Source organism: Schistocerca americana, chromosome 1, assembly GCF_021461395.2.
Source record: "Schistocerca americana isolate TAMUIC-IGC-003095 chromosome 1, iqSchAmer2.1, whole genome shotgun sequence".
Lineage (NCBI taxonomy): Eukaryota > Metazoa > Arthropoda > Insecta > Orthoptera > Acrididae > Schistocerca > Schistocerca americana.
This window is the reverse complement of record NC_060119.1, coordinates 289,799,245-289,943,423: the sequence shown is the minus strand read 5'-3', so window position 1 is coordinate 289,943,423 and position 144,179 is coordinate 289,799,245. Positions and strand designations below refer to the sequence as shown.

Genomic DNA, 144,179 nt, shown 5'->3' with positions numbered 1-144,179 from the left:
GCTCAGTCCGTCAGTTCACCTGATGATGGCGACATGTATGATCGCCGAAATATTGTGCCCGTTGGACACTATAGACCGGCAGCACACCCGTGGATACTTTGACTATCAAATACGCCGGGAGGAACTCAAGAATCACGACGCTAGAAACGATCGATAAATTGATCACGATTTCCTGTGGATCGATTTTTACCTCTTCTTTTAAGAAACGTCCAGTCTCGTGTGCCTTTGGTCGTGTGTAGTCGTTCGCAAAACTAAACTTCAAAGTCGTTTTTCTGTACGAGTGTGCCATCTCGTTCTAGACTCACAACACCGCACACGCGAAGCTGCTCCGGCGTAAACAAACAGGCGCGCGCACCACAGCGCGGCCGGCAGGCAACACGGTCCGCACTGTGTCACTGCCGAAGGCAGACTGAAAATCTCGTTTCGTTCGTTGTATCTGCTCGGGGCGGACGTCGCAAGACCCGCGTTTCAGTTCCTCGTTGATCCATTAACTCAGTTTTTTTATTACAGAGGGCAGCTAACCCTCTGACCGAACACGCTGAGTTACCGTGCCGGCTGTTTTTGTTCGCTTTCTTTTGTTGCATTTGCTCGGGGGGACGTCGTAAGACACCCGTTTAAGTTCTTTGTTGATCGATTAACTCAGTTTTTTTATTACAGAGGGTTGCTAACCCTCTGACCGAACACGCTGAGCTACCGTGCCGGCGTCCACTCAGCTACCGAGGGCGGACGTTCCTCCGATGAGGCAACGTTTCATGTATCCAGCAAACTGAAACGTCAAACGTTCGTATGTGTGGTTCACAGTATCCTCACAGGTGAAATGGAAAGAGACAGTCTCACACTCAATGTTTGGTGCGGACTGATGCATAATTGCGTCACTGGGCCATTCTTTTTCTTCAGGTCTGCCGTCAGCGGTGATTTTTACCTGGACATGATAAAAGCGTTCGCTATGCCACAACTGCAACACCTGTGGCCTGATGTCATATTGCGGCAGAACGGTGCACCATGCCACTGGTCCCTAAATGTTTATCAATCCATAAACGTCCAGAAGTTTCCCGACGGGTGGATTGGACGAGATGGTCCAGTTCAATGGCGGCTACGATCTACTAAGAGCACTAGACTTCTTCCTGTGGGTTTTGTAATGGATCTAGTGTGCCGAACCTAGGTTAGAGACCTACAGGACATGAAGACATGAACATGTCACCGTAGAGATCTTGAATCGTGCATGGAAAGAAATGGAATTCCGACTAGACATTATCCGTATCACTAAGGGTGCACGCATTGATTATTATGAATGAGGAAACCAAAATTTGAGTTATCAGATGATGAAAACCATTTGTTAATATCTAATGTAGTTTTAGAGATATTAAAGTCTTAAATTATTAAGACAATTTACGGACACACATGTACTGTATTTCATTATAATATGGCAACACAAACGCATGAATATACCAAAGTGTAGAGACGTGGGCACATTTAAATAAACATGCAATAATTTAATGAATTTTGCACTAATGTCGGAAGGTAATAGAAATAGTATAATAATACCGCAAGTCTGAAACGCGAAACGAGCTCGAAGACCTCTCACACGCTGGTGAAAAAGAAAACGTAGCATGGACATCAAAGTAAAAAAATAAAATATGATTATCTTCTCCTTCTTTTATAGACTATGTGTCATTGCTATAGATATGCGTCCCTATTTTGTGTCGCTCTCGTCGTATCTTAACTCATTCTAGCTTTCAGCTGTTTCAAGAATATCTTCTATTATTTCTTACGCGATAATCTATTTTAGACGAAATCTGACCCCCAAACATATTTGTTAAGAGGCAGTTATGCGTCAATAAATGTCTAGCAGTTCTGATTTCTCTATTGAAAAGTAATCAGGAGACTGGTTTTCTCCTAACGGGCGACGCAGCGCAGTGGTCAGCACGCTGGACTCGTATTCGGCAAATGCCATGATGGGCCCTTCAAAAAAGGGCACGATTTCGTTCCCCATTCTTTAGTAGCCTTATTCTTACTTGTGTTTCGTGTCTAATGACCTCAATCTCGACACTCTAATCTTTCTTCCTTTTTTATTCCTTTGTTTGTTATAAAACTTCCCCATTTTGAAACTTCTTGGCAGATTAAAACTTTGTGGCGGACTGAGACTCGAACTCGGGACCTTTGCCTTTCGCGGGTAAGTGCTCTACCATCTGAGCTACACACGCAAGTTTTAATCTGCCAGGAAGTTTCATATCAGCGCACACTCCGCTGCAGAGTGGAAATCTCATTCTGGAAACATACCCCAGGCTGTGGCTAAGCCATGTCTCCGCAATATCCTTTCTTCCAGAAGTGCTAGTTCTGCAAGGTTCGCAGAAGAGCTTCTGTGAAGTTTGGAAGGTAGGAGACGAGGTATTTGAAGAATTGAAGCTGTGAGGACGGGTCGTGAGTCGTGCTTGGGTAGCTCAGATGATGCCGGCACGGTAGCTCAGCGTTTTCGGCCAGAGAACTGGTTGGCCCCTGTAATAAAAAAACTGAGTGGAAGGATCAACAAACGAACTTTAGCGGATGTCATGTAACGTCCGCAACGACCAAACCCAACGATATAAAAAAAAAAAGTAAGAAAGATGGGTAGAGCACTAGCCCGCAAAAGGCAAAGGTACAGAGTTCGAGTCTCAGTCCGGCACACAGTTTTAATCTGCCAGGCAGTTACATATCAGCGCATACTCCGCTGCAGAGTGGAAATCTCATTCTGGCCTCCCCATTTCGTTTCTTGTCTGTCCAATTACTTTACGTCGATCTTCTCCTCAATGATAAGTCCATCGTCTCGTGTCAGTTTTCAGCAGTATACAGCTTTCACCATCATATACCACAGCACTCTAAATGAACCGTCTCGATAAATTGTTCTTTTTCTTCTTTCATTCAGTATATTGAATTACTTTTTTCATAATATTGGGATCATTGAATAAAAAATCAGTTTTTGTAAGAAGTTTATCTCATACTTCCGTACAAGCTGTTGTCTTCTGCAATATCGGTGGCTCAATTATACAAAGTATCTGTATCTTACACTTGATTTCAGCCCGTGCTGACGCCGATACTTCCTATTCGCTTTGCCTTACTAATAGCTTCTTTTTAATTGTGTTGATTTTAATCCCGTAACTGTGTCGAACAGCCTGTAATGACATTTGAAATTCCTATACATCAGGTGGTGATACCGCGTACTTTAATAATCGTTGTTTTTTCTTTGAAGATTTCCAATAGTTTTTCAAAGAAAAGCAACTTTGTATTACCTCTTACCTGATTTTCAGTTTTTTACGAGAAATATCAACAAAAATACGTTGTACGATTCATGCGATAAACTGTTGCGAAATTGTGGAGAAAAACCCAAGATTCTAATACAACTGTGAGCAACAGTTCATGGCGATGATGTCGGTGATGCGATGGGTGAGACTTTTGATGTCAGGCTATTGCAGTGCTGCTTCTTCAGAATTGATACAGCATGTCCACATGTTATCCTCGTCAGTGCACACTGTTCCATTCCATTGAGTTTTAATTGCTTCATTGAAACTACATCTGATACGAGTTTTCCCACGGGTTTTTGTGTTTCCTAGTCTAAACTGTCAAACGCATCAGAACCGCTGATTAAATCAAATTTTCTGTGAACCGTAACTTGTAATGTTCTGAGAAACAGGATATACTTTACAAATGTACATTCGAAACTATATAAATTATAAGAAGTGAATGGGGCCTATGTTATTCTCATTTTAATAATAATGCGCTAGTTTACCCCAATGGGAAACCAGTCTTACTTGATGGTCGTCCAGTACTGGTCATTTGCACTTCTTATTTTGTTTACTATGTGAGCATTATAATTTAAACTTTACATATCCGTTTCGGACTCTGCTACATAATATCCAAAAGTCTGAAGAAACATCAGGTAAAATATTACTATAATCTGTCAAGACGCTTTTGGTGTATAACTAATGAAACTTGTGTATGAAATCTTGAACCACTTTGCACACTTAGCTCTGAAGCGTTGCGTATGTACACTCCACATTTGGAGCAAGTCAACTACTTCACCGAGTCTCACACGTAAACAGTTCTTCAAATGTGCACAAGGTCTTCATATTTTTGTCCAAAAACAAATTTAAAAAAGTTCCGTTCCCCTGGTTCCATCCAAGATTTCGGAGAGACTGTCATTACTTGTGAGGAAATCATCGGACCTGGAAGTCTCCTCTCAAATTTGGGATCCAGTCTGCTCCACAGTCAGGTCACCTCGTATGGATTTCATGTAGAGCGATCTATCTTTCGAGATACAGAACAAAAAGTAAGAAAAAATGCTGTAAGAATTCTTACATGTGTGTTGCGTTTTAGATCCCTCTGCATACCTATATACGTTATAATTTCACATTATCAGCCATTATTAAACGTTTGTTGTTTATTTTCAAAGGGGTGGTAATTACGTTGGTATGGTGGTAAGCGTGAAAATTTCTGTTTTTATTATCAGTTCCCTTTTTTGAACCTATTTCTCTGTTTTATCCACTGCAAGAAAAGAGCTGGTCTGCCTCTCTATGGTTTGTCAGCAATGTGAAATAAACTGATTGTTTCGTCACTTTACTTCAGTGTGTACTGATAGGCTGTCTAGAAGACGAATACTTAAGATAGCTTGCAATTTTTAAATTTGTCTTGATGTACTGCAGTGCACGTTGTTTCTGTTGAACTCAGAGCTTTATGCACAACAAAGAATTTCATTCATTACTGTAATTTTATGCTGTTTTTTGATTCCTATACAAAAATTAAATACACTGAAGCGCCAAAGAAACTGGTATAGGCATGCGTGTTCAAATACAGAGATAGGTAAACTGGCAGAATACGGATCTGCGGCCGGCAACGCCTATATAAGACAAGTGTCTGGCGTAGTTGTTAGATCGGTTACTGCTTCTACAATGGCACGTTATCAAGATTTAAGTGAGTTTGAACGTGGTGTTATCGTAAGCGCACGAGTGATGGGACACAGCATTTCCGTGGTAGCAATGAAGTGGGGATTCAGCCGTACGACCATTTCACGAGTATATCGTGAGCATCAGGGATCCGGTAAAACATCAACTCTCCGACATCGCTGCACCCGGAAAAAGATCCTGCAGGATCGGGGCAAAGACGACTGAAGAGAATCGTTCAAGTGCAACCCTTCCGCAAATTGCAGATTTCAATGCTGGGCAATCATCAAGTGTGAGCGTGCAAACCATTCATTCACCGAAACATCATCGATATGGGCTTTCGGAGCAGAAGGCCCATTCGTGTACCCTTGCTGACTGCACGACACGAAGCTTTACGCCTTGTCTGGGCCCGTCAACACCGACATTGGACTGTTGATAACGGGGAACATGTTGCCTGGTCGGACGAATCTCGTTTCAAATTGTATGGAGTGGATGGACGTGTACGGGTATGGAGACAACCTCATGAATCCATGGACCTTGAATGTCAGAAGGGGACTGTTCAAGCTGGTGGAGGCTCTGTAATGGTGTGGGGCGTGTGCAGTTGCAATGGTATGGGACCCTTGAGACGTGTAGGCACGACCCTGACACGTTGCACGTACGTAAGCATCCTGTCTGATCACCAACATCCATTTATGGTCATTGTGCATTGTGACGGACTTGGGAAATTCCAGTAGGTCAATGCGACACCCCAGACGTCCACAATTGTTACAGAGCGGTTTCAGCAACACTCTTATGAGTTAAAACACTTCCGCTGGCCAAGATACTTCCCAGGCATGAACAATTATTGACCATATCCCCAGATATGTCTTGCAACGTGCTGTTCAGAAGACATCTCCATCCCCTCGTACTATTACAGATTTATGGACAGCCCTGCAGGATTCATGGTGTCAGTTCCCTCCAGCAATACTTCAGACATTAGTCGAGTGCATGCAATGTCGTGTTGCGGCACTTCTGCGTGCTCGCGGGGTCCCTACATGATATTAGGCAGATGTACCAGATTCTTCGGCTCTTCAGTGTTCAGTTCTTTTTTCTATTTGCCAGATGCAAAATTAAGAAACAAAAAAAAAAAACAAGAAAAAGAACGCTTCAGGGAATTTCCGTCATTTGTTTCCGTAAAAACTGTAGCATTTTCTTATTTCATGTAGGAGCAAAATTCATTTTCACTTTGTGTTCTTTTCATCGTTCGGTCCTCATTTAGCATATTGGTAGGCATTAGTTAAAATAAAAAGAACTTGTACTCTCCTTTTCTGACACTAATAATTGTAATTATATCTATACACTCGAGTGTTTTGAGGCTGAAGTGACACTGTAATTGTAACGTCTCCGAGGAAAACGTCGATAAGATATGACCAGTGGTTACGTGTGGAGACAGATAAATGTTTTTCCCGTGGCCAAGGGGGAGTACAAGTAAGTACAACCAACGCATAAAACTTGCAATATTGTTGTGTTCGTGGAATGAACGACGTGTTTGCTAACAATTGAAGTAATCTATAACAACTTCATGAATTTAAATCCCAGTGGCCTCGACGTCGACGCAGCAATAATTTCTTCTCAGTGAACTTAAACGTATTATTACATTAGCTTAACATAGAACTAAAATAAAATAGTATTGGTTATCACCACCGAATCTGGTGATTTATTTTTGTGGACATTAGGCCATAGTGTATGGCGTGTTTCTGTTTTAAAGGGTTGACACTGTTGACATTATTTAGCATTAAGGCTTAAAACTGCAACTAGGAAACCATTAATCTCGATCCTCTGGAATTGTGGTTTTGTGCCTATATAGTCATTACAACACTAGGGTATACAATGAGGTCACAGGAACACAAAAACACCTTTAACGGAAACAGAAGAAGGATTGAAATCAGACAATCTGTGGGCATTAGTGCTAAATAAAGCCAAGAGGTCCAACTCTTCCTCACTGAAAGCTCCATAACACACTCGGGCGCCATTCTGTGATCCTTGGCAGTGACAGGACTCCTTCACAACTCGACTATTGCGCGGTTAAATATAAACCGACTAGCTTGCAACACATTTTATTTTTACAGTTTCATTAGTTTTTTTCTGAAACGAAATTCACTTGATTTATAACTTCATTTCAGAGAAACTAATAAAAATGTAAAATTCAACAGAAGATAGTGCACTCCAGTTGTGTTTAGTAAATAGACTAGTTAGTAAGCTTAGAATTAAGATAAGTCATAAGGAGTATTGTAGCAAGAAAAGGAAAAAAAGTAAAATTTCAATACGCACCAATGCTGACGCTCTAAGTGGCCTTCCCAACTCCTTCTGAGCTGGGAATGAGAAAGGATAAAGAGGGCTTGTTTGAGTTCGAAAGTCAATTAACGAAGTGTACATGGTCTCTGAAGATGTCTCCAGCAGTAGGAAACGGAACGTCAGGCGTAGAAACATGCCTTAGACTTTGACCTAATGAACGTTTAACTAACATCATTGACGATACAAAAATAAATAACACGATTTTGCACATGGTAACAGTTACACGCTTATTGTTTCCGCATGTAAGCCGCTCGTGGATTGCGCCACAAGAATCTTTTTCAACTGACCGGAGACCATATTTGTCGCATTGAACGATGATGAACATAATATGGAGGTAACGTTATGATAATCAGTATATTATAATACTCATGATTTGATAAAAAGAGTGCATATGTCCATAGGCAAATACGAAGGGAATATTGTAGGATGCACGGACTTAACAAAGTGCGCACAAGGAAAGTTCAGGACTTCTGCGAGAGAAGAAGCTGTAAAATATACGTGTAACATTAGAATATAGGGCACAATAAGTCAAGAAATAAAAAAATCTGCTCGAGTATCGAAGAAAATGTGTGTTCACAAATAACAGATTGCGATACAAGAAGAAAGTATTTCCCCGAATTTATGGACGTCTTCGTGGGAGTGTCTAACTATTGGACGATTGTGGACGATAAAACCATACGCCAGTTTTAGACGTGCAGTCGGATGGTCACCACTTGCACACTGTTAGCTTATATCGCTTCACGTGATGTGTGGATGGAGTACCTCAATTGTAATCTTTAATTAAATATCACAATTTGACCCTGTATATCAGCAAACATATACAGAAACAATTCATCACATAAAGGAAGTCATTCGAGTAGACAAACACCTCAATAAACTCAGTTTATTACTCGTAAATAGTACACTTCATAAGAAATGTTTTAACAAACATTGAAAGCAATAAACTATTGTCTTTGCAAACCTGGATAGGAGAACTGGAAATATACTTCAACTAATCGTGTAGCAGGACAAAACAGTTACATTAGTGGAAACTGTACCGTGACTGGCAGATGGTTAGTGCACCTCTAAATTTAGTCCACCTCTAACTTCAAACAAAGTCTTAACCAGGCATAAAACTTGTTAGTCTTGGCACTCCTGAATGCGTCCGATTTATTTCCTCTCCCTGTCTATTCTCGTACAACGGCCAATACAGAAGGATCTCTATAAACACTTTTACACTTCTTACTCCAACTTCTAAGTTATTTATGTGAACCAGTGGTAGTTGCGTTTAAATTTTCTTAAACATTCGGCTTTGGAGCCACGTGGGCGAGGTGTTGGCATATCACCATCTTCAAAGGAGCCCTAAACTTTTTGTTCCTGGTCCTCTTTCTTATGTTGTCCGGCACATCCTGCAGACGTAACCCGTATTGTACGACTTCAAAACACAGCCCCGATCGACACTGTAACTTCCTAGAAATTAGAAGTACATTAATACCTTCAGCTGCTAACGGGCGTTGATATATATCAATGGGGACAGGTGAAAATGTGTGCCCCGATCGGGACTCGAACCCGCGATCTCCTGCTTACATGGCAGACGTTCTATCCATCTGAGCCACCGAGGGCACAGAGGACAGCGCGACTGCAGGGACCATCTCGCTAATGCCTCCCGCGAGACCCACATTCTCATCTTGTATGTCCACACACTACATTCGTAGTGTCCCACCCTAACACACTCATTACATTCTTACCAAGTCCCGTAAGAGTTCGGGGAATATGTGTGCATCCGCACAGAAGAAGAAGGTCATGGCTAATGTTGCCAGAATTACGAGTATATACTTATATAAGTATACTGTAACTTTCTGGCGTATCCCATAGCACGGACGCGAGCGGTGATTCTGCAGTGGGGTTGCAACTTTCTGGCGTATCCCATAGCACGGACGCGAGCGGTGATTCTGCAGTGGGGTTGCAGACTCATACTTTGCCGACTTTATGACCTTACAGGGCACCCTCATCCACGGTGAAGTCGAACCTGCTTTTGCAGTGGTTTCTCATTTAACTATGCATTCAGTTTCATAGAAAAAAATCGTAATCTCAGTAGTTAAGTATTGACAATCACTGGTACTAATACACATTTCATTATCCGATGGCGATTAATTTATTCCGGCTTCATCTGACTCTCTCTTGTATGTTTTGCATAACGTGTGGGACAGTTTGGGAAAAGACGGCCATGTAAAATTACACCTTCCTTCTCTTTTTAAACTAAAGCAGATGCAATAGTGCTCAAAACTTGTTGTACCGTAAGTGCATCAAAGAAATTTGTCCTAAGGTGACACTGGGATTTTATGCTCACCTTAGGCAACTATTGTTTGGTGTAGGATAGGATTTGGCCAAAGGTACACATAATCGTTTATTACATTCTTTATGAATCTAATAAGAATTGCACACTCTCTTTTTCTCGCTGACATAAAACGTTAACTTCACATTTTAAACACCTGGTATTCACTTAAGGGGACCAGCTTACGAAATCGTTCATTCCTCTTATAAAATTAATATTACGATTTATATTATTGTCTTCACTCACATTCACGCTTACTGATTTTATAAAAACTTTTTACTTTTCTTACGCATGGACTCGCTGAACTGTGCCACTGTGCACCAAAAATGATGTACACATCTGTAAACAGTGATTCAAAATTGTATGTTCTAACATTAAATCATACGTGTGTTGTCGATATAAGATTATAGTCTAAACAAGAAGTTAATACGAAACAAAAAAAATTTACATTGTGCATTCAAGGCACACATGTTTATAACTGCTGAGTATGTTTATGACTGTCTCAGTGTTCACTAAGTATGAAACTAGTACATTCATCACATGGGCAACACATAATGGTTTGATGACAGGCTTTACATGCAGACCCCACGTGACATTATTTGGCATAGGTACGTAGGGTTGGTTGCTGGAGCATGTCTATCTTGTGGCTGTTATGCCTTGGGCAATCAGCTGGGCGTTTGCTCGCAGCGAGTAGGTGACAGGTTCCCAAAAAGTCCATCAGACCTGCAGGTTGTGTAAGGGGGTCAGTCAGTGGCGAGAAGGTAGCAAGCGTTGCCCTGGAAGGAGACTATCCCGGTGAGCGGACAGCGACTGGTGTCTTGGCACGTGCCGCAGCTTAACGACCTGCTGGACTGGTTTCCTGCGCCACAGTGAGTGCGTCAGACCAAAACTGATAGGCAATAACGTATCTGTTACTTGTTCCTCGTACCCTCTGTCTTGTTCCATCTGCAGCTCTCTCTCATGACTTCCACCATGTGTGACTGGCGTGTCCTTAAACAATTTGACAATGTACACATTAATATTACAGTCTAAAAATAAAAGAAAGAAACACAGCCATATTTCTGCGATTATTACGCTTCCGTATAACTCCTCCTAAGACAGATTCCTCAGTACATATTCCTATAGGGTGTAGTCAAGGAATCACTAACACAGGATATACACTCCTGGAAATTGAAATAAGAACACCGTGAATTCATTGTCCCAGGAAGGGGAAACTTTATTGACACATTCCTGGGGGCAGATACATCACATGATCACACTGACAGAACCACAGGCACATAGACACAGGCAACAGAGCATGCACAATGTCGGCACTAGTACAGTGTATATCCACCTTCCGCAGCAATGCAGGCTGCTATTCTCCCATGGAGACGATCGTAGAGATGCTGGATGTAGTCCTGTGGAACGGCTTGCCATGCCATTTCCACCTGGCGCCTCAGTTGGACCAGCGTTCGTGCTGGACGTGCAGACCGCGTGAGACGACGCTTCATCCAGTCCCAAACATGCTCAATGGGGGACAGATCCGGAGATCTTGCTGGCCAGGGTAGTTGCCTTACACCTTCTAGAGCACGTTGGGTGGCACGGGATACATGCGGACGTGCACTGCCTTGTTGGAACAGCAAGTTCCCTTGCCGGTCTAGGAATGGTAGAACGATGGGTTCGATGACGGTTTGGATGTACCGTGCACTATTCAGTGTCCCCTCGACGATCACCAGTGGTGTACGGCCAGTGAAGGAGATCGCTCCCCACACCATGATGCCGGGTGTTGGCCCTGTGTGCCTCGGTCGTATGCAGTCCTGATTGTGGCGCTCACCTGCACGTTGCCAAACACGCATACGACCATCATTGGCACCAAGGCAGAAGCGACTCTCATCGCTGAAGACGACACGTCTCCATTCGTCCCTCCATTCACGCCTGTCGCGACACCACTGGAGGCGGGCTGCACGATGTTGGGGCGTGAGCGGAAGACGGCCTAACGGTGTGCGGGACCGTAGCCCAGCTTCATGGAGACGGTTGCGAATGGTCCTCGCCGATACCCCAGGAGCAACAGTGTCCCTAATTTGCTGGGAAGTGGCGGTGCGGTCCCCTACGGCACTGCGTAGGATCCTACGGTCTTGGCGTGCATCCGTGCGTCGCTGCGGTCCGGTCCCAGGTCGACGGGCACGTGCACCTTCCGCCGACCACTGGCGACAACATCGATGTACTGTGGAGACCTCACGCCCCACGTGTTGAGCAATTCGGCGGTACGTCCACCCGGCCTCCCGCATGCCCACTATACGCCCTCGCTCAAAGTCCGTCAACTGCACATACGGTTTACGTCCACGCTGTCGCGGCATGCTACCAGTGTTAAAGACTGCGATGGAGCTCCGTATGCCACGGCAAACTGGCTGACACTGACGGCGGCGGTGCACAAATGCTGCGCAGCTAGCGCCATTCGACGGCCAACATCGCGGTTCCTGGTGTGTCCGCTGTGCCGTGCGTGTGATCATTGCTTGTACAGCCCTCTCGCAGTGTCCGGAGCAAGTATGGTGGGTCTGACACACCGGTGTCAATGTGTTCTTTTTTCCATTTTCAGGAGTGTAAAATCAGCAGACTGTATAGTCTCAATGCTTGATGAAACTTCTGAAATACTGTCTAAGTTGCTAATGTCAGTAATTCTGCGTCATGTTCATGAAGGTAATGTCAACGAAAGATTCGTTGGTTTTACTGATGTCAGTGCAGACAGAACCACGGACGCTTTGTTTGTTTATGTTGAACACCTAGTTGATGAATTTATCATTGCAGAGACGTTGGTTGGCCGGATGTATGATGGAGCATCAGTAATGATTGGTCGGTCATATTAAAGGTCAGCAGAGTAAAGTTTTGTCAAAATATCTCTTTACTCGCTGCTACGCCCATGTATTAAATATGGTTTTACAACAAAGCATATCTAATAATGTAAAATAGTTTTTCAAACTTTGAGTGGTAATTTTTCATTTTTTCCTTGTTATAAAAGAAACTGCGCATTACAGGAATTTGTTCGCACACATTTACCATCAGTTGCTCCAAGCAAGTGGAACTTCTCATCCAGATTGGGCCATACACCTAAGCGATACGGAGTAGAATTGCTACAGTTGTTTGACAGAGTTCTGGTAACAATGATAACTGGGTCGACGACGCAATGTTGAAGTCTTGGGGTAGTTTGGTTTTGTGAACGATTTTCAATCAGTTTTCTTGCTGGAAATATCTTCTAAGTTGTTGAGTTACGGAGATGTCTTATCCGTATAACACAACGCAAATGCAATATTGCAGCAAGAAGACTTAGGTTTCAGAACAGCTGCAGTTTGACGGGGAACGCCCTTTCGACATTTTTTGGATGGTCTGTGAGTTAAACCCGTGTAAATAGAGAGTGAAGAGACTGCGTTCGGATGAAACAGAAAGGGAAATTTATCGTCGTCTGTATTTTGAAATATTTGATCACAGTTGTGACACAGAACAAAGGCTATCTGTTCTTTCAATAAGCTCCTATCTTACTTGCGAAATTTATAAACTAAAATCTCCTATCCATCTTTCACTTAAACTATCGTCAATTCATTGACAACTCTTTGACTATGCTGCTTTGAAAAATGAACTCATCGCACTGTATGGTTCACCCAAGTTCTGTTCAAAGAATATGTATGAGGTACCTTCATTAATGGACGAGCATGGCGCGATTTCAGAGTTCACGGAAGTATGGAAATTACCAACTTTGATACCGGTTATTCCATGATCTACACCTTCAGTGGAACGATCTTCCCCGCACTTAAAAGAATCGTATTTAAGAAGCGGTCTAGATTCCACAGAGGAGCAAAACTTTATCAATCTTATTTACTTTAACGTCACAGAGAAAATCTTGTGCTTGTCCCGGGAAAGAAGAATTAAACTGCTGTGCAGATTAGTTTTTTGTACTTTAATCTGCCCACTTATAATTTTATCTCAAAATTAATTCTGCAGTGTAAACTTTTACCATAACGAGACTGAAAAATGCGTCATTTCTGTGAAGAGTATTTCAAAAATAGATGTTATGATTCACAACGCCTGTAGCATTCAGCATTACGTGTGGTTTCCTTAACAGTAGGATTATTATTTTCAGGTTCAGGCGCTGCTTGCGACCATTCACGCATTGTAGGCATATTAGAGTAGCTGACCACCACTCTGGCGAACAATTTCTATTTCCGATAACTGCAACAAGTTTTAATGATAGAAGCATGGCTGTCCAAACCGCGCCGAGATTAGAAACGCTTAAGAGGACTTAAAACGCCTTATCCCGACGATGTTAAATTTAGTGACTTGGCTTCCCTGTATTTCAGGAACCATCAAACCTTGCAGGACATTAAACTGTATGTTCTGAGTCTACTGAACTACAATTATTGTATTTCAGCCACTGCTTTCGGAAATACAATTTTTTAATCACACGGTTAAGGTTCTGTGTAAGTTTTTTTTACGTTATCCTAAATAATTTTAATTATGCATAACATTATGGTCTTCTTTTAGTTAAGTAATCTCAGGATATGTATGTTATCACTCCCTGAAAATTTGAATACTCTTCTCGAAGTGGCTTCTGAGATTTAGGGAAAAATGCAACAGAAAATGTAAATTTTGAGGAACAGTTTCTAAAGTTTCAAAAGATTGTGAGCTTTGTCAGTGCGAACCTTGTCCATCCGTTTAAGTTCTCTGATGCAGTTTGCTCCAGGATTAATTCCCATATGCTGTAGCACTTCCACCCTACCAATATTGCCATCATTAAAAGCAATAACTGCATCTCTGCCCCCCCCCCCCACTTTAGTGTCTTCATTCCAACAAAAACATTTATTGGTAAGCGATTCCATATAAGATTACTGAACGACTCATTGGGATTTTGAGTCTGACCATGCAGACACTTCTTCAGTAATTCAGAATTTGCGAGGCCTCTGTAAATAGGTTTTATGATATCCATGACTACTGCTGGTATGGAATGTTAGTGACTGTATGAACTGCTTGAGTACTGGGCATTGCGGTAATTGCACCATGAATCTGGTCCAGGAGGGCAAAGGGGGTGTACTGGGTTTTCATCAGTCGAGATTCTGTGGAAGAAAGTAGCCCATACTGTCTGCTTCATTTTCAGCAAATCCTCAGTATTATTTCTAATGGCTGTAGTTCATCAATCATTTTCTCTGTCAGCCTGCCTCTTATGGTTTTACTATAAGAGAGTTTCTTGTCTCTCAAACTTTGTTTCACTTCCTCAATCTGGTGCCCACCCTCTTCTCGACACGACCAATACAGACACGCAATTTAACCTTTATAACACAGCAATCCACAGCCTTCTATATAAAAAATTACCTATGTTATTAGTTCTTGAAGGAATTGAGGTAATAATTTTAACATTTTCAACCGGTATATATATATATATATATATATATATATATATATATATATATATATATATATATACCCACATGGGAAGTATTTTATTTTATTAAATATAATCTACACCGGTTGAAAATGTTAGAATCTTTCATTCAGAAAATCGCAAATTTTATAATGAGATAGAAATCTGGAAATGTGAAAAAAGATTGTAAATTCTTGCTGTTTGTAATTGCGAGAAAAGTCATGTTCTTCAGCTATAAAATATTCAAAATATTGCCGTTAAAACTTCGCAAATTCCACAAACTACTACAAAAATGTTCAAAAGCTCATTATTACTTTCTAAAAATTGTGTCTTTAACATTAATCACAAATGTGTTTGTACCTAACTTTTATTTATTATGTTTTTACAAACAGGGAGAATACTGTCACATATTTAAACACTACTGTTGGAAATGTTATTGCAACAAATTGCAACTGTCGATGATAAAGCACTAATTTTAAAAGTAGATGCCAATGATCAAAGTGTGAATTTTGTAATTTTTTTCTCACAATGATGTTTGCTAAAAGAATTTACCACTCGGTTTTCTTATCGAGTAAGTGATCTAAAAATGCTTTCGCAGTTCAGAAAACATATTTAAAAGAAATTTTGCTATAAAAATGTAACTAAATGATTTTAGTTATAAATTGCAGAAAAAGAATGCTGATGTCTCGACTTGGTTTTCTTTTAAAACAATTTTTGTCGATGTTTCTGCTAACGTACAAAATACCAAACGTATTAGAATTGGAAGGAGAATCAGCATTGGTCGTATTTTTTTGTATTATTATCCACAAAATCGATTTTCGGTCACTTAGTGACCATCCTCACTGCTGTAACATACAATTAAAATTGGTAGGTACTGGTATAAACAAGCTTAGAGCGAACACATTTATGTGTCACTAAGTGACCGAAAATCGATTTTGCGGATAATAAAGCAAAAAAATACGACCAATGCTGATTCTCCTTCCAATTGTATCCACTATTTGGTCGTGGTGAACAGAACACTTCATGGAGTCGCCAATGAACCATACGTATTAGTTGACAACTGCAAATCACAATTTGAATTAAATAACAGCTCCCACAAAGCCATGAATTTACAAACGCAATCTAAGAACCATGAGATATCACAATTATCAGCAATGTGAATTTGATGGTAACAGTGATAGTATTTCTAAGGTTGAATTTTTTTTTCTTTGCTTCATCTCAAAACACGCGTTTTGTGACGCGTTGTTATGACTCCAAAACCCAGAACTGAGGCGCAAGGTGCATCACAAGTACAGCTCAATACGCCATTGTAGGAGCTTCGACCTTAAAAGCAGCGGGTCGTAGCAGTGCGTGTGACGTAATGTCATTCATAGTAGCCAAAGAAATCGATACAGGTCATATTTTTCCAAGTTACTCTACTCATTATAGTAGATGATCGCTGAGCGTAGTTTGTTTGTACTTCTGTGTGACATTTTCTACCATAGCAGGTACCATCGCAAAAGATATGTTGTCAGTATCGCCACAACTCCTTTCTCTCCCAACCAGATTTGTTCACGAGAAGCCACTGGTCTTCTCTGATTTCGCTTTCTCTTCTCAGATTTTGCGCTTCTACTCTCGTGGTAATTTAACAATTTATTGATGGCATTTACGTCTAACAGTAGGAAAATTTAGAATTTCTCTTGTTCAATCTCCTTTTTAGCTAATCTTTCTTGTGTCCTAGTTTATTAACAATATTCAGTATTTGCTTAGAGTAGCCTCACTAACTTCCTTCACCTCCCTACAAAATCACAGCACGTATTGACTGCCTATTTCTGTAGAACAAGTTTCCCCAGAGACAGTCTTTGCAGTCGGTATCCGCTTCCTCCTTTTTGTTCTTCTCCTTCTTCTGTGTTCCTATCAGCAGCACATTTGAACATTTTTCAGAATGTGAAACATCCCTGCTCGTTTCCTCGTTCTTTTCTGGTTCGCTTTAACACTGCGTATACAAATCCTCTCAAGTTAGAAATATCGAATGATAGAGAATCCTCTTCTACTGCATATCATCCTATGTGTTTTGGCTCTTCGCCTTCCGATTTGATGGTCCACATAACCTCGCATTCATCATCGTTTTTATCATCCTCTACGTCATCCATTTCACTGCTCTCCATGAACGAAGCTGGAAAAACATCTGCTGTCAAATCACCTGTCTGAGACTCCTTCCAAGACCCTCCTTCTAATTGAACTTTACTGATTATCGTCCCAATTGTTCCTCCTCGTTCTCAAACGTCATTCCCTCTCCTTTTTCAGTGACAAACAGGCCTAGCGAATATCTTCAATCTTCTAATTTTCTGCATTGTATATGAATTTTAGCATGATCTTTTCGTTCTTCAAATTCCCCAGTGAAGATCTCTCGTTCAAGTGTATCACGAAGCGATAATATTTCAGAAAATGAACTCCTAAAATTGCTTTCTCTGTCAAATTCTTCGCAATTAAGAATTTTCACTAAATCCATGTCACTGGAAATCAAATTCTGCTATCACTTGCTGCTTAACTTCTGTACATTTTCCGTTCACTGTAACTCGTTTCCTCATACCCTGCATTTTAAACATTGGATACTTTTTTCTCTATCACATGACTCATAGGGTTCCTTCTTCAACACCAAAACTTGGCCTCCAGAATCGAGTATACACTGTACTACTTTTTCTTCCATGTTCATATTGGATACTCAATGTCCCCTGTTCAACTGTTCAATTTTTTGACTCCTGCTGGTAACCTTTCCTTCAATTTTTTACAATTTATAAACAGGACTCCTAGTGGACTTACTAATTGCGATGTCGGAGCCTCGATTGATAGTCGATTTCTTGGAGTGTTCTCGTGTTCTTCATTCTTCTGATTGTACGTTGGGTTAGGTCCGTTTACTTCCACTACTTTATTTCTCTCTTCTCACTGATCGTCTTTTCTCCAATTGTTTCTTCTCTCATCTGGTCGAAACTGTAGTCACATTTCCATTGCTTCGTCGGTTGCGTCACGATCTCCATCTGTGACATTCGACCTATCTCAACCATTTCAATTGCTTCGTAGGGCGTGTCACTCCATATTTGGTTATTCTGTTCCTGATTTTTCAAGTGGAAATTGCGTCTGCATGAATTGCACAGTTTCCCCTATGCCTGTATCCTAACTCTTTCAGTAGGTGTTGGAACCCTCGCACATCTTGCATCTTTCTACAAGCTACTGTAATTTCCCTCTGTATTTGATGTGATAGTTTTATTAAACAATTTCGGGTTGACTCCACTGGGTCCTAAGGCAAGTCTAATAATTGAAGCTGGTCTACCGTCTCCTTGAAATACTGTATTGGGTCCTGCCACCTAAATTTTGCGTAATGTTCCATTATGAGTGTTCCCAGTTTAACTTGATGTTGCTATGCTTTTGGCCCATATTCGTGTAGGAAAGCGCATTTGAACTCTTCTTACGTCTTACACTCTCCTGCAGACACTCCCATTCTCACTGCTGCCTCAGCTCTGAAGTATGGTCAGACAAAGTTAATCATAAAAAATGGCCATGATCTAGGTAAAGCCTCTTGGAACTACTGACCCAAATCTTTGGGAATAAGAAGTTTGACGTATCCAGAAGCAATGAAAATTTTTGCAGCGACATGAACTGTTTTCTGATCTATTATTGCTTACATGGCACAATAAAATTTCGATGGTTGACACAATAAAGTTTCGACAGTTGGCACAACAAAGTTTTGACGGTTGTGGTGGTGATTACCGGTTGAGTTGGATGTGTCGATACTGTACTGATGTGACATAACATTCTCTCCTTACTTTATTCGTTACACTTCCTCTTCTGTTACTGTTCAAGCTCCTACTGCTCTCTTTTTCTTTCATTAGCACATCTAACATTTTCATGTTCCTTTAGTTAACATGGGCCTGCGTCTCCTTGAATAGTACTAAATCTCTAATCTCTTTATACTAATGTAGACTTACTAGTGCACTCCTACTGCATGTTGTTCCGTTGAGTGCCGACAACTGCTTTATGACGGTGGGTAACAGTTTGACTTGTTCTATTAGCTTGTCCATCGCATACGTCTATGGGTTTTCATACTCCTCTGTCCATGATTTAATTGTTTCAATGTTCTACGCGTTAATATCAATGTTCTGAGTACTGGTGTCAATACCTATGTTTAAACCATCACTATCCCTTTTGTATTTTGTCGACGTATCGTATTTTGCATTAAAATCTTGTGCCTGCTCATCTACCTTCTTTATGAGTTGTCTTCGTACTTCCGTGACCCTATCATTAGTCTTTTTGGCTAGTAATTTAATCCGTTCCTGGTATTTCCTTATGCAATCATTGAGTTTCTTATTTGCTGACACAACCTGTTCTTCTATCTTTTTGTTTAGATTCTCACTATTCTTGAGTCATTCGTTTAGTTTTGCGAACTGCCTGCCCCTGTTTTCCTCACTTTTTTTGAAATGGTTGTTCATTAATTTTTTAGCTCTTAAATCGTTCTTAATTTTTTTCTCTCACTATTATTAAATATTTTCTCGTTTCTCAATCAGAAAGAACTGCAGGTGGAATGCTGCCGGGTGTTCAGGGCTGGACTTCCGAGTTATGTCACTCTGTACGGCGTTCGCATGACCTATTGTATTGGAAGTCTCCACTACATATGAAATACTGACGTAAAACGAACGAAGTCTCAATCTCTTCTCTTTATCTCGTTGCCACCAGCAACACAAACACTACACAATGCGCGCACTTATTGCAGTCGCCTACAGTAAAGAGTTGCACTGAAGACACAAAACACCGATATCACTAAGGAAATTTTGGCAACAACAGCTGTCACTGCAGCAGCAGCAGCAGTAGCGATAGCAACAGAACCAGTAATAGCTAAAACTACAATAGGAGCGACAGCATCAGTATCAAGAATAGCATAATGTTATCCTGCAGCCCTTTTGTCAGTCGCAACAACATCAGCCAGTGGTTACGGCTATTGCCCCCACCGCCTGCTTCGACGAGGCCCCAGAGAGCTGAATTATCATGCTTACAGCATTTACGGTATGCGATACTCAGGGCATACGGCAGTCGTTTGTGGAAATTGGTGCAGAAATTGGTGCAGAAATTGTGATCACTTGCAAACCACAGTGATTTGCCTTCCGGTGAATTATGTGCTTTGATAACCCTGAACTGCGATCACCCCATGCACAGTGTATCAGTAAGGCTAATATTTAATAAGTGTCATAAACAATAGCGAAAATCTTACGCAGCGTGGCCTGCTACCTTCCCACTTCATTTCTCCTCTTCATTTGTAAGAAAGTAAGTGAACAGTACTGACTTATGTCCAGGACATTATATGTTTGACTCCAGGAACGATATCCATCTATATCAACATCTGTACACTGCAAACCACTGTGAAGTGCATCTCGGAGGGGTGCTACTTGAGAATCTGAGAAGAACAAATGAGCGTCCAAAAAATACAATTCAAGGAAAAAAACCGGCATATGAAAGATGTGGAAAGTAGCAAAGAAACAACCATAGGGTAGAGCTTCTCCCAACCCGAATGGTAGTTTAAACAAAATGGCTCTAAGCACTATGGGACTTAACATCTGAGGCCATCAGCCCCTTAGACGGCCACTTAGCTTAGTTAGGTTTAAGTAAAACCTAACGAACCTAAGGACATCACACATATCCATGCCCGAGGCAGGATTCGAATCTGCGACCGTAGCAGCAGCGCAGTTCCGGATTGAAGCGCCTAGAAGGTAGTTTGAACACCAGACCGCTTTATTCTTCATGATTCTGTTGGAGGAGGTATATGCAGTATTCGACACCGGGCTTGGCGGATGCTCTGATTCATCACACACTGGAATAAAAGCCACAGTACCAGTGACAGTTTGTAATATGTCCATGCTGAGTTGAGGTTCATTAGAAAACAGAACACGGTAGTTGAAACGGAATGTACAGGAATCCAAAGCCAAGTCATCGAACGTTGCTGAAAATTCTTCCAATGTAGTAATCCGCTACTTATAAAAGTCCCCAGGCAATCAGTTCCGGCTACGTCCCTAGCTCCTTTATAATCAAAAATGCTCTTGTGAGTGTTTTTTTTTTAGTTATTGTTTTTTCAATTCCCCACGAAGGGTTGGGCTGGCAGTAGCTAAGAGCGCTATTCAGCCAAATGTTACACAGCTTGAAAAGATGTTTTAAAATGTATATAAAGAGATGACAATAAATTATGTTTTTTAATAAAATACATTGGCGAACAATATTGACAATTTTTAAAACTTTATACTTGATTTTGTATTACAGTTAAAACATGATGACTGATGATAATATGAATGATGCCATGGTGTAATGGTGTCAGATGATGGATGAAAAAATGGTTCAAATGGCTCTGAGCACTATGGGACTTAACTGCTGTGGTCATCAGTCCCCTAGAACTTAGAACTACTTAAACCTAACTAACCTAACGACATCTCAAACATCCATGCCCGAGGCAGGATTCGAACCTGCGACCGTAGTGGTCACGCGGTTCCAGACTGTAGCGCCTAGAACCACACGGCCACTATGGCGGCGATGATGGATGAAAATGATCATAGTCAAGTTGAAGATGAAATGATATGACTATGGGACCTTGTGGAACCGAAAGTGGCGACTAAAAATCAGAAGGGAGTAGGAAGAATGGGGGAGAAAAATGGAAGGATGCTGTGACGCAGAGCGTTCTTAGAAGGTCTGAGATGAGTGGGAGATCTGGAGAATTTCATCGTCGGGGAGTGGGAGTTGGTTGAAATTTGAGCAAGACAGGATGGATAAGGCAAGAAGGTGCACAGAAGGTGGAATATAGATGTAGTGGTGCAGCAGGGTTCCTGCATTGGTGATTGCTGGGAGGGATATCGGGTGCCGCGTTTGGATATTGTAACTGATGTTTTGGATATGAAGGTGCTCTAGGGAAAAGAAGGTGTGGGAAGTGGGAAAGCTGATATCGGATGCGAGTTGAGGATGGTAGGCGTATGCAAAAGGTAAAGCGGCCTGCATGTCTTTCCAACGTTTCAAGGGGTTTTAGTGGAGGCGTGAACGTAGGCGACATCGGCATAGGTGAGAATCAGACGGATGAGGGGTTATAGGCGAGGACATGAGAATGATTTAGACCTCAGGTGCAGCCTGTTAGTAGTTTTAGTCTGTTTTGGATTTTGTGCTGGATGGCGAGGAGGTGAGCATACCACGTTAGTTTTCTGCCGGGAGTTGGTCCTAAGATACTCTAATATGTGAAAGAGAGGGCTGTGTTGACTGAAGGTGGCGAGATGGAAATCTGCGCCACGGACGCCGAGTAGTGCGATCTGAGATGATAGTTGTCTTTTCTGTGGATTTATTTGAAGATTTCGATTTATTACACAACGCGACCAGGTGATTCAAGTGGCGGTGTGAGGAGGCACGAGAGAGTTGAACGGTGTCAGGAGTAGCTATGTACCGATGTCGTCAGCTTATTGTAGCAGGTAGATGGGTGCTGATAATTTGGAAATGTAAGCATGTACAGGATACACAGATGCAAGACAGGACAGAACCTTTAGGTACATCTACAATGACATATGTGGGACGATGGTGAAGGAGGTATGCTATAAGACGAAGGTAAGCTAAGCGGGAGTGGACAGGTTTGTAGCTTGAAAAGTAGTAAAGAGTGTCATACTAGGTCAAAGGCTTTTGGATGTTAACGGTGACAAATATTACGAATTCCGTTTGTTTATTTAAGGCATGGAAGTCAGAGCAGTTGGTCGCCGATGGAATAATTAGGAAGAAAGCCAGTTTGGGTGTTGGGGATGGGTAGATGGGTCGCCAGGAGCTGATGAATTCGTTGGGAAAGGATGGTTTCAAGAATTCTGCTGAAGACTAACGTAAGGGTCATAAGTCGATGTAGTGAAGTCAGGGAGGGTGAATTATTAGATTCCAGAGATCTTAATAGGCTGAAGCAGCTCCCTTTAGCAGTAGCTGACATGTCGACAGCGCCTCCTAGTGCAGGCTGAGGTGTCTTAAGCACAGGTCGTAGTGTACGTTAGCGACTGCGCTGTGTCGATGCTAATGTCTGAGACGGTGCCTGAGTCGCTGTTACATCGGGATCTTTGAAATGGCATACCTAGCCAGTGACAGTGGTACCTAAACTGAAGCTTGGGCTGCGATCTGGAAGGGAAAGAAGAAAGAAGTGGCACAAAAAAATCTTAGGATCGCCTGAGGATAAATGCCAGATCTTTGAATCTGTAGTGTAGCGTTGAAACGTCCCCTTAGAAAAATTAAGAGTGGCTGTGCTGGTAAACTTCTACGTCATTTGATTTTCAAACAGCTGAGCAAAACTGAGCTTACTCAGACAGTTGTCTCTTTACTTATTCTGATCATCACTAAACTGGCACACAATATTTTTAGCGCAACGCAATCTGACTTTCAATAATCCCTACAAAATAATGGTCCTGACTAACAATAACCTATACCTTTCATGAATCACTTACCTCACAAAAATCTTCGTTACTCGAACTAACAATACAGCGAGCGCCAATACCGCCAGCTAAATAAAAGGTTCTAACTACTGAAGGCAGTAACTGCTGATAAGCATAGTTAGCAAATGAAATATTCTGTTAGAGAACAAACAATGTATTTACCTTAATAGTGTTCAATAGTCATAATATATATATCAGTTCATGACATCCAGTCTTACAAATTTCCTTTTAATGATAGACACACGTCCTGATCGTCCGCTCACAGTAACCTCTCAAAACTCCGCCATCTCTCTCCCCACATCCACCACTGCCGGCGGCTCACGTCCAACTGCCCAACGCTACTCGCTGTTCACATCGAACTGCCCAACGCTACACTAGCGAATATTCCAATATGTCCAACCAGCCACAGACTGCACACAGCGCAGTCAGCGATTTTCACACAGAGTACTACGTGGCGTTACCAACATAAAAACCTCAACAGCCTACTTACAACATTTACTTAGCCAGGTGGCCGCACAATAGAGCATGGAGCGGACTATACTGTGACGAACAATGTAGAATCAGAGCAAGATGTGTAAGTGACCATACGATACAAACATACTGGATAAAACTCGACAGGAAGAAAGCTACAGTCATGAAACACAGTTTAGGACTCGCAGTCGGAAGGACGGCGGTTCAGATCTCCGTCTAGCCACTCAGATTCAGGTTTTCCGTGATAGTACTCCATCACTAATGATCTCATCGTCGAGGGAACGTTGATCCACAATTTCCTATCCTCCTTATTCATCATGATTAACGATATTATTTAATTTAAGAATACACCAAGTGAGTTTCAGTAGAGTTAGCAAACAGAGTCAAGACACTATAAAATGAAGCAACTATAATCCTAAGTACAAGAAATGACAATACAGCGGACATTAAAATTTTTGAGGCTCTTACGATCAATTCTTGGTGTTTTGGCTCCTCATATCAGAATCTTCGGCCAATCGTCAGTTACTGCATTTTCTGACGTTTTCGTCAGCACGGATGAATAGCATTGTAAAAAACTCACCATCTGTTGCTACACAAAGTCGTATTAAAGAAGTCTGCTGTGAAGTCCCCTGTCCCTTTACCCGAAACAGGCATTCGCTGCAGATAACCGTAGGAGAAGCGCAGCTGTAATGAGCAGAGGCCCTCGAACATCGGCGTGGCAAGTACACGTAGCCTTAGGTCACCGGCTCGACGTGAACCTTTGGCAATGTTAGCCACTCGTGCTGGAGAAAAGTAAAAAAAAAAAAAACGCTGTCGGCCGAAGATCCCTTTTGGAAACCGTTGTATACGTCGCACATAGTAAAGTTACATGATATAAAATTTCAGATATACAGCGATAACTGATAAAGAGGAGGATTAAAAACACTTGATAACAGAGGTTCTGTAATTTTTAAGGAACTGAACACCATAGTTCAGTTATCATATTAAAATAAGAAGATCATAAGAGAATTAGTGGCTAAAAACAATCACGAATAATCGTAGGAGTTATGTCTAGTGCTGATGTCTCATTGCACCGTTACAACTCTAACTGTTAACTTGCGAGCTCTCCTGAAGATTTCTTTGAGACTCAGTACATGTCGCCCAGCTAAACTGAAACACAAATAATAGATATGGGCAGTGAATTTGTTCCGGAGATATTGGCTATAGAAACAGAGATAATCTTTCCAAACGTGCAAAAATGAGAAACAAGTGGGAACGACGAAGTAGCGACGAAACAACAAGACTGAGTAAATGAAGGTAACTGGAACAAGTGGAATTATTTACAGAACGAATACTTAACAAGCCCATTCACAATATCTGAAATAATGCTATACCAAAAAGAACTGGAACCGTGCGACCGCTACGGTCGCAGGTTCGAATCCTGTCTCGGGCATGGATGTTTGTGATGTCCTTAGGTTAGTTAGGTTTAAGTAGTTCTAAGTTCTAGGGGACTGATGACCTCAGATGTTAAGTCCCATGGTGCTCAGAGCCATTTGAATTTTGAACCAAAAAGAAAATCCTGTTTGACATTAGATCGCCTTATTCTGTACCGCTGACAGTGTTATGTAATATTTAATTAAAAGTCCTGAATAAACTCGTAGATGAGACGCAGCCATTAAACAAGCGTAAACAAGCGTAGCGCGAATTTGGAGAGACTATAATACGAATGACTGCCTAAAATATTGTCAAGAAAGTTATAGAAACTCACCTTGCTCTCTCTCTCTCTCTCTCTCTCTCTCTCCCTCTCCCTAGAATATAACAACTTCCAGAAAGTTTTTGACTCTGTTTCGGCAAACTGTCACTGAAGACATTCGACAACCAAGGAATGCAATCGGTACGTCTCATTTTCCGAAGTAAATCTACAGTAAAGTTACAGCTCTATTGAGACAGCACAAAGAAAGATAAAAATTAGTAATAGAATAAGGAAATAAGGATCATAGAGACTTAATAACTAAAAAAATCTATATTCTTCACAGATGCGTTGAATTATGGGTGAGGAAAGAATATGAAAAGAACCACTGAAGACTTCATCCTTGTCACTCAGTTCGCTAGAGCTACATAAGAAAAGTACAATGCAGAAATAGCAAAAGTTTTGGAATCACTTTGTTTTAAAGAACGCATATTCGTCAAAAAGTACACGTCCGAATGTCGTCGAAATGGTCACCGACATAATAACGTGTATCTTAAATACCTCTTCTGCGGAGCAACAATACACACGATGGAATTGCAGTATTTATATTCCCTTTTGGCAGTACAATATAAGTAATAAAACTTATTTTGCCACAGAGAGTTGAAACTGATTGCAAACAAGATGAAAATTACGGAATAATTACTACACGTGACTCCTAAGAGAAACAGAAAAGTTTTGATAATTACCTGCATCAATCGCCTGTGGTGATCTCTTAACGAACGCGAATTTAGGAAACACACACTGGGTGATCAAAGGAACAAGTTTAATAAGCTGCAAATGACACGTCGTTGAGAAGTAGATAGCGTGACCCGATTTTCCTGCGGCTGTCGCAACCCACGTGATGTAAGGACAGCTAGACTCTCTCGCCTTGCTGATTCCGCGAGCCAGACGGGAGAAGCGGCTTATAGCGCAGCGGTTGCAGGTACGTGCCACCCTGCAGACTTCAAAAATGTTGATTAAGCTTTGTGGAACCGCTATTATCTCTTTGATCCTAGAAGACCTCCTCCTACGTCAAGGAGTCACATGTATGGCTGCAACAAGATCTACAATGTTTAGCCACCGAAGCTAAATTCCTTGCATTAGAGTCAAAAGTATGATTATAAAGTGAAATTATATTATTTAACAATGTCTCATCACACCTTTCTCAGTTACCCGTAACTTAAATATTTATGAAATTTCTTCTTCTCACCGTAAGTCAGCTGGACGTACCCCTCTAACTTCTACTCAGTACGACTTTAAATCACCAGCCGTAGCTGTTTTCATCTTGCCTCTGTCACAGTGCGAAATTGTATTCCCACAGAGGTTGATTTTCCTGCTATTAACTGCAGTTGCTTGTACTGTCTAAAATTGTTACGATCTTTTAGCGCTGTTCATGTCTGTGATTGTAACACTTATGAGAATAGCCCCTGTTGACAAGTAGTTGTCTGCCAATTCGTGTAGCGTATTATGAAAAATCCATTGTCAAACAAGCCAAACTCCGACTGGGAACAATGGTTTAACTCAGCCTTTGGAAATGTGCCTTTCACTAGCTCTAGTTAATTTTTACATCCATTATGGTTTGTCACTTTAATGTACGTTACGACAATAAAAATAGGATGACTAACATATTACGCCACAACCATGACGTCACGTTTTCTCACTCTTATCTTGCTCATGTAAAACGGTGATCAAGTCCCAGCCTGGCGTATTCACCTTACATGAATTATCGTGTTGTTTGTAACTATTGTGTACGTTTCACGTCTTTTATACTCGGAACCGATAGATAACACTAATTGAGTTCTCTATCAGGATGAACATACCAGTAAAAAGTCTGACTCTGGCTTTTACGTAAAGTAACTACAATCTGTTATAATAATCGTTGTGCGTTGATGAAACAAATGTTTCAACATGCTAAAGTCAGCAACCTATCTTTGCAGTTTTATCAGAAAACCTGGTTGGTTCTGTCTGCGTAATATACCTAGTTTAGCTCAGAACCTTTAACTTAAAATTTTCTGATTCTTTGAATGCTTCCTGCGCCATAACTGACAGCTGCAATTGCCCTTGACATTCTGTGTCTCACAAAGCTTCTTCGAAACGTTCATGCGTCTGTGCAATTTTCACTGTTAAGACTATAGGTCCATTACAAAAACTCGACTAAAGTGCTACATATTTATGTGTCGTATCCATGTACTGCATAAATCACTACAAAAGAACTACACATCAGGTAAACGTTGGAGAATATTTTTGATCAGCAAGAACTGGAAAGATTGTGTCTGTATGTGTGTACACTTCACAGATAACGTTGCAAGCCGTCTCTATAGTAATTCAAATCGGTGAAAAACTCTGTACAATCGTTCGCAGTAAATAGAAGAAATGAATGAACTTTAGAAATATGAATGAACGTAACATTTACGTTAAAAATTATCGTAAAATACAAGCTGTTTCCTTTAAGTATTACACTTCTTTATAACCTTTGTTGAAAAAGTGTTAGTATTAAGGCAAATAATACGTTTTAATTTTATGTTTATGCTAAGCAGTCACAATGATATTTTCTGAACTTCCTTTCGAATATAATTTTACAACTCTTCTGCGATGCATTCAGTCAATTTGATACAATACACCGACGTCACAATCAGTAAGATATCATAACAAACAGAAACATCTGTTTGAATATGGCTTCCAACTTGTTTCGTTCCAGAGTTACTCCTATAGAAAGGCCATTTGTAAAATAAGATAACTGAGGCTCTCATGCACATTTGTAATAATATGTCGTGTAGCACCAGTGCTCATTAGATTGTGGCAGTCCTTGTCGTTATTCCGATGTTTGTTCCCTCACCATCGTCACATTCATTAAAGGATTCTGCGTCAATACCACCAATGACTAGAGCAGATAGTTTAGTAATGAACCCATTTTCCATCGTCACCTTGCCTTGTTCTAGGGTAGAAAAGTTAAGTACAGCATTTCTCTGTCTACAGAGTACACAAGGCGAGCTGGTTGTATACATTAGTGTCGTAACTGCCAATCGAAATGTGACTCCCAGCCTAGATCATTTATTTTCTTAGCTGTAACAGGAAGGTACTGACCATTAAAATCGGTTGTGAACGGCCTTCGTCCGAAATGCTTTGTAATAGTAACGGTCGGGCTGACTCCTTTATATTCTAGGTGCTGACCATGGCGGAACCGGCAGAGACACCTGTGGCACTACTGGGGCGAAACGCATCTATGCTACGACTGCTGGGGCTGTATCAACAAAAACACGACGGCAGTAAAGTCAAAGCCGATCTTCTCTCCGCTTTCTCTCTCATCTTTCTTCTTCACCACCCAGTCTTTGCTGCTATGAAGCTCTACATGGACCCGCCAGAAGACTTAGTAGAGTTTGCATTGTGCTCATTCTCTTTCATAATCAGCGACGGTGTTTTTATAAAGGTAAGACTGAAACTTGACTTTTCTCCATGTCGGTGTTTCTTTTACTTTCCACGCAGCCAATATCTGTTACTGTTGACGTGTCGATAATTACGGGTGGTTATGAAAGAGGACTTAGACCAACTGACAGTTATTCAGTAATAGTTGGGTGGTGTAAGAGCGAGCATTGTCTTGTAGCAGTGTCATGCCTCTTCTTTGAGACCAGCGACATTTTTCTCTCTTTGGTGCCTTTACTTTATTCATGATCATGTCTGAGTAGTGAGCATTGTTTATTGCTCTCTGATCTTCCAAATAACCATAAAATCAAGTAAAGGAGTTGAGATTTCAGCTGGCCGCCCAGGACGTTACTTTTCAGTCACTGAAGTTCGACTGTTTTGAACTGTTCTATCCAGTTATAAGACTTTCCATTGTTCATACAACTTTCACCATACTGCAAAATGATTCGACAGAAGATTCTAGCGCGTTTTTCATCTTCAGAAAGCAAAAGAAAAAAAAAAGGACCAATCGTCAACTAATGTGAAAACTTCAAGCGGGCACGCTGTCGTTAAACGCATTACTGAGGTTATTATAAACAAACCAGTTTTTATTTATCGGCGGTTCTCATCTCATCTCAGTGATGCCAAGCTCATGTCATGATAGTATAAGACTCCTACGAACTGTTTCATTTCAACGGCAATTTGTCTCTTTAATTATTGAATGTCCCTCCTACTTATTTCAATATCATGATTTTGATTGCAGATTCATTTTCAAGTGCACAGTGAGAAAAAATCACTGTCTATCACACATGGCAGAATGGCATGACGTCGTCGTTGAAATATCACAAAATGTGGACATACATGATATTAATATTTTTGATATACATGGACCATTATCACCTTGCGCTTGAAAATGGTTCTACAGACAAAATCGCGATAGTGAAAAAAAAATAAATAAATAGAAACTTTGTCACATGACGGCAAAGATTTCATCTAAAGGTATACCGTGGTTATGGTCCCCAACGTATGGAAATTTCGTTATAACGTTCGGGTGGTTTTCAAAGACGATCGGTGTGACATATGGGAGCGTTGGATCATATATGCATGTGTCTTGTGCATGGTCATCTGTGGCACTTTCTGGGTAACCACTGAGTGTTGTTTCATCCACTACCCATTGTCTTTTACGATGGACTCTACACTGATCTCAACGTTCTGTCGACTTACTAATTGCACCACACGTATTCATTTGCCTATATTGCCTCAAACGTCGATTTGTTTAGGAGGTTTTTTTACTGCTAATAATCATAGCGACCCTATTCAATCTATACCTACACTACAGCTGATAGCATGGTCACAGATTTTGTGCAATACACTTTATGATACTTCAGTCGCATTCCAATCAGGAGATATAAACAGATGTCCTAAAACGTTATGGCTGTCTGTTTAATATTGTCTTTGCCAACCTTTGAAATGTAATATAGCAGCGATTTAGCACGGTGTGGATTCGGTAAGGCTTAGGCAATTTTTGGAGATATGTGGTTCAAATTGTGTGGGCACAAATCTCCAATTCCCGTAAATTACGTGCTGATAGTTCGTGGGCTCTGAGCTGGTACCCGATAGCATCTCAGATGTGTTCCACGGGGTTCAAAACAGGTGAATTTAGTGGGCAAGGGCGGCCGGAGTGGCCGAGCGGTTCTCGGCGCTTCAGTCTGGAACCGCGCGACCGCCACGGTCGCAGGTTCGAATCCTGCCTCGGGTATGGATGCATGTGATGTCCTTAGGTTAGTTAGGTTTAAGTAGGTCTAAGCTCTGGGGGACTGATGACCTCAGAAGTTAAGTTGCATAGTGCTCAGAGCCATTTTTTTTAGTGGGCAAGCCATCAACATAAGTTCAGTATCATGCTTCTCAAACCACTGTAACACGATTCTGGCTTGATAGGGATAGTTATCCTGTTGGAAGACGATATAGCCATAGGATGAATGGATGCAGATGGTTCACAATAATGTTCATGTAGTCCAGAGGTGCCTTATATTAGTACCACAGTTCCTTAGAAACCCAGTGAATAACCCCTTGTAGCATAATATTGCCCCACAGATCTGCATCCATGATGTAGTGGATGTTTCGAGCAGCTGTTCACGTGTATGACAGCATATCCGCATATATGAAGACACGTGATTCATCAGTGCAGGTGGCCCATTTCCACTGAACTGCGACTCAATCTTGTTGATCCTGTTCCCACTGCAACCGAAACTGACAATGTAGGTGGGTCAGCATGAGGTGCCTAACCTCAAATCTAATTGTCCTGCCCTTTGTTACTGACTCAAAACTTCTCATTGCATGCTGTTCTCACAGCAGCTGGCTCAGTGGTTGCAGATGGCATGATGTGGCTGCAATTTGCGCTATTATTTCATTTACGAGTGGTGTATGCAACAGGCTGCTACCTTACTGTGCCTGCAGAAGCCCCTTACGGTGCTGCCTGAAGTTTGCTGCTCTGCCCACGTTAAGGACCTGTCAATCAAAGGAGTACAATAGTTTGGCCCCTGAGTGCATACTTGCTCCTGATGTAGGCAACCTGTACTAACAAAATGCACTGATGTCCTTGTTTCCCTACTACTTATGCAGTCCTTAATAATTGGGTAACATCAGAATTACAGAATCAGCCGACGAGACAAAGCTTCGATACCCCAAAATTATTTAACAAAACGATTGCCCGTAGTAATTTTGCTGTAAAGAATAGCTGTTATTAGAATAACTTCACTATATGACTAGCAATCCAGATAAACTTGAATGCCTAAAAATTACAGATGGCTCTGAGCACTATGGGACTCAACTGCTGAGGTCATTAGTCCCCTAGAACTTAGAACTAGTTAAGCCTAACTAACCTAAGGACATCACACACATCCATGCCCGAGGCAGGATTCGAACCTGTGACCGTAGCGGTCTCGCGGTTCCAGACTGCAGCGCCAGAACCGCGCGGCCACTTCGGCCGGCCAAAATTACAGATCAGGTATCCACTCGTCGCGGTGGAGTTTCATATGTCAGGGGCTGAACGAAGACAGACTTTCCTCGCGCCCCCGGGTGTTCTTTCTGCTCTCGCCAACAGTCTCCAACTGCCTGCCCATGGGCCTCTCAAAGCACCTAACGCGGCGAACCGTCAAAGATACCGCACGGTTATTGAGATTGAGCGATTGATCCGAGTAGGACTCGGCTCACCTGGCGCAAGAGAACGCATGTTAACAACGAGATATATAATTTTAGGTATCCTATGCATTCGTGAGACACTGGGAAAGATGTTAGCTGTCATTTTGTCAGGAAACAATGTTTTCTGGCGTCATTATGGCTGGCTGAACATCGTTAAAGTCTCCGTTTCATTATTCAGAGTGTCTCTCTAAAGAAAAAACGTTCTGCTGTGAGTCTGCAGACCATGAGCAGATCGACACACGCAGACATTTTCAGACACACGTGGCCGCCACAGCGCCCCAGAAAGTGGCTCAACCAGACATCGTCTGTTTCCCCGTCTCACAAGCTCGGGCTGACAAGATTCTAAACAGGAAGCCCGTTGCAAGTCCCTCTCTTTCCACTCGCAGACGCAACAGAACAGTTTGGGCAGATGCTAGCCTGCTGCCTACCATACCACATGCACTGATGTTACGATAAATGCAAGAAAGTAGTGAGGGGATGAAATCAGCTGAAGAACCCACTACATATGAACCTACTAATCACTCATTCTCTCTTTGTAAATAAACCTGATATCAATATACTAACTGAAACTCGATTTTAATGTAGTGAAATATTGAATATAAAAAGAAAAGAGGGGGCCCAGCAAGAATGACACCTCTCAGTCCCTGTTCCACGTAGTTCTTTCCTTGCAAAAATGTACATCTCACAATGCAAGTCATAACTTTCCTTGGCAATACGAAGGAGAAAAGAGCGACAGTGACAACAGAAATGCTAACAAAACGCGTTCTTCAAAATATGAGAGTAAGTCGATAGTGTGACAGTTATGGAAGTCTGGCACAAGAGAATGGGAGATTTTTTCGGCTGTCTACCACATGTAACAAAGTGCTCACAATAATTATTCCTTTGACACTGTGAGCAGATGACCTGAACATCAAAAATTCGTGCAACACTGGTAAAACGACAGGGTGGGGCAAATCAAAAGCCCGAACGAGTGGTTAAGATGAAAGTATGCATATAACCACATCCCAATAGGATAGAGCAAATGTTCGAACAGCCGACCAAATCCTGAAACACATTTACACAATCTTCACACCTGACAAAGCTGTTAGTGGAGGTGAGTCTAGTAGCGGCCCTATCTGGTCATCAGGTCATCTGATATGTCAGTGTGCGATTACCTTGTGTGGGGAGCACTATAATATCATAGTCCTCAAGAAATTATGATCGTATTTTCTTTCTGCTGCTGTGTTTCCTTGTATCGTGGAAATATGTTCTCCGGACCACTTTTATTTCCCGCACCCTCTTTGAAGCCTAGCAGCTTCTGTTGCAGACAACTAGGCTTCAGGGTTAACAAAATTCCTCTCATAAAATTTGTTCTATATCGAGGATTCAGTTTCAGAACGTTTGAAATCAAGCATGTAACCATATGAGAATGTCAAAACGTTATACTGGGAAGAAGGCGATAGACGTGATATTTTTAAGACAGAATGAATGGTCGGATCGCAGTTCAGTCGATCAGCGTGTTCATCTGCGCATGATAGTATGGGAAAAAATATTCTCAAAGTTTTCGAAAAAAAAATAAGAGATCGATTAACAAGTCATCGTCGCTAGACGTTTAGCACTTGACAGCACTCCATCTATAGGAATATCGGAGCACATACTAAGCTCTTTCTAGCGCATAAATGACTATACTGCTACTCTATCTAGTTTTTTTTTTTTAGTTTAACACGTAAATATTCATGGCCGCCAAACATAGCCAGTTTTGTTGTTAAGTGATAAAGCGAGCCATAGAGCCGATGTAGCAGGAACTAGCTTGTTAGCATAACTAGGTACTGCTGCGTTCCAGTTCAAAGTAACGTGGATGTTAGTTCGTAGTGATGGTACGAAAAGTGATCGTGTATAGTGCTTTGCAGGCAGTCAAAATAGCTCGCTGTTAACGTGGTTAAGCCTGTTGACGTGGAAGAGGAAAAGAGTTACAGCGCTGAAGGAGAACCTGATGGATCGTACCAGATAGGAAGTCGATGACGCGTTAGTTGCTGCAGGAGGGACATTATGGTGATTAGTGAGGGAGTCAAGTATTTAACCCAAAGAAGAACAGGTAAAGCGCACGCAGTAAATGTACTATATCAGTGAATGAGTTATTGGACAGCAAATTATTTGATACTATTAATCCAAGGAAACAACACATTTGCTAAAATTCAACAGCTTTTGTCACATACACTGTCGGAGCAAAGGTACCCGGATAGCTAATAGTGAACAATAATAGTGAGTGTGTATACTTTTCGCCTTTATGACCGTTTGTACTGTGCTGGGGACACTTCCAATTAGGTGTCTTAATGTATGTGAAGCCTCTGGATCATCAGGTCCCGGGTTCGATTTCCGGCCGGCTTGGGGATTTTCTCTGCTCAGGGACAGGGTGTTTGTTTTGTCCTCATCATTTCATCATTATTTGTGGCAGCGACTACGGTTGCCTGTGAAAAAATTGGACTGTGTAACTTTTGGGACTTTTTATGGGCGCTAATGACCACGCAGTTGAGCGCCCCACAAACAAACCATCAACATTATCATGTGTGGGACTGACAGCCCATTGTCCCTCAACAGCGGAAACCAGAGAAGGAGGCGATGTTGAACGGTGGGGTCCGAAGCGAAGATGACGTTCTGCCTCAAACCGAAAGTGTTCTATTGTGTCCAGATCGGGACTCCGGGCATATCAGTGCTTTTTATGAATATTATTGTCCACAAAGCGTCGTCTAATGGATGCTGCTTTGTAACAGGATGCACTGTCATGCTGAAACAATCAATCATCGTGTTCGAACTGTACGGGATATACAATGCCAAAATGTGTGTTCATAGCCTTCTGCAATTAGCGTTTTCTGAAGCGCAATAAGTGGACCATACTCTAACCTAGGGAAGCACCTCTTTACCAGAACTACACCTGCTCTGTACTTTGTTGTTGTGGTGATGATGTTTGGTTTGTGGGGCGCTCAACTGTGCAGTTATCAGCGCCCGTACAAATTCCCAGCCTTTGCTCAGCCCAATCTCGCGACTGTCATGAATGATGACGAAATGATGAGGACAGCACAAATACCCAGTCATCTCGAGGCAGGTGAAAATCCCTGACCCCGCAGGGAATCGAAACCAGGACCCCGTGCTCGAGAAGTGAGAACCCGACCGCGAGACCACGAGCTGCGGACTTCTTTGGTGTTGGGATTACACATGACAGTTAACGTTCGCCAGACTGTGGCAAAACTGAAATCCTTCCGTCGGACTGCTACAGTGTATAGCGTGAGTCATTGCAAATGACTCTCGTTTCTCCCAACGCACAGTCACTGTGCTAGCTGGACTGCTGGTGGCAGTTTGGGCCCCACGAGTGATCCGTTCCGTTGATTTCATGCGATTATTTACAAACACCCCCTGTCTGTCAGTACGAGGTGCATTCAAGTTCTAAGGCCTCCGATTTTTTTTCTCCGGACTGGAAAGAGATAGAAACATGCACATTGTTTTAAAGTGAGGCTTCGTTCATTGTCAAAACGTCCCAGAGATGGCAGCACCGTACGACAGATGAAATTTTACCGCCAGCGGCGAGAATGAGAACTGTTTTAAATACTTAAAATGGCGACGTTTTCCTTATTTGAACAGCGTGCGATCATTCGTTTTCTGAATTTGCGTGGTGTGAAACCAATTGAAATTCATCGACAGTTGAAGGAGACATGTGGTGATGGAGTTATGGATGTGTCGAAAGTGCTTTCGTGGGTGCGACAGTTTAATGGTTCAAAAATGGTTCAAATGGCTCTGAGCACTATGCGACTTAACTGCTGAGGTCATCAGTCGCCTAGAACTTAGAACTAATTAAACCTAACTAACCTAAGGACATCACACACATCCATGCCCGAGGCAGGATTCGAACCTGCGACCGTAGCGGTCACGCGGTTCCAGACTGAAGCGCCTTTAACCGCACAGCCACACCGGCCGGCGACAGTTTAATGAAGGCAGAACATCGTGTGACAACAAACTAAAATAACCTCGGGCTTGCACAAGCCGGTCTGACGACATGATCGAGAAAGTGGAGAGAATAGTTTTGGGGGATCGCCGAATGACTGTTGAACAGATCGCCACCAGAGTTGGCATTTCTGTGGGTTCTGTGCACACAATCCTGCATGAGGACCTGAAAATGCGAAAAGTGCCATCCAGGTGGGTGCCACGAATGCTGACGGACGACTACATGGCTGCCCGTGTGGCGTGTTGCCAAGCAATGTTGACACGCAACGACAGCATGAATGGGACTTTCTTTTCGTCGGTTGTGACAATGGATGAGACGTGGATGCCATTTGTCAATCCAGAAACAAAGCGCCAGTCAGCTCAATGGAAGCACACAGATACAGCGCCACCAAAAAAATTTCGGGTAACTGCCAGTGCTGAAAAAATGATGGTGTCCATGTTCTGGGACAGCGAGGGCGTAATCCTTACCCATTGCGTTCCAAAGGGCACTACGGTAACAGGTGCATCCTACGAAAATGTTTTGAAGAACAAATTCCTTCCTGCACTGCAACATAAACGCCCGGGAAGGGCTGCGCGTGTGCTGTTTCACCAAGACAACGCACCCGCACATCGAGCTAACGATACGCAACAGTTTCTTCGTGATAACAACTTTGAAGTGATTCCTCATGCTCCCTACTCACCTGACCTGGCTCCTAGTGACTTTTGGCTTTTTCCAACAATGAAAGACACTCTCCGTGGCCGCACATTCACCAACCGTGCTGCTATTGCCTCAGCGATTTTCCAGTGGTCAAAACAGACTCCTAAAGAAGCTTTCGCCGCTGCCATGGAATCATGGCGTCAGCGTTGTGAAAAATGTGTACGTCTGCAGAGCGATTACGTCGAGAAGTAACGCCAGTTTAATCGATTTCGGGTGAGTAGCTAATTAGAAAAAAAATCGGAGGCCTTAGAACTTGAATGCACCTCGTACGTGAGGTGTGCCTGGTCTCGGCAGGCCCGGATCTACGGTGGGGCAAACTGGGGTATCCGCCTGGAGCGGTAATTTCAGTGGACGTCAAACTCATATTATTGAACGAAACAAACCTTGTTCCACAAAGCGCCTAGCATCCAGCACACGTTGGTCCATCGATTATTCATATAATTTTCAAACGCATCCCTGTTGGTTTTTGAAAATTTTTCAGCGCAGTCTAAGTTGAATGCATTTATTTTCGAATGTGTGCATAGTGTACGTGATGTGCTGCCAGAGGAATCGCCGCCGCATCAAACAATAAAAAAACTTTCCCGCAGACAAAATGTGACGGGGCTGTACGAGCTGAGCCAAATAAATCGAATGGATAAATGCCAATCGCTTTATGTGGCTGATTGGGTGTGCGAATGATCAGCGTTGTTATAATTACTAGCCACATCCATAGATTCAGACAATCAGAGTGAAAATAAATGACTAATAGGAATAACAGGAAAGAAAGATTACTTATTAACCTTCTCGGTGTATCCAAGAAAATGAAACTTTGAAAGAAAATTTTTGCCAGATCGCTACACTACTAAGATCCAATTGTACAGTGCCCACTTAGCAGCCGCTTGAGTTCTATTCTCGGAATAGCGCGGGTGTTGTACGAACACGTAACAATACCTAATCGGAGAATAAAGGGGGAGAGGAGGTAGCTAAACTGTTGATTTTGGCAGGGTTGGTGTAGTTAACTGGAGAATAAGTTTTGAAAATGGCAGGAATAGTTACAAAGTTAATGGTGACAAGATTTTTTGTTAGAACGAGGAAGGAGAAGAAACGGGGTTATCACACATATTATATGGAAGAATATAACGATTCCAAATTTATATAAAAATTTCGTACTACTACTTTTCGATCTCATACTTGAGAAACTGGAGCGTATGAATGAAATGTTGCTTGTAGTAGGCCTAATAGGCATTTGACATTGGTACTACGTGAATTATATTCTGTAGTGTTAATTGTGTAAATGAGGTACATAAAATGACCATTTCTGCTTAAACAGTTTCGCTTGTTTTGCGTTTGTTACAATTGCTGCACTATTACAAAGGCCTATTTCATTTAATCTAGCAGACAGCGACAAATCAGACGTAATCAAATCGAGAAAACACACGAATCTTGAGCACTGTCCGTATTAGAAGCTTTTTAAGTATTATACTGAGACATTTTGATTATTCATTCTGCAAAACTTTTGACGAACTTTGAGGAGCTAATAGATTCTTTCGCAGAAAGGAAAGCACGCTGTGTAAAGTTGTAACAAGATTAGAGAGCAAAAAATGCTGGGACCTAAGGATTGAATAACTGTGTTCTACCTTGCTTGTCTCTTGTCTTTTCTGCTTTCATGTTTCTGTTATTTAACTCTATGTCACAGAAAAGAGACATTTATCAGTTAATAGGCAATAAAGAGTCTAAATTTTCTGAAGAGTTCTCACTCTCCCGGTTACAAATAATCCCACCCACTATTAATTGTGACTTTCTTAAGAGGGGTAAGATGTCAAACTGGCCGACTGGGAGCATGAGGACATTTTAATTTCTGGTGTCCTGAATATAGGGTTGATGGCTTGAATTACAAAATATACACGTCTGAATTACGCAGAACGAAATACAGTGACGTGCGATAGAAAAATGCTGAGTGAAGAGGCGTGGCACATTAAGGAGCAAATAACATGTCTTAGATTTCTTCGAACATATATGTTTTATATAGCAAACTCTTCACAGATATATCCGCTACAAAACGAACACATCATTGAAAAACCAATTTCCTTTTTTTAAATTTTTGACGTCCTATCTCAAACGCTCGACGGGTGAGGCGGCGGTGGAGCCACATCAAGTTTTTTTCCACGGTTCGAAAATGTCATATATCTGGTGCTGAGTCTTGGATTAGCTGTGGTCGTTCCTTTGCGTTTGCACGTCACAGTCACGTCACCAACAATCAGCCTGGGCAGCTTTAGAAGGGTTAAAATAACCCAAATGGATTTGAAACTTCCTGGCAGATTAAAACTGTGTGCCCGTCCGAGACTCGAACTCGGGACCTTTGCCTTTCGCGGGCAAGTGCTCTACCAACTGAGCTACCGAAGCACGACTCACGCCCGGCACTCACAGCTTTACTTCTGCGAAGAGCTTCTGTAAAGTTTGGAAGGTAGGAGACGAGATACTGGCAGAAGTAAAGCTGTGAGTGCCCGGCGTGAGTCGTGCTTCGGTAGCTCAGTTGGTAGAGCACTTGCCCGCGAAAGGCAAAGGTCCCGAGTTCGAGTCTCGGTCGGGCACACAGTTTTAATCTGCCAGGAAGTTTCATATCAGCGCACACTCCGCTGCAGAGTGAAAATCTCATTCTGGAAACATCCCCCAGGCTGTGGCTAAGCCATGTCTCCGCAGTATCCTTTCTTTCAGGAGTGCTAGTTCCAGGTTCGCAGAAGAGCTTCTGTAAAGTTTGGAAGGTAGGAGACGAGATACTGGCAGAAGTAAAGCTGTGAGTGCCGGGTGTGAGTCGTGCTTCGGTAGCTCAGTTGGTAGAGCACTTGCCCGCGAAAGGCAAAGGTCCCGAGTTCGAGTCTCGGTCGGGCACACAGTTTTAATCTGCCAGGAAGTTTCATATCAGCGCACACTCCGCTGCAGAGTGAAAATCTCATTCTGGGGCCAAATGGATTTGTTACTCAGCTGATATCCAGTGACCAGTTCATGTTCGAAGCCATTGAGCTCAGCCGACCGACCCACTCTGCTGTTACAGCTTCTCCACTGGCAACACATCACTCCCTACCCCCTTTTATACTGCCAAATCCATCTGGTAATCAATTCTACGTCACGTAGAGGTATCCGGATACTTTCCATCAGATAATGTAGAACCGTACTTTAAAGCTAACAAGAAAATTCGAGAAAGGTTGCTATGTCCGCCGGATTTGCTTTAATGGGAGCTGTGATAAAAAAAAAAAAAAAAGTCATCATGAGCGAACGAGATTGGAATACTGCATAAGATTTTTACGCAGAAATGAAGCAGCTGAATTAAAATTGCTGACAGCTTATTCAGACACATTTAACTGTGAATACGTGTTGCCAAAGTGATGGTGTGCGAAGAGTATTGACAAGCAAAAATGCCTGCTAAGGCCTCTGTAAAGGATAAAACAACTTGTAAACTCACTTGTTTGTCAAATTATTTGGCAGTGTGCGGTTTTGTTTGATGTCTTTGTTAACCATAGATTGTGTCTGTCGTGTTTGAGAGGAATTTTGACCGATAGCCGATTTGACAAGATGACGGACTTTGTTTGTGTTGTTCGTACTCATGTTTCGCCTCGCATGTTTCGAAAGAGCACTGGCTGTAACCAAAATGATAGATTTCCTGCGTCTTTCTCAGCCATATATTACGCAGGGAGACGATTAATATCACAGTTCTATGCACAATGTACAAGCGGGAGTACAATAAATAAAAGCTCATAAATAAAAGTTAATTTAATCATGAGGTTCAGAGTACAATATTCGGGGTATAATATTTAGAGTATGATATGTAGAGTATGATATTCAGAGTGTAATATTCAGAGTATAATGTTCAGAGCATAGTATTCAGAGCATAATATTTCTCAATTTCACTCATAAACTCGTTCAATAATATACACTGTTAAAGTTATTAAAAGAAATACTTTTTCTGAATGGATAAACATTGCCACTAGTGTCAAAATACTTCGTGACACGGGATGCACAGTGTATAGCTGCTTCAAAAGTCAGGCTAAATTTTACAAATTGCTGACTCGTCCATTATGGAACAAATATTTGATGTTATTTGTGAACTGCTGTCACTTTTTTTACTCAAAGGTGACACCAAAGGCACCAGTAGCATCAGAAATTTGTTTAGTAATGTACACAAGAAAATAAATTTCACAACCGAATACCAAAGAAACAATAGCATTAATAATCTAGATTAGTGCACAGAAAACAAATATAACGGACAGAGTTTGAAGATATACAGAAAAAGACAACCTCTAGCAACACAATTCCTGCCACATCGTGTCACTCAGGTGTATACATACAAAACGATAATAAACAGAGCTAGTAAAATCCCAATAAACAAAGAGAACAGGGAGAAAGAATTAGACACATTAGGGAAATTGCTGTGACCAGTGACGTCCCCAGCTCTATGACAGACAGTGTAACAAAAAAGGAAGAAATTCCTAGCTCTTTAGAAGGAACCATTAATACAATCAAATGTATGGCTAGCACACCTTACATAGGTAACATTTCTCAAAAAATAGGAAACCTGCTTGAGTCACACAAACTGAAAGTAGCTTTCTCAACAAGCAAAAAGCTACAACGGAAGGTAGTCCACTCCTTAAACAATAAAAAAAACATAAAATCTCAGACTCATAAATATACAAAAAAGATGTAAAACTTGCTCAAAGTACTACATAGGATAAACTGTCAGGCATTTACAAATTAGGTACAATGAACATATCAACTGCTACATACATACAACCAACAATAGCAATATACATAAAAAAACGCTGAGCATCCTTTCGAAAACATAGAAGAAGATCTTACAATATTCTACCAGTTCAAAAAATCTGATACAGGGGATTTAATAGAGGAGCTTGAAATTTTTCTGTAACGCGTAAAGCAAGGAGAAAAAATTCCCAATGACAAACTGCATAGAGTAACAGCTAATCTCTTTAAATCTTGCTCCTATGTTGTACGATAACTGTAACAATTTTGATAAACATATAGTAACTTTCGTCCTAGACTGTATGATAACTGTAACAATTTTCGTTAACATATAGTACCTTTCGTCACTAGGAAGAGTAATTAATCGATGATTAATTTTTAAGAGTTTTTTAATTTGCAACTTATATAACAATGTAACAACTCTGACTGTGCACAAATTCATTGTGGAGCCATAGTGTCATAATATCTTTGTAGCATGTTTTCTAAACAAACACTGTAAATGATGATTCGTATGTGTGTGAGTCATGCTCTGTACAATGGAGGAGGCACCATGCATGTAATTAGTCAAACAAGAATACCATTTCCTACATAAGCGTTTAAAAACATTGAAAGATTCATTTTCTCCGATTTTCCGGTTACAGTCTAACCTCAAAAAGAAGCAAGAGAGGCAGCAAGCATCGCCAAACATATTCATGTAAAAAAATGAAGGAATGCACTTGAAAATGAGAACAAATTCTCGAAACGCGATGCGGTAAGCGTAAAAAAAAATAAGTAACTGGTGCATTTTTCGTGACGTAAAACACTAAAAACTTGATTTCAACACTGTTAAAAATATCGTCTGGAAGCAGCAATATTAAAGGTATTAATATCGTACTTTGTTATGTTTAATACAGTTATCGCACCAGGAAATGAGTTTACGCAATATTCAAAGTTCTACAATGGTAGGAGCTTACACTAAACACGGGTTATAACAGTCACTGCCATTAGGTGCGTGTCACATCAGCTTTCACAGTGCCGCTGCCGATGCAACATCAATTCTCTTACCTATACCGGTCGTCTTGCAAAAAAAAAGGAAATCTTTGTAGTCATTCGAACCCTTTCCATGTTATTCGTCTTGGCACATACAACGGTCTTCATGAAAAATCGGACACTGCACAATGTTGGCACTTTCAGCGTTTCCCATTTCCAGTCTTCAATTGTCTTAACAATGGAGTCAATGCAGGGAAGAGTCCGGCTTGCCTGAGGTGCGCGTGTGAAAGGTCCTATGTTAGATTAGACTTTAGACGTGCTGTCATATTTGGTTATGTTTAAAGTGTTAAATTTTCTTATATTTTGTCTTTAGTGTTTTTGTATTTAATGAGCCAGCCTATCTTCCCTTAAGGTCCCTACTTGTATAGACCTTTCTCTGTGATTGTTAAATTGACAATTTCGAGCTATTTTTTAGTTTTGACTTGCACCTTAGATTTTGCATGTTACATCACATCTTACTTCCATTTTATTTAGGACATGGTGCCTTGGGCTAGTGCCCAGCAGCCTTGTTCTATTATTTTTGCGGTAGCTTCTAAAGTTGATTACCAGGAGGCTTGTTGATACAAATCATACTCTCATTTTATAATTCGGCAAACGGACGTATTGCCATCATGAGGTGCGCTGCTGAACTGACTGCTTAGGGGTTGGCGCAGCACTTTGGTATTCTTTAACGATACAGTCCCGGAAGTTAGACGCCAGTGTCAGAACCTTAGAATGGTCGTAATCCATTCCATGCACGAGTAATTTCAATAGGCAAACATCCCAACGTCGATTTCTTAGGCTGTTGTAATATGTAGTGCCGTTGATTCCTCGGCAGTATACAGCGCCTGATCTGTACAGCCTTTTTAAAAAGCACCCTATATTTTGAGATGTAGTAGCAACCACCGAACAAGAACAAAAGTGCTATAAGCGTGGGCTCTAACCTTCAAACCTTAAGAGCTATGAGCACTTGTTCATCTTCGATACAGAGAAACACGTCTCTTCTACGAGGTCGTCTTTGTTATTACGAAGCAGAGCACGTGTTTTAGCTGGTGGGTGGAAGAATGTCTTCATTTGCTGTTTCTCAATACTTTTTCCTGTCTTTCTGGGTATTGTGCCACAAAATGGATAAACTTTGTAAGCTTCCCACCAAACGTTTCTGTATGAAACTTAGCCTAAATTTACTTCCCACTCAATAAAAAAATCTACATATTAGCAAAACTATGTACCCACAAACTGCTACCCAACTGAAACTCGTATGCTTATCTTTGACTAAACAGAACTTAATTTGAACTGAACTGTACCTGACCTGAATTCAACTTACCTTTATATTAAATGTGCAACTTAAGTAAAACAATTATTTGGCCCTAATCAAAATTTCCACTTACCTTGCGTCTTGACAACATTGTTGCAGATTTCTCGAAACCACAGCACCAAACAGGAAGCAGGCAGCGGCTAAGCTAGATTTCTATTTTAAATAATGTTTCCAAACAATATTCAAATGTTGTTTACCATATAGCGCAATCTGGCAATGTGTAATGATAAAACTTCTTTAAACAGTGGAATGGGGAGAGTAACTATTCCTATGAAATGACATTCCGAGACAACAATTTTAGAATGAATTATGTATTGAAAAAGACAGAGGCAAATTTCGTCTGATCTTCACACATAACATTGGCCTGAACAATACTATACTTAAAAAAGTGAACAATGATTTGAAAAGGGTTCAACTTCAACAGAGGATTTCTATAGAAACCAAACAGCTTAATCAGTTGGTATCTTAAAACACGACTCAGGGAAGTGGGGTGGCTTTTCTCTCAGCATTGAGCATGTTAACCAGCTAACAACAACTATTCTGACAAACTAACTGCGCAGTGCTGCAGTCTTACCTCAGATTTATGTTCTTCGAAAATAATAACATTATTCAAAATTTATTTTCTTTTCGCCTTCCAGTATGTGCATCATATTCATTCTTGGTGTCCTTTGCAATAAATCTTTCTTCATCTAACACATATAATCACGAGTCAGTACTGCACTAGTGAATATGTCCATCATCTAGCACTCTTCAGCTAATCATGTTTCAGACAGCGCAGATGCAAAGACCGTTCCACAACAAGATCAAAGGCTGGTTATCAGTGACATAACTTGTTCTATCTCTGACGTGCACATCGATAATTTACAAAAGTCAAAATGGCATGCCCACATTACATATCCTCCACCTTCCAGGATGACATTTGGTTTAGGGGCGCTCAACTGCGCAGACGTCAGCGCCTGTACAAAGTCCCTATTTTTACACAGCCCAATTTTTGTATACAGTCCAACCCAACCATTGTCACGAATGATGACGATGATGATGAAATGATGACAACACAAACACCCAGTCCCCAGGCAGAGAAAATCCCCAAGCTGGTGGGGAATCATACCCGGGACACCATGATCCAGAGGTAGCAACGCTAGCCACTAGACCACGAGCTGCAGACCACCTTCCCTGAGTAGAATTTTGAACGAGTGTCTTTTCAGATAGGAATGGGATGAGGCCAAAATCCTAAATATTAAGGATAGGAATATACAAAACATGTTACAAATACAAAGAGAAAAATATCTTTACAAGCAAATCAGTTAAAGACTTATAAGTAAAATATATTAGCAGAATTCGCGAACATGTAAGTGAAGTAATCAGTAGAGTTCACCACAGATAGGTTACTATGTTCCATGATGTCTGAGCATGTGAATGAAGTAATCGATAGAGTTCGCCTCAGGTAGGTCATCACGTTTGATGTTTATGTGAGAGTTCTGCACGAGGCTATTTTCAAAGTTTATATGCCACATTTTGTACTAAAGTAGTATTGGTGACCTATACTGTTTTTGTAGTACACAGGAAGTGGGTTAGAGTGCCTGTATCACACAAGGCCTATATTTCTGAAACATTCTCATATGGCAGTAGAATTTTCAGGATGAAAGTAGGTAGAAGCGTGTCTTTATAACAAACGACCAAACTTACTTTAGCTTGTTGCAGTTACGTCACTGGTTTGGGAAGTTATGTGGAAGCAGATTCAGTGAGGTTAAGCAAAGTTCACAGCTGACAATCTCACACATGCACACACAGTAAAATATGCAGTGGTGTCTGCTTGAAGCAGAGTGTAAATCCATTGATAACTCTAAAAACATGCTGCATTGTCGAAGAGCTCCTTATAAAAGTCAGTACAAGCTTGTATCGCTGAATATTCCAGCATTTGGCAGAGAATATTTCAGTATATAATCAGCAGACATATTTCTTCTGCCCTGGCAAGTATCAAACATATGTGGTGAACGGTCTAAGAGTTACAGTTTGTTACATTTACAATATGCAGTTACCTGTATTAAGACAGGAGTAATAAGTTTTTGCATAGTTATACATATGGACTGCACATGTAGTGTAATGGTAACAACAGATTTCTATGTCTATAAAAAAAAGTAAGAGAAAATGGTGTAATGGTTTTACGGTAATGGATTACAGAAATATCTGATAAATAAATCATGTGAAACATTGTGCACGAAAAGACATGATAAGGAAGATTTATTATACGTGCACAGAATGACCTACAGAAAATTCTAAATCAACTCAAATAAATATGTATGTGCATTCATCATTAAAATACATAAAAGTATAGGGAGTAAGGTAGAAAGAGACACATAAAGACATTGATCGCACATAAATAGATGACGATGGTGACCACAGACGCAGATAATGAGAACACAAATAAATAATTAGGAAGAAATTGGATTAGGGAGTAAGCAAGGTTCAGCATCAAAGAATACTTTAAGCAGTCAGTCGAACGCCAGTCTATAATTACAACTAATATGGTCAGTAATTAGCATGCTATCTAGTTACATTTCATCCTTTAGTTTGTGCACCTCTTAATCATTTTGCCCATGATTTCATCAAACTTCCAACGGATACAACTGTTTACGTTATCTCTTTGCTCCTTTCTGTCATATATTTCATACATTTTTATAAGTTCACATTATTTATCTCCATTGCCCTACCTAACCATTTGCCATCTTTGTCCTACCTAACCATTTCTCATACTTGCACTAACTAACCGTTTTTCATACTCCATCTGAATTTTATCCTATCTAATCATTTCATCTCAAATACATCTTTTTAACCATTTCTTAGCTCATGTATGTGTTGCATAACTTCCTTTCTTACCTTTCTTTCTTTATATCCTCCTTACAAATCTTTTGGGACAATTTACACGTATTTCATGACTTATGAGAGCTTACTACAGTATTACGCTTAACATAATTAGTATACTAATGGCGCCGTATTTATAGTAACAATTCATACACAAAATGCGCATTTTAAAGAAACTCAAATAAATAACATAAGTGCAAGAGGCAAATCCAACCTGAAATATCCTTAAGCTAAAGCAATGCATGTTATTACGTTACAGCATATGTAAATACAAGAAGATAGTCTGCAATATCACACGTTAATAGAAAAATGTGTATAAAAGATTCTTATCCTATGCCATGGAAAAAGAATAAAACTGAAAAGTAAAAAAAAATCATTAGTATCCAACATACTTCCTGTATCACATTTCTCTTCCTGCTTTTTTTCTTTTTTTAAATCGAAATGATTGACTATCCATGTCACACCTGGCAAGTCATGAGTTTCACCTTCACTTCGAAAATTTCTCAAGCACCTACATTGATGGACAATATTGTTACTTATAAACATAAGTAAGAAAACAGAGACAACCTCAAAGATAAGACACAAAAAGTACAGAGAGACCGTATGCTAAAAGAGTGTGTCACAGTACAGAGTAGCAATCAGTGCCAAGCCAGATCTTTGCAAAACATCTTTCGAGCAGTAATGGAGAGAAAAACTTACACTTCTCGAATCACTGTAAAATTTGAGTAACTGTTACACGTTGTATTGTTCTGATGAAAAAAACGGGACTGTATGTTTATTGAAAGGTTGAATGATTTGCATCAGATAATCATAAACTCCAGATCAAAGAAGTAACTGTGATGTCTCAAGTCACATAACCTTCATTCACGATTGTCAGCTAGCCACATCTTCTTAAAAACTTACCTTTTACGCTTATGAACACGAAATGCATCCACATGGCATAAAAATTGACTATAACAAAAAACAGGGCCCCATGACGTAACCATTACAGACTTACTTTTTCTCTACATTCGTCGTCAGAATCATTGCTCCATTCTGCATCAGTATGCATCTTAAATCACATAATTATCATGTAGTGTACCTAACCAACATAGATCTCATTATCCTATTACAACATCAATCTTATTCGCTGGCTTCGTCTCAATATACACTTCAAATAACAGTTCCCTGTTCTGTTGACGCCAAACCCGTTTCTGATGTGTCTATTATCAGTTCCAACAATTAGCATGACTGAGGCGGCTTTTGTTATGTTTCACCACACCGTGGCGACTTACCGCTGACCGACTCAACTTCATAATTTGCGTGTTCTTTACATTGCGTGTTTCATTACTGTTAGCTAAATTGCTAAATAATTGTGGAGTCGATCAATTTCCTGCAGTCTCATGTAAACTATTGTTAGATGCTACTTGCTCAAGACGATTTATTTCATCCTGTACCGATTCGTTATTTCATAACACCCTCTGTTGCCTTGAGCTACGACAGATTTTCATATTGTTTTCTATAGTGCCGTACATGATGAAATGCTATTTCTTGGACAAAACAATATTGTTACAATGAGCAAACAAACAAAGACAAAAACTGTACTATCGTGCACGCAGTTATTCAACAATGAATGGAATCCACGTAGAACCTGCACTATTAAGCTAACTGTTTATGTAATAAAGTAATCGATGATCGTACACGACACAAAATTTTACAAATTTAACACAAAATTTTAAGTGAATTTCCAGAAAAAAGTACAACTTTAGTAAAATTAGCGCAGCGGTATTTTTTTCCTTTCGAGACATCCTACACTACACTATCTGACTACGTATTACCAAAAGAACCAACGAACTACCCTGGCAGAAAAGGTCGACATATGTAAGCTCCCCACTATATGTTTCTGTATGAAACATAGCTAAAATTTACCTCCAACTCTATCAAAAAATCTGCATATTACCAAATCTATGTACCCACAGCCTGTTATCCAACTTAAACTCATTATGCTAACGTTGGACTAAACAGCACTTAATTTGAACTGAACTGTAGCTGACCTGAATACAACTTGCCTTTATATTAAATGCGCAACTGAAGTAAATCATTTATCTGGTCCTAATCAAAATTTCCACTTTCCTCGCTTCTTGACAACGTTGTTACAGATTTTTCGAAAGCACAACACCAAACAGCAAGCACACAGCGGCTAAGCTAGATTTCAATTTTTAAATAAAATTCCCAAACAATATTCAAACTGTTGCTTACCATATAGTGCAATGTGGTAGTGCGTTCTTTAAACGTTCTTTAAACAGTGGGACGAGGAGAGTAACTATTCCTATAAAATTATAATCCGAGACAACGATTTTAGAATGAAGTATGTGTTCAAAAAGACAGAGTAATTTTAGTATGGACAATACTATGCTTAACAAAGTGAATAATGATTTGAAAAGGGTACAGTGTTAAAGAGAATTTCTATTAAAACCAAACAGCTTAATCAGTTAGTACGTTATGCATGAGTCAGGAAAGTGGGGTGGTGATTCTCTGAGCTCTGGGCAAGTTAGCTAGCTAACAATAATCATTCCGACAAACTAGCTGTGGAGCGCTTCAGATTTACCTCAAACTTCTTCTTCAAAAAAATAATAGTGGTATTGAAAATTTATGTTCTTTTTGCCTTCCAGTATATACATCGTATTCATTCTTGCTGTCTTTTACAATGAATCTTTCATCTATCAGATACAGCACAAGTCAACATAACACTACTGAATGTGTCCATCATCTACCACACTTCATCCGAGAATGTAACAAAATGGAACACCTACGACCATCCTTATGATGTTATGGTTTATATGGCTACCATTTAGGTGCATCATTGCACCATCAGCAGACCTTAACTGACGCTGAGGGAGTTAGCTCCAGTCGTCCGCATATATGAACTGGTTTTCGCAGACTACCTGTTAGAACGATGTTGTGCCTCCAACCGTCAACTACCAACTCAGATAAGGATGTATCGGACTGCGCAGAGGCAAAAACAGTGCCACAACAAAACCAAAGGTTGTTTAATAGTAACATAACTTTCTCATTCTCTGACGTGCACATCGGTAATTTACAAAAATCAAACATGCCAACCTTACAACGTGTCTCCGGGAGGACGGCGAAAAAGATAGTGAAAGATACTGGGCACGGGGCGCATAGAGAGCTGCTTATTGGAGGCAGGGATGGAAGTGATAAAAGCGCCACAACAGCTCTTAAGCATTCAGTTCATTAGCGCACCTGATAATGGCAACTGGGTAGTTTGCACAAAAACTGCAACCGTAGGACACATAGCTGATCGTTCACCCGTGTACTATTTTGTTGTGATTCATCGCCGGGAGGAGTTGAAGAATGAAATCTGCAGGGAAGAGATGTAATTGTGAGTGAAAAGCTGCACCATTTGAGGAGCCGTTTGCTGAGTACTATTGCATTCCTTATGATGTACGGTGAAGAGCGTGTGGTGTCGAACTTCGCCAAGGTAACGCATCACATTGACTCAGCGGCAGCCAGAAGAATCAAGAAACGTACACTTCACACTCTGGTGCCTGGACTCGACAAACAAAGTTACATCTATGTCTGGTCAACCTGTTCCGTTCTTAGACGTGGTACTGGATCGATGGTGTCACAAGGACCACAGCGGACTACGCACAAAGGAAGGTCAACAGATGTTAAACATCGGCGTAGGTCAGAGAGATGATTTTCTGATACTCGTTTCAGTGCTATCAACAGTTTCGCTTATAAACAGCTGGATGACGGCAAGGTGTCATTTCTTAAGAAGGGACTCTATTTAGCTCCCCCTCCTAAAGCGATACCTATCACGAACAGCACAACGCAATAGTACAGGCAACTGCACGAAGTATGTCGGGAAACCTGTCGAACTGTCACGTGAACAAAACCTATGAAACCAAACATCTCTAGCAGAAGATGACAGCCATATTGAATAAAAGAGACCATCCAGATATCGTGGGCTCACTAATCGATAAAGGCAACTCAACTGTGGCCTTGTCTCACCAGTATTACATTGAAAAAATGTGGGTCCAGCCAGAAGATAGTGAACACCAGAGACCGACACAGATCCTACCAAGAGCATGGAGCCGAAGATAATGGTGCTTCTCAGAGAATCCGGATTGTCAGACGAAGTTGTTAATAAGCCACAAAAGAAACTACCAGCTTCGCCAATATTTTATGAACTTCGGAAGGTTTACAAAGCTAAAGTGCCTTTCGCTCCATTGTTAACTACAATGATTCCGTGACAAACTCACTCACTGAATACTTGAAGGATTTGCTCAGCCCTTATATCAGGAGGTGTTCTCATCATATTGGCAAATCCGTGGATTTTGTTGATGCACCAACAACTCAGAAATCTCAGGATACCGACATTCTTGCTTCGCAGTTGTCCCTCTTTTCACCAGAGTGCTTTTACCCAGCGTGCTTGTGGATCATATTGGCTAAGAGTTAGACGTAGAGACGATCAACCCTTTAAGGCACGTCTTTGACGTCGACATACTTTCTTTTTGATGTTGGCTACTACGGGCGGAGAGAAAGAGTACCGACAGGCGGACTACCTTCACTCTTTGTCGCTATACATTTGGAGGAGGAAGTTCTGGAATCAGCCCAGTGGAAACCTACCTGTTTTTCTCCGCCATTGTTGACGACACTTTTGTAATATGGCCACGTGGAAGGGAAAAAGAAAATGGCTCTAAGCACTATGGGACTTAACATCTGAGGTCATCAGTCCCCTAGACTTAGAACTACTTAAACCTAACTAACCTAAAGACATCACACACATCCATGCCCGAGGAAGGATTCGAATCTGCTACTGTAGCAGCAGCGCGGTTCCTGACTGAAGCGCCTAGAACCGCTCGGCCACAGGGGCCGGCTGGAAGAGACAAGCTGAATGATTTCTCACATATTTCAATTCCATATACCATACCCTCAACTTTACAATGGATACTGAAGTGGGTGGAGTGCTCCACTTTCTGTATGTAGTGGTAAAAAGAAGAGCGGATTGCACTCTGGGCCGTTGTGTGTAATGGGGGAAGATGCACACAGACCTACACCTTCACAAGAACAGCTGGTGCCACTCGAAGCAGAGGAACGGAGTGCTTAAAACACTGGATCGCACCCTCTCTGCCAATGAAAGTCTCAACAAAGCACTTGAACATCTGAAAACGGTGGTCTGGAAGAACGGCTACATGGAGAGGGAAATTTGTGGAGCTATCGTCCTACACATTGTCTAGAACTGGCGGAAACAGAAGAGGAACCTCAGGAGGACGCGGCCATAGAATTTATTCCATTTTGTGGCGCGTCATCCAGAAGATAGAACGAATTCATTGTGTTAAGTGAAAACAGTCTTTTTCCCAACAGCAAAAACATGGGCACTGCTTTTTAGTGTGGAGGATGAACTTTGACTATAGAAATCCGGGGCTATCGAATACTCTGCCAATGCGGCGAGACATATAAATCGGATGATGCATACTGCCGAAGATCATTGCTGAAAATATCAGCGGCAGACCAGATTGCAGCAGCCTCATAAGTCGACATTCTCAGATTATTGCTTATTAGAATTACTTGGAATGGATTACGACCATGCTAAGGTTCTGGTACTGATGTCTAATTTCTGGGAACGTGTCATTAAAGAATCTATTGCGATTTCAGCAATGTAACCGCTTATTAGTATGGTAATGAGTATATTCTTAGAAAAGCGTGGGAACCTGCACTTTGATTAAAAAGAGGTAGAGCTATCCCACAATGAACTGACTTCAGGGAAAGGCAGTGACCATAATTCAGCTGGTAGGCGTAAAACTGTTTTCATTTGATTTTTCCAATGAATTCGTCCCATATTTCTGGATAATATGCCTCAAAATGAAATAAATGCAATGGCCATCCCCAAATGTTCAAGTTCTTTGTTGAGACTTTCACAGGTGGAGAGGGTACAAGCCAATGTTTTAAGCATTCCATTCCTCTGCACCAGGTAGTGGCAGCTGTTCTCGTGTAGGTATACGTCGGTGAGCGTCTTATTCTGTTACACATACGGCAGAGAGTGCAGTCCGCTCTTCCTGTTACCACTACATCCAGACAGGGTAGCGCTCCGTCCACTTCGGTATCCACGGTGAAGTTGATGTATGGTACATCGAATGTATGAGGATATCATTCAGTTTGTCTCTTCCATATGGCCTTGTGACAGAAGTGTTGTCAACACATCGGAAAAACAAGTAGTTTTCCATTGGGCTGACTCCAGGGCTTCCTCTTCGAAATTTTGGTGACAAATGGTGAAAGCTGACTCCCCACGAATACCTGTTCCATCTGCTGTAGCAGCAAATGTAGAAAAGAAAGAATTTCGACGGTAAGACATGCCTAAAAGGTTGGTCATTTCTACATCTAACGTTTAACCAATGTGGTCCGCAGATTCTTGTAAAGGCAGACAAAGGCTAGGCTCCAAAGGATGTCGGTATCCTGAAGTTTAAAGTTCTTGACGCCTCAACAAAATCCACGGAGTCGCGACTATAATGTGAACACATTCCTACATAAGAGCTGACCAAATCCTTGAGATATTTAGTGAGTCAGTTCGTCGGGGCACCAATGGTGCAATCAGTAGAGCGTAATGGCACCTTCGATTTTAAAGCTTCGGAAATCCAAAAGATATCGGTGGAGCTGGTGCCCTCTCTTGTGGCTTGTTAACATCTTCGTCTGGTAATCCGAATTTCTCGAGAAGTGTCAGAGTCTTCGTGTCCACACTCTTGAAAGGACCAATGTTGTCCCTCTGGTATGCACTATTTTCTGCCAGGCCCCACATCTTCTTAGCGTAATCCTCGTGAGACAAAGGGTCACAACTGACTGGCCTTTGTCGAATGGTAAGACCACGATATCTAGATCGTCTCTTAGTTCCCGTATTGCTGCTCTCTCCTGCTAGAGATCTTCGGTTTCATAGCTTTTGTTCACGTGAGTGCACGACTTTTGCCGAAATATTGCGCCTGTGGGCACTGACATCCGGCCGTTGGACCTTGAACTCTATCGTAATCAAGGTTTTTCCAGATTGACTTACAATGTATGATCTACTGTTCATGTTTCTTTGTTGGAGTTGATTGCAAATAATATTTTTGAAGTTTACAAGTATTTGTGTCCCCAGAGCCTCCAGCCACTTACTACTCCCATCGTTCCCTGCAGCACACTCCGAATGCGAAGATACTTAATTTACTTCCACCTCATAGGGAGAAATGGCCATCGTAAGAGAAAATGAGAAATCAGAATCCACACGGAAAAATTGAAGCGTTCGTTTTCTTCACGAGCTATTCGAAAGTGGAACTGTAGAGAAATAGCCTGAAAATGTTTCAATGAACCCCGTGCCAAGCGATAAATGTGAACTGCTGAGTAGTTATGTAGGTGTAGATTTAATGTCCTTCATGTCGAAGAAATGACATATTCAAAACTTACTTCCTTTTCGTCAAGGCTCTGTGTAGTGGCAAAGGCTGGTGTGAATTGCGGCGAGATTTCCTTGTTATCTGTTAGCAGAATAAAATTTAGAAAGAGACCAAAATACAGTGATTAAACAAAACTATTCAGCAACTGCCTTCTCTGAAGAGGGGCTGCAAAGTGATTAACGTAACTGAAATGAAATGTTATGTGGCTAGGGCCTCCCCTCGGGTGGACCGGTCGCGTGGTGCGTCTTTTTAGTTGATGCCACTTCAGCAACTTGCATGTCGATGGGGATGAGATGATGATGACAACACAACAGCCAGTCGGGAATCGAACCCGGGCCCCTTTGCATGGCATTCCGCCGCGCTGACCACTCATCTATCGAGGCGAACAATTAACGTAACTTACACACACTTAATAACTCATAAACGCGATAAAAGATCAAAACTATGATTTCTGTAGGGGATAGCGTTTCGCTATGTAGATAATACTCGTACCTCTTTTTGTCTACGTTGCTACAACAGACTCCAAATTCTCAGAAAAAGACTTCGTTTTTAACATTTTTTTTACGTGTCTGCCTAAACGTTGGCTTCAACATTTACGTCTTTAGAGAAGGTAATCAAGCCTGACATTAGTAGAATATTTTTCACTATCCAATCGAGTTGGAACTATAATCGTATATCTTCTATTAACCGCGCCTGAAAAACTCAGAAAACAAAACAGTGAGTCTATTTTGAAAATAACCTTTTTCAGTTTAATCTCATTTTTTCTTCTTCTCAGTAAATTGTTTCTACAACGAACAGTGTTGTCTTAGATATTTCAAATACGTCTTTCTAAGTAGTAAGAAATGTATATTTATTTTATCAGACGTGTTACGTTTCATTCATAAAACATCGTCAGTCGTTGCAGTTTCTTCAGACTTTCGCTTTAATGTGAAAACGTGGTTCGGAAGCACAGTTCTCAGGTATTCCTGCGTTGGGTACTTGTGTTGTTGACCTACTTTTCCTTTGACTTGCCGCAACACACAATTCCAGACGTAAAACAAAAAAAAATGTTGTCCAACTAATGTTTCTGAACGGCCTGCTGACTAATCGTATTAAATGATACCTCCTGATGTCTACAGGAAGACCAAAAACAACTATTAGTGGTGTTATATTTTTTCACTTGCAAGCCAAAGTGGAATTAGCCCAATAACGCCAGCCAAACGTAGAAATATCTGGAAAATGTGTGTGCAGACGACACTTCCAGAAGTAAGTGGAAATTGACGAAAATATAGCCAGCGATGATGTTTTAAATAAATAAAACGTATATCATCTGGTAAAACAAATACATATTTCTTACTAGTTACAAAGACGTATTTGAAATATATCAAGTAATTACATAGAAACAATGAATGCTAGATCTACAAAATGAGGAAAAGAATGGCACTCAGTGAAAGAGTGATACTGTCTGCTTTCAGACCGCAATTTTCATCGCAGACAGAGGAATGTTGCACCAAATGCTGGACGTACTGTCTGAATCCAGGAGACTCTACGGTCGTGAAGAGGCGAGCAAGAGGATTCGAAGCCGTTACGAGGATCTCGCCGAACGAGTGCTGCTGTATATGCAGGTTAAGTTCTTAAGCTGATGCACTGAAACAGTGAATTTACTTACATGGAGTGTAACACTATAAAGAGATGAAATTCAGATGTGAGAGATACAATCACGTGACTGCACATGAGATGTTGGATGTTGTGTCGGGTAATGACACCGTATTACGAATACTTTTCTTGTAAGTGCACATCACAGGCTTTATCACGGTTGCATAGGAGTTTTCACAGAAACAAAGGTAATTGCAGTAACACACTGAATAAAACACAATTTCGTCTGTAGTGAGCGGGAGACCAAGGATTTCTTATACTAAGATGTTCGAAAAATATACTCCTGGAAATGGAAAAAAGAACACATTGACACCGGTGTGTCAGACCCACCATACTTGCTCCGGACACTGCGAGAGGGCTGTACAAGCAATGATCACACGCACGGCACAGCGGACACACCAGGAACCGCGGTGTTGGCCGTCGAATGGCGCTAGCTGCGCAGCATTTGTGCACCGCCGCCGTCAGTGTCAGCCAGTTTGCCGTGGCATACGGAGCTCCATCGCAGTCTTTAACACTGGTAGCATGCCGCGACAGCGTGGACGTGAACCGTATGTGCAGTTGACGGACTTTGAGCGAGGGCGTATAGTGGGCATGCGGGAGGCCGGGTGGACGTATCGCCGAATTGCTCAACACGTGGGGCGTGAGGTCTCCACAGTACATCGATGTTGTCGCCAGTGGTCGGCGGAAGGTGCACGTGCCCGTCGACCTGGGACCGGACCGCAGCGACGCACGGATGCACGCCAAGACCGTAGGATCCTACGCAGTGCCGTAGGGGACCGCACCGCCACTTCCCAGCAAATTAGGGACACTGTTGCTCCTGGGGTATCGGCGAGGACCATTCGCAACCGTCTCCATGAAGCTGGGCTACGGTCCCGCACACCGTTAGGCCGTCTTCCGCTCACGCCCCAACATCGTGCAGCCCGCCTCCAGTGGTGTCGCGACAGGCGTGAATGGAGGGACGAATGGAGACGTGTCGTCTTCAGCGATGAGAGTCGCTTCTGCCTTGGTGCCAATGATGGTCGTATGCGTGTTTGGCGCCGTGCAGGTGAGCGCCACAATCAGGACTGCATACGACCGAGGCACACAGGGCCAACACCCGGCATCATGGTGTGGGGAGCGATCTCCTACACTGACCGTACACCACTGGTGATCGTCGAGGGGACACTGAATAGTGCACGGTACATCCAAACTGTCATCGAACCCATCGTTCTACCATTCCTAGACCGGCAAGGGAACTTGCTGTTCCAACATGACAATGCACGTCCGCATGTATCCCGTGCCACCCAACGTGCTCTAGAAGGTGTAAGTCAACTACCATGGCCAGCAAGATCTCCGGATCTGTCCCCCATTGAGCATGTTTGGGACTGGATGAAGCGTCGTCTCACGCGGTCTGCACGTCCAGCACGAACGCTGGTCCAACTGAGGCGCCAGGTGGAAATGGCATGGCAAGCCGTTCCACGGGACTACATCCAGCATCTCTACGATCGTCTCCATGGGAGAATAGCAGCCTGCATTGCTGCGAAAGGTGGATATACACTGTACTAGTGCCGACATTGTGCATGCTCTGTTGCCTGTGTCTATGTGCCTGTGGTTCTGTCAGTGTGATCATGTGATGTATCTGACCCCAGGAATGTGTCAATAAAGTTTCCCCTTCCTGGGACAATGAGTTCACGGTGTTCTTATTTCAATTTCCAGGAGTGTATCTTTGAACAATCTTTAAAATTTTTAGGCGGACCATCCTTTCTATAGTGTGTTTTTACGTCTCTAGAACTCAATGCAACAGAGTTTCCGCATGGCATGGATTCAAAACATCCTACGTCGTATCCCAGAGGTATGTGGCACAAGGGCATGGCACCCAACAGCGCCCCGCACGCGTTCCGTTGGGTTCAGATCGGGCGACTTTAGTAGCCAAAACACGAAAGTGAGTTCACTATTATGTTCTTGATATCTCTGTAGCTTTCTGGCAGGTAGAGTTATCCTGCTGGAAGATACCATCGCTGTAGGGGAAGATTTGAGGCACGAACGGATACAGGTAGTGTGCAGTAATGATTGCAAGTGTCACGGTGTCTTCCATGACTACCACAGGTCGCATGGAAAACCAGCTGAATGTCCTCCCTCGCATAACACTTCCCCCATGAGCCTGCGTGAGTGCCGTGCATGTTTCGAGCAGTCACTGCCTGCAATGACGTATTCGGACAGGACCATTAACCCCGTGGCACAAGAAACGTGATTCGTCGGACCAGACGACAAATTTCACTGACCCCATGGCCACTGCAGCCGCAATTGTCAATGTCGCTGCTCAACCTGGTAACTCGACCTGGTCGTCTGTGGTTGAAGAACGTGCAGTGAAAAGTTTGTTCAGAAACATTGTTGTCTGCACTAGCATTGTTCTTTGTCGTCAGATCTGTCACACCGCCTATCCTACTTTGCAGAGCGGACAAGCCTGCAACCTACATGTTCTGTGAGGCGGAATGGACGTCAAACTACTTGTCACCCTCTCGTGGTTTCACTGTCCTTGAACCGCTTTCCACAGGTGTTCTGGTGCGAAGTAGTCGATATATTTTCCAAAATGACGTGCTACTTAAGATTTTGACGAACAACTAAGATCTTAATCGCGTGGCCTCTCTCTTACAATCTCACCGTCTATTCTCTCCTTAACAACTGAACTAGTCATCCCAAAACATTTCGCTCGCTACAAATTGTTGATATATCGAAATCCTAACATTATGAAAACAGGGTATAAGAATGAAATATGAAATGACAGGACACCGCCAGTTATTGTCAGTTAAATGTGAATTATATTTTGAAGAAATATTTATAAATGAAATTTATCTTCATGTCACTCTGCTTCTTACATCAAACCTCAGGTAAACCATTCTTTCTTGGGATTGAATATTATGGCTTCCAGAGCTAGTAATGTCACACACTGCATTACATTCTACAACGTTCCACACTACGTTTGACTACATTTAAGTAGTAGACAAGGTGATCGCTGCTATGTCCCTCTCACAATGGCTGGTGAGTCAAGAAGACTGCTTTGACCAGCACTAGCGTTAATATTGCATTTCTTTTTCATTATCTCTGGCACGGCAGCATTTCTTCAGGTACCGAACACTTACCAGACGTAAGTAAGTTATCGAGTACGCTCTCTCTCCTACGGATGGAAGGGAAGTATAGCACTAAATGAGATCTCGTCACAATGTGGAAGGGGGAAAAAACGTAAACGGTGTATAGGGTAATTCCCTTCGAATGTCAAACATGAATGATGAAATATTATACTGCATAAGCTTAAGTAAAATTTGATCTATTATATGTACTGAATTATGGGACTCATTCACACAGCAAACATTTGTGATTCACTTTCTGAAGCATCTTATTTAGTGGCAAAATTGTGCACCTGTGATGCATATGCTAGAAATGGCTCTGAGGAACCTTTATAGTGACGAAAATGGGAAGTGTTACACCATAAACACATTGAACGTAGTCTGCCACTTGACATTCCTATATTTCCATCCCTATGAGATAGGTTGATTAAGTCTTCATCCTGATGTGGTATTACTTTCAGTATTCCGTGTAACGATACTGAAGTTTTTCAGTTGGAGATCACAACATTGTATCTCCAGAGAATGTATCAGTCCAGCTTATCGCCATTTGAGATCGAATCATTGGTGTGAAAAACATGAAAGCATCATACCGACAGATCTCAAAAACAGTTGGGTGAACTGCAATCAATCGAGAAAGAATGGTGACCATATGAGCTCAGGACAACAGTATGACAAGAAGACTAGTTTCTTCCAGAACTACTACATCCCAAGTAAATCACAGAGTTGTTTGACTGGCTCTGACTCTGGCTGTAGTGTTTGTAGACAACCTGATGAAGGATTAGAGGAAGAAACAACTTCTGATACACATACCTCCACAACTTTGGGAATGATGGTAGGGAGAGTTAATGAATATAATAACGGAACCAAATTGAGAGCCGTTGAAGAGAAGATGGGTACTTACCAGTATCTGGAAAGAATGTTAAACTCTACTGTCAGTGGAATAACAGTACCAGTTCTGGCACACTCTGAGTTGTTGCCACGTATATGATTGGGAGAAAATAAAAAAGTTATTGGAAATTCAAAATATGACAGCAAGTTTTAAAATATCACAACTTAGCTAGATGGATTCCCCATCACTTTACTGTGAAAGTACAGCTGTTGTGTCAATCGTCAGGAAATTCAAACTGCAAGATCGCGCATTGTTTGTTACTGAAAGTCAGTCACTTGTACTAAGTAAAGAATATAAGATGGCCACTTGGTTTTCCCTTGTCTTCACTCATGTAGATGAAGATGTTTGCTTACCCTGAAGACCAAAGACTGCCTGTTAGATAAAAGATGTTTTTCTCCTGCTGGTCTAAGCATGTTGAACATGTAAACATGTTTTTCACCCTACAGATAGTAACCAGTCTTGATTTGCCTGCTGACCCACATTGAATGACGTGTTTCCCCACTCAGACATGGAAGACTGTTTATAGCAGTCAGGATTACAGTAGAATTTAAGAAGATCACTGGGTTCCCCAACCCCCCTCATGACATCACATATACTACTTATCCTAAGTCCAATTTTACTCTGATGTCACCCTAAATTTAGGTTTGTCCACTTTTGCTCTGCCGGGAAAGGATAGGAATGTTTATATCCTTATTTTAAGAAACATTTCACTGGAAAAGGACCACTTTCTGGACCACCGATGCTCCTATGCCACCACTAACCTTGCCACCCCCATCCATGTTCGTCTGGGGTAGCAGACCAAAGGCCTGGCCAGAGAGAATACAGCCTGGAAAGGTGGGCCGTGTCACTGAAATACTCTTTATTCTATCGTGGTGGTCAGACAGAGAGCAGACTTGCATGGCAGCCATCAGTCTGTTGCAGTAGTTGGCACCGAGTTGCCTCAGAGTATAAATCTGTTGCTGGCCACAGCGCCTGTGCACACCTGTCACCCTATTTGACTGCTGTGTGGAAGCAGTGGTGGAAGGTAGCTCTGTCATATCATACCACACATCGAAGCTACTGATAAGATTTCAACCTTTTCCACAGTGCGGCAGCTGATGCACCAAGAGCAGTCACTGCACCCTGCTGTTTTTGCCTGTGTGCTATCCCTTGCCACTGTACTCTCTGGCAATCCACCACAGCCAGAGCAGCACCACCAGTCTGTATTCTGTCTGGTCAGGCCTTAAGTCCATGCCACGCCACAGAGCAGCTGCAAGCACACTGGAGAGCTATGGGTTACTAACTGCTCCATCATACTGTGCAGAAAAGCGGGTCCGCATTGGCAGAGAGAGTCATACTAAGTAGTAGTTGAACTCACTACAGTACAGTGACAGCCATTGTGTAACATTACTCTGGATGCAGCGGTTTGTGGTGCACTCGTCGAATTTCAGTAAATAAGGAAGCTGGAAGATGATAAACAACACTAATAGCCATATTGTTAGACTTTCATCAACATCTATATTTATGGTAGCATGTCCGTTTCATAAAAATTCAAATAGCAGATCTGTTAACCTAGAAAAGCTTCCAACATTAGGTTCTTCCTGGCTCCATTACCCAGCCTGTTGTGAACACAAAGCACCAAGCCAGTCAGGGCGCACAGGTTTTCAGGAAGCTGGAATCTTTGACATTTCAGTGCCTGTCTGTTGTCAATGATGAGCTAACCCACTCTTTATCTACCTGAAAATACTAATAGAGGGACTATTATTCACAATCGAGAGGAAGGATGTTTGTCTAGACCTGCTGGGTATTTTCCAGGGTATGTGGACCTATTTTACACCCTACCAGTCCACTATATTTAGCGGACCTATTATTCCACAATATGGAAAACCACTGAGACATGTGATTCACTAACATGTACTAGTTAGCTAGTAGTAATCAGTAAGCACATAACACATTTTATGTAAGGCAGAAGGCTCTCAGTCCTCAGGTAAATTCAGGGGTATTTATAGAAGACGCAAACAAATTCACTTGTAGGGAATCTCATGGAATACCGTACATTCAAGTTATTCCACATAACGGATAAACCAGTGCAAGACAGTTCAGCAAATGATAATAAATGAACCTCCGTATCAATCAAGGAATACATCGATTCTAATCTGGTAGAACTCAATCATTGAATATAGAAGCTTGAACATGATAATCATACATTAATATCCACCCTATTAGCCCTTCATCAGCCTAAAAATTGAATAAAGATGTGTGGCCAGTGCAGTATAGTTGGCTTACTCATAACTGTAGTAGGGAACAGATAGAGTTTTCGTAGTGTTTCCATCCCATATAAATTCAAACAATAGATCTCCTAACTTAGAAAAGCTTCCAACAGAAGTTCCTCCCCCCCCCCCCCCCCCCACCATGCTCCTCACCTCACCAGATATAACTGCAATACATCCACCACACACCCTTTTTTCATGAAATTGCGAAAATAATGTATACAGGGGGTCCCAGGAGGAGTGACCAACATTCTGGAATACGACAGGAATGATCATTTAAATCAAAACGTCTATTCAAGCAGGGAATCTAGAATACTTACCTCAAGAGCTATGAGCACTTTTTGATCTTTGATACTGTTAAACAGATATCTTCTACTGCAAGCTCTTCGCTTTTCATATTTTCACAGGTGTAGTTTGCATGAACATCCACCCAAAATCAATCTGAGGGGCGACCAGAACATTTCTCTCTATGCGGACACAAAAATTCAACTGCTCAACGATAGTATTAAGTCTTGCTACTAGGCTTGAAGCATTCAGAAAAAGTATCAACAAATTAATACTCATCCTTAGACTATTTTTAGGATAATCAGGCTTGAAGCATTCAGAAAAAAAGTATCAAGAAATTAATACTTATTCTTAGACTATTTTTAGGATAATCAGTGAGTTAACTATAAGGTTAAAATGGCTCTGAGCACTGTGGGACTTAACTGCTGTGGTCATCAGTCCCCTAGAACTTAGAACTACTTAAACCTAACTAACCTACAGACATCACACACATCCATACCCGAGGCAGGATTCGAACCTGCGACCGTAGCAGTCGCGCGGTTCCAGACTGTAGCCCCTAGAACCGCTCGGCCATTCTGGCCGGCTAACTATAAGGGATGATGTAACTGTAAAAAAGGCAAAGAGGAATGTACATGAGATGTGGCTATAAAATAATGTGACTATTAGTGTAAAACATTTTATTTAAATAACATACACATTTAGTTCTTGTCACTCTCAATATACTCTGCTCCCCTGTCCCTACAACACTCCATATAAATTTTATAGTGATGGAAATATTGTTTAAGTTGTTCTTCTGTGAGCTCCTAGATGGCATGTGCCAGTTTTTCTTCCACTGCTTCGGTGGGCTGAAATGATGTTCCTATTAACTCAGATTTGACCTTGCAGGATAGATAAAAATCACTTGGTGTTACATGAGGCAAATAGTTTGTGTGGTCTAGCACTGGGATGCTGTACTTCACTAGAAATCTCATAACAGACAATGCTGTATGATCTAGTATGTTGTCTTGATGCAGAAGCCATGACATGTTCTTCCAGAATTTGGGTCGTTTTTACGTTTATCATAGATCGAATACTGAACCGACGGTCAGAGCAAATCATATTACCTATTTTTTCGGTATTATCGTACGTCTTTGATGCTGGAGGGTGTCCCAGACATGAGTCATCTTCAGCTTCTTCTCGGCCAGCTTGGAAACGCTTTAACCACTCAAAAACTCGCATATATGATAAACAGTATTCTCCACAAACTTGTTTTAGTAAAAGGTAGGTTTCAGTAGCATTTCTTCAAGTTTCTTGTGAAAATTCTCCATAATTCATTTCTGTATAATTATACATATAATTTTTTCTGGCAAAACAAAATAAGAGATCTTACCGAAACAATGACTATGGTGACAATGATTTGTCTACAGAGACCAGAGGTGCTGCATTCCACTGAGAAGGCTTTATGTTTCACAGTTATTAGTTGTCCATCTCTAACACATGTGTAATTAGTCTGTGCGAACATCAGTGTCATTACAACGCCACACATCATAAAAACAGTATAGTGTTCCAAAATCTGCTTAGTATACAGTAACATGTCGTAATGGAAATTTGCCTGGGCCTTACTTGGGCAAGGCAGCAGCACAGGTACTTGAACAACTGCTGCAGACAAGAACCAACCACATCGCAGCTGTCTTCAAAAAGATCACAGTGGCGAGTTCTATAGCAGTAATTTCAAGGTGATAATGGAATGATGTGGAATATACCTCCACTTGACATTCTCAGAGATAAAAGCATGTATTGCAGAGGTTGAACACGCAACGAAAGTGTGAATATGGATGTGTTTTAACTTCCACGATTCTTATGAATGTGCTGCTATCCTCCTACAAGTCATTGACATGCGTAGCTGGTCTGTCCACAGGATAGTGAAAATTAGCCAGTCGATGCACGCGATAATAAATTGCTAAATACTATGTACAATCGTTTTAAAATGGTAGCTCAATGCAAACAGAAATTCAATGTAAGTGATTTTGTAAGTATTTCACAGTGCAAAACAGCATTTGAGAATTCGTATCTCTCAAACTATCAATGGAGACATTTACAGTTTCCAAAGTTTAGATAGTAAAACTCGTAACTTAAATATTAAAGGATAGGAGCAATAGTGAAATCGATGGTAGTTTTTACAGAAAAGAATGACAGAGAAACAGTGAAACAGATGTCTTCCTCATAGAATGTGTCATGAGGCGATGACGGGAAAAGGCTCTTGTCAAATGACTTGGTTTTCTCTCAGTGCATAACACCTGGGTGGATGCTGGTGCTCAGTAATATAACCAAGTGTGCAAACCTCAAATAGTACAGTAACATAACATGCGTGATAGCAAGCATATTAGTAGAGGTATTCATGATAAGATACCTATAGAACTTCAGGAATTTATGAAAAAGGATGTGAATCACACAGCAGCATGCCATCTTACACATAATGCCATAATTTTCCTGTTTCAGGAAATAAGAAACAAACTGAATGGTGCTGAAATTGACCACACTAAGAAGTGGGTATCACCTCAACTTTAAAAATATACATTTCAGAGTCAACATCGGACTTAAACGGCTCAGAAAATGCAGGAGTATTGATGGAGAAAACGTCATCAGTAGACAAGTAGAAGCGATTTGTTACTTGAGTACCTTTCAAGATTATTATGGGTCACTTTGAGGATGTGAGAAGAATTCAAGTTAATGTTAAACAGGAATTTATATTAGTTCAGAGTGAAGCAGATGGTAATGCATTCATGCAAGATACTAATGAAGAAGAGAACAGGACAGTGCTTGAGAAATTAATTTGGAAAATTCCTTGTGTCTTTGCTACGAAAGAAAAAGCTTGAAACTTTTAAGAATACTTGGATACAGCATTCAGCCGCCTTTAAAACTGAGATCATGAGAGAATTATGGATTATTGAAACATCAGTTCAATTAGAAATGTCTCGATTTATCAACCTTGCATTTGAAACCAATAGGAAAGTGAATGTCAAAGATGATTTGAGTGAATTTGACGATCATAAATTAGCAGAAGAAAAAGTGTACCGAACTTCTTAATTTACCCATATGACGACTTACAGCAAGATTAGTCTAATAATGTATACATTCTGCTTTTAGATATGTGTGCAACGTTTTGTCTGGCATACTACGATAGTGAAGAGAACAAGGGATGCCTGCTCAATTCAAAGGAATTTAAATTAGATCTAATTGTCGTTAAAGATTGCTCCAAGCAGAACGAATCCGTGAGGAGCAGTCCCTTTGACGTTATAACTGATTTGAAGCCTATGAAAACTTCCCAGGAAACACAGCAACATTCGCTTTGATTCTCCATGATCCGATCAGCTACAACCCACTTAACACGTATTATATTAATAAGCGCAGCATAACAACTAAATCATTTCACGATGGTGATAAATTTTGACAACATTTCTATGGGGAGAAGCGACCTGATGCTATATTTAAGTTAAAATGAACAGTCACTACCGCAATAGCATTTGTTTATTAACCTTCTTCGCCTTATGTACAAGCCATCTTCAGAATTTTCAGTCCCCTGTGACTGGTGGTGGCGGCTCCTCAGTTTACGATCGTGGTATCACGAGGAATCGGAGGAGCCCCCAGCACTAGGCATAGGGGTCCGAAAATTCTGAAGATGGCTTGCACATAAGGCGAAACCAGTTAATAGACTAATATTTTTGCGATCTCGACTGTTTATTATACTTAAATTCCACGATGGCATCTTAAACTGGTAGAACTATAATCGATATCCAAGGTTTTCTGGCTGAACATGAACGTTTCATACTTAAAGGAGCCTCATTTATTGCCTTCACGAACGAGGAACGAGTTACCACTACATTTTCTACAACTGTTCCTTCAAATAAACCTTTCAAATACATCAAGAGCCTGAAAACTTGTAAAAGTGCTTATGGTTGAGTTGATATTATCGTGGCATCAACTGGGATGAAGACAGAAAATTTTTTAATGATATGATGATATCACTTCCGAATTTCGATCACGCACGCTCAATTATTAACGTGGAACGTAATGAGAAATCTTTATGGAGACTTAGTATTTATAAGAATCTAGAAAAATATGGATGTCAATCACTGCAGCACCTTAGGCTGAAGAGGAAGAATTGTTTTGTATATGCACTGTATAATTTTGAAAGTACATTTTAATTGGCTTATAAAGATTTTAAAACTGTCACTCATAGCCTCTTATTTCACACTGCGCCCCTAGAACCACCGCCATATGCATCCACTCCTAGTGGAAGCTCAAACAATACTGGCTGAAATCTACCTGCACCATTGGGTCACTGGCCTTGTCTATGTAAAAGGACCCAGTAAATTCAATGTAACTTCCGTCTGCTTCCAGATTCGCCTGTGACTTTTGTACCAGTCTCAGCATCATTGTTATAATGAAGAGGGCAGACAGCAACATTGGCAGCGGCAGCAGCAAGTGCCCATATTTTGAAGAGGAGGTTGATGATGATAGTGTACCAATGGTCTTGGACCTGCAGGCAAACACATGAGTGACATCAGGGGAAAACTGAGTGGCCCTATTGGATTCTACATTTACAATTACACTTAGATCAAGTGACCTACTTCCAACAATTTCACAATGCCCCCTGTTGGATTGTTGAATTACCTGACAATTTATACTTAGGACAACAGCACTACGTCCACAGTGACATCTTAGGTCTGAGAGAAAACTAATTGCACAACTGGTTTATTTCTGAATTTCATGTGAAGTTTTTAATTTTTGAATTTCCTCACGTTTTATAAGTAGTGAAATTGGGCTATGTCAAATGGGAGAGGGTGATATACAGCAACAGTCCATGACATTATCGGTGACATCATTAATGCTATCATTAGAAATCTGGAAACAATGCAGATCGTGCCAGAACTGGCCCTGTTATACTACTGTTGTCATACTGTTCATGACCAGACATTCGGAGGCTGCCTGCTTTATAGCACAATAAAACAAAATACTATTTGTATCATGTTTATCATATCTCTTGCTGATTTTGATGGCGAATATCAGTCGCGAATGGAATGCAAGTTTAATCATTTAATATCACTTACGTATAGAACATCTTCACTGAAGTCTGATAAGTATGCGGCTAGTGCTCCATGGGATAACACTTTCCATTTCCTTTGATATATTTAATCTCGTGGTGGCACACTGCTCAGGAAATTTCACTGATACAACATTACCTCTCTCAAGTCGCTGAGAAACACAGAACAGTTTGTTGTCTGGTTAAGCTATTTTGCAGCCTGCAGTTTCTGATTGCGACTCGAAAAATTACTTTTTAGATGCAATAAAGTAAAACTGGCTGCATGACTCTTTCGTTGTGCACATGTAAACCACACTAACAACGGTACTAAATTTTTTTCTCTGTATTTTAACTTTTTGTATTGTAGTAACTGACATTTTCGAAGAAGAACATAGAGATGTGGTGAACGCTCTGTTGTGCAGGTGTCGACGATGGTGGCCTCTGTCGGCTGGCTGGGGGCCCCTCTCGTGTCCCGCGCACTGCTCGCAGCCTCAGGCGAGTCCGGGGAAGTCCCGCGCAAACTGCCGCTGCCTGTCTGGCTGCCAGTGGATGTCCAGGCGTCGCCCACCTACGAGATACTCTACGTCTTAGAGGACTACACCACCACGCTCACTGGCCTCGTCACCCTCTGTATAGATGTCCTCTTCATTAGACTCATGCTCATGGTCACCGCCGAGCTTGAAGTTCTGAACTACAATGTTTCGACTATGGCAAAGGGGCGTGAAAAAAATTCAGACGATCTATATAACCATGGTCATAAACAGAATATGGAGACCCAGGACTTTTACAGGAGAGATAGAGCACTTCAGATGGCTGAAACAGTCTACAAACATGGCTCTAATTTCCAGTTGTACCAAGAATTAGTGACCAACGTTCGCCATCATCTGATCATCCTCAGGTTAGTAGTGCATACTTAAGCATTTGTTGCTTTCGAAAAATTATTTGAACCACCTCATCGATTAGCGCATTAATTTGATTTAGAAACTAGCCACTTCCGTCTGCACTTAGCTATCCATTACAAAGTGTGTATTAGTTCTCAGTATGACTGGTAAATGGTATACATTTTGGTCGTCAACCGAGTTCTTTCTTCCATGTATCTGTATGATATCTCTACGACTGACCGTTTTGTCTCCTTAAGAAATTGTCATACATACTCATTGACTAAACTGTAACCTGACTATATGGTGGTATCACGTCCCTGTTTACAATCGAGATCGGCACCCGATGCCCACTATACCTTCTGATACTCTTTTCTTTTTCAGAGGTCGCACCGACATTCCGTGAAACGCAAGTTCTCTCAATATTTACCAGCTCTAGTAGGTCTTAACAAATTAAGCGCAAACCCGAGGCCTTGTTTGAATGAAACCTCCATCACAGTTTACTAGGTATTCCAACATCTTTATTTCGATAGTTACGCAGTCACAGAATTTTGGCGTTTTCACCGTGACACTAGTCCCACAATACTTCGTTTAGTGATTATACAGGGTGGTCCATTGATCGTGACCTGGCCAAATATCTCACGAAATAAGCGTCAAACGAAAAAGCTACAAAGAACGAAACTTGTCTAGCTTGAAGGGGGAAACCAGATGGCGCTATGGTTGGCCCCTAGATGGCGCTGCCATAGGTCAAACGGATATCAACTGCGTTTTTTTAAAATAGGAACCCCCATTTTTAATTACATATTCGTGTAGTACGTAAAGAAATATGAATGTTTTCGTTGGACCACTTTTTTCGCTTTGTCATAGATGGCGCTGTAATAGTCACATACATTTGGCTCACAATTTTAGACGAACAGTTGGTAACAGGTAGGTTTTTTAAAGTAAAATACAGAACGTTGGTACGTTTGAACATTTTATTTCGGTTGTTCCAATGTGACTTGGATTGTTTTTAGAGAAGAAGACCAGACAGCGAGGTCATCGGTCTCATCGGACTAGGGAAGGACGGGGAAGGAAGTCGGCCATGTCCTTTCACAGGAACCGTTCCGGCATTTGCCTGGAGCGATTTAGGGAAATCACGGAAAACCTAAATCAGGATGGCCGGACGCGGGACTGAACCGTCATCCTCCCGAATGCAAGTCCAGTGTGCTAACCACTGCGCCACCTCGCTCTGTGTTCCAATGTGATAGATGTACCTTTGTGAACTTATCATTTCTGAGAACGCATGCTGTTACAGCGTGATTACCTGTAAATACCACATTAGTGCAATAAATGCTCAAAATGATGTCCGTCAACGTCAGTGCATTTGGCAATACGTGTAACGACATTCCTCTCAACTGCGAGCAGTTCGCCTTTCGTAATGTTCGCACATGCATTGACAATGCGCTGATGCATGTTGTCAGGCGTTGTCGGTGGATCACGATAGCAAATAAGCTTCAACTTTCTCCACAGAAAGAAATCCGGGGACGTCAGATCCGGTTAACGTGCGGGCCTTGGTATGGTGCTTCGACGACCAATCTACCTGTCATGAAATATGCTATTCAATACCGCTTCAACCGCAAGCGAGCTATGTGCCGGACATCCATCATGTTGGAAGTACATCGCCATTCTGTCATGCAGTGAAACATCTTGTAGTAACATCGATAGAACATTACGTAGGAAATCAGCATACATTGCACCATTTAGATTGCCATCGATAAAATGGGGGCCAATTGTCCTTCCTCCCATAATGTGGCACCATACATTAACCCGCCAACATCGATGATGTTCCACTTGTCGCAGCCATCGTGGATTTTCCGTTGCCCAATAGTGCATATTATGCAGGTTTACGATACCGCTGTTGATGAATGACGCTTCGTCGCTAAATAGAACGCGTGCAAAAAATCTTTCATCGTACCGTAATTTCTCTTGTACCCAGTGGCAGAACTGTTCAAGACGTTCAAAGTCGTCGCCATGCAATTCCTCGTGCATAGAAATATGGTACGGGTGCAATCGATGTTGATGTAACATTCTAAACACCGACGTTTTTTAGATTCCCGATTGTCTGCAACTGATGTGCGGATTAGCCGCGGCAGCAGGTAAAACACCTACATGGGCATCATCATTTGTTGACGTTTCACATGTAGCTGAACACTTCCTGTTTCCTTAAATAAAGTAACTATCCGGCGAACGGTCCGGGCATTAGATGGTATCGTCTAGGATACCGAGCAGTATACATAGCACACGCCCTTTGGGCATTTTGATCTCAATAGCCATAATGGTTCAAATGGCTCTGAGCACTATGGGACTTAACATCTGAGGTCATCAGTTCCCTAGAACTTAGAACTACTTAAACCTAACTAACCTAACGACATCACACACATCCATGCCCGAGGCAGGATTCGAACCTACGACCGTAGCGGTCGCGCGTTTCCAGACTGAAGCACCTAGAACCGCTCGGCCACACCGGCCGGCTCATAATAGCCATACGCCAACACGATATCGACCTTGATAAACGGGCCACTTAAACACGGTTAATGTGTCACGAAACAAATACCGTCCGCCCTGGCGGAATGTTACGTGATACCACGTACTTATACGTTTGTGACTACTACAGTGCCATCTACCACAAAGCGAAAGAAGTGGTCCAGCCAAAACATTCATATTTCTTTATTTACTCCACGAATATATAATTAAAAAATGGGGGTTCCTATTTAAAAGAAACGCAGTTGATATCCGTTTGATCTATGGCGGCGCCATCTAGCGGGCCAACCATAGCGCCATCTGGTTTCCCCCTTCAAGCTAGACGAGTTTCGTTCTTTGTAGTTTTTTCGTTTGATGCTTATTTCGTGAGGTATTTGGCTGGGTCACTATCAATGGACCACCTTGTATACAAGGCAGTACTCGGAGATTGCTGATTTGCTCTGCTGTTTTAGCAGGTATGTCACTGACATACCTTGCACCTTGTCTGTTCTCTTTTAATAGTTGCCTCCTGTAAAACATGCCATACAAAACCGGTTCTGGAGACTTAGATTGTGTTTAATAGTACAAAGAAGACTTTTTAAGCTGCGTGGTCTGGGGTGCCTTGCAACGGTTCGCACAGCTTCCCCCAATGGAAGTTAGAGTCCTTCCCCGGGCATGGGTGTGTGTGTTGTCCTTAGTGTAACTTAGTTTAAGTTAGATTAAGTAGTGTGTAAGCTTAGCTACTGATGACCTCAGCTGTTTGGTACCATAGGAACTTACCACCACCACCACAAAAGACTTTTTATCTATGTTGACGGCAGTGAAACACTCTGGATGCCAACCAAGCAGATCAGTTGAAGCTGAGCATTTTCTAAATTATAATCATGATTGGAAACAATGAGTCCAGTATCACGGTGCAAAGTTGTTGAGCCAGTGTAATTATGGAGCAAATCCAAATAAAGTACACCACTTGAGAAGCTTAGATTTAAACAACACTTGGTGCTGGGCATTAAGTTTATTAAGATTTCGCCAGTATGGCACCAGGGCGATTTCTGAGTCAAAATGCTGACTTAGCATCTGTCAGCATTTTTCTGCCGGTGTCATATTACATCTGATGCAGTTGTGCATGTCAAATTCAAGGTCATCGCCTCCTTTCCCACTCCCCTCCCCTTCATCACTTTACTCTCGCCCGATAGATGTAATTCAAAGGGAACATCATCAGCAGGGATCAGGTAAAAACCAGGAGAAGACTGAAAAGTATGTATTTTATGCATCATTTATTAATATTATTGTTGTTATTAGCATATTATTTTTTTTAGCAATGTAACAAATCCCAGGTGAAATGCAGCAGCAACCCACAGATGCTGTCCCATATTTACCAGACCTGCTGTCATGTGACTATTCTGTAAAACCACTGGAGCTTCCTCCGCTTGCTGAACCTCAGTTAAATCCAATAAGAGAACTGTCATCCGCCACAGCATATAATTTTACTTCTAGTGGATCTTAACATGTGGATACAGGCCTAGCACCCAACAGAAACTTTGAAGTAGTTATGGAAGTAGAAAAATATCAATCTATTGCCACAAAAGTGCAGTACTCATGGTATGAGTGGGATTTTCTGCACAGTGTTAGGGGGTACTTTGATATGAAGATGATGACAGATTGTGATCCATCTCATACATCAACTGAGGTTCAATTGCTTGGGAGGAGGGATTCAGTAGTGGGTATGCACGGAGACACTGTGCTTGAATTAACTTCAGGGGACATGTGCATTTACACAAAACATTCAAGTGTTATTAATTTGAATGCTCATGCTGTGGGTTACTGATTGGCACAGATGGAATGAGGCATCGTTGTCCATATATAGGAGGTGCAAACTTAGATTTTATAGCATATTTGCTCAGAAATAGTGTAAATATGAAACAATTAGAGCACTGTATGCATTCCCCCAGTGGGCAAGTGTATAACTGGGGACTCTGAAGTATCAAGTCAATTAAACTCATGGATGACATTCCTATGTATCTTGTGGCACACATTGGACTGAATGCCTTAGAGTCTGAATTTAAAGCATATAGAAAACAACTGTTCAGAAATATTGCTCACCACAGTGAGTTTAGAGAATGCATGTATATGTAAATAAAAACAAATACAATTCACAGTGAGTTTAGAGAATGCATGTATATGTAAATAAAAACAAATACAATTTTTTTTCTTATTGCTCTATCCCAATCCTCATCTTTATCTTATGGTTGAAATGTACATATACGTATCAGGAGGCAATGCTGATCTGCATGAGTTATCCCTCACCTCATCTCACCATCACCACTTCTGCTATACACCATCATGTGTGTGCAGCCATCGACATGTGAGGCTGCAGCTGGCAAGAGCCACCTGAGTTGGTAGAGGTAACCACATCTCAGCACTCAGTGGGTGCCACAGGCCAGCTTAACTCTGCTGACTGGCAGGTTTCATCTTGTCCTAGAGACTGTAGTCAGCATTCAAAATATGAATAAAAAAAGGCATAGTCACAGTGGCGATTACATATATTATTATTTCAAAAAACAATCTTTTTTTACATCACTCACATAGCAGTTTAACAGTAGGAGGGCCATCAGTTTGGCATTGCGCATTTACATTACAATGCTTAAATGAAAGTTCGTTCATATAATGAAGCACATTGCCCCTAAACAATCACAGAATCTAGTTAAATCTGTGTGAGATATCATACAGCAAAAATATGAGTTCTGTATTCAAACTATAGGATCTTTGGGATCTTTCTGCTAGTTTTCTACAAATGTCTAAACACAAACATGTGATAAGTAATAATGTAACCCTCTTCTTTGAAACTGTAGTCCTCCAGCTGAATCACCGTGTCATATTTAGGGATAATTAGTTCAATTATATATGGGTTAATGCCACACATGAGTTTACAATGATTTATTATTATGATAATATAATTATCGCTGTGCCTTTAGTACCACTGATTGTAGACATCATGCTAATTATTCTTTTAATAGTTGCATACACTGCTGCTAAAAAATATTAACAGCTATCAGTTAATGGGTTCACCTACTTGTATGGGAACCCTCAAAGGGTGATCCTGTTGATGTTTCACTGCCAGTGAAGATGAATGTAGCCACAACAAGTATAGTTTTAACTAATAATTATTTTTTCTTTATAGCTGTGGCAAATTCATCAACTTGTCTGGTGTGCATGTAATGCTATTCGTATCTGTTACAGCTTAAAGAAGAGTGCTGGAAAACGCGACAGCATGGACGTGATTCGAATCATGAGTGGTGGTATCAGAAAAGCATCGATGCAGTGATGTCAAAGTGACAATATCTCTAAATGAGCGGAATCGTCTGTGCAGTATGTCAATGTAGATTTCTGCTTTATTCAACAGAAACACTCTCACCCCTCCATGATTCTAGGGGCTCATACAGTAGGAGAGTTCCCATGAATAAATAGGTGAACTCAACTATTTATGAGGAGACAGGGGACTCATCTACAGGCACACACTTTTAAAAACAGCTGCAGCACAGCAACCATGTATCCATCAATGACATTAGAGAACATGGAGATGGGTTATAATACTCATCACCCATCAGAAGAAACCATCGCTCATTTCTATGATTCATGATGAACATCAGTGCTAGTACATGAAGAAATGTATGATCTAGACTTGGGTATAGAAGTACGATCCTACTTCTGTGTCATCATATTCTGTGCCATATGTAAGAGTTTATAAAAAAGAAAGTGTAGGGATTAGGTCATTTTTGTAAAATAACAATGATATAGCAAAAAAAGGAAGTAATGGTTTACCAACAGTCTTATGACTTATATACACAGATACTTCTTTCTGTATTTAAGAAATAACGACTTTTTTTGAAACTAAAAGACTAATAGAACTTTATAACCCATTTAATCATATACAATATTTTACATTTCATTCTATACATATTTTTTAACTAATAGAGAATTTGTATACCCATTTAATCGTATGCAATATTGACAGTTTTAATGATTTCTTTCTTTCGAATTGGTTTCTATAACCGGTATACGGCCGCATCTGGGGAAAGAAAAAAGTTAGATAAGTTTATTGCACTTATTTTTTTGAGAGACATGTATGAATTGTCACTTTTATCTTCATTAAGGTATGTAAAATACGATATTTCATAACCACGACATGATTCAGGAGTACGCTGTGAGATATATGTTGATGAAATTGCAGTTTTATAAAATGATTCGCACTCCTGATGGCAGTAAAGATTAAGAACATCAAAATCGATCTACTCTACAATAGTGTTCTTAGACCACGAATAGAAGAGTTTGTACTGACATCATAGTACTAACCATTATCACTCCTTGTCGATGATTGGGTGCACTGTGTCTCACACTCGCCAGAGGCATCATCTCCTGAATGACTCTCACAGTTTTTAATTTCTTGAAATATTCTCATTATAACTGCTCATAGTTAGTTTGTATGTGAGACATCCTGCTTAACTCCGCAGGACAGAACAGGTAGTTGGAATTGTGGAAAGGGGCCAAAAGGGGGCTGTCAGTTACACTCAACCATAACTTTATTTAGTTGTCCAAACAATACGGCAAATATTTTTGAACTTAGCTATCAGCTGAATAGGCCACACTATCTTATGCCTTAAGGGCACAACCACTTAAATTTAAAGCCATTAACTTAACATTCAGGCTCAGAATATTTAGAAGGCAGAAGGCCTCACGTAAGTAAGTTATATAACTTGGCTGAAGGCCCAGCAAATCTAACACTTGAAAAGCAAACAAGTTTAATTTAAAGACAGCTTAAGGCCCGTGATTTAAGACTGCAGGTAAAATTAATTAAAAAAAACACAAGGCAGAAGGTCTTATCTTCAATTAGGCTGGAGGCCCCACACAGTCTGATACTCGAAAGACAAGAACTTTAATTTAAAAACGGCTGAAGGCCGATTACTTAAAACAACTAAAATAACTTTTAGTAGGCAGAAGGCCCAAAGCTTTATCTTTAAAAAAATATTTTGCGCAGGCTGAAGGCCCAAACAATGCAATACTTGACAAGTAAGGAACTTTCAATTTTACAGCGGCTGAAGGCACATTATTAAAAACCCAATTAAAAGCATACAAATTCAAACCATCGGCTATAAGCCATTAAAATACTCAATCAAACACCAATAAGAACAGGCGGTATAGCCAGCGGCGCTCAGAACTTTCGGGGGTCGGTCTGCACTTGAAATATTAACATTCATTTAGGGGAGACAGGCTGTCGGCCAAATATATCCAATCTGCTGGCAACTCAACCGACAGTCAATGGACCCACCGACAGGACGACTTGCTTTCCACCCGACCAGCGCACAAGGAACTCTAAAGCCAAAACGTAAAAGGCGTAGCAGCCCACAAACAAGTGTGCATAAGCTGTAAAAACTACACATATGTGTTTGACAGTGACAACACAGTGAGGAAAGAACACTGCCTAAAGTTTACGTCAGCGGCCAGGGCAGGTAACTGGAACGCTAACGGCCACAAGGCTGAAAATTCCGCTGGTGCACTTGGACTTCAAATAACCAAAATACAGTTAAACTCCTCTGGATGGAGGCCAAACTTTCGCCAACTCGATCACTTGCTGTTGCTCACGGGAATACCCCCAACAGCCAACCATAAAAAAAAATGGTTCAAATGGCTCTGAGCACTATGCGACTTAACTTCTGAGGTCATCAGTCGCCTAGAGCTTAGAACTAATTAAACCTAACTAACCTAAGGACATCATACACATCCATGCCCGAGACAGGATTCGAACCTGCGACCGTAGCGGTCGTTCGGTTCCAGACTGTAGCGCCTAGAACCGCTCGGCCACACCGGCCGGCCCAACCATAAAAACCAATGGCACAATGTGAACAGTCTGGCTTCGGTAATTAAATCACCAATCAACTTTGGTATCCTGGGTCGGTGAGCCGCGAACCCCGTAGCAATAGGAACAGCTCCCACACACTCCGACATGACGTAAAGGCTGCAAACGGCCCCAGCCCACTGCGTCGTGTGGAGATTTCCTGGCTGCTCCACACTAACCGACAGACTCACTGCTAGTGCGCTGACAGTCTCACAATATCGTTTTTTCCTGCACTCCAGTTGTGTTCCACCCACACTTTTTATTTCTTGTCGTCTCCTGTTATGTGGTTTTATTAATATCAATGATATTTTTTTCCTCCAAAGTGATGTGTTTATTCAGTTGTTATCTGTAATATTGTAGGTTGCTGAGAGCTGTCCACCCATTTGTCGGTCTCTCCATTGCCGGAAGTATCATCATTTGCTACTATTGTTTTATATATTTTTATGCAGTGTAGATAAAAAATAAAGTTTTGTAGTTTAAATTCATTCTTTTTTATTTCCTCCACAACATCAGCAACACTTAGATCTGCGTTTAATATGATTGCTAGGAGACTAGAATGGTACCATTTCCCATAGCGAGGGAGCAATACTGTGACATATTAGGAGAAACTGGTACGGAGGTGACAGAAACATAAGAAATACATTTAAAGCAGAATTAGTCAACTATTGCAACTGCTTCATGGATTAGCAGCTTAAGGATTTGGATATTATCAGGGGGTATAATAATAATGTAACTGTAAACAGCAATACCATCAAATATGTGACATATGCTCCATGATTATGACTAAGCAGACGGTGTGCACAACAGATTTAAATCATTCCATATTAAAGATTTCGAATATGAAAACTCATATGTAATGCTACAGCTGTAACTCGATTCTCCTGTAGCAGTAGAAAAAGAAATATATGATACCACTGGGACAGGGAGTGTAGTGTATGCAACCTCTCTTTTTCCAAGTGTTCTAACGGTATTTGCATTATACTTCGGACTTGGAACAGATTTAGGGTTACATAGTCATCTTACAAACCCAAAAAGTACCCTGATACACATGTTCCTGAACAAAGAATATAACATCAAGCACTGTTAAGTCACATAATAATGATAATAATAATAATAATAATAATAATATGTAGAATGAAATTTAACACAAGGGTGAATATTACTTACCAAAATTCTGTGTAGGTGCTGTGGTGTGCAGAACAACTATGGAGTAAATGACTGGTCCATCCAGCAAGAGGTGTTAAAAAGTGCTCCACACATCTTAATGCACTTGTCAACACGTAAGATGTGTGTTGTGTTGCACATTGAACATCATCTTGGCGGGCTTTAATGTGGGCAATAGCATCAGTAATGCAATAAAAAAGTTCTTCATGTGTATCCACCTTCATAGCATGCACATCCCCCTGTGACCAACCCTATGAAGCCTAATGTGTTTAAATCAGTTGATCTGGCAAGCCAGTTAAGGTGTCTGCTGTGGCCAATACACTGTTGACAAATTATGTTATTCAGATACTGGGATACTTGTCCACTACTGTGAATTGGCGATCCATCATGTTGCAGGCACATTTACTGTCATTGCTTTATGTCACATCTTCCAAAAGTGCAGGTACATCTTCTGTCAGGAAATGTGTATATGATGCAGCTGTCAGGCGATTTGGCGGGAACACAGGCCCTACCACCAGGTCATCAATCTTACACATCAAATGTTCACTGTGAACATAACTTGAAATCTTGTTTCCCTAATGTCATTTGGGTTCTCCATCATCCATGTGTGACAACTGCAGGGTTCATGATATCATTAAATGTAAATGCAACCTCGTGTGTAAATGAAGTGTATTGCATTATGTCTCTGTGTACAGTCAAACAATCACAAAATTGTCACCCAGCTGAAGATGTTGCATAGGATGTTTTGTGTTGTCTCATTGTCATTGGAGGCTTGTACCATGGAAAGCTAGGAGAGGATGTTGCTTGGTGGCTGGTATCCTTTTTCTACAACACAACTGCACACATGTATTAGCAGGGTTCTTTATTAACATAAACAGAGCTGGTGTTGTGGTACAAGCTCTTCCGTAATAGTCCACGTTTGCCTCACAGCTAGTGAAGTACAAGTCCCGCTAGGCAGTCTACACTGGTCGCTAAGTGCTGACTGAGACTGAGACTCTGTCTGTGGCTGCAAGACACTCGACTCAGTGACTCACTGAGTGACTGACTGAGCCCCCCGGTCCGCGGCAGCGATCTAAATAGTAGCGGTCGAGAGGGCGTTGATTGCGAGTCTCTATTTGGTCTCTCTCCTGAAGGGCATGTTGCTTGCGCCTACCACCAATCTTCTCGCAACCTCTTTGCTACCCTGTGTGCTGGCGACAGCTTACGGCAGCACATTCTTCCCCTCCGAATGCTGCACTTTTGTCATGTAGTGAGGCTGCGAACGACAATGAGGAGGGAGACAGGACACAAGACGTAGAGATGAGCCAGGAGCCGTAGCTGTGGAGGACGGCCTACTCCCGACCGTACCCCATCATCTGGCTTTTGAGGCAATAGGGGCATTCTCCGGAAAACTGCAGCCAGGGCACACGTCCAGGCCTGATGGCGATATCAGGTCCAGGCCCACGGGGCTGGCGAGTGGGGACGTCGTGGGCGACGGCGCATCGTCCATCTGCACCTGGGAACACTTGCGAAGGCCGCGCGGCCCTGGAAGGCCGTGAATTTGGGTGAAGAAAAGCAGCAGAATGACTTGAGCGAATTTGGTTCTGGTGGCAGTGCTGCAAACCATCGGGACCTGCGATTAAGTACACAAAAGAGCCAAAGAGTTCCTGGATCACGCCTCTTTCCCAACGCCCACGTTTGCCACAAACCCTAAAAAGAACAAGATCGCTTGGCCCAAAGAGATACTTGCAGACCATTGGCATCTCTGGATGCTGCGGTGGGTGTAGCAAGTGTAGCAGGGTCCAATGGCGGCGGCCGTGCACAAGTTCCCCTGGTGGCGGTCCGTCTTGTGTTTGGCAGCCACGGGAGGCGAGAAAGAGTTGCAGCGCTTGTTCCTGTATGTGGGTGGCGCGAAGCTTGGTCATCTGTTGTTTAAAAGTGCGTACGAAGCGTTCTGCTTCTCCGTTGGGCTTCGGATGAAACGGAGCACATGTTACATGACGAATGCCATTTCGTTCACAAACCTGTTCAAAATAAAGTGAAGTGAACTGAGATCCATTGTCCGACAAAAGTACTTCTGGCAAACCTTCTATGCAAAATATGTAGGACAATGCTTCAATGGGTGGTAGGTACAGAGCATCGAGTGACATTATACTGAGTGCACTATCCGAAAATTACCTCGAGCAATTAAACAGAGAACCGACTCGTGGAGATAACATCTTGGACCTACTGATAACAAACAGACCCGAACTTTTCGACTCTGTATGTACAGAACAGGAAATCAGTGATCATAAGGCCGTTGCAGCATCCCTGAATACGGAAGTTAATAGGAATATAAAAAAAGGGAGGAAGGTTTATCTGTTTAGCAAGAGTAATAGAAGGCAGATATCTGACTACCTAACAGATCAAAACGAAAATTTCTGTTCCGACACTGACAATGTTGAGTGTTTATGGAAAAAGTTCAAGGCAATCGTAAAATGCGTTTTAGACAGGTACGTGCCGAGTAAAACTGTGAGGGACGGGAAAAACCCACCGTGGTACAACAACAAAGTTAGGAAACTACTGCGAAAGCAAAGAGAGCTCCACTCCAAGTTAAAAAACGCAGCCAAAACCTCTCAGACAAACAGAAGCTAAACGATGTCAAAGTTAGCGTAAGGAGGGCTATGCGTGAAGCGTTCATTGAATTCGAAAGTAAAATTCTATGTACCGACTTGACAGAAAATCCTAGGAAGTTCTGGTCTTACTTTAAATCAGTAAGTGGCTCGAAACAGCATATCCAGACACTACGGGATGATGATGGCATTGAAACAGAGGATGACACGCGTAAAGCTGAAATAATAAACACCTTTTTCCAAAGCTGTTTCACAGAGGAAGACCGCACTGCAGTTCCTTCTCTAAATCCTCGCACAAACGAAAAAATGGCTGACATCGAAATAAGTGTCCAAGGAATAGAAAAGCAACTGGAATCACTCAATAGAGGAAAGTCCACTGGACCTGATGGGATACCAATTCGATTCTACACAGAGTACGCGAAAGAACTTGCCCCCCTTCTAACAGCCGTGTACTGCAAGTCTCTAGAGGAACGGAGGGTTCCAAATGATTGGAAAAGAGCACAGGTAGTCCCAGTCTTCAAGAAGGGTCGTCGAGCAGATGCGCAAAACTATAGACCAATATCTCTGACGTCGATCTCTTGTAGAATTTTAGAATATGTTTTTTGCTCGCGTATCATGTCATTTCTGGAAACCCAGAATCTACTATGTAGGAATCAACATGGATTCCGGAAACAGCGATCGTGTGAGACCCAACTCGCTTTATTTGTTCATGAGACCCAGAAAATATTAGATACAGGCTCCCAGGTAGATGCTATTTTTCTTGACTTCCGGAAGGCGTTCGATACAGTTCCGCACTGTCGCCTGATAAACAAAGTAAGAGCCTACGGAATATCAGACCAGCTGTGTGGCTGGATTGAAGAGTTTTTAGCAAACAGAACACAGCATGTTGTTATCAATGGAGAGACGTCTACAGACGTTAAAGTAACCTCTGGCGTGCCACAGGGGAGTGTTATGGGACCATTGCTTTTCACAATATATATAAATGACCTAGTAGATAGTGTCGGAAGTTCCATGCGGCTTTTCGCGGATGATGCTGTAGTATACAGAGAAGTTACAGCATTAGAAAATTGTAGCGAAAAGCAGGAAGATCTGCAGCGGATAGGCACTTGGTGCACGGAGTGGCAACTGACCCTTAACATAGACAAATGTAATGTATTGCGAATACATAGGAAGAAGGATCCTTTATTGTATGATTATATGATAGCGGAACAAACACTGGTAGCAGTTACTTCTGTAAAATATCTGGGAGTATGCGTGCGGAACGATTTGAAGTGGAATGATCATATAAAATTAATTGTTGGTAAGGTGGGTACCAGGTTGAGATTCATTGGGAGAGTGCTTAGAAAATGTAGTCCATCAACAAAGGAGGTGGCTTACAAAACACTCGTTCGACCTATACTTGAGTATTGCTCATCAGTGTGGGATCCGTGCCAGATCGGTCTGACGGAGGAGATAGAGAAGATCCAAAGAAGAGCGGCGCGTTTCGTCACAGGGTTATTTGGTAACCGTGATAGCGTTACGGAGATGTTTAGCAAACTCAAGTGGCAGACTCTGGAAGAGAGGCGCTCTGTATTGCGGTGTAGATTGCTTGCTAGGTTTTGAGAGGGTGCGTTTCTGGATGAGGTATCGAATATATTGCTTCCCCCTACTTATACCTCCCGAGGAGATCACGAATGTAAAATTAGAGAGATTAGAGCGCGCACGGAGGCTTTCAGACAGTCGTTCTTCCCGCGAACCATACGCGACTGGAACAGGAAAGGGAGGTAATGACAGTGGCACGTAAAGTGCCCTCCGCTACACACCGTTGGGTGGCTTGCGAAGTATCAGTGTAGATGTAGATGCTGCTACATGATGTGGTAGAGTTCATAGACACATCAAATGGAACTTGCTATAAGAGTCTACCACTATGAGCCAACGGGTGTTCCAGAATGGTCTTGCAAAATCTACGTGCACTCGCTGCCATGGCGATTGAGTTTTAGGCCAAGCTGAGAATGCTGGTGGCGGAGTGGCTTGGTTTTCCGCACAGCCTCGACACTGTGGTGTCATCTGTTCAATGTGGGCGTCCATACCCTGCCAATTATAGTGCCGGTGCACTGTTTAGGTGGCTACGGTCGCAGGTTCGAATCCTGCCTCGGACATGGATGTGTGTGATGTCCTTAGGTTAGTTAGGTTTAAGCAGTTCTAAGTTCTAGGGGACTGAGGACCTCAGATGTTGAGTCCCATAGTGCTCAGAGCCATTTGAACCATTTAAACACCCTGTTGAACTGATAGGGTATGCCGACAAGCAAACTATCGGCGCACAATTGAGTTCTGGATACTGTTTAATGAACGAGGCCAAGACTGCGAATGTAATGCAACAAAATCTTGAGATCTGGGTCTGCTTTTGCGGCGTGTGCTATTTTTCTGTAGTGGTAAGGGAAAAGATTCCAGTAATTCTGAGTCCTGCGCATCGATTAGGCAACAAGATGCGGCAGAGGCATTAATATCATAGTCTAGACCAATCAGAAGGCGAGATAGCCCGTCTGCATTGCCATGCTTTTCCGTATGTCTGTACACAGTTTCATACCGATACTGCGAAAGCAACAGAGTCGAGCGTTGCAATTTTTGAGCTATGCGTGTAGGAACCAGCTTTGAACGATGTAGTAAGGACTAAATAGAACTTGCGACCATACAAATACTGACGTAATTTGGTCACACCATACCCAATAGCGAGAGGTTCTTTTTCTATTTGAGAATAATTACATTGAGTTTGAGTTAACAACTTGAGGCAAAAATAATAGCTCTATCTAGTGCAACAATTCTGTGCGAAAGCACAGCGCCGATTCCGTCGGAAGAATCGTCGACTTGCGGAACTACTGGCTGGGCAGGATCAAAATGCAGTAAACATCTGTCAGCGAGCAAAGCATTTTTGAGTTTCTGAAATGCGTCTTGACAGTCTTTAGTCAACGCAAAAGGCACATTTTTGCGACGCAACCCATGCAATGGAGCCGCGATTGAGCGGTATTCGGTATGAAACGAAGTAGTGTATCATTTTACCTAGTACTGACTGCAATTTAGATAAATTGTGAGGAACTGGCAGGTCACGGATTGCAACCACATGAGACTGTAGGGGGTGCATACCCTGACTGTTTATCACCTGACCTAAGTACAGTAGTTCAGTTTGAAAAAAGTCGCACTTTTAGAAATGACGCTTGAGTCCTGCTTCTGACAGCATTCGAAAAAGAGCATGTAAACTGGCATTGTGTTCCTCTGGTGTACGATCTAAGACGACAATATCGACAAGGTAGTTTGAACAAAATGGCACTTTTGCGGTCAGCTGTTCCAAGTAACGTTGAAAAATAGCAGGCAGGGAGACAGTGCCGAAGGACAAACGCAAATACCTAAACATTCCGAAGTGTGAATTTACAACGAACACTCTCTGCGATTCTTCATTAAATGGAATTTCCAAGTAGGCATCACGCAAATCTATCTTATAATAGTAATGTCCTACACCAAGCCTATCCATGAGTTCCTCAGGGCGAAGTGACGTATACGTGTCAACTACTGTCTGTGAGTTGATTGCAGATTTGAAGTCAACACAAATGGTAATGCGACCAGAAGACTTGGGCAACAAAACGAGAGGACTTGCCCACTGACTTTCTTGAATGGGAGCGATCACACCATTATCTTGCAGTTCTTTCAATTCACTGGCTACTTTTTCTCTTAAAACAACTGGAACGGGACGGACTCGAAAAAACTTAAGCTGTGCATTGTCTTTCAATGTAACCTGCCCTACAAAGTTATTAGCGTTTCCCATTCCTCATGAAAATAGCTCAGGAAATTCTTTAAGCAAGCTAGCGACACTGTCTTTTGGAGTAAAAGCTGATATGGACAATACCTTCTCGTAGATGCTAATCAAAGATGCTAATGAAAGGCATCAAAACCTAAAATGTTCTCACTGCCTCTGGATTTCAACACAATAATATTCCTAGTGTAAGATTTGTATTTTACAGGCAAACTACACTGTCCAAGCACTGGAATTTCCTGTCTGTTGTAAGCAAAAAATGGTTCAAATGGCTCTGAGCACTATGGGACTTAAAATCTTAGGTCATCAGTCCCCTAGAACTTTTAACTACTTAAACCTAACTAACCTAAGGACATAACACACATCCATGCCCGAGGCAGGATTCGAACCTGCGACCGTAGCAGTCCCGCGGTTCCGGACTGCAGCGCCTAGAACCGCACGGCTTGTTGTAAGCAGTGATGTGCTTGCTAGATTTAGAACGGCGTGGTGAGCCTAAGTGTTCGTACGTGGCGTGATTAAGCAAAGTCACTGAGGCACCTGTGTGTAACTGAACGATCACCAGACGGCTAGCAGTTCGTAAGGAGACAAATAGTTTGTTAGAACGTCGTTGCACAGCACTAGGGCGAGAAGGAGCCACAACCTTAATCTTATTTTTGCCAGAACCTGATGTAGGTTTGGGAAACACAACTTTCATTGCATGTACACGATACTGTTTTTTCTGGGATCGAGCGAAATTGGCGTTTTTGTGCCGTTGCAAACGAACTACTTGGACATTTCTTTTTTTTTCCACAGGTGTATTACGTTGCGTCCTGTCTTTTATGGCGAGCAAAACATCTAGGGCAAGACTTCGCTAAGTTCACATGCCTGTTTACCTGCCTACGTGGCTGTCCGTGTTGCTGTGTACGTGCTCGTTCTTGTGGTTGCTTGGGACGGTCGCGAGCAAGGATCGACTCGACCCGACAAATCGGGGCCATGTCAAACTTATCGGCCGTTATGGCTCCCCGAGTCGTATTCTGTAAGATTTGCAATACCCGTAGATGTGATGGATCAGGGTTCTGTTACCCTATTCTACTATCCGGGGGGCCGGCCGAAGTGGCCGTGTGGTTAAAGGCGCTGCAGTCTGGAACCGCAAGACCGCTACGGTCGCAGGTTCGAATCCTGCCTCGGGCATGGATGTTTGTGATGTCCTTAGGTTAGTTAGGTTTAACTAGTTCTAAGTTCTAGGGGACTAATGACCTCAGCAGTTGAGTCCCATAGTGCTCAGAGCCATTTGAACCATTTTACTATCCGGGACGTTGAATGTTATTGCATCTATGATCATTAAATCACTAAAAGTTGCCGTAATTACAATTAAATTTACACTTCCTCGTCATGCCCGTTAGTTCTGTGTACCACTGACGGTACGCCTGTTTGGGCTTTTCCTGCAAGTGAAAAAACTAATATCTGGCTGGTCATAATACTTGGTTAATGCAACGATTACTCCGTCATAACTGAGACGCTGTTGGAAATACTTTTAGTATTAATCTCAACAATCGAAAGAAAGTATTGTAACATTGCCTGCCCGGTTGGCCGTGCGGTCTAACCCAAGGCTTTCCGGGCGGGCCGGCCGGAGTGGCCGTGCGGTTCTAGGCACTACCGTCTGGAGCCGAGCGACCGCTACGGTCGCTGGTTCGAATCCTACCTCGGGCATGGATGTGTGTGATGTCCTTATGTTAATTACGTTTAATTAGTTCTAAGTTCTAGGCGACTGATGACCTCAGAAGTTAAGTCGCATAGTGCTCAGAGCCATTTGAACCATCTGAACTTTCCGGGCGGGAAGGAGCGCTGGTCCCCGACACGAATCCGCCCGGAGGTTTTGTGTCGAGGTCTGGTGAGCCGGCCAGTCTGTGGATGGTTTTTAAATGGCTCAAATGGCTCTGAGCACTATGGGACTCAACTGCTGAGGTCATTAGTCCCCTAGAACTTAGAACTAGTTAAACCTAACTAACCTAAGGACATCACAAACATCCATGCCCGAGGCAGGATTCGAACCTACGATCATAGCGGTCTTGCGGTTCCAGACTGCAGCGCCTTTAACCGCACGGCCACTTCGGCCGGCAGGATGGTTTTTAGGCGGGTTTCCATCTGCCTCGGCAAATGCGGGCTGGTTCCCCTTATTCCGCCCCAGCTACACTGTGTCGGCGATTGCTGCGCAAACAAGTTCTCCACGTATGCGTACACCACCATTACTACCACGCAAATATAGGGGTTACACTCGTCTGGTGTGAGACGTTCCCTGGGGGATCCACCGGTATGGGGCGGCAGCGCGGTGAAGTGGACTGCGGTAGTCGTGGGGTTGCGGACCACTGCGGCTGCGGCGGGGACGGAGCCTCCCCGTCGTTTCTAGGTCCCCGGTTAACATAACACAACATAACATTGTAACATTAGAGTACCTTGAACTCGATGAACTTCACAATGTACTTGGAGGAACTGTGTCAAGTATTCAAGTCATTCATTTTGGGTGTCACTGAAATGCCATAACGGTAGTATGCTGGTCGGCAGCACTTTTGGACTAATTTCTTCATCTGTTGTGCGCCGGCCAGTTGTACAGCCAGTAGTTGTTGTTTCATCCCCAGTAAGGCAGCAATTTGTTGGATCTGAAACACACACACACACACACACACACACACACACACACACACACAAATGCACGCACGCAACTCACACACATATGACTACAGTCTCTGACAACTGAAATTAGAGACTGTGGTCACATGTGCGCGGGCGCGCTTTTTTGTGTGTGTGTGTGTGTGTGTGATCTATTTTTGACAAAGGGCTTGGGCCGAAAGCTTATTTTATGACAAATTTTTGTGGTACCTATCTGCAACTCAGCATCTCTACAACTATCCTTTTCATAATACTGCTAAATTCTATCCTGGGTTTTCCATTGTTTTATTTGGTTAAAAGCTTGAAATCTCTTGCATCTTGTTGTCCGATGTGACAGCTTTCCTTTATTTAGTGGTCATAGTTATTATGATGCTTTGAAATTAAGAAACTTACGGCACTGAATTTGGAGAGCTTGCAGCAAAAAACATGGTCTCTTTACGTCCAGGGACTGTAGGTCTTATGTTAACCTGAAAACCGTGTGTTAGACCCATCAAATTGGCCATCTGCGGCTGAGGTGCGGTGGCAGGGGGTGGAGGGGGCGGGGTAGTCATGGTTTACACAAATACGTTATAGCTAAAATCCAAGTGAAGCCTCTGAAAAGAGAAATTTGATTAATTCTGTGCCCCCCCCCCCCCCCCCCCTGGAATACATGCAACAACACAAAAACACATTAGCAAATAGAAATGAGCACCCCTGCAAGCTAGAAAGAAGAGAACCAAGCAAAATCTCCACTGATTTATACCCGTCGCCAGTTTTTTGTGTCGTCTCGTCGTCAGTGTAGGCTTGTACCATGGGAAGCAAAGAGACGATGTAGTTTGGTGGCCGGTATCCGCGTTCTATAACACATCTGCACGCATGTATTAACATGGTTCTTTATTACCATAAACAGGGAGCTACTTAACATAGTCCCGGTGCGGCAAGAGCTCTTCCGTAATAGACCACGTTAGCCTCACTGTTGGGTGAAGTACAAGGTGACTCGACTGGGTGACTCACTGGATGACTGAACGGGTTCTCCGGTTCGTGGTCGAGAGGGCGTTGGCGTTGCATTGCTTACGAGTCACTATTTGGCCTCTCTCCTGATAGGTGCGTTGACTGTGTCTACTATCGATCTTCTTGCAACCTCTTTGCCGCCCGGCGAGGGCGACAGCTTACTCCAGCAGAGATTGCACATGGAATGGGTACAATCCCTCGGAATGTAACATACGCCACAGCTGCGTTTGTAGGCTATCGAGATGATGGCTACTGCGCTGTGTACTGTTGACGCAACTTCGTTGTACCATTGCCGGCCGAAGTGGCCGTGCGGTTAAAGGCGCTGCAGTCTAGAACCGCAAGACCGCTACGGTCGCAGGTTCGAATCCTGCCTCGGGCATGGATGTTTGTGATGTCCTTAGGTTAGTTAGGTTTAACTAGTTCTAAGTTCTAGGGGACTAATGACCTCAGCAGTTGAGTCCCATAGTGCTCAGAGCCATTTGAACCATTTTTTTGTTGTACCATTGCAATAATGTCTTACCTTTCCTTAGTTGAGTGGGCGGCCTCACATTCTGTTGTTATGCATACACTGGGTAGTATCCTGAATTCATGTAAGGTTTGAAAAATCCTAAGAAGTACCCTTGCACAGGTGGTTCGTGGGTCAGGGAAACGTCACTGGTATTCTGTCAATGCCGCACAGGCACTGCTATTACAGTACCTGTACATAAAAAAACATGTCTGTGTGTTCTGCGGAGGTGAATGCATGCAGCATGTTGGTATTCATGTACACAATAGACTTGCTCAGTTAAACAACACTCAAGCACGACACGCACATGGCCTCACATCTGGTCACTGATCCAACGCACATTTTCCCACTGGGTACACCTGCAGATGTTGCCTTGGTACAACACCATAGTGCTGCTGTCTGTTGTAGAACCCCTACATCTTTTGTAGGAAGGATCAGTCATTTGTCCCACTATTATACCGCCCGCCATCGAGCCAATAAAGAATTTCGTTAAGTTGTATTCACATTTCTTGTCATAAACATTCATGGATGTGTGTAGTCTTCATCCTGGCCCTGTTCTGTAATGATCGAAAATCAGACACATGTCTATAGGACTCTTTCAGTTTATTTTCACATTTTGAATCACCTCACAAATTATGTGACATTCCGGCTTAATGACCCTATATATATACATATACGTGAATTCAGTAGACATGATGCACACTATAATGCGTTTAAATACAATACATGTGTTAATCAAAACATACAAAATCAATTATTTTCGAAATACTGTCACATGATAGATGGACTGTACTTGAGGTGAAAAAAAATGACTGTACTTCAAATTATAATTTCAGTTATCAGTTCTTGACACACGCACACACACATGCACACGCACGCACGCACATACACACACACACACACACACACACACACACACACACACACACACACACACACACACAGGGTGTTCATTTTAACTAAAATACTGAAAACTACACAACAGATCAAAAGAATTTATAATTCCAATTTATTTGTCACGAGAGTGGACATCGAATGATACCACATTGGACCCCCTATCCCACCCCATGCTTGGGTGTCGGAAGCCAACTTTGAGATCTTTAATGGCAGCCCTTGTTTCCTAGAGCAGATTACTATTCTACGGAAAAATCTACATATGTTTCGACTGAAGCATTTTCTTCGTACCACCGCAGATGGGCATACAATCGTAATTTACAACATGCTACTCAGTGGGCCTTGAATATCTCCGACATATCGAACAGCGGACTACTTGTCGGATCACCGTGGATGTCTAGTGAACTATGGCGTATCATAACGGACAGAGCACTGTGACCAGAGCTCATATATTGTACGGACATAAAACAGATAGCAGCCACGGAAGAAAAAAAAACTTAAATGATCTTGATTTGCGTACAATGTGGAAGAAAATTGGAGGCTGCTCCTGCCTTGTGTGCTAAGCGTTTTCCAGAGAAAGCTCACTCTCGTTCGTTCTTTTACAGATTTTTGAACACCCTTACATCTGATGGTAGTGTACAGACCGGAGAAAGGAAACGATGCAAACGTGTTGCAGGATAAGTTAATGAAACAGTTGTACTAGTGGCAATGCACCAAAACTCTCCAGTAATTGCCCGGAAATTACAGCGTGATGCCGTATATCCGTAGGTAGTACTATCACAGTATTGCACCGTCATAAGTATCCCTCCTCCCCCACAGTGTTACTGTATCAAGAACTTCATAACAGCATTTTCCACAACCGGTAGTGTTTTGTGAATGGGCTCATCAAAAGGTGCGAACGACCACCACATTCTCTGGTGCGGTACTATTTTCCGATGAGTCTACATCCACAAACCATGGTAGCGTTAACAGGAATAACATGCATTACTAGAATGTAGAATTACAGAAAGTTGACCATCAACGTCCTTGGCTGGTTAACGTATGATGTGGCATCATGGAGAACAAACTCCTTAGTCCATATTTTATCGATGACACGGAGAATGGACGCAAATATCGAACGCTTTTGAAACAGGGACTATCGGTACTAATGCAGGATATTGCCCTGGACGTTCGACAACGTACGTGGTTTCAGCATGACGGTTGCCAAGCGCATTACGCAACTGAAACAAAGGAGGTATTAGACCGTGTTTACACTGGTCGATGGATCGGCAGAAGTGGTCCTATTAATTGGTCATCTATGTCGCCGGGTTTGAAGCCACCGGATTTCTTTCTCTGGGCGTATTTAGAAGATAACGTGTACCAGCAGGTGCTAACAGGCCATGAAGACATGGTCGACCGCATCAGAAACGCCTGTGCTCATGTTCCTGCAGATATGCATCTGTCCTCCGTACGGTCATTTGAAAAGCGGATCACTAAGTGTATTGAGGTTGCCGGTACTATGTTTGAACACTTCCTCTACTTGGAAAAGTAGAGTAGCGTTCACCACAAGCCACGGCCACGGTGGTTCATTGAGTAGTCCCCTGTTCGACATGTTGGAGAAATAAAACGTTGGGAATGCGATCTGCCAATTAGAAGTTATAACATTCTGGTCTGTCCTAGTCTCGTAGCATGGAGCTACTCAGCACAGCCACCATTTGATTATACATTTTACAAGGGACATTGAGTAGCATGTCGCAATTTACGAATATGTACCCACTTCTATTTCTCCAATACAGCAGCATCTGTGAAGAAACGAAGAAAATGTTTCAGACAAAATGTATGTGGATTTTGCTTTAGAATCGTAATCTGCAATAAAAAGCACGATCCCCATTGAAGATTTCAAAGTTGCCCCCCGCCACCCACACACAATGTCGAGTGTGGTATCATTGGATGTCCCCCTCTGGCGAGACAAACAAATTGGAATATATATATATATCACAGCAGTTATGATTGATTGTAATTACAATTTAAAAAACAAGAAACATTTTTCTTCACTCCACATAAAGTCCATTCACTATGTGATAGTATTTCGACAGTAACTGTTTTTGTATGTTTTGAGTTTCATATGTATTGTATTTAAACATATTGTAGTAAGCATGCTGTTCTGTATTGAATTCATAATTCAAGCGCTTATATGGTTACCTAACTCAGCACAGGCGCCATGGTTTTTACCTTTGATTATACATTTTACATTATCGTCAAAAACCTTTTTAGCTTGGATTCGCCACTGCTTTAGTCTATCCACTGAAGTACACGCTGCATCTTGCGATCCACATATACTCAGAACAGTTTGATGATTTAGAAATGCACTTTATTGTGACTTGTGAGCTGTTAATTTTATCGCAGTACCACTAAACACATCGACTATCGATGCTCTGATACTGCTGCTGCCAAAGACATGAATGTTGAAATGGATTGGACTATATCTGGCTGTCAACTGACCCTTGATGTATGCCTGTTGGCTGCACAGTTGTTCCCATCTTGCCAGCCGTTGTGGCCGAGCGGTTCTAGGCGCTTCAGTCGCGCTGCTGCTGCTGCTTAGACCCATTTGAATAATTTTTGTTCCCACCCTATTTGAATGAGTCTTACTTCAGTATGTGACTGAACATTTTATACATGAACTGTAACTTCAAGGATAATGTCAGAGGCCAACCCAATATTAACATACATGGACTCAATGGTAAACATAGCTTCAGATACAACATTATTATAAAAAGTGATGCAAGCAACAATAAAGGATAGGTATGGCTATTCTGACAAGAAGCAGTTGAACTTAACGTGCAAGTATGGCGAGAGCAGTGATTATGCAGATATTGCGTTTGTACATGCAACAGGGAGCTATGCACACAGTGCAGCAGTTTGAACTAGAGGCAGAGGTACATGACATGAGGCGTGTTACCTGGGCACTGTAGCGGTGGACGCATGCTGCTGTGCGTGGCTGCAGAGAAGTCCACACAGGCACCTGGCTGCAAGCAGCTACTTTCAGCATCATATAGATAAGATTCCTAAAAAATTTTACCTTTCTGAAATAAATCACATACGTTGACTAAGAGGCTGGTCATAGAAATTATTTGTATCTTTATGTATAATTTCTATGACCAGCCTCTTAGACTAAAGAGGGGAAAAATCTGCAAATTCTCTGGCATCTCTAGTGGCAGATGCTACAAAAGAGCTGTTCTGTGAGTGCTTCCTCCAATGTATAACCCGAGAAAACACCGTGAATGTAAAATTAGAGAGATTCGAGTTCACTTGCAGGCTTACTGATAATTGTTCTTCCTCTGACCCATAACGTACCTTGCAGAAAGTAGATGTAGATAACATTGCTCACCTAATGGTCATTGCATCCACATACTTAACGCATTTTCTATTTGTGTTGCTAAAACTGAGTCAGCGTCCTTCCCTAATGATGGAATGCTAAGCTCTATCGCAGATGCTGGGCGTTCAGTTTCCCAGTAACGTTTATTATAATCAAAAACATTGACAGGTTTCAATTTTGACTACAAATGAGTGATGGTTAGAAAATAGCTAACATAAATTATCCAAGCCCTGGTTGAACAAATGTTGAAAACCAACTTTTCAGAAGATCAGATTGGATGCCATAGAGCTATAGGAACATGAGACAAACCAACACACATACAGAACCTAGTGCTACTGTGCTAGGTCTCTGTATTTATAATGAAATGTAGAATACATGGTGTCATGACCACATGATTGGAAGTATCATCATCTTGGGTCTAAAGAGTATGGGCTTTTAAAGCAAGTCTCTCTCTTATGTGGTGGATGTCTCCGTAAGAGTAACTTTGAGTTGTACAGATTGAAAATATGTCTGCATTCATATTCTGAATCTGCATCACAGCACAATATAGTGTGTGATGTGGGGGACGTTTTGTTAGCTCACCCTAAATATAGAACATTTGATGTAAGGGTGTCAGCAAAATTATGACAAAATAAATGAAACTGTTTTCTTTTATACGCTTGATGGAGATCGAACCATTTGTTCCCATTGCAGTGGGGGGGGGGGGGGGGGTTGCTGGTACAAAAAGCATGATCCACAGGGTTGGACTTCTGTATGATTTTCCAAGTGTTTGACCAGAATCATTGTCAAGGGTAAAGATTTTGTGGCTAATATTTCTCGGAACAGAGATACTGCAAAATATTAAACCTTGATCAAATCTAGAGGAAGCACCAACAGAATGCCACATGACTTCACTCACCTGTGTAATATCAGCTTCTGGGAAGAAATAGGACTACTATTCTTTCCATGTGGACTTTACAATTTCCTGTGTGAGTACGACAGAGACCTGCTTCAGCTATGATAAGAGCATACTTTTTTATGATAACTACAACATTTTTAGGAATTATCATTATTTTATTATATGTATTGTGAAAAAATAAAGCACAGTCATTGTTTATTTCCATGATAGAATGATGTAGATAGACATATATAACGACATCTAGAAAAATTGTCAATTTATTACAGCCTCATCCATATATATGTACACATATACAGGTATATACGTATTGCTCTTATACAGTGACAGCATTGATTATGGATATTACAGTTACTTTAAAAATTAATATTAGCTTTTTTCACAAACAAGTTGTTAACAAATACTTATCCATCTATCATCATCATATCTACTTGCAATGGAGCAACGCTTTGCAGATAATTGTGATTTATATATTTTTAACTCCAAGTATTTGGCTTTATACAAACACATCTATGCATTTGTCTAATTCGACAACAAAGAGAATTTTATGACGCATTAAATATTACACACTATAATTATCTGCTTCTCTCACAGTCAGTTAAGTGACATAATCTGTCAATCGCATGATACACTGAAGAGAAGAACACCTCAAGTGCCATAATCCAATTCCCAAGGAAATTCGCTCAGTGGAAAAGGGATCAAAGTAAGTGAAGACGGGTCTCTGGTTATCCATAGATGCTTGGCTGTTTCTGAGAATATGCCCATCAAATTTTTTGGAGTAACGTGGATGCTTTTTAGTGTGCTATAAGGTCAGTCCAATTAGCGGCACAGTGGCTAGCGTTACAGCCACTCACATTTACACCCCATGTTCGAAACACAATTATTTTTATTTATTTATTTATTTTTCATTTGCCTACCCATGTCCATGGAAGGTAAGTATACGAGTGTTTCTTATCAAGTTAGGTGATAAAAAGGCCTTATATTAATTGTAAAATTACAACTGGGTTTCGCAATAAGTGTCATACATTTATTATATAACGTATGTGTTACGGTATTTTCTTTTTAAATTCCCATTCTGTTATATTTCATTCTCATATCAGTTCTTAATTCTTATATTTTATTCTTATCTTTATTCTTCAGGAAGATGTGGTGCTTTCCCTTGGTTGATACTGGTCATAGAAACATTCGAAATATAGAAATTCTGAAGAATCACATGAAAGGCAGGTTGGCAAAGCTATATTTCTTCACATGAATCTCGCTCGGAAAAGAAACGTCGTTAACATTGGTGACAATTTCATGCAGTGGCATTAATTTCATAGCAAACCATAATGGATCACTTCTCCGAAAATGGTATATGCGGTTTATAATGAATCAATACATAGTTCAAGATTTTCATCAAAAAAGATCTCAAATAATTTTTCCATTCATTAATTTTTTCTGTTTAATTCATTCGCCATAAATTTGGTAGACGAAAAAGGACAACGTTATATCAATGTACACTGTAAAACATTCATGTAGTAATATTCTATCGATATAGGGCTATAAATGAAAACCAAAACTAAAAAGTATAATAATAATGGAGCCTTACACACAGGGAGTAAGACTATGAAATGGTGAACATTGACCACTGTTCCGACTGCACTACTTATCTGATTAAGGGCATACAAAATACTTTGAAAGCATTGACAATCGTTTTCTCAGAAACAGTCGAGTTCCTATCGACAAGCCGATACATGTGTTTGCTTATTTTGACTTCTGTTCCATTGATCGAAGTTTCTGGGAAATCAGGTTATGGTATATACCATGTTTTCCTCATAAGTCATACACATTTCATATGTTAGACACATCTGGTGAGCAAGATGTATGAAACAGGCGAAATACCCTCAGACTTCAAGAAGAATATAATAATTCCAATCCCAAAGAAAGCAGGTGTTGACAGATGTGAAAATTACCGAACTATCAGCTTAATAAGTCACAGCTGCAAAATATTAACACGAATTCTTTACAAACGAATGGAAAAACTGGTAGAAGCCAACCTCGGGGAAGATCAGTTTGGATTCCGTAGAAACACTGGAACACGTGAGGCAATACTGACCTTACGACTTATCTTAGAAGAAAGATTAAGGAAAGGCAAACCTACGTTTCTAGCATTTGTAGACTTAGAGAAAGCTTTTGACAATGTTGACTGGAATACTCTCTTTCAAATTCTGAAGGTGGCAGGGGTAAAATACAGGGAGCGAAAGACTATTTACAATTTGTACAGAAACCAGGTGGCAGTTATAAGAGTCGAGGGACATGAAAGGGAAGCAGTGGTTGGGAAGGGAGTAAGACAGGGTTGTAGCCTCTCCCCGATGTTGTTCAATCTGTATATTGAGCAAGCAGTAAAGGAAACAAAAGAAAAATTCGGAGTAGGTATTAAAATTCATGGAGAGGAAATAAAAACCTTGAGGTTCGCCGATGACATTGTAATTCTGTCAGAGACAGCAAAGGACTTGGAAGAGCAATTGAATGGAATGGACAGTGTCTTGAAAGGAGGATATAAGATGAACATCAACAAAAGCAAAACAAGGATAATGGAATGTAGTCTAATTAAGTCGGGTGATGCTGAGGGAATTAGATTAGGAAATGAGGCACTTAAAGTAGTAAAGGAGTTTTGCTATTTGGGGAGCAAAATAACTGATGATGGCAGAAGTAGAGAGGATATAAAATGTAGGCTGGCAATGGCAAGGAAAGCGTTTCTGAAGAAGAGAAATTTGTTAACATCCAGTATTGATTTAAGTGTCAGGAAGTCATTTCTGAAAGTATTCGTATGGAGTGTAGCCATGTATGGAAGTGAAACATGGACGATAAATAGTTTGGACAAGAAGAGAATAGAAGCTTTCGAAATGTGGTGCTACAGAAGAATGCTGAAGATTAGATGGGTAGATCACATAACTAATGAGGAAGTATTGAATAGGATTGGGGAGAAGAGAAGTTTGTGGCACAACTTGACCAGAAGAAGGGATCGGTTGGTAGGACATGTTCTGAGGCATCAAGGGATCACCAATTTAGTATTGGAGGGCAGCGTGGAGGGTAAAAATCGTAGAGGGAGACCAAGAGATGAATACACTAAGCAGATTCAGAAGGATGTAGGTTGCAGTAGGTACTGGGAGATGAAAAAGCTTGCACAGGATAGAGTGGCATGGAGAGCTGCATCAAACCAGTCTCAGGACTGAAGACCACAACAACAACATGTTAGACACAGCAGGTGTTTTAAATATATATTACAGGTTATGTCACAGTTCTACACTTTCAGCACAGTTCCACTAAACCCTGTAATTACTGATGTGGTGGCATGACCTCTGGCATTGCTGCCAGTGTTGATGCCACCACTTTAGAAAATGTTGATATCCACCTCATATGGTTTATATTCCGTGGTGAGGTGTTTTTCAAAGATTGCCAGGTTGTCACATAAATACAGGGACTTTACTTGACGCAAGTGAACACTTCTACACCGCTGCACATTTTCAAGTTGGATGACATTAACTTTTTTTATGGGCTAGTTCTACACTCACATGGTTAGACCAAATACTTAGACTCACAAGCAGTTGGATAAAATATGTTCATAAACATAAACATAATTCGAAAACTAACTAGACAGGTTAATGATGCTGCTTATATATACAAGTCAAAACTTGAAAGCAGTGGGATCCCTCTTGGCGATTGGCTGAGAGTATGATGCTGATGTTTAGGTAATGCAAATATAGAGCTTTGTTCCCACAAAACAGACATTAGGATTGATGTGAGTAGTAAGTGGGTATGTTGAGTGCACTTGGTATCTTTTCAATACTCAAAGTTTTTTAGAAATTAATTAAACTAATTATATTATATGAATTAAATATATTATATTATAAATCTAATGTAATAAAATTAATTTAGTTTCTTTGTATAATATAAGCAATTTAATTAATTCATAAAAAAGGTTGTTCATTAAAAATATTTATATTTTTTACCTTTACTTGGTCTTATTTTACTTGGGTTGAATAATTCATCTGCCTAATTTGGTATATCAATGGCAACAAATTCTTCACCCATATCATTCATAGTAATGTGTTATATGGTTGACAGATTCATCTGTACTTGCATAATGTTTTCCATTGATAGATAATTTATCTGCCTCAAATTTTACTGGTAAATTGCTGACATACTTAAATATACCAACAGGTATCAGTCCAAAAACTTTATCTTAAGTATGAATAATATACTTTAATATTCTTCTACTTTCACCTTCAGCTTGGGAAATCTTTATTCTGTACTTCACCTCTTCATGATATTTCACAACACATTCTGCAGTTCTGGGTCACTTAAAGTATAGTCATACGTATTAGGTTGATCATCAGACATTCATTCTTTGGACTTACATATCTACCTGCATCTTCATGACATCACTTCATCATTTGCTTTTCAACCTCTGTGTTTTCTTCAATAGCTTTCAGTAAATTATCAGATAACGCTTTGATTCCTTCTTTAACTGTTCCAGTTGCATCAATAACAGGCCAATTTTCTTTTTCATATTTTTCATATTTTGCTCTTGGTTGTTTTTCCAAAACTAGAATTCTTCCTTCAATTCTTGATTTTTTATTCTGTTAATCTTTTTTAGTGACTTCTGAGTCATTTCATGAAAACATTTACTAAGGATAAGAAACATTAATGAAATCTATTTTTATATATAGATTTATAAAAATTAATTACGTAATGCACTCTTCTTTTACACATACCAGAAAAAAGCAATCACATGTATCTGGCCCACATTTAGCTTCTTCATTAGCCCATGAACAATTAGTATAATGATGACCAATATTTTCTAATTTTTCATGTTCTACCATATGGTCAAAAGCTACTTTAAATTTATTTATACGTTCATGTAAAATACAATCAGTGTGGTTTTCCTAATAGATATTTAGTATCATCTTTTAAAGAACCCATTTGATATGGAACTTTTTTATGCTATATCTGTATTTCCCTTCATTAGGTTTCCTAGTCATATCTATTGTAAAAATTCCCAAAACAATCTAGTGGTTTAAGTCTTCCTATAGTAAAATATTCTCTAAATGCACCTTGATTTTAAGCAATGAAATCATGGAATAATATAAGTGAATTATCTTGGCATTGATCTAGAAGTATAATTTCATCATTGATTTCAATAAATATAGTAATCTTCTCATTGTTTTCATTTTCATATTCTTAAATATTATTATAAATTCAGAATATTTCAGTTGATCTAAACTTTTCGAATAAACATACAAGTGATTTATCTCATTCAAGTTTAACCATTCTGGAGCTAGTATATAGCTGTCAGTCATTAAAGTTGTCTTCCGCAACGACTTGGACCTATTATAGCATATCAAAAAGAATGAGGTAAAAGCTTACTGTGTTTATTTTTTGATTTCTTCTCTGGAGTTCTTATTTTTGGATCTCAATCTGTTTTCATTTAATTAAATAAAATTTTATTACTATTAAATGAGTGGCCTATTTTCATTGTGTGGTAAGTCATCTGTTCTCAAAGAAAAATTGACTCTACCTACATGAGAATGTTTTAATAATGTTGCACTAGTTGGTTTTATACAACATTTCTAACTTTAAAAATTGCGCAATAAATAATAAATTATATTGGAGAAATGACAGAAATTCCTGTTGGCCATTATAGCTTGAAAAGCTAAATATTCGAATAAAACAGATGAAATTTTAAATAGAATTAATATTGAGAGTGATGTTAAAGTATATATGGATATAAAATATACTATTGGGAGCATGCTTGGATTTAGTAACCAAATTATTGAAGCTGATAACAAAGTTGTTGCTAATACTGTTCCTAAAATTATTCCATTCGAATTAATCAATATAAATTGTAATCTAGATGATGTTTGTGAAGCATATTGATAATTTTAATTGAGAAACTAATATTATTGCTCCATTCAAGCCTAATGCTGAATTTGGTGGACCAATAATTCATGAACCACATTATCCTATACATATATTCCAATTTTTGATACTGTGTTGGAAGAAGATATAACTATAACTAATGACAATTCAGTGGTGCTACTGTAACATTTGCTTCATAAATGGCTTAATAAACTGTTACCTTTAATAAATAATGAATGAAATAGAAAGCTGTCAGTTGTACTCATTCCCCGTGAATGAGAAACCAAAAAATAATAAAAATTCAAAAATTCCTTTGTCCTCTACAAATAAATTGATTTGGCCTATTCATTTCTACCTGAAATGGTCCAGAATGGTCATCAACAGATATCTGATAGTTTTTCAAGTGGCCAAAATCATATCTTTGGTAAACAGCATCAGCAAGCTGCCAACCTCATGCATCTCTTTCATATGCAGTAACAGTTTGTAGCACTTTTTGAGGTACGCCCATACTACTTTCTCTTGCAATGATAAACTGTAAGAAAGATATAATCTATCATACTATACCTTAATTTTTATTGCTTACTTATGTAGTATGAATATACGAGAGCTATCCACAAAGTACATTACGTTCTGGAATTAAAAATAAATAAAGTATTGAAATTTTTTTTTAATTATATACAGATGAAAGCCACACTTAAATAGTACTTTTCTACATAGTTGCCATTTAAATTAAGGCACTTATCGTAGCGATGGACGAGCTTGGAAATTCATTCGTCGTAAAATTCTGCCGCCTGCGCCTTCAACCACGTAATGACTGTCTTTTGGGACAGAAAAGGTGTGATTTTTGTGGATTTCCTGGAAAGAAGCACTACAATAAACTCTCAAAGGTATTGCCAAACTCTGCACAACCTCAGAAGAGCAATACAAAACAAGCGCAGATGAAAGTTGGGCTCAAAAATCTTGCTGATTCACGACAACGCCCGGGCCCACACAGCAAATGCCACTCGTGAAATTCTCGAATCTTTTAAGTGGGAGTTGTTTCCTCATCCGCCGTACAGTCCCGACCTGGCACCGAGCGACTTCCACTTATTCCCAGCAATGAAGAAGTGGTTGGCTATGCAGCGTTTTGATGATGACGCACAGCTTCAAGAAGAGGTAACCACGTGGTTGAAGGCGCAGGCGGCCGAATTTTACGACGAATGAATTTCCAAGCTCGTCCATCGCTACGATAAGTGCCTTAATTTAAATGGCAACTATGTAGAAAAGTAGTATTTAAGTGTGGCTTTCACATGTACATAATAAAAAAAATTTCCAATACTTTATTTATTTTTAATTCCAAAACGTAATGTACCTTGTGGATAGCCCTCGTATATTGGTCATTAACTCAAAATATGGATTGATTAGGTTTGTGTGAGAGACACAACAGCATTACCCTCTCACTTGGGAAGCTGGAATAGGTACACTTACACTAGTACACATTTATTCGTAAGTTTACAGTGGTTATACGAAAATAAATTCACCATGGTCACGTTGCTTTAGAGTTGCGATGCTCATAACACTTCTCACGAAACCAAATCATGAGTTGGAAGAGATGTTCTGTTCACCAACAATAATGAGATGAGTACTGTAGTTTTTATTTTTGTGCATTTTCAATTAAATGCTAACACCTTTGCCATTAAATAATACTATTAAATATTACAACACAAATACAGTTTGGAATGAAACTTCCACTACACAGTTGAGTGTTTGCTGAACTGAACATCTAACCAAATTAAAACTATGTCCTGTTTACTGAGATATGAATTTTAATGTGATCATTTCTTTACTTGAGTAATTAATATTGTAAAACATCCACAAAACTCACTACCTACAGTTCGACTTTGTAGTATTTCACTTGGTTAGTATTCATTTTAATCATGTCTGCATATTTTCAAATTACAAGAAACCTAAATGAAAACAGCAAAAGAGACATCGTAAACTTGCTGTAGATGTTTATTTCAAGACGTAAAACGCCTTTTTCTAACCCTTAAATCGACTTTCAGTTTTAAAATGCATATCTACTACAGTCTCCCACTGGAATGTGTTATATGTGCTACATTTAAAGGAAAAAGCTATGTATAACTGCTAGTATTTGTACTTATGGATTTCTGTCACTCAACTAATTATCGATAACCAGTATGTCTTGTTGTTGTTGTTGTGGTCTTCAGTCCTGAGACTGGTTTGATGCAGATCTCCATGCTCCTCTATCCTGTGCAGGCTTCTTCATCTCCCAGTACCTACTGCAGCCCACATTCTTCTGAATCTGCTTAGTGTATTCATCTCTTGGTCTCCCTCTTCGATTTTTACCCTCCACGCTGCCCTACAGTACTGAATTGGTGATCCCTCGATGTCTCAGAACATGTCCTACCAACCGATCCCTTCTTCCAGTCAAGTTGTGCCACAAGCTCCTCTTCTCTCCAATTCTATTCAATACCTCCTCATTAGTTATGTGATCTACACATCTAATCTTCAGCTTTCTTCTGTAGCACAATTCGAAAGCTTCTCTTCTCTTCTTGTCTAAACTATTTATCGTCCACGTTTCACTACCATCCATGGCTACACTCCATACAAATACTTTCAGGAACGACTTTCTGACATTTAAATCTATACTCGATGTTAACAAATTTTTCTTCTTCAGGAACACTTTCCTTGCCATTGCCAGTCTACATTTTATATCCTCTCTACTTCGACAATCATTAGTTATTTTGTTCCCCAAATAGCAAAACACCTTCACTACTTTAAGTGTCTCATTTCCTAATCTAATTCCCTCAGCATCACCCGAGATAATTCGACTACTTACCATTATCCTCGTTTTTCTCTTGTTGATGTTCATCTTATACCCCCCTTTCAAGACACTGTCCATCCTGTTCAACTGCTCTTCCAAGTCCTTTGCTGTCTCTGACAGAATTACAATGTCATCGGCGAACCTCAGAGTTTTTATTTCTTCGCCGTGGATTTTAATACCTACTCCGACCTTTTCTCTTGTTTCCTTTACTGCTTGCTCAATATACAGATTGAATAACATCGGGGATAGGCTACAACCATTGCTTCCTTTTCATACCCCTCGACTCTTATAACTGCCATCTGCTTTCTGTACAAATTGTAAATAGCGTTTCGCTCCCTGTTTTTTACCCCTGCCATCTTCAGAATTTGAAAGAGAGTATTCCAATCAACATTGTCAAAATCTTTCTCTAAGTCTACAAGTGCTAGAAACGTAGGTTTGCCTTTCCTTAACCTTTCTTCTAAGATAAGTCGTAGGGTCAGTATTGCCTCACGTGTTCCATCATTTCTACGGAATCCAAACTGATCTTCCCCGAGGTCGGCTTCTATCAGTTTTTCCATTCGTCTGTAAAGAATTCGCGTTAGTATTTTGCAGCTGTGACTTATTAAACTGATAGTTCGGTAATTTTCACATGTCAACACCTGTTTTTTTTTGGGATTGGAATTATTATATTCTTCTTGAAGTCTGAGGGTATTTCGTCTGTCTCATACATCTTGCTCAACAGATGGTAGAGTTTTGTGAGGGTTGGCTCTCCGAAGGCTATCAGTAGTTCTAATGGAATGTTGTCTACTCCCGGGGCCTTGTTTCGACTTGGGTCTTTCAGTGCTCTGTCAAACTCTTCACGCAGTATCAAATCTCCCATTTCATCTTCATCTACATCTTCTTCCATTTCCATAATATTGTCCTCAAGAACATTGCCCTTGTATAGACCCTCTATATTCTCCTTCCATCTTTCTGCTTTCCCTTCTTTGCTTAGAACTGGGTTTCCATCTGAGCTCTTGATATTCATGCAAGTGGTTCTCTTTTCTCCAAAGGTCTCTTTAATTTTCCTGTAGGCAGTATCTATCTTACCCCTTGTGAGATAAGCCTCTACATCCTTACATTTGTCCTCTAGCCATCCCTGCTTAGCCATTTTGCACTTCCTGTCGATCTCATTTTTGAGACGTTTGTATTCCTTTTTGCCTGCTTCATTTACTGCATTTTTATATTTCCTTTCAACAATTAAATTCAATATTTCTTCTGTTACCTAGGGTTTCTACTGGCCCTCGTCTTTTTACCTACTTGACCCTCCGCTGCCTTCAGTACTTCATCCCTCAAAGCTACCCATACTTCTTCTACTGTACTTCTGTCCCCCATTCCTGTCAACTGTTCCCTTATGCTCTCCCTGAAACTCTGTACAGCCTCTGGTTTAGTCAGTTTATCCAGGTCCCACCTCCTTTAATTCCCACCTTTTTGCAGTTTCTTCGGTTTTAATCTACAGTTCATAACCAACAGATTGTGGTCAGAGTCCACATCTGCCCTTGGAAATGTCTTACAATTTAAAATCTGGTTCGTGAACCTGTGTCTTACCATTATATAATCATCTGATACCTTCTACTATCTCCAGGAGTCTTCCATGTATACAACCTTCTTTCATGATTCGTGAACCAAGTGTTAACTATGATTAAGTTATGCTCTGTGCAAAATTCTACTAGACGGCTTCCTCTTTCATTTCTTACCCCCAATCTATATTCACTTACTATGTTTCCTTCTCTCCCTTTTCCTACTGTCGAATTCCAGTCACCCATGTCTGTTAAATTTTCGTCTACCTCCACTATCTCAATAATTTCTTTTATCTCATCATACATTTCATCAATTTCTTTGTCATCTGCAGAGCTAGTTGGCATATAAACTTGTACTACTGTGGTAGGCGTGGGCTTCGTATCTATATTGGCCACAATAATGCGTTCACTATGCTGTTTCTAGTAGCTTCTCCGCATTCCTATTTTCCTATCCATTATTAAACCTACTCCTGCATTACCCCTATTGGATTTTGTGTTTATAACCCTATAGCCACCTGACCAGAAGTCTTGTTCCTCCTGCCACCGAACTTCACTAATTCCCACTATATCTAACTTTAACCTATCCATTTCCCTTTTTAAATTATCTAACCTACCTGCCCGATTAAGGGATCTGACATTCCACGCTCCGTAGAACGCCAGTTTTCTTTCTCCTGATAACGACGTCCTCTTGAGTAGTCCCCGCCCGGAGATCCGAAGGGATACTACTTTACCTGCGGAATATTTTACCCAAGAGGACGCCATCATCATTTAATCATACAGTAAAGCTGCATGCCCTCGAGAAAAATTACGGCTGTAGTTACCCCTTGCTTTCAGCCGTTCGCAATACCAGAACAGCAAGGCCATTTTGGTTAGTGTTACAAGGCCAGATTAGTCAATCATCCAGACTGTTGCCCCTGCAACTACTGAAAAAACTGCTGCCCCTCTTCAGGAACCACACGTTTGTCTGGCCTCTCAACAGATACCCCTCCCCACCAACGGCAAGGTCCATTGTTCATGGGGGGCAATATGTCTTAGAGCACTTTAAATTCATATGGACTGAAATGAAGACAAAATTGGATCACTGTTGTGTACATTAAGTGAATGTCTCGTCCAGCACAATCAACACTGACTCTGAGAGCTAAGAAAAGTGTTTACCCCTACCTATGAATAACTATTGTATTTAAGCCTACAGTGATGGCAGTTAGACGTTACCTACCTAGTGTTTGTTTTCTTCGAAAATACAGCCATGATACTATACTGTGGTACTTTTCGGTACTTCAGCACCCTTTGTTAGTATTACAGTAACACAAATTAAAATCCTCCCTACAGACTCTCAATAATTATCAGAATAATTTATCTTTCTGTTGCAGGACCGTCGACTTATTGGAGGCAGCAATGAGCAAATCGATTATAATCCTTCTCCTTATTAATATGGGTGCTTTATGTTCTAATCTCCTCGTTGTCGGTGTGGTAAGTACGCACGTTGATTTTTTGAGATAAAAATTATAAACGGAACCAGAGCAAAAGTTTTGTTCATGAGAAATGGATGAGATGTACTTCAGCTCCTAAGGCACTGATTATAAGTCATAAGCAATGCATCGATGGAAACTGTTTGGCCTTACGAAAGGCAAAGAAATCAGAGAGGCAGTCCTGATGATGTGCTTGATACTGGAATTAAAAATTGAGAAAAATCAAGGTACTCCAAAGGATCTGACGACCTGAAAAAGCACTGGACAGTTTAAAGTATGGCAAGATGTTCTAAACTCTTCGAAAAGTAGGAGTAAACTATAGTGAAAGCGGGATGTTATACTATATGTAAAAGAAAAAAAGAGGGTAAAATAGAGGGAACAATAAGACTGGAAGACGTAGAAGGAAATGCTTGTGAAAAGGGGTAAGATAGGAATGTCTTTCTCCCTTACTGTTCAATCTATACACTGAATAAGCAATGAGAGAAATAAAAGAGAGGTTCAATAGTGGGACAAAAATTCAGTATCAGAGTATAGCAGCGATAAGAATCGCTGATGACTTTGCTTTCCAGTGAAGGTAAAGCAGATTTACAAGATCTGTTGAATTGACTGAACGGCGTAAAGAATGAAGAATATGGACTGAGGGTAAACTGGGAAGAGAGAAAGTATTGAGAAGCGGCAGAAATGAGAATTACGAGAAACATAGGGTAAGAGCAAAATTGATAATAAAATAGAGGAAGTTAAGGAATTCGAGCACAGTGGAAGTAATGTAACCCATGACGGATGAAGCAAGGACGACATGAAAAGCTGACAAGCACAGACAAAGAGGATAGTCCTGTGAAATACATCAATCTTTGGGTGGACTGAGGCGTGTCATGTTTTTATCACGATTAATTCGATCGATCAGCTCCTGACTCATCTTTTGCTACGGATTAGTAAACATTTAATAATAAATTATGTGTGAGATAAGCGGTTGCAGAGAAAAGATAAATTCCTTTATTCTTCATAATAATTTTGGCGCATCCGTATTTTGTGGTTGCATGAACTAAATGTTAGTGAGCTGTGGTAAGAAGAAGCCGGTGACAGAAGCTAGCGGCCACAGAAGCAGGTCGCTGGAGCGACGGGGTCACCGGTTTCTAGAGACGAAACCGACAGCAGATGGGGGGGGGGGGGGGGGGGGACGAGCCGGTTCGGCACCACTGCTGATATTTAGTGATTTAGTGAGGGGTCGCACTGTCTCCAGTCTCGCGGAGCACGTGAAGCCTTACCATTAGTGGTCGACGGTATGGTGTGAGGAACGGCTTCATATAAAACTCGGGCATAATGAACCATGACGAGAGACTAGGGAGTAAGGCCGAATCTACGTGCTTCTTGAACATATGATCTCCCTGGAAGGTAGTGTGAGGGTAGATGCACCAGATGGCAATACCTACCCGTACCCTCAGAATGCCACAGTTACAGCAGATATTCCTTCCTGTCTAGATAAGGCGCCGACTTTCAGCTGCCGGACCATGCAAGGATAGTGCTCTCATGTCTTTCAAAATCACACGAAGGGATTTCGTCGGGTGTTTACTAAAAAGTAGTAAGGAGTGGGAGCTTGGACGAAACCTCCTAAGTATTGCTGATATGGGAAGACAGGCGACTGACCGGCTTACAAAAATCCTTCTTAGGAAGGAAACTGAACCGCCAGTAACATGTAATTCAGTTGGGAAACTTTTAACAAAATACTCCGATTGGCGGAGGTGAGGTTTGCTTAGGGATTGCGGGGAACAAGCTGAGAGTGAAATTTCGTAGGATTTCGTATCTGAGCTTCATGTAGAGGGCTTGCAGTCTTCAAGCTTTTGGGAGAACTTCTCGGTCTTCGATCTTTAGCCGCAGGATGGGCGTCTCTGCTTCGAGCCTGTGGAGCGATCACGTCACCCACAGATGCGTTCATCTGAGTGATGAAATGTGACAAAATTTTCCGGAACAATCGAATGACGCATGAAAACTTATAGGCGTGTGTAGGTGCGTCGTGATAAGCCTTTACCACCGCACTGACACGCATTGACTAAGTGGTTGAGGGCTCACCGGGGACGAAGCATCCTATACCCCTCTGGCCAAATACGAGCAATCATTGTACCCGTACGCACACCATTCCCAGACGTCTTCATGAATGATTCGTTAGATGGTAATCTTTTCCCTTTTATGTGAACCTCCCCTGTGATTTACCAAGTCAAATCATCATTATATTACCTTGTTCAACGACCACCAGTATTGTGTTTCGCTTTTCCTTGTCTTCACTGATCACAGTATAGTTCTGTGTTTTCAACTTGTGTTCCTGTTATAGCTCACTGAGATTATAGTATTAAATGTTGTAACATACCCGCGTGGCATTGACACTGGTGTAAGTACACATGCTACTTCGGTTTTTTGGTCACTTACATCAGATAGCCAGCCATGACAAAAACCTACCATTTGGTGAGAAAGATGTATGAGACAGGCGAAATACCCTCAGACTTCAAGAAGAATATAATAATTCCAATCCCAAAGAAAGCAGGTGTTGACGGATGTGAAAATTACCGAACTATCAGTTTAGTAAGTCACTACTGCAAAATACTAACACGAATTATTTACAAACGTATGAAAAAACTGGTAGAAGCCGACCTCGGGGAAGATCAGTTTGGATTCCATACAAATGTTGGAACAAGCGAGGCAATACTGACCCTACGACTTATCTTAGAAGATAGATTAAGGAAAGACAAACCTTCGATTCTACCATTTGTAGCCTAAGAGAAAGCTTTTGACAATGTCGACTGAAATACTCTCTTTCAAATTCTGACGGTAGCAGGGATAAGATACAGGGAGTGAAAGGCTATTTGCAATTTGTACAGAAAGCAGATGGCAGTTATAAGAGTCGAGGGGCATGAAAGGAAAGCAGTGGTTGGGAAGGGAGTGAGACAGGGTTGAGCCTATCCCCGATACTATTCAGTCTATATATTGAGCAAGCAGTAAAGGGAATAAAAGAAAAATTTTGATAGGAATTAAAATCCATGGAGAACAAATAATAACTTTGAGGTTTGCCGATGACATTGTAATTTGTCACAGACAGCAAAGGACTTGGAAGAGCAGTTGAGCGGAATGGACAGTGTCTTGAAAGGAGGATATAACATGAACGTCAACAAAAGTTAAACGAGTGTAATGGAATGGAATCGAATTAAATCGGGCGATGCTGAGGGAATTAGATTAGAAAATGAGACATTTAAATTAGTAAAGGAGTTTTGCTATTTGGGGAGCAAAATAACTGATGATGGTCGAAGTAGAGAGGATATAAAATGTAGACTGGTAATGGCAAGGAAAGCGTTTCTGAAGAAGAGAAATTTGTTAACATCGAGTATAGATTTAAGTGTCAGGAAGTCGTTTCTGAAAGTATTTGTATGGAGTGTAGCCATGTATGGAAGTGAAACATGGACGATAAATAGTTTAGACAAGAATAGAAGCTTTCGAAATGTGGTACTATAGGAGAATGTCGAAGATTACATAGCCAGATCATGTAACTAATGAGGAGGTATTGAATAGAATTGGGGAGGAGAGGAATTCGTGACACAATTTGTCTACATGAAGGGATCGGTTGGTAGGACACGTTCTGAGGCATCAAGGGATCACCAGTTTAGTACTAGAGGGAAGCGTCGAGCGCAAAAATCTTAGAGGGAGACCAAGAGATGAATACTTTAAGCAGACTAAGAAGGATGTAGGTTGCGGTAGGTACTGGGAGATGAAGAAGCTTGTACAGGATAGAGTAGCGTTGAGAGCTGCATCAAACCAGTCTCTGGACTGATGACCACAGCAAGAACACATAAGGTATATACTATTATAAATTACAGGGTCTCTACCAGACCAAATCCTTCTTTACCCATTGGAGATAAGAGCAAACTGGAAAATGTTGTATGACTACATTTTCAGAATTAAAAGGATTTAAATTGGAGATAAGAGCAAACTGGAAAATGTTGTATGACTACATTTTCAGAATTAAAAGGATTTAAATTAATTTAGCAAAGTTATACTAAATCTGGTCACGTAATCACACGATAAAATATGTTCAAATGGTTCAAATGGCTCTGAGCACTATGGGACTCAACATCTTAGGTCATAAGTCCCCTAGAACTTAGAACTACTTAAACCTAACTAACCTAAGGACATGACACACACCCATGCCCGAGGCAGGATTCGAACCTGCGACCGTAGCAGTCTCGCGGTTCCGGACTGCAGCGCCAGAACCGCACGGCCACCGCGGCCGGCGATAAAATATGTGGTAAATTAATAAAACGTTGGCTGTGCGCTTCATTGGTAAGGGCTCCCTCTCAGATTATGTTGCGTTAATGTCACTGCCCCCTTTGCGTAGTTTGCAAAAACAACTCTGAAATGTTCTGACTTTTACATCTATGCAACTTTGGCCCATTATATACTGCATTAATGGTGACTGCGTGGTAAGTCAGAAAGAATAGGACGAGACATACGATATTAGAATATTTACTTTTAAATTCACATATGAGAAATAAAGTGGTACGTCCTCATCCAATATCTTGACTGGTGACAGGACATGACGTAACTTACCGGCCACATTATATGACGTGATTTTGCACATCTCACTCGTATGGAAGGTGAAAGGAATTTACAGCTCTTTACACTCATAATAGATTCAAACAAGAAAAGGAAGTTCGGAGAGAATCACCAAAAGCAAGCAATTACTGCAGAAACATTTATACCAACTGAAACGATTTATTGATATGAGCGTGAGACAAGGGACTACGAGCCCACACAGTATATATGTGAAAATGGGAACATAAAATGGGTTCATAAATCACTCATCGAGAAACACCTTGGAGAAACAGATAAAAATCACAAAATTGTTGAAAAAAGAGTGCACGACAACAAAGGTTACATTGAATCACGATAAACTGCGAACACATCAACGAGACCACGATAGCTGAAGGTCACACTGGTTCATGTAACAAGTGGTACCCACAAACAAAAGAGGTTACTAAAATACCTCAAAACTATGAAAACGTAGGAGCTCAAATTGCCGGACAGACACAGATCAATCGATCTAACCAATAGCGTGCCTTGAAGTACGGAAGCTAAAACTGAGGGCTTATTGAACGAGGAACACATGAAGTACACATAACTAATGACACCCGGAAATCGGCACATCTAAGCACACATTAAGGTGAGACAGGCACGGATCCACACATTAGAATAGAAAGAAACACAAGTAACGAGGACACAATCAGTCTCACATTGACACAAAGCAAAGATCTCTCTAACTCTTCCTAATCGTTACGCAGTGGAGAACGTGCCACACCACAATGTTCCAAAGGAATAGAGTAAACCGAGAATACCGAATAAATCGAAACCCCTAACATCCCTAATGTTTGCGAAGCATTATGCTTTTAACTGAAAACATCCTGAAAAAGGAGGGGGCACAAGCTCGGATTAGGGAAGGAAGTCGGCCGTGCCCCTTCTAAGGAACCATCCCGGCATTTGCCTGAAGCGACTTTGGGAAATCACGGAAAACCTAAATCAGGATGGCCCGACGCGGATTTGAACCGTCGTCCCCCCGAATGCGAGCCCAGCTGGAAAAGGAGATACAACGCTTCGGTTAGGTTGAAGAACTCACACATTCACAACGACTTTAAAGTAGCAAGAGTGCCCTGAAGAACTACGAACCGAACTCACGCCAACAGCCGGCAGCCAAGTGCCTCCCGAACGGTATCACCGAGACAAGCACCAAGGTAAAACGGGCACACCAAGAGGGGTCTCATTCTTTCACACGAAAGACTAGGTAAAGGAGGAAACGTGATAATGTAACTGCTTAAATATGGAAATGGGTTTCACAGGATAAGAAATACGAGTAGAATCACATTCTCATACTGAGCACACGTTGCTTGGATCGCAACATCAAATAATTATTGAATTCATGTCAATCCTACTGCCGACCCCCGCTGGGTGGGTTTCAGGAAGCGCACACGGACAAGCGGTACAAAGAATAATATGTGTACAAGATAAAATTGGTCAAATTTATTATGAACGATTATATGGAGACGTTCCAATGTCAAATTCCATGGAAAGTCGTGTCTCCTCCACGTTAACTTCACCTTCTCTGTAAATTCAGTACCGTAGCTAAAATGACAGATGTCTGAAACATGCGTTGACAAGTTCACAATTCTCGTTTCCTGCCTAGTCAAGTGAAATTTACGTTATAAATTCCGTTGCACTTCGGACTGAACTTAATTGGGCCATATTTTTTCAGAAGATTTCACACGACATTGCTGGCCTGTGTTCCTAGTCTGTGCAGAGGTCTTGCCTACTGCCCATAAGTAGTGTCGTAGCTGCGAAGAAGGCCGTGCAATACGGCAGAAGCGTAGGTCCGATACAGGATTTGGCTTCAGAATTCAGATATCCTAGGCGCTCAGTCCGGAACCGCGCGACTGCTACGGTCGCAGGTTCGAATCCTGCCTCGGGCATCGATGTTTGTGATGTCCTTAGGTTAGTTAGGTTTAAGTAGTTCTAAGTTCTAGAGGACTGATGACCGCAGATGTTAAGTCCCATAGTGCTCAGAGCCATTCAGATATCACGGGAGCGGGCACCTTTTACGTGGTATCGCTGGGAAGAATCTTTGATTCCCCCACAACGATCACCTTTAAGCTGGCCAAAGAATTCTACTAGTGTCAAACATACACCTTAATTCGAGGAAGAAATTTCTGACAAATGTGCGTCTGGAGCACAGCACTGTATAGTAGCGCATCATGCACTGTAGCAATACTGGAACAGATGAGAATCGAATAATTTAAAATATGGTGCTAGAGAAGAATTTTGAAAATGAAGTGGACTAATAAGGTAAGGAAAGAAGAGAGTGTCTTCAGAATTAACGAAGAATGGAATGTGATGAAACTTGTGACAAGAAGAAGGGACAGGGTGATAAGACATGTGTTAAGACATCAGAGAATAATTTACGTGGTACCTTAATACGGCGAGGTGTTCAGAGTAAAAACTGTAGAAGAAGAGAGAGATTGTACTATTTTTCATCAAATACACTAAAGAGCCAAAGAAACTGGTACGCCTACCTAATATCTTGTAGGCCCCCGCGAGCAAGAAGAGCCTCCACAACACGTCGTGTTGTGAACTCGACTAATGTCTGAAGTAGTGCTGGAGGGAACAGACACCGTGAATCCTGCAGTGCTGTCCGTACACCCGTAAGAGTATGCGGGGATGGAGATCTCTTCTAAATAGCATGTTGCAAGGCATCCCCTATATGCTGAATAATGTTCATGTCTGGGGAATTTGGTGGGCAGCAGAAGTGTTTAAACTCAGAAGAGTGGTCCTGGAGACACTCTGAAGCAATTCTTGGACGTGTGGGGTGTCGCAATGTCCTGCTGGAATTTCCCAAGTCCGTAGGAATGCACAATGGACATGAATGGCTGCTTGTGATCAGACAGGATGCTTACGTATGTGCCACCTGTCAGAGTCGTATCTACACGTATGAGGAGCCCCGTATCACTCGAACTGCACATGCTCCACACCATTACAGAGCCTCCACTACCTCGAACAGTCCCCTGCTGAATGCAGGATCCATGGATTCATGAGGTTGTCTCCCTACCTGTACACGTCCATCGCCTCGATACAATCTGAAACGAGACTCGTCCGACTAGGAAACATGTTTCCAGTCATCAACAGCCCAATAACGTTGTTGAAGGGCTCAGGCGAGGAATAAAGCTTTGGAAGCTGAATGCATTTGCGGAAGGTTCTGTCACGCTGAACTACTCTCTTCAGTCGTCGTTGGTCCAATTCGTGCACGATCTTTTTCCAGACGCAGCGATGTTGGAGATATGATGTTTTACCCTATTCCTGATATTCACGGTACACTCGTGAAATGGTCCTACGGGAAAACCCCACTTCATCGCTACCTCGGAGATGCTGTGTCCCATCGCTCGTGCGCCGATTATAACACCACGTTAGAACTCACTTAAATCTTGCCATTTCAGCATCAGCAACCGATCTAACAACTTCGCCAGACACTTGTCTTATATAGGCGTTACCAACCGCAGCGCCGTATTTTGCCTGTTTACATCTCTGTATTTGAAACGCATGCCTCTAGCAGTTTCTTTGTTTCTTCAGTGTAATTGAAGGAATAGGTTACAAGTTCTACTCTGAGATAAGGAGGTTGGCACAGGAGAGGAATTCTAGAATGGCTGCATCAAACCAGTGGAAAGCCTGAAAAAACCTAACGTTGAATGCTGAGCTGACTCATTCTTCTAATCCTGCTTCTAACAGAGTTCGACATGTGTGCAGTATAAATGTGTTCTGCATTGCATGTACTGCAAAAAATCTAAAGTGATTCGTTTTTTAAACAGATAAAATAAAATGTTGCTTTATGAACAGCTGTTGCAGGCTGGTGGTGGAGTGACACGACCCCTGACTCTGACCGCCATGATACCCTTCCTGCTGTACCAGACTGGCATGTTCTGCGTCTTCGGGCAGTTGGTAACCGACCAGGTAAGTGCCACATTTACTTCCCACACTATAACAGTTATCTCCGAAACCACAATGGGGATGTTGTTTTTCCCATCAACTATTCTTATATTTACACTTACGATCATTTGATGGATGTAACAGCTGTCAGTGTGATCGTAGGTGCCATGGAATAGAAAGCGTAAGTAGATTAAACGTATTAGTACCTTGAAATGGTTTATTTTGTGATCTACACATAGTTTCCAATGTTGTATTGTCTTCAATCTTACTGACTAGTGCTGACTATTCTGGTTTACTATACTTAACTTTGTGTTAAACAGATGTATCGCAAGCAAATGGCAACAGACAAAATAAACAATTTTTATTTATTTATTTACACGTCAAGTTCCGTAGGACCAAATTGAGGAAAGTGGGTGGTGGAAGCTATTTAAGAGAGACTGCTGTAATCTGAGATTTTGTGCATACGGCGGGATGGTTATAAAACTGTAAGCATTCTCATATCTGAAGCTGGCTACCAGGCCATCAGAACAGTCAAGAGGGGAGATTCAGTGAGTGGAGGATAGTTCGACTTGTTTGTACAAAGTGGACGCGGGTTTTTAATGCTAATTTGGCTTCCGTACCAAGGCTTGGTGGAAAGTTATTGTGATTCTCCTAGGCCATGGAACGTGTCAGTACATGATATTACAACATAAAAATAACAGCACATAAAAATAAAATGTTTATGAACCCAAAAAAGTCAATCCATAAGTTTAAGTAAACGCAATCAACAATGCAACAAGAATTGGCTTAATTTTCCAAGGAACTCCTCGTCAAAATAGAAAGAGTGAGCCATGAGGAATCTCTTCAGTTTCGATTAGAAAGCGCGTGGATTACTGCTAAGATTTTTGAATTCGAGTGGTAGTTTATTGAAAGTGGATGCAGCAGTATATTGCACACCTTTCTGCTCAAGAGTTAAGGAAGTCCGATCCAAATGCAGGTTTGATTTCTGCCGAGTATTAAGTGAGTGAAAGCTGCTTACTCTTGTGAATAAGCTAATGTTGTTAACAAGAAATGACAGTAAGGAATGAATATATTGGGAGGCCAATGTCAAAATATACTGACCCGTAAACAGGGGACGACAAGTAGTTTGTGAACTTACACCACTTATTACCCGAACCACCCGTTTCTGAGCCAAAAATATCCTCCTAGAAAGGGAAGAGTTACCCCAAAATATAATACCATACGACATAAGCGAATTAAAATAAGCAAAGTAGACTAATTTTCGTGTCAAACGATCATTTACTTCAGATACCGTTCGAATAGTAAAAATGGCACCATTAAGTCTTTGAACAAAGTCCTGAACGTGGGCTTTCCACGACAGTTTATTATCTACCTGAACAACTAGAAATTTGAACTGCTCTGTTTCAATAATCATATGCCCATTCTGTGAAATTAAAACCTCAGGTTTTGTTGAATTGTGTGTTAGAAACTGTAAAAACTGAGTTTTACTGTGATTTAGCTTTAGTTTATTTTCTTCAAGCCATGAGCTTAGGTCATGAACTGCACTATTTGAAACCGAGACAATGTTTCACACAATATCCTTTACTACCGAGCTAGTGTCATCAGCAAACAGAAATATTTTAGAATTACCCGTAATACTAGGGGGCATATCACTTATGTAAATGAGGAACCAATTGTGAGCTACTCCCCATATTCCGTAATGGTCCAAATTATGGAGCAATATTTTGTGATCAACACAATCAAACGCCTTAGTTAAATTAAAAACGATGCCTAGCGTTCTAAACATTTTGTTTAACCCATCCAATACCTCACAGAGAAAAAATAATACAGCATTTTGGGTTGTTAAACGACTTCTAAAGCCGAACTGTACATTTGATAGCAAATCGTGTGATATAAAATGATAAATTATCCTTACATACACAGCCTTTTCAATAACACCGATGGCATAGAATTAGGTCCAAAATTGTCTTCATTATCCCTTTTTATAATGCGGCTTTACTACTGAGTACTTGAATCGTTCAGGAAACTGATTATTCTTAAAGGAAAAACTACAAATATGGCTAAATACAGGGCTAACATGTTCAGCACAGTACTTTAATGTTCTGCTAGGCACTCCATCATTTCCATGAGAGTCCTTAGTCTTCAGTGATTTAATTACTGACTCAATCTCCCCATTGTCTGAATCACAGAGGAGTATTTCAGACATCACTCCCGGATAGGCATCTGCCAAGAAAGTTATATGATTCCCTGTAGAAACTAAATTTTTATTTAATTCACCAGAAATGCTCAGCAAATGATTGTTAAATACTGTACATATATCTGATTTATCAGTAACAGAAATATTTTTACTACGAACTGACTATATCGTCGATCTTGTGCTGCTGACCAGACACTTCCTTCACAACTGACCTTATGGTTTTAATTTTATCCTCTGAATTATCAATTATATTTGCATACCACATACTCTTTGTCTTCATAATAACATTTTTAAGCATCTTACAATACTGTTTGTAATGGGCTACTGTAGCTTGATTGTGACTATTCTAACATTTTGATGTAATTCCCGCTTTGTCCTACATGATATCCTTACCCCGTCTGCCTATTAGTGCCAGTACCCCGCTTAGAACGTTCCAATCGGAAACAACTCTCAAACAGGATGAGAAACGTGTTAAGGAAAGCATATATTTATCATCTATGTTATCGGCGCTGTAAACATCCTGCCACACTTGTTCCCTGACAAGGTTTAAAAAACTCTCTGTTACTGTTGGATTAACTGTCCTGCATAGTTTGTAATTACATGTGGCATTTATTTGAGTACAAACGCCTTGTAATGTTAAATTTTGTGCACAATGGTGTGAAAGGCATTCACCTTTTTACTAAAAGAAGGCCCATCTAGTAATAAAGAATGAATAAAAATATTGTCTATGGGTGTGCTACTGTTCCCCTCCACTGGCTGGAAAAAACACATACTGCAACAGATCATATGAATTTAGGAGCTCTACTGACATCCTTTTTCTTTCACCATCATATACAAAATCTATATTGAAGTCACCACATATAACTAATTTCTGGTACTTCCTACAAAGTGAATCAAGAACCCTCTCTAGCTTGAGCAGAAATGCTCTGAATTCAGAGTTAGGGATCCATAAACAACAACAATTAGAAGTTTAGTTTCACTAAATTCAACTGCCCCTGCACAACATTCAAATATCTGTTCAGTGCAGTACCATGATACGTCTATGGACTCAAATGGAATATTGTTTTTTATGTTGTTTTTCAGTATATACAATTCCCAAGTCGCTGGTCTAGAAGTGCCTAATCTTGATGCTGCTGTAGAACTGGGCCGTGACCAATCGCCATGGCGCTTATGTCCTCTTCGCATAGAGGCCGCTGCCATCGCGTTGTCGTCCTGGAGAGGTGTCGGTCAGCGTGCAATTGGCTGAAGTCTTCTTCACACCCCTCTCGGCCCTCTCGTTTCCGACTGGCGTGCCGGCGCTGTAACAGTTTCCAACTGTACCAACAGTGGAACCGCATATCGTCTCAGACATATTGTGTGTCACGAGGGTGAACTTATTGGACCTGAGTCGGCCGTCTGACGTTTTACAATTCCAGCACTGGCCGTCGTGCCTGTGAGTCATATTGGTTGGTCAGACCAACGAATGGGTGCACCTCAGGAAGTTTACCGCTTTCTAATAAGCAGAACGGTAGTCTGCGTAGCTTGCAAATTTTCGTGGAGGTATCAGAACACTACAGCTCCCGCAGCACTCCACTCCTCGCCACTGCGTGCCGTTTTCTGCTGCCACCTGAATAAAGGTGAAAGGGTAAACTATTGCTGTACCAGTGGAGGGTTGTTAAATGATATTCACAGGTTTGTGGTGTACCTGGTCGAAGTTCATTCCATTTGAATAGTATCCGGTCTCACAGTGGATTCATGTAAACAAAGTATGACTGCGTTGTAAAAGGGATTAATTCAGAAGAGAATTTGTGAAGTTTCCACCCCAATGAATGTTTTACTAATGAAGCACCATCCCTTTCCTGATTTATGTTTCTCTTTTTTTTTTTTTTTTTTGTAAATTTGTCAGCTTGATTGTAGTAATAAAAGGATGAATAAAAACTTCTCATTATCTTTGTAAATTTAAATGCACCACTGTTCTGATGCATACTGTTTTTATTTTATTGTGGTGATATACCGGTACATCAGTAACCCAGAATGCATTCGTACTGAATTAGTTAATTTGATGATTAATTTGAGTTGTGAAAGTGATCGCACATGTAGACAACCAAAGTGCCATGAGTAAATTCAGTAATTTCGTGTACAAAAATTAAGGGTGTAGCTCACAATTTGGAGGTAATATTTTATTTATGTAAAGATAATAACATTTAGCATCACTTGAAATGTTACTATCGACTGCTAACGCTGTAAGACGCTACCATCATGGGATGGGTGGATTTGATCTTTTCGATCAAATGATACATTACACAACTTTTATGAGAGCTAAGAAACAAAAATTTAGAGCAATTTTCCATGCTGTTGACGTTTCTGTAGTACAGAGTTGACTGGAATATACGAGTGACAAAGCAACTCGTCTATCAACGAAGAAAATAATGGATCTCCAACATATCTTCATGAGGTTCACTGATGTTTTAGTGTTAAGTGGGTTAGGATATAACGAGTAAAAAAGATATCGACTATCTGCCACACCTTCAGGTACTCCTGTTCAAAGGCGACAAGGAGGCACTAGAGTTTCAAAATGACGGAACACGAAACTTGCCTCTTAATGAAGATCGTGTATTGCCTGCTGGATGCAAATTTCCATAGTGCAATGGCCGAATGGGAGTAAAATATTAAAAATGGAATGTACATCTTTTTGTTGTCAAAAGAAAACAGCTGTTTCTGTCCATTTCACTTAAATTATCATTCCCGATGTACTTTATCGTTAACTAAAACATTGTGAATTTTATCTGTACTGCATGTGTAAAGGAATTCACATTTAAGTGCTCTATGCAAATTTGTATATTTTTGTCTACAATGATTTCAATGTAGCATGCGACCCAGTGTACGCAATTGTTTACAATGTATATTTTGGAAACAGGTATATTTGTATAAATCTTGCTTGTAAAATGACTCATAAGGCACTTAAGAGTATTAGAGCAAACAAAAATGTTCCTTCTTTCAGAAACAATTTAAGTTTGAAAGGAATAAGACAAGCTTGAAAGGGATCCAACAATAATATTTTTAAGTCTATCGAGAAATACACCCAATATACTGACGATACGTTGGCGATTACATTGAAGTCAGTGAAAATACACTGACGGAAAAAAAATTGCAACAACAAAAAATAATTGATGCAATAACGAAATATCGGGAATAAATTTGTCTAGGTAACATATGTAAGTGATTAGTGTTGCAAGATCACAGGTTAATGTAAGAATGCGAAAAGCCAATGCAGATGTGAAATGATGGTTCGTTAATAGGAGGCGTACATGTTTCATGCCCATTGCGCTTGGTCGGTCAATACAGGGACGGCTATTGCTGTTTGTGGGTGACGCTGGAGTTGTCGTCCGATGATGTCCAATCGATTGGAGACAGATCAAGTGATCGAGTTGGTCAAGGAAACTTGTAGACACTCTGTAGTGCGTGTTAGGTTACAACAGCGCTATGTGGGTGAGTGTTATCTTTTTGGATAACACCCACTAGAATACTGTTCATAAACGGTTGCAAACCAGGTCGAATCATCAGAATGACGCGCAATTTTGCAGTCCAAGTCCGTGGGATAACCACGGATAACAACGAGAGTCCTCCAGCTGTCATACGCTCCTGTTGTCGTACGAAATAGCACCCCAGACCATAACTCAAGATGTAGATACAGTGTGTGTACACGCAGACAGGTTCGTTGAAGGCCTTCAACAGACCTTCTCCTAACCAACACACGGTCATCACAGGCATCGAGGCAGAACCATTTTTATCAGGAAACACAAAAGACCATCACCCTGTCCTCCACTGAGCTCTCGGTTGACGCCACTGAAGTTTCAAGTGGCTGTGGTTTGGGGTCAATAGAATACACGCTACAGGGCATCTGGCTCAGAGCTGTCCTCGAAGTAACAGATTTGCAACAGTCCGTTGTATCACTGTGATCTACATCTACATCTCCATACAAACTCCGCAATCCACCGTATGGCGCGTGGCGGAGGGTACCTCGTACCACAACTAGCATCTTCTCTCCCTGTTCCACTCCCAAACAGAACGAGGGAAAAATGACTGCCTATATGCCTCTGTACGAGCCCTAATCTCTCTTATCTTATCTTTGTGGTCTTTCCGCGAAATATAAGTTGGCGGCAGTAAATACGAACTGCTGTTCGAATTGCTGCTGCTGATGCAGTAAGATGCGCCAGAGCCGTACACCGAACACGATAGTCTTCCCTCTCTGTGCTGCCATGTGTCCGTCTGGAGCCCAGTCCTGTTGTTACCGCACATCTTCGTGATCATCGCTGCCAGCAATCATGTCCAGTGACTACATTCCTTCCAAGTCTTTCTGCAGTATCGCAGAAGGAACATCGAGCTTCTCGTAGCCTCGTTACACGACCTTCCTCAAACTTAGAAAGATGTTGATAATGGTTTTTTGTCGCCTTAAAGGCAGTCTTGATAACATCAGCTTACGACGTCCTGTCTCAAAAGTCACTAATGCTCACGACCTTTGCAGCGTTTATGCAAGTAAACTTGATTTGCATTCCTATAGTGGCGCTACTAGCACCACTCTTATGTAACTGGCGCTAATGGCTACCAACATTCGTTCATGTGGCACAACTCTTTCTTGGTGCTACGATTTTTTTCCGTTAGTGTATACTGTGAATACACTAGAAACATAACACCAATTTTTCAGCAACGGAAACTATTCCGCTAGATATTTACGAACTGCAATAAATAAGATCGTGGACAGCAGAAGTTCACAAGCACGTGATTCCAAGAACTGATTTGAACTTACAAGTTAATTTTAAGAAACACAAAAATCATCAGTTTCCAACATTTTCTCTGCAGAAAAAAGCTGACTGTTTATCTGATTCCTTCTCAACTTATTGATTCCTGTATTCATGTAGTGCTGAGGCAGACACATTACCTTATCATCGTTTCGACTTTGTAACTTGCGTAAATAGACAAGTGATTCATTAACGTTGTGTTTTCAATACTTTTGTGCTGTTTTCCTGTAGTTCAATACTTTTTTTTGGACTTGACACTGCATTTATTATATTCCCATATATTCCCACCGAAAAGCAGTATAGCCACAGAACGAATGAGACTCCCACTTGTCGTCAGCAGCAACGTCCTCAGTTCCTGGATAACTCGCATTACGGCTTTATCCATCCACGGTTTATCATACTTGGAGAATGTCAATGAAACCGATTTTCTGCGTGAGGTTACTTTCTTATATTTTTTGTCTTTGGTCAGCCTGTCTGCGTTCCCCCAATTGTACACTCTTGGCCATTAAAATTTGCTTCACCAAAAAAAAAAAAAATGCAGATGATAAACGGGTATTCATTGGACAAATATATTATACTAGAACTGACATGTGATTACATTTTCACGCAATTTGGGTGCATAGATCCTGAGAAATCAGTATCCAGAACAACCACCTCTGGTCGTAATAACGGCCTTGATACGCCTGGGCATTGAGTCAAACAGAACTTAGATGGTGTGTACAGGTACAGCTGCCCATGCAGCTTCAACACGACACCACACTTCATCAAGAGTAGTGAGTGGCGCATTGTGACGAGCCAGCTGCTCAGCCACCATTGACCAGAAGTTTTCAATTGGTGAGAGATCTGGAGAATGTGCTGGCCAGGGCAGCAGTCGAACATTGTCTGTATCCAGAAAGGCCCGTACAGGACCTGCAACATGCGGTCGTGCGTTATCCCGCTGAAATGTAGGGTTTCGCAGGGATCGAATGAAGGGTAGATGGTTCAAATGACTCTGAGCACTATGGGACTTAACTTCTGAGGTCATCAGTCCCCTAGAACTTAGAACTACTTAAACCTAACTAACCTAAGGACACCACACACATCCATGCCCGAGGCAGGATTCGAACCTCCGACCGTAGCGGTCGCGCGGTTCCAGACTGTAGTGCCTAGAAACGCTCGGCCACCCCGGCCGGCTGAAGGGTCGAGCCACGGGTCGTAACACATCTGAAATGTAACGTCTACTGTTCAAAGTGCCGTCAATGCGAACAAGAGGTGACCGAGACGAGACGTGTAACCAATGGCACCCCATACCATCAGGCCGGGTGATACGCCAGTATGGCGATGACGAATACACGCTTCCAGTGTGCGTTCACCGCGATGTCGCCAAACACGGATGTCACCATCTCGATGCTGTAAACAGAACGCGGATTCATCCAAGAAAATGACGGTTTGCAATTCGTGCACCGAGGTTCGTCGTTGAGTACACCATCGCAGGCGCTCCTGTATGTGATGCAGCGTCAAGGGTAACCGCAGCCATGGTCTCCGAGCTGATAGTCCATGCTGCTGCAAACGTCGTCGAACTGTTCGTGCAGATGGTTGTTGTTTTGCAAACGTCCCCATCTGTTGACTCAGGGATCGAGACGTGGCTGCACGACCCGGTACAGCCATGCGGATAAGTTGCCTGTCATCTCGACTGCTAGTGATACGGGGCCGTTGGGATCCCACACGGCGTTCCGTATCTCCCTCCTGAACCCACCGATACCATATTCTGCTAACAGTCATTGGATCTCGACCAATGCGAGCAGCAATGTCACGATACGATAAACCGTAATCGCGATTGGCTACAATCCGACCTTTATCAAAGTCGGAAACGTGATGGTACACGAGGCATCACAACAACGTTTCATCAGGCAACGCCGGTCAACTGCTGTTTGTGTATGAGAAATCGTTTGGAAACTTCCCTCAGGTCAGCACGTTGTAGGTGTCGCCACCGGCGCCAACCTTGTATGAATGCTCTGAACAGCTAATCATTTGCATATCACAGCATCTTCTTCCTGTCGGTTAAATTTCGCGTCTGTAGCACGTCATCTTCGTGGTGTAACAATTTTAATGGTCAGTAGTGTGAATCGCTGCTACTCTTTATTCATATGACTGTTAAAGTTCATCCACATATTCGTCAAACAAACATTGGGAAGGACAGATGACCTAAACAGTGCCGCTGTCCTGTTGGAACACGGCAAACGTGTGACTTTGTCGCGGAACAGCATCCCTTTTTACGAGGGATAGCCACATAGTTTTAATTATCACATCGCAATAATAGTCACGTAGCTTTTTTTTTATTATTGCAGGTACGTTCCTTGTAGGCTTGATATACCAAACCAAAGTCCATTCGCTAAGCGTGTATAACGAGGTCTGCTGTAAACACACTCATGGAACGGAGGAATATAAATGTCATGTGATTAATATGATAGCCACACATATATTTTCTGTTCCGGATTCTCCGTCAACGCATCCGTTCCTGTTTCAGAGCGAGAAACTGACGATCTCTGCATTCAGCTGTGGATGGAACGAGAGTGACGCCCGTTTTAGACGCAGCCTGCTGATCTTCATGGCGATGGTAAATCGACCTCTGGAGATCACTGTTGGGAAAACCTGTAAACTATCCAGAGAGATGTTCCTACAGGTCCGTAAGGATGTCTCCTTCTCCTAGAATAAATATAAAGAATTGTATACTGTATATCAGCCACTTTTCCGCATAGATTGACTGTCGTTATCTTCTACTTCGGACACTTGTTAGATGTTGCTTGTCAGATGTCCGAAGGCACACACACCATGCTTTCATATAAGTCATACGTCTCGATGGGCTATGAATCCACTACCATTAGCGCAGATAAACATTTGCGTTCGACCTCGACCGGGAATCTGCAATTAGCGAGCAAAGAGGGCAGGGCGGTGACTCCGGATAAGGGGTGGCGCTATATGGGAATGTGGGTCGGCCGGGGAACTAGCGGAAACAGTCCGCCCGTTTGCGATTAGCACTATGTCTGGATGGCACAATTGCCTAGTGAGCAGGAGATTCCTGATTCGAGTCATGGTCCGACAGACATTTTCACTCATTGCCGCTGATTCAACATAAAGTCCTGATGCAGCTGATACTATCAGTTTCTTTCCTTTCTCCTCCATCCATCTTCAGCTTACATAATATGTGTCACAGCTGTGGATTCCACATTGTGTCCGTTCTTTTGGAGACGTCCGAAAGACCAGACGTCATACTTTCATATAATACTGGAATTAACGTTTAAATGAAAATATGTTTCATTTACTTTATTTATATTACATCACTTTAAACTGTTTCACTTAGGGTCTATAGAAGGAACATTACTACACTCGCGTTTTGGTAAATATACACTCCTGGAAACTGAAATAAGAACACCGTGAATTCATTGTCCCAGGAAGGGGAAACTTTATTGACACATTCCTGGGGTCAGATACATCACATGATCACACTGACAGAACCACAGGCACATAGACACAGGCAACAGAGCATGCACAATGTCGGCACTAGTACAGTGTATATCCACCTTTCGCAGCAATGCAGGCTGCTATTCTCCCATGGAGACGATCGTAGAGATGCTGGATGTAGTCCTGTGGAACGGCTTGCCATGCCATTTCCACCTGGCGCCTCAGTTGGACCAGCGTTCGTGCTGGACGTGCAGACCGCGTGAGACGACGCTTCATCCAGTCCCAAACATGCTCAATGGGGGACAGATCCGGAGATCTTGCTGGCCAGGGTAGTTGACTTACACCTTCTAGAGCACGTTGGGTGGCACGGGATACATGCGGACGTGCATTGTCCTGTTGGAACAGCAAGTTCCCTTGCCGGTCTAGGAGTGGTAGAACGATGGGTTCGATGACGGTTTGGATGTACCGTGCACTATTCAGTGTCCCCTCGACGTTCACCAGTGGTGTACGGCCAGTGTAGGAGATCGCTCCCCACACCATGATGCCGGGTGTTGGCCCTGTGTGCCTCGGTCGTATGCAGTCCTGATTGTGGCGCTCACCTGCACGGCGCCAAACACGCATCCGACCATCATTGGCACCAAGGCAGAAGCGACTCTCATCGCTGAAGACGACACGTCTCCATTCGTCCCTCCATTCACGCCTGTCGCGACACCACTGGAGGCGGGCTGCACGATGTTGGGGCGTGAGCGGAAGACGGCCTAACGGTGTGCGGGACCGTAGCCCAGCTTCATGGAGACGGTTGCGAATGGTCCTCGCCGATACCCCAGGAGCAACAGTGTCCCTAATTTGCTGGGAAGTGGCGTTGCGGTCCCCTACGGCACTGCGTAGGATCCTACGGTCTTGGCGTGCATCCGTGCGTCGCTGCGGTCCGGTCCCAGGTCGACGGGCACGTGCACCTTCCGCCGACCACTGGCGACAACATCGATGTACTGTGGAGACCTCACGCCCCACGTGTTGAGCAATTCGGCTGTACGTCCACCCGGCCTCCCGCATGCCCACTATACGCCCTCGCTCAAAGTCCGTCAACTGCACATACGGTTCACGTCCACGCTGTCGCGGCATGCTACCAGTGTTAAAGACTGCGATGGAGCTCCGTATGCCACGGCAAACTGGCTGACACTGACGGCGGCGGTGCACAAATGCTGCGCAGCTAGCGCCATTCGACGGCCAACACCGCGGTTCCTGGTGTGTCCGCTGTGCCGTGCGTGTGATCATTGCTTGTACAGCTCTCTCGCAGTATCCGGAGCAAGTATGGTGGGTCTGACACACCGGTGTCAATGTGTTCTTTTTTCCATTTCCAGGAGTGTATTATGTATTATTGTTTTATGACATGTTCTACACTCTTGTGGTCCTCCTCGTTGTGGATCTGTGAAACGGAATGTATATCTACCTATGTATACAGGGTGGTCCATTGATCGTGACCGGGGCAAATATCTCACGAAATAAGCGTCCAACGAAAAAACTACAAAGAACGAAACTTGTCTAGCTTGAAGGGGGAAACCAGATGGCGCTACGGTTGGCCCGCTGGATGGCGCTGCCATAGGTCAAACGGACATCAACTGCGTTTTTTAAAATAGGAACCCCCATTTTTTATTACATATTCGTGTAGTACGTAAAGAAATATGAATGTTTTAGTTGGACCACTTTTTTCGCTTTGTGATAGATGGCGCTGTAATAGTCACAACCATATGGCTTATAATTTTAGACGAACAGTTCGTAACAGGTAGGTTTTTTAAATTAAAATACAGAACGTAGCTACGTTTGAACATTTTATTTCGGTTGTTCCAATGTCATACATGTACCCTTCTGAACTTATCATTTCTGAGAACGCATGCTGTTACAGCCTGATTACATGTAAATACCACATTAATTCAATAAATGCTCAAAATGATGTCCGTCAACCTCATGCATTTGGCAAGACGTGTAACGATATTCCTCTCAACAGCGAGTAGTTCGCCTTCCGTAATGTTCGCACATGCATTGACAATGCGCTGACGCATGTTGTCAGGCGTTGTCGGTGGATCATGATAGCAAATATCCTTCAACTTTCCCCACAGAAAGAAATCCGCGGACGTCAGATCCAGTGAACGGGCATGGTATGGTGCTTCGACGACCAATCCACCTGTCATGAAATATGCTATTCACTACCGCTTCAACCGCACGTGAGCTATGTGCCGGACATCCATCATGTTGGAAGTACTTCGCCATTCTGTCATGCAGTGAAACGTCTTGTAATAACTTCGGTACACCATTACGTAGGAAATCAGCATACGTTGCATCATTTAGATTGCCATCGATAAAATGGGGGCCAATTATCCTTCCTCCCATGATGCTGCACCATACATTAACCCGCCAAGGTCGCTCATGATCCACTTGTCGCAGCCATCGTGGACTTTCCGTTGCTCAATGCCGGTTTACGTTGCCGCTGTTGGTGAGTGACGCTTCGTCGCTAAATGGAACGCGCGCAAAAATTCTGTCATCGTCCCGTAATTTCTCTTGTGCCGAGTGGCAGAACTGTAGACGACGTTCAAAGTCGTCGCCATGCAATTCCTGTTGCATAGAAATATGGTACGGGTGCAGTCGATGTTGATGTAGCTTTCTCAACACCGACGTTTTTGAGATTCCCGATTCTCCCGCAATTTGTCTGCTACTGATGTGAGGATTAGCCGCGATAGCAGCTAAAACACCTACTTGGGTATCATCATTTGTTACAGGTCATGGTTGACGTTTCACACGTGGCCGAACACGTCCTGTTTCCTTAAATAACGTAACTATCCGGCGAACGGTCGGGACACTTGGATGATGTCGTCCAGGATACCGAGCAGCATACATAGCACACGCCCGTTGGGCATTTTCATCACAATAGCCATACATCAACACGATATCGACCTTTTCCGCAATTGGTAAACGGTCCATTTTAACACGGGTAATGTATCACGAAGCAAATACCGTCCGCACTGGCGGAATGTTACGTGATGCCACGTACTTATACGTTTGTGACTATTACAGCGCCATCTATCACAAAGCGAAAAAAGTGGTCCAACTAAAACATTCATATTTCTTTACATACTACACGAATATGTAATAAAAATGGGGGTTCCTATTTAAAGAAACGCAGTTGATATCCGTTTGACCTAAGGCAGCGCCATCTAGTGGGCCAACCATAGCGCCATCTGGTTTCCCCCTTCAAGCTAGACAAGTTTAGTTCTTTGTAGTTTTTACGTTTGACGCTTATTTCGTGAGATATTTGGCCCGGTCACTGTCAATGGACCACCCTGTATATAATCTATAATTATGACATTTCGAGAAGAATTGTGGCGTTTTAGAATTATGGTTTCCTTAGGGTCTCAAGTTCTTTGATGATGAAGTGGGGACTGACGGCCTTTGCTCTCTGATTAAATTCTTTCGTTTTTCTCTTAAGTGTGCTTATAGGGGGTGTTCAAAAAGTCTCTCCGCAGTGCCGTATGATTGTTAGCGGCGCGTTCCGTATGATTGTTCACCTGCCTCAGTTTTTCAACGGAACAATAAACGCACAACGATATTGCAGTGATATTCTGTACCCATTCATAGGAGAACTTGTGTTAAGTGCAATACTGAACGGTTATTATCAACAAGATGGTGCAAGCGCGCATACAGCTCGCGTTTCAATGTCACTGCTTGCTGATGTTTGTGGTGATCGCATCATTTCATAAGGACTTTGGCCTCCACGGTCGCCTGACCTAACAGCACCTGATTTTTTCTTCTGGGGTGCAGCGAAAGCAACTGCCTATAAAAACCGTCCAAAATCCATCGATGAATGGAAAACTGCAATATCCACTTTCACTGCTTCTGTTACAGAAGAAATGTTGTAGCTTGTGTTTGGTAACATGAGTAGACGAATTGAATTATGTATTCAACAACAGGGGGGACACTTTCAACGTTTAATGTGAAAATTTTTAACTAAAAATAAATATTCAATAAATTAATAACTTGTATTTCACTGAGCTTCATTTTGGAATATTCACTGCGGCACACGGCACGCGCGGATAACGATCATACGGCTCTGCGGAGAGACTTTTTGAACTCCCCGTATCTTACCTGTTCAGTTCTTGTTCTAAATTTAGATGAGGACAAGAGAACAGCGTGAACTATACATTCCACTGAATACATGATGTCGTTTGGAACGATATAGGCAAACAGCGGCTGACGATTTCAGAGGATATAAGGGACAAAGATGGTTTAAATGGTATGAAGATGGTCTCCTTGCTAGAAGCGAATATAGAAAATGTTTGTGGTTGTCTTCTACCCTTGAGAACTATTAAAACTGCTTTGACTTTTCTTCAAAAAGTGCACTGAATCTTTGTTTCCTTTGCAGGTGCTGAATGGATCGTACACGTTGTTCAATATGTTTTATCAAGTGCACAGTACATCGTGAAATGTCGGCACTGGCTGCATTCTGGAAGAATTCAACTTTTCCTTTTATAATTCAGTAATCCACTGTACTCTCATAAATACATTACGACTAAAAATGCTTGATGAGTAAGTGTTAGAGTTCACACTTCACCGGTTCACGTACTTCAGTAGACTGAATGATGAATAAACAAATTTCTGAAATGAATCTTTATAATCAGTAGCAGAGAAATTAAACCTGTTTTGAAACCGCTTATTTAGCTCTGTTAAGTTCATTTGGTCATTAAATAATTTATCAGATTCTGATTTTAAATTTATATGGTTATAGCACATGCGTTTTGTTATTATTTGCTGTTCATAGTGTTGTATTTGGAGCAATTGTACTTTTATAAACAATAAATGTACTTATAAGACGTGAAACGAACATCAGAATTAGAGCTCATTGTTGAATTAAGACTAAAAATTTTTTCTCCAATCAGTTATCGTGAAACAAGGGTGAGAACGTCACGGATATGATAGGCGGATTCGAGTGGCAGAATCATCTCATGAAATTTCGAGCAGTAACTTCCTCCTGAGAGTATGAAAATATTCTGTTGGTGCCCACCTGCATGGGGAGGAATTATCATTATTCATAAAATGAGAGAACCCAGAACTCACGCAGAAAAATTTAAGTGTTCCTTTTTTCAGCGTGCTGTTCGAGAGTGAAACGGTAGAGAAAGAGCTGCAGAGCGATTCAATGGAACTTCTGTCAGGCACTTAATTGCGAATTGTAGAGTAATTATGTAGATGTAAGTGTATATGGTCTAAAACTTCCATAATTTCCTCGATGCCAGTCAACTGTTTTGAAAGATGCAAGATATTATTTGTCTAACAGAAGTTCAACCCAACAAGTAGTCTCCCACACTTTCTTCCCTCGTGTCCGTCAAAGTTGGTCCTGCACTTAAGAAATGAGAGTTGAAGGCTTATCCGGAGATTCCGCAACGTCGTCATGGAGAAGGTACCAAATGGTTCAAATGGCTCTGAGCACTATGGGACTCAACATCTGAGGTCATCAGTCCCCTAGAACTTAGAACTACTTAAACCTAACTAACCTAAGGACATCACACACATCCATGCCGAGGCAGGATTCGAACCTGCGACCGTAGCGGTCATGCGGTTCCAGACTGAAGCGCCTAGAACCGCACGGCCACACGGGCCGGCGAGAAGGTACCAATGGAAGTCGTGTATTGTTGTCTTCCTTGACCGTATAATGAAATGTCAAGTGTGTGTTAGGGTTGTGTGGATGGTTATGGTGTGCAATGTACTGTAGTTGTCGATGACAGGTACGAATAGAGTGAAAACCATTGCTGTCTCCTGTAGTTGTCGATGACAAGTGGGGATATGGCGAAAGTCGTTGCTACCATTTCCAGTTGTCGATCACGGGTAGGGATGGTGTGAAAGCTCTCGCTGGCACATGTACTTGTCGATGACAGGTGGGGATGGGGTGAGACACATTGCTGGCCCACGGTACACTCCTGTCAAATAGCACAGACGGGACCGCTGAGTTTAACGTTCTCATCCGACAGGTGGACAGCTGTCAACAGCCCGCACTTCATGAGACATTGCGGAGAGGTTTGTAATTCAATGCAGGGCAATGACGTTAGGTAAGACGATCTGGAAGTTAAGGCACCATATTTACTCCCCTTGCCAATTTTTACTGACGGAGAAAATTTCTTCCGGAACCAGGATTCAAACCAGACACTGTCGAGTCAAGCGCCAAGGCACAAGAGTGCGCTAGCGATTTCGTCTGTGGAAGCAGGTTTGGTGAATGCATTGTGAGAGAAACAATGATAATAAGAATATTAACAAGTAGTTAATTATGTAGAATGTTTTACGCTGACTTTAGTAAAAAATAGTATTTCTACTTTTTTATGAAGAAAAGAATCGAGAATCGACTGACGATTCATTTCCAGGTATATGCAGCAGTTCAGAAAGGTACGTTAAGGGACTGTTACGAATCGGTGGAAATAATCCTGTTTGAGAGACTGTGGGGCATACTAAAAGTTATTTAGGAGTCGTGTGGCTTTGATAATAATTGTAGACTGAGGCTTGCAGGAAAAAAACCGACCTTGTGCCTTTTTTGATATGAATAAAGATGTAATAGATACTCTTTTGTGAATGTGAGAAGACATATTTTTGGTAACTAGTTGGGGTACCCGGCTTCACTCAGAGAGTAGATATGAGATTGTGCGGTAGTTGGAGTAAAAGGAAATACTGTTAAGTATATGACGCACAATTTTTTTATTGAAAACATATTATAACTATTTATAGTACTTCTTTATCAACAAAATTTATCATTTTGTTACCCGGCTTGTATATGTATAAATTTTTCGAATTTTATACTCGAGGCCAAGTTACTTATAGCTGACCGTGAGAGTAGCAGGAGTCTCTGAGGTTGATGCCGCAATATTTTAATGTTCGTCCTTGCGCTCTGTTGTTTGTGAAACTGTAGTCCAATTCGATTTGGAAATTGCAAGTTTTTAAATTGGAATTCAGTTCAGCATAGATCAGTGGTATTCTGGGGATTTGTAGTTTCCAGTTATAAGTTCGGCGTCGATGACGTTATTCGATAGCTGTTTGACGATCATCCTTGTTGCACTATATAGATTTGAGATTTTTGAGTAGTATTATTGGAGAACCAATTTTAAGTAAAAGCCAGCGTAATGGCATTCCTGGTACTTGCAAAGAGTTTAGGAATTCTGTAGGGGAGTTCACACATGTTTCACCGTTTACCATCGTTTCCATCGACTTGTATATTCTCTCTTTCCTGGAAATTTTCTTTTGCCAAAATTGCCCTTTCAAATAGCCAGTCCGGATTGGTATAACTGCGAAAAATGTTTGGATTAATTTGGTCGATGAGTTCGTTTTCAGCGGTGGCTATGTTGCAGAAATCCCTTTAATGAAGTGCAGTTTAATGAAGCTGGTCATCTGGTCAGTATGATATGTGCGTCAGCTTATTTGTCAAAGTTGTTGAGCACATGTGCTGTTATTTCGTCTTTCGATAGTTCAACTCTCGTATTTTAGCCGCGCAAGGTAGCTGCGAGGTCTGCGGCGCCTTGCCACGGTTCGCGCGGCTTCCCCCGTTGGAGGTTCGTCTTCCCTGGGACATTGGTGTGTGTGTTGTCCTTAGCGTAAGTTAGTTTAAGTTAGATTAATTAGTCTGTAAGTGTAGGGACCCATGCCCTCAGCAGTTTGGTCGCATAGGAACTTGCCACAAATTTCCAATTTCTCGTATTTTTTACTGATTGCAGTATTTGTATGTGTGTCCAGAGATGAGATTTTTTAAAGCATGTATTGACCTCTGGTGTTGACTTGAGGATAACTGGAAGTGCTTGTCTAAAATCTCCAGAGCGTATGAATAAAGCTCCTCTCATCACTTCTGAGTTTCCTCGCAAGTCTTGTAATGTTCTGTCCATGGCTTCGAGTGTTTTTTATGTACCATTGCGCATTAGCCCCAGAAGATAATTTTAGCTTGCTTTAGAATTTGACCCCGTCCAGATGCTCTTGAGACGTTACATTGCGGGAATTGTTCTTCGGCAATATTCAACGGCTGTTGCAGGGAGGAATGGGCAATTGGTCCTCCTTCCATAAGTGTGGCTGCAATGTTGGATGATGTCAGTGCAAGTACGATGTGTTGTTCAGGAAGTATTTCCGCCAGCAATGGTTTTTTTAGAAACGTTTTCCCGGTGCCGCCTGGCGCGTCCAAGTAAATAATTCTGCCGGTGTTGTTGTCGATCAGATCCATGGCAAAGTTGTAAATTTCTTTCTGATTGTTGTTGAAGAGTGGTTTGTTGTGAACAATGTATTTGACTAGTTCGTTGATGTTTTAGATTTTTTCCTTTGTAATTTTGAAGTTTAGCACACTGATAGCATTTTTTCGTGGTGCATGCATCCCAAGTTGTGCTAAGGTCTGGTTGTTTGTTGCTAAACGTTTATCTTCTGGGCGAATGAGTGTTTCATTGAAGATGTCGTCGTTGAATTCGATGGTTAGTTCAGGATGACCTAATACGATGGTAAGTTCAGGATGAACTTGTCGGATTTGGTACAGTATGTCATCATTCATACTCTCTTCGAAGGAGTCCCATAGCTGTTTTGAATTCGATGGTTACATGTTCTTAGAATTGTAGCGAATAAGTCTCTCATTTGTTCAGCTGAGGTTGTGAGTGTGGCTTCTTGTAGTGTTAATTCCCAGTGGCTGTCGTTTTTCAGTAGTCCTAAGCGTTAACATGCTCCTCTGTACGTAACCGTCAACTGTCTTGAGATCTGTGGAACTTGTCGGTCCCCGTATTTCGCATAGCAACAACTGGAGATAGAAACATTCAGCGTTGTTCGGATGTACGGTGTATACTCGGCCTAGAGCGCCAGTTTTCATGATTCCTGGATGATCTTCTGTTCGAAATCCTTGTTTTCGTCGTTAAAACATTTTCTTGATGTGTTCCATGTATAATAGATAGGGACGTCGACATATAGTAATGATTTCGCGAATGGATCTGTTTGGCACAGTTTGTAAAAAGCCGTTAATGTTGTGTTCTGAGGTGGTTCGCTTGCAGTTTTTCTGGCGGTGTCTTTTGTGAAGGAGACTCTTTGACCAAATGTACTGCTAGGTGTTGCACTGTTGGTTCGCATTCGTGTGTGGGAAAACCGAAATTCCGTCACGCTGCTTCTTTACTGTTATCGTACCTTCCCATTTGGTACATGAGGATCTCGTCGTTTCTGTTTTGATGTTCGCTGTGTCTGGTTATTTGAAATACTGCCATGTCACTACCTTTAAGCACATACAGACATATTTGATGGTTTTCACTGAATTGCAGAACTGGACATTCATGCGTGATTGTAACATTTTGGAAAGTAGTGTGTTATATCGTACTACCCGTCGATTATCTGTTTCCAGTTCGTCGCTGCCTCGTATTCTTATTTTTGCTGTGAAACCATCCTTGCTGGTGATCGCCCTCTGTATTTGAGATAGGCATCAACCCATGTTTGTGTGTCGTCCAAGCATGGTGTTGGGTATTTTTTGGTGCATTTTTCATCACTCATACATGGCGATTGCAGTTTAATGGCCCGCATGGTCCAGTGAATCACGTCTTTCATTGCTATGTGATATACAGTTCCGGATCTTCTTGTGGATTGGAAAATTAAGCTTGTATGATTTTGTCGATATCCGTCGGATGAATTCTGTGGTGCAGCCATATGAGATTTTGTGAGTGAGGCAGTCCTCGTTTTTGTCATTCAATTGTCTACAACCAGCTTCTAACGGTTCCAAAGATTTGGTATTTTGTGATGGCTTCAATAAATCTCATTTGTTTTTGTCAAAAACCTCGGGCTGTTATGTTGTGTCGATGCGTGAGGGCTTGTTTTTATCTAAGTTTTTCTTTGATTTCTGGCCACAACGAGTTGTGTGTGAATGCTATGAAGAGGTCAGATCGTCCATATTTTATTACGTAGCTCATGGCATCATGAGTGTATTCGTGCATGTGTCTCGGGCTTCTAAGTATGTTGAGGGTAAGGTTACCTACTGTTTCAATGTCATCAATGTTTCCGCCATTTATGATTCCGTCACGAAGGTGAATGTATTGTTCCGTGAGTAGTTTCTTTTGATTCAGTCTTAGGTAAAGCATGCGTTCCGCTTTTATTTTTGCATACATATCTACTAGGAACTGATGTAATAAACGGCGAGTGTTGAGAATACAATTGTGCGTTTCAGTGTCTCTGATCATTAAGCGGTAAGCATAGAACTTCTAGGAAGTGACTCCTTGTTTGTTTCAACGCCTGTTTCAGGTTTGATTTGTTTCACATTAAAATGATATCCGTCCTCTTCGTGCAGAAATATCAATAGACGTAAGAGGGCAACATTTAAAGGCTGTATCTCTGCAGTGCTTTGCGGTGCTCTTCTTGGTTGTACAATTGTGTAACGGCCTGTGTTTTGTCTACAATTACGATGGCGACTTTGTGTATCTGAGGTGCACTAAATCGACATTCGTGTTCTCCATGTGGTCTTTTGGCGGCTCAAATTACAACTTTATAGTCATCAGAAGCCATTCGGTTCAGTGCTGTTTTGAATATGTAAATCAGATGTATGAACTATTTGTGTAAGATCCTCTGTACATCTCGGACTACTTCTCTCATATATTTTGAAGAAAGTGTTTTCATTCTGGTGTTTCCCCGGTCATGTAATGTAAAAATTCCTGTGGAGGTGCTTCCAGTGGTGGTAATGGAATTTTTCCATTCGTGCAACAGAATCCTGGTGTTTCTCTACTGATTTTTTTCGCGTTGCAAAATTGGCAGATGTTATCCGTCTTCCGATTAAGATGTTTTTTTGTATTTGTTACATTCTTTCGTCGGATCATAGTGGAATGGTTCATTTGTTAGGCTGTACTGTTAAAATTTCCTTATCTGCGCTTCTCGAAGGGTGGTATTTTCATGAATGGCTTGAGTTCTAAGTCTTCCATTACAGGATTGTGCCCCAATTCTTGATTCTTCAAACCGTTCATTTCATTATTATTCGTTTTCTCTGCTTCTCAAGGTGCTCATTATCGTTCTTTGGGAACTGAAACATGCTTCGTGCTCTTCGTCTGCTTCGTTGTTGTGCTGTTCTTTTTGTTTTCGCCGTTTTTGCTGTTTTGCTTTAGAACTGGCAAGATCTTCTCCTCTTTTACGTTTTACGTTTGGGTATTGTCTAAAATATGAATCAAATCAACTTTTTACTAACAAATTCAGTAAGTACACTTTACACACGTTTCACACTTTATTTTCGATTTATATTCAGTCAGTTTGTCACTTTGACTACTCACGCTCCACTGTTTGCTTTTATTCACTCACTGGACTACTTTTTCGGTTTCTCTCTTCGTCACTGATAAGAAACTGACGCTCGAACTCGCGACGGGTCTTGCTTTATATCCAGCTATCAATGGGTAGCCCCACAAGTGTTGAATTCCAGAACATATCAAAAAGGCTTCGAATGGTCCGTAGTGTTCCAGAACATTCCACAACATTCGTGAGTGTTCTGGAATGTTCCACAATGATATGTGACCTTCCGAGGCGTCCCCAAACATTCTGGAATCTTCCCGAATGTTCCGAACTATTCCAGAACATTTCGGACCTTTGTAGCCGTGCGGTTCTAGGCGCTGCAGTCTGGAGCCGAGCGACCGCTACGTCGCAGGTTCGAATCCTGCCTGGGGCATGGCTGTGTGTGATGTCCTTAGGTTAGTTAGGTTTAATTAGTTCTAAGTTCTAGGCGACTGATGGCCTCAGAAGTTAAGTCGCATAGTGCTCAGAGCCATTTGAACCATTTTCTTTTCGGACCATTGTAGAACATTTCGGAACATTCTGGAATGTAATTGAATGCTGTAGAATACTCTCGAAGGTTCTGGAATGTTCTAGAAATTTCTAGAGGGCGACACTTCTGAGCCCCTCTATCTTCAAAAGTACGTCTTTCATGTAAAAATGAGCTACCATCCATTAACTCCCTTGATCGTGCCTGGAGTCATTTCTGTGTTTTAGCGGCAAGAACTTTGTACTCTTGCTTTTATAATATAATATTGATAAGCGGGAAAGATATACTAAATGTTATCTACCGAGTTATGTTCTTTCGCGAAAAGGTGAAGAAAAAAATACTAATTAGACCATAATTATGCAGTTGCGCTATGCAGTTATCGACTTCCAGCAGGCTTTATATCGCAACAGTCCTTCGACAGAAGAGAAACTACATTCCTCGAATGATATTGTTATCGAATGAGACCTGTTACTTGTTCCACTTGCTGCTTGCATACAATTATACATAGAGCGACATGTCTTTTTGTAAGTGATATGACATCACTCCATTCTGTACCAAAGAAGTGTGAGATTGCTATTTGCCACGACTGCTGTAGTTGTGCCCCTGCAGCGAGATACACAAAAACTTAATAGAAATATACTCGCTTTAATCTTATATTTGAAGGAATCTGAACATTCTGCGTGTACACTTCTGTCCATAAAAATTGCAGCGCTATGAAACTGCTACATGCAGGAACACGGTAGATTGGCTTGAAAGGTATGACATTATAGCATAGGCATTTGTTAATCTATAGAACCTAATAGCACGAAGTACGTTGGGGTAATGCCATCTACTATCAGTATATAAGGAAAGATTACGTAGCGGGTATCGCCGTTCAGCATAGCGTACTGAGTTCTCTTGTTCAAATATTCCTCGAATCGATCAAATATTTGTAAAGGTACTCCGTACGATCGTGTCTTGCTTGGTAGCCAACGACGTGGCACGGTATGGAGCGCCTTCCGGAATTCTAAGAAGAAATTGTCCACCCATCCACCTCTGCTTTCGCAAGACATCGTGTATGAAAGCACCTCGCATTACTAGAACAGTGTACGGGTCCCCAGCGGGAAGCTTACAGCTATTTATGAGAACTCTAGATTCATTGTTCGATTGCTGGTCAGACTAGATCTAACAGGGGATTACTAGTGTAGTCGAAAGTAGATTTCTTAAAGGATTTGGGAGAAACATGGCGCTAGAAATATTGAGTAATGAATATTCTTCCTGTGTATAGCAAGACTACGTTTGATAAGTTTTGCAGACAGTTTTAAGAAATTGTTTGCCACTTTGTTATATACGATCTTTCTATGATATACAACTGGTAAAAATGAACAATGAAACGCCCTAGAACCTCGAGACATGCTCGTATGAAACAGAGAGACTGATTAGTGATATGGGCCTTCAGTTTTTTAAGAATAAGATGGAGGAGGTAGATGAAGATCAGATCTATAACAAATAATACATTTCTGAGAACTTCTATGACTTATGTAGCGAATCTGTCTCAATATATGGAAATGTCTTCCCTAAAAAGTACTGAAAAATTTCTTTAAAAATGTATAGCGGCAATGGATATCAATAGGGATAAAAATATAAGTAAAAAGGTGAATAGAATAAAAAAGTGCTACTGCACTGCAGGCCGTTGTGACTGAGCGGTTCTAGGCGCTTCAGTCTGGAACCGCTCGACCGCTACTGTCGCAGGTTCGAATACTGCCTCGGGCATGGATGTGTGTGATGTCCTTAGGTTAATTAGGTTTAAGTAGGTCTAAGTTCTAGGAGACTGATGACCTCAGATGTTGAGTCCCATAGTGCTCAGAGCCATTTGAACAATTTTTTGTTTGCTACTGCACTACAAAAATTACTGCAATAAATAAATGCTATTAAAATGTCACATTAATATACACATCATTACAGAAATTAATTACGTTAGTAATGCAGTTGAAATAGTGAGATGAGGGACAGGACAACCAGCCAGTGTGTAATGATTACCATTCTTCCCGAGTTATCTGATATTTATGAGAGTAAAATTGTTATCAAGGAAGCGATACATCACACCACCGATAAGAAAAGAAAATATGTCACCACACAATTGAGAAGAAGATATTGGTTTGCTTAATCTTTTCTTACGGCATAAAATGAGTCTTACTCATAGAAATTAACTTTCATTCTCATGGAAGAATTACCTTCAGGTCAAGCAGCGAGATTCGTGAAGCGCAGCCGTGTTATTATTAAACATTAATGAAAAAAAATAGTTTTGCATGATGATAATAATCACAATCGGACTTGGTTAAAAAACGTTTGACTCACAAATATTGCGATGGGAAGACGATGGTGCTTCGCTTTACCGAACTGACTACTTCTAATTGCCAGGCCAAGAATTACACAAAGCCAACTTCGTTAGCACGGAGGAGGAGGAGATTAGTGTATAACATCCCGTCGACAACAAAATAATTAGAGATGGAGTAAAAGCTCGGATTAGGATGGTGAAAGAAATCAGCACTGTCAAATCAGCAGTGTCCATTCAAAGGGATCATCGCGTAATTTGCCTGAAGCGATTTACAAAAATCACGGGAAACCTAAATCAGGGTGGCCGGACGCGGATTTGAACCGTCGCCCTCCCGAAGGTGAGTCCAGTGTGCTAACCACTGCGCCAACATGACTCGGTTTATTAGTACGGGAACGCAGCGTTTCGTACTAGACTAGCAAGATAAAGAAGAAATGATTCAAACAGCATTATTATTTAACATAAAATACAAGTTACGGGAATAATACTGCTTTATAATACTGATGTTCTAAGAAGACGGAAGAAATCTCAGTTATATTACTTTCACAAAAATGATCAAAAATGTCTTTCACAACTAATGAAGATACAAATTCGATGTTGATTTTCTGAGACACAATCCTATCTTTAATCTCGGAATATGTAGTTCAGTCGGGATCGCTGCATGAAATAAAATGTTTTGCAACAAAAGCCCCTTCAATGGTGGAGACAATATCTATCTCAGTAAATGGATGGGCCATTCAATATCGCTTCACCACTTCACTCAGAACTTTGAACTGTCGATCTACAAGATTATAATTACATAGGCACTGGAAAGGAAAATGGAATAGTTTTGTTAAAACAATAGTCTTATTATTGAATAATATGGTTTCTTGAAAGCAGTTCAGTAATCAATATGGTACGGAAAGGTGTCATCATCACGATATTCATGCAAATGATTTAGGAGCTACAGATCTGTCCAGTTGACAGGAAACTGGACAAAAATTGTGATGGTGTGTTCACACTTTAAAACTTGAAATGATTAAAGACATTACAGGTCAATCCAAAATAAATTCATAGTCATTCAAAATTCATTACGAAATTCAGCACAAATGATTACTCCTTTAGTTACTGTTCTTGGCAAAAAAAGTTAACAGAACACATTAATCAGGATAAATGACATTTAACATATGTTTTAAACTTTTCTGTATGCGCAATTTATACTCATTTGAACGTTTTTGTGTTTTGTATTTGTTTGTTGAAACAGGTAGCATAATATAAGTGACATATTATGCATAATATAGTACAATACGAAAATGATTCGGTTCATGTATTTCTAACAATGGATATTAGAAGTCAGGAGATGATGTATTGTGGTGATGGTCGGATGGTACAGCTGACGAAGACGAGGTAAGGTGGACCCAAGGACAAGATGAAGCTGACAGTTGTTGGCCACACAAGGACCCATCATGTAGGACAGGATCCGGACAGCGAGGTTAATGACTAGAACAGCAGGTAGGATGCTCAGAGTAGTTTGTCTCCATCTCAAAATAGTTCAAATGGCTGTGAGCACTATGGGACTTAACTTCTGAGGTCATCAGTCCCCTAGAACTTAGAATTACTTAAACCTAACTAACCTAAAGACATTACACACACCAATTCCCGAGGCAGGATTCGAACCAGCGATCGTAGCGGTCACGCGGTTCCAGACTGTAGCGCCTAGAACCCCTCGTCCACCCCGGCCGGCGCCTCCTTCTCAAAGATGCTTCATTTACAGTCCATAAAATTCTTCTGGGTTTGTGACCTCATTGTCAACAATAAAATTCCGACTTTTCGTCGACCATTTAAAGACGCCTTCCTCGGGGTGTATTCCTCACGGGTTAGCAGTACACCCTGGGGAAGGCGTCTTGCAATAGTCGCCGAACCGTCGGAATTTTATAGTTGACAATGCGGTCACAAACCCGGAAGAATTTTATTGACTGTGACAACGGCCACAGAAGCTTACGTTTGCAGGCATCATTTAGTCCACCGAAATCAGGTTACATTTAACAGTTGTACAAAGGAGTCGTAAATACCTGAGGTACGACCTACATACGTCATGCTGAAAGGAAGAACTTTGTTAAAACAGAAGTAATCTTTCACATAAATAAGAATAACATACAATAACTCAAATGCATTAAATGGATCTCTGTTTAGCTTGGGGAAAACTCTTTATCTTTCATCTTTATAACATTGCTTAACGTTAAGTGCTATGGGATTTAAACTGACATTTGTCGCTTTGAATCAGTAGATTAGATCAATAGCAGTCTTGTAAAATTAATGTTCACAACATGCACCGAGACAGTCTCTGTTGCGCAAATTTTCATTCATATTTACTGTGCTGTTTATCTCAATAATGACCGCGTGCACAATACTTCACGTTGACAACAAGTTTTGCCGGAAGTACGCTGCGTTGTCTGTTACTCAATGCCGAGGCACAGTGCTCGTTACTTGTGAGACATAGTTATAGCAAGTAATAGTGCAGGTAAGACTTTTTCTTCACATTCGGATAGGATTCCAGTCTTCCACACTGCACCACGACCGTGAAAGCAGTTTGCTGAAACGACTCAGGTAAGTGCAAAATTACTTACAGGTTCTTTGTTGGTGTACTACTCTAGTACTAGCTCCACACGTGGCGCACCATACTTTGGTTATGAGTGGCGTAATATTTCAGTACTTATTTTTTACTAAAACGTAAAGGATAAATATATACATATTTCTGTGAAAAAGGAACACATAATCAGTGCCAAGAAAGAGGTTTCCGCCGGCCGAAGTGGCCGTGCGGTTAAAGGCGCTGCAGTCAGCAACCGCAAGACCGCTACGGTCGCAGGTTCGAATCCTGCCTCGGGCATGGATGTTTGTGATGTCCTTAGGTTAGTTAGGTTTAACTAGTTCTAAGTTCTAGGGGACTAATGACCTCAGCAGTTGAGTCCCATAGTGCTCAGAGCCATTTGAACCAAAGAGGTTTCCATGAAGGAGTACAGCTTTGTACGATTCTGGCCTGAGCTCATCGTTCATTAAGTCCAGGACATCATTAATTATTTGTTCATAGCAAAATTAGCCTTTGCCTATTTTCTATCAAAACCAAATATACGCATGTAATTTCATCCACAACACTATAAAGGTCAGTGTGTTAGTCAAACTGAGCAAAATCTTTACCTGGTGTTCATGAAGTGCAAAGTGGAAGCTCAGACAAATTTAATAATACTGTTAGCCATAGTAATACAAATTCAGAATCATCCTTATGTTATGTTAACAAGTTATATTAAATATTTACAAGCCCACCAGTAATGAAGATATTTCTTTCCTGTACTCGGATTTAATTTCATTTACTTAGTTCAAAGAAACTAGGAAAGACAAATAAATAAATACTACTCACAGGTAAATGTTTAATACTGTGAAAAGAGATAGAATAAATTATATACACAGTCCAAGAATCAGCGTTATATATATATATATATATATATATATATATATATATATATATAAGTATCACTTTTTTTTTAGAATACACGTATAGTAATTTTATATCAGATAGCATCAAAGTAATACTACTGAACTACCAAAAGTAGTGGAACTTCTTCGTTCAAGTCATGATTCTGTACGTTGACCTTGTGAAATAGGTGACCTTCAGTGTCATAGATTATAGACCATACAATATAAATGCTAATACTAAGAACATCGTAGTCAGACATCATGCGGTGCAGCCAGCTGATGTGTGTAAATATTGTGGCAAATATTACTTATTCTTTGCACTAGTCATCTATTTTACCCATATGCAATAAATGTTTAAGTAGAAATAATACTGCTGACAGAAACTTCTCCCAATCCATGGAGATTCTATGTCATTATTTATTTTTTTATGTATTCACACACATTATCGAATTATAAACAAAATTAATCATTAGAATAGATATTTCTTAAGATCATGATGAGAATATAGTCCCTTTATTTTGTTGGTTCTCACGTAGGCTGATCAGTAGCTCCCTTCATGAGGAAATCTGATTATTTTGCAAGGACCAGTGTCAACTAATAGCCATTTACTGTTCTTACGTTGAATAAGATAAAGTTTTGGCCGAGTTTTTAAAAGTACACAACCTCCCATCCATTATTTTTTTATGGCCTAACTTCTTATCGAAATAAGTTTTCTCACGTACCAGACAGATATTACCAATGAGATTGGCTGCTGTTAATAAAGGACTACAATAAGATGACGATGGTTCTGTATTCTCTGGTAACTTCCTTCGTTTTGTGCATGGGATGAAGTAAGAGTTTTAGCAATATATTTTGTGTGGAATTACTTCTAAATGATATTGATAAGTAAGTATGATACCTACCTTCTTATTAAAACGTATATGTGTAAGTGAGGAAAGCAAATGAAATCAGAACACCTGCCAAAACGAGACCGTGGAGTGCTTCCGTTCAAAAGCATCACCACACGTGTTACCATATTACTCCCACTGGGAGACGAGACGATCAGTTTTTGTTTCTGCTGATGGCTCCACAACCGCAACCACTCTCGCACTTCTTCGTCTGACTGACACTGACGTAAACACATATCTTCCTCAGGTCGCCAACGACGTGAAAATCACACGGTGAAAGATTCGGGCTATACGGAGGACACTGCAGCGTTCCCCGGCCAAATCCCTGAAGTGTAAAAAAAAATGTTCAAATGTGTGTGAAATCTTATGGGACTTAACTGATAAATTCATCAGTCCCTAAGCATACACACTATTTTAACCTAAATTATCCTAAGGACAAACACACACACACCCATGCCCGAGGGAGGACTCGAACCTCCGCCGGGACCAGCCGCACAGTCCATGACTGCAGCGCCTGAGACCGCTCGGCTAATACCGCGTGACCCTGAAGTGTAGCCTTCGTTCAATTGGCAGTGTGGGAACGGACATTATCGTACACACTCGAGGAACTCTATGAACAGAGGGCTCCAGCAGTTGAAGAAGACGATCATCAAAACTTCAATGGAACCTGTGTGAACAGCATTGCAATTCTTTGGCGGGGGGAGACGTGGGATTTCCACTGTTGGATTTGCTATTTGTCCTCGGGTTGCCGGAAGGCTGTTAGAGGGAATCATCCTGTTACACGATAATGCCCACCTCCACTGCCAATAAGACGGGTAGGAGGCGGGGGGGAGGGGGTTGTTTTGGTTTATCTAGCGGCGTGCTATGGTACTGTGACATGGGGATTTCAGCGAGTGCAGACATGTACCTGTAAATAAACGAAAAATTAATTATGTGGTGATTATCAATTCTTTATATGACTACCCCTCGTATGTCAGCTTATGGACTTTATGAGGCTGTCAGTAAGTTGTAATCCGTGCTAAATTCTTTCTCCTATCGTGCTCCAATTGCAGCATCATGGGCAGCAGTCTGGGATGGCAGGTAGGTTGGTGTTATGGATAGGAACAAGTCGGATTATTATCCCAATTTGGAGAGCTCATTCAATGTACAAGCACAACAGGTATTCTCACTTATCACAAAAGTTCATAGTGGTGCATACTTAGCTAAAGGAAAAAACATATCGTCTGTGTCAGCCCTTTTTTTTAAATGTTTCCCTTGCGTGTGATTCTCCTCTACTTACAAAAATAGCATGTTGTAGGCACACTGATAATTACCTATGCTGTGGTCATCCATACGTTAATAGTAACGAAGGAATAAATTGAATCGGTAGGTATAATAACGAATAAACAACTAATAGCGGGCAGTATGCCCTTTCAATCTGATGACAGCGCGGACTTGTAACGTGGACTCTAAAACCTATGAAAACGATGGACAACCGTCCTAGTTCATGGACAATCACTTTCTTCTTTCTTCCTCTTCTTTTCTTTTTTTTTTTTTTTTTACTTCCACACACACTTTCACTTTCACAGGCCTTTAAGACTGAGGTTAATAAAACCATGTCTG

The 144,179-nt window shown here is 41.4% G+C and overlaps 1 protein-coding gene across 1 annotated transcript; it reads left to right on the top strand.

Annotated features, from left to right (window-relative positions):
- Positions 1-26,498: 26,498 nt before the first annotated feature.
- LOC124623468 (odorant receptor 43a-like) lies at positions 26,499-128,981 on the top strand. Its single transcript, XM_047149039.1, has 8 exons — positions 26,499-26,525; positions 28,746-29,009; positions 55,649-55,798; positions 67,841-68,316; positions 105,146-105,245; positions 113,660-113,773; positions 123,231-123,386; positions 128,580-128,981. Exons 2-8 carry the CDS (start codon positions 28,755-28,757, stop codon positions 128,637-128,639), a joined length of 1,311 nt encoding a protein of 436 aa, XP_047004995.1. The 5' UTR covers positions 26,499-26,525; positions 28,746-28,754; the 3' UTR covers positions 128,640-128,981.
- The last annotated feature ends 15,198 nt before the right edge of the window (positions 128,982-144,179 follow it).

Coding starts and splice junctions, on each gene's coding strand:
- LOC124623468 (XM_047149039.1), top strand. CDS start 28,755: ATGGCGGAACCGGCAGAGACACCTGTGGCACTACTGGGGCGAAACGCA. Junction 55,799..67,840: donor GAGTGCTGCTGTATATGCAG/GTTAAGTTCTTA, acceptor TCTGTTGTGCAG/GTGTCGACGATGGTGGCCTC. Junction 68,317..105,145: donor CATCATCTGATCATCCTCAG/GTTAGTAGTGCA, acceptor TTTCTGTTGCAG/GACCGTCGACTTATTGGAGG.